The following is a 141,766-nucleotide window of genomic DNA, read 5'->3' on the forward strand; positions in this document are numbered from 1 at the left end:
GGCCTGGGACCCAGCCAGGGCTAGGCCAGGAGTAGCCTGCCCAGCCTGGATCTTCTCTCACGTATCAGTGGTGCATGGCAGCGGTAGGCCATGGGGAACTGTCTGAGCTGGGGTGATGGTGGGGAATTTGGGAACATTTAAACAGTCCCTGCCCACCCTCTCTGAACTGTGGGGTCCCCTGGCTTTGACTCTCCTCGTGTGGCGAGCTGCAGATCTCAGGTGGGCTCATGCCCCTGCTCAGCCGTGGCCTCTGGTTAAATCCATGTCCCGCTGCGCCTTGTGCACCTGCTGCTCTGTCACTCTCCATTGCACACATCAGAGCGGAGGCAAGTGGGACCATTCCGCCTGCCGTCACCCTGCCCTGACTCCCCAGCCTTAGGTGTCCCATGGAGGTAGCTATTCCCTCCCGCTTCTGAGCAAGGCACTCCACCTCTCCCACTGAGCTAGGGAGGGAGAGGTCTGGAGCAGAGCCCAGCCTGGCAGCTGGGGCACCAACCTGGGCACCAGGCAGTGCTGGTCACCTGGCAATGGACCTTCCCTGACGCTGCCAGAGGGACGAAGCTCTGAGCTAAGCCCTTGCTGGTGGTTTCCTGGGCAGGCCTGGAGCCTACAGGGTACCTGCGTCACCCCTTTTGGGGACTGGCCTGCCCTGCCCTGCCCGCCTCTTGGGTCCCCCACAGGCTGGCCCTATCCACTCAGGTCCTCCCCTTGGGGACCCACCGCAGGGCCCATCCCTCTTCCTCTGCCATTCATACTTGCACATTCGAGGGTGGCTCCATCCAGCCCTGGATGACGTAGGCACCACTAACTGCTTGTTGCCAGCGGGAAGTGCTGCTTCTGGCTGGGTGGGTTTTTCTATTCCCTGCCTCCATCTCTTTGTGTCCCTGACCCCTCTCCTCACTCCAGATGCTCGTTTTGCTCCCAGGCTGCTGTCTCCTCTTGTGCCCCTTCCGTATGCCTTCCATGCTCAGTGTTGAGGCTGGCAGGGAGTGCCGCGGCTACCTGGGACCTGCAGGATGAAAATGCAGGACAGCCAATAGGCAAGGGCTAGGAAGAGACCCTGGAGCCCAGACACCCGCAGTTCCCCTAAGCCAGGGGTGGGCAAACTACGACCTGTGGGCTAGATCCAGCCTGCCAGCCGTTTTAATCCAGCCCTTGAGCTCCCGCTGGGGAGTGGGGTCTGGGGCTTGCCCCGCTCTGGTGCTCCAGCCGGGGAGCAGGGTCAGGGGCCGCTCCATGCGGCTCCTGGAAGCAGCAGCATGGCCCCCCTCCGGCTCCTTCACATAGGGGCAGCCAGGGAGCTACGCTCTGCATGCTGCCCCACCCCAAGCACCGCCCCCACAGCTCTCATTGGCTGGGAACCGCAGCCAATGGGAGCTACGGGGGTGGTGCCTGCAGACACGGCAGCGTGCAGAGCCGCCTGGCCGTGCCTCCGTGTAGGAGCCAGAGAAGGGACATGCAGTTGCTTTTGGGAGTCACTTGAGGTAAGCACCACCCGGAGCGTGCACCCCTGAGCCTCCCCCAGCGTCCCAACCCCCTGCCCGAGCCTGATCCCCCTCCTGCCCTCTGAACCCCTCAATCCCAGCCTGGAGCCCCCTCCTGCACCCCAAACCCCTCATCCCCAGTCCCACCCCAGAGCCCCCTCCTGCATCCTGAACTCCTAATTTCTGGCCCCATCCCGGAGCCCGCACCCCAACCAGAGGCCTCACCCCCTCCCACACCCCAACCCCAATTTTGTGAGCATTCATGGCCCTCCATACAATTTCTATTCCCATGTGGCCCTCGGGCCAAAAAGTTTGCCCACTCCTGCTCTAAGCCCTCTCCAGTACAAGCTCGCCTCTTCTGGGTGCCCGACCTGCCAGATGGTGCTGGTGGAGAGAAGTGTGATTCTGAACAGGCCAGGCTGAGTAATCCATTGGCAGCCTAATGGGGCACTAGTAACTGATTTCCAGCTGTCAGGAAGGGTGTGGGTGTGTAGAGACCATTTCTATCCTGCTTTTCAGGGAAGATGGAGCTAGTGAGGCCCCAGGTGATGCTTCTGAGAGCTGGAAGATGGATGTTTGGTGTGAAGAGACCCCCAACTGCAGAACTTACCCCCAAGTGTACGTATGCAGGTAGGGCAGCAAGTTTGTGCATGTAGGTTTTGTGTACGGTGTGTGTGGAATGTCTGAATGCAGTTGAGAGTCTGTGTGGACATTTGCGTGTGTGTAGATGTGTGCACGTATCGGGGTGTGTTTGTATCATGAGAGAGTTTGGAGTGTGTGTATTCCTACAGGAATCTATTTACAGTTTCCTAGCAGCCTGGAGACAAAGCCTTCCCCTTTCAGTTCTCTCTGGGCCCCTGCACAGGTCTCTGGAGGACTGCAGTCATATCTTTCCATATTGCAGCACCTGAGCGCATGTCCGTGTTATGTAGGGCTTCGTCAGGTTGCATGATGTATTAGCGGTTAGGCTGTTCCTTTGTGTGTGCTGGTGTTTGCGCCCCCCCTCCCCCCCGCTTCCCCTGCATCGGCTGCATTTGTAAAATGAAATAAATATTGACACGGGCGGGATGCTATTCAATTTGTCCTGATCACTGGGCTGCGGTGAGTTCTGACAGGGCAGAGTGTAAAACATAAGCTCAGGATGTAATTTCCACTGTCAACATGATGTACAGTATGGCTCTGCCAAATACATACCGACAAGCCGAGCGAGCCCTCTCGGGGAGGGGTACAAGTCACGCTGATAATTGGGAAGCTGGGACTGAGGAACATCAGCAAAGGTGGCGTTTCACTTGGATTCTGAACTAGGGGTGCAGGGGGGGTGTGAGCATGAGCTAGAGCCAGCCAGCGTGTGTCTGCCTGTGAGCCCCCATAGGCCGTTACGTCGGGACGCTGCACTGCGTGCTGTTCTGGCAGCAGCAGCTCCCATCAGTTATTTATGGCCCATAGCTCATGTGTGGCAGAGAGAAGTGCCCCAAGTCAGTTATGAAAGGTCATCAATATCACTGGGAAATAAATGCTGTCGCCAGCTTCTGCCCCTTGTGTGTTGGGTCTCCCTGGGCCCTGCCCGCAGCAGAGGACTTCATGTCCTGGCACAACAGCTTTGGATGCAGCACCGAGAGGCTACGGGAAGGGGAGAGGAAGGCTGCCCCTGGAGGAGGCTGGGGGAGCCTGCGAGGCAGGGATAAGCTGGAGAGGAGGGTGTGGTGGATGTGTGCAGATAACAGACCATTGACCCAAGCCCAGCCCTTATATAGCACGGGAGTAGCCCACTGGGGGCCCTAAGCAGGACTATTCCCCCCACAACACATAATAAAAAGCAAATGGGGGGGGGGGGGCTTGAGCTGCTCGGGGCCCTAAGCAATTGGTCTGCTTATGCCTAGTGACGGCTCTGAATAGCACAATCCAAATGTGTGACTGTAAGGGTGAGAACAGTGGAATGGAGTCTGAGCACTTAGGGTGGCCTCACGCTGTAGGAACATGTTTATCTCCAGCTCCCACAGATCTGCTCCTGCAGACATCCCTCCAGCGCTCTGCATTTCTGTGGCCACAAGACCAAGGGCTGCAAGTGGATCAGACTGGCAGTGTCCTGAGGGGCGGAGCAAATGGAGGAGTCAAGCCCCATTAAATTAGCAGTGAATTGAGGGTGTGTGTTTTTCCTCCTTTCCATGTCTCCCACCATGGGAGACTTTTCCTCCACTCTGTTGCACTCCGCCCCGGCCGTGCACCAGTCTGAACACGCTGTGGATGCTGTGCGTGCTCCTGCTGCAAGGGCCATCCCTTGTTTCTTGGACACAAATATGTCCTGTAGGAATACACAAATGTGCCTGTCAGGTGAAATTGGCTAATGCCCTTTCTCTGCTGCCTCTAGGCATTTCCCAGACCAGGGGCTGTGTGTGTTTTCCCTGTGGAGACTTCTGGTGAACCTGAGCGTGGCTGAGCAGGCAGGGTTCTGGTGACGGACAAAGGGTGAGAATTCTGAGCTCTGGTGGTTGCTTCCCACAGTGTACTTAGTATTGTGACAGGCCTGGAGACGAGACCAGAATGGACCCTTTGTTAAGTTCTGATTCTAGCAGTTGCATTTCCTGAGTGCAGCCCATCTGTGTTATGGCTACAGGTCTCGCTGCAGCGCAGAAGTGTTGTGTAATAACAACAACTTAGCACTGACAGCTCCAGAGGTGGATGCCCTTTGCTTGTCCCCAGGCAGGCTCAGCACAGGCGGAAATAGAGTGAGTTTCGCCCGACCTTGGGGCTGAGAGCCGAGGAGCAGGACAGGCTCTGGGGCGCAAGGGGTGAGTGTTTGCTAGCAAGTGGCCTGAGACCCACCAGCTGATTTCACGCCCACCCAGAGCAGCCATGGGATGGGAGCCATTTCTGGCCAGTGCTAGGGGACCAACTTCCCGAAGCTCCAGTCCACTTCAGCATGGTGGGTTTGAACCTTTTCAGTGGGGCTGGAACATCCTTGGGTTCGTGTTGGGCTGAGGAGAGAATAGAACAGGGATGGGTTGAGATTCCCATGGAAAGACCCCACCCTTGGCCTGGGGGCTTTTCTCTCCCCAGGGCAGAGCTGAGGCCGACCTCTAGCTAGAAAACCTGCTTTAGCTGGATCGGTGCTGGGAGAAATGTGTTGGCAGGAAAGAAGATTCAGGCGCTCAGGCAGGTTTGCAGAGTCTGTAAAACCCTGGACTTAGTGAGATTTGTCAGCTCTGGTCATTGCCCAGCAGGGCCGGATTCAAGTGGTCTGACCTGGAGATGAAAGCTCCGCAATAGCAGAGACTTTCCAGTCAGGCGTGACTGTGTTACACTGGCCATTGTCATGGATGCTTTGTACAGTATGTTTATGTGCACGCGTGTGCTTTACGTGTGGTTTCGTTACAGGGCTTTTTGCTCCCCGGGAGCAGCTGGCTTTGGCCGTCGGAGATGGGGCTAGATGCATCCCACTGACCTAGCATAGCAGTGCTTCTGATGCCAAGGGACGGAGGGTGCAATCAGATTGGCTGACAGAGGGTTCAGCCCAAGTGATTGTGGGCTGGTGGCCGACATTGTCAGCCCTGCACCCTCCAGCAGTTCTACCCACTCATCCCTCCCTGCCTCCTAGAAACAGTTTCCTGCTTTAAAATGTCTTTCGTATTGTTTGATCGCAGGGAAACCTGCCTAATTGGCACAAGTGACTCCAAGACCCTCTGTCACACACTAGGAATGAGTGAGCCAGGATGGCTGGGCCATGCCCTTCGCTCATGCCCTCTCGGGCCTAGTGCATGGGTGATAATTCTTTGCATTTACTAGTGAGTATTCGGTAGCACGTGCAGTGAGAGGGGAGATATCTCAGTGACAAGAGGCCTTGCTACAGCTCTGTCTGCTGAGGAGTGGGCCCAGGCGGCGGGACCTCTGGGCGATGCATTTGGGAAGGAAGCATTAATGAGGCTCAACAATAATTCCTGACTCCTCAAAGTGCACCAGAGACCCTGTGTTCCCCAGAGCATCAGGTGCCCACGGTGCGGTGTGTGTGTGGGTGAGTGCGCACTGGCCCCTGTGCATGTTATACAGGGCATATGTGTATATGCTGTAGCAGGCCCGTGTGTGAGCATGCTGGCGTGTGCATGACACTTGTGTGCTGCGTAGGAATCAGGAACTGAGTGATGCTCAGTGTCTCCGCCATGTGAACGCCCTGCGTGCTGTGGTGTGAGGGGGCAGGGAAATACCAAAGCAATGCTGCAGCGAGCTGGCGTGCTGTGTGAATTAAGCCAGACAGGCCCGTGTGCCTGTCCCAGGAGGGCGGGGAGCTGGGTGCATGCGAGGGACTTGTCAGCTGCTGCCGAACTTGGCTTTGTAGCATCTGGCAGTGGCTGGGCTTTGAGGAGCCCTTCTCCAGGCAGCTGTGTGACTCCTGTGCTCCGGGGAGATCCTGGTCTGATTCGTAAGGGACACGGTCCAGGATGCCCCCTGCCCTGCCCCTCTGTCATCTCTAGGGGACAGGGAGGTGCCTGTCCATCCACCCATGGGCACAGCGAGGCTTATCGCAAGCTGTCTGAAATGGTCCCTGTTACACAGAGCATGTTTCCATCCTGGTGGCAGATCACAAATCTCCTGCCCAGGCTTGTCTGTCTGTGTCTGGGACAAGGCCGGACCTGGCTGGGAAGTTGGTATTGAATATTCTCTGGACTCCTCTCCTCAACCACTGTTGATCTGGAGCTCAATCAAGGTTGCTCTGGCTCCCACAGACCCGAATTTGGGGCTGGCAGCTCCTTCCCAGTCTGAGAATATCAAAGGGTGAGGCTGGTGAGAGGGGCTGGACAGGCTAATGGGTGGAGCCCAGAATTGGGGAGCCAGTCTCCCCTGAGCTCAGGCCAGTGTTGTCCAAAGCACGCACTCATTAGAGTGCTGAGCTGCACACACAGGGTGTCACGCAAAACCTGTGCCCCTCAGCCCTGGACCAACAGCCGCTGCTGGGAGCGTTAGCCTGTGGGGCCCTCCCGACACCATCTGATCACCCTGAGTAACTGTACTCGCTCTCACTTGGATCCCAGAAGCAGCGTGAGGGGGAGGCGCGCTGCGCAGCTGCCGCCTTACTGGTTTGAGCTGTTGCTGTTCTCTGGATCCCTGCTAAATACAGGAATTTCCATAGAGATGAAAGCGCCACAGCTCTGCTACCCTCCTCCTCCCGATGTCCCTGGCTCTAGCAGCTCCTGCAATGCCAGGCTCCCACACGTGGCACCAGGGGAGGGGGCAGCAGCACCACAAAGAGGGAGAGAAAGCAGGGGAGGAAAAGAGCCAGGCAGTGAGCACAGGAGATGAAGGGAGCATGAGGGGCAGCCAGACGACGGGTGGCACTCAGAGGGGGGAGTGCAATGCTCAGCCCGGGGGTCATCACTAACATCTCGGCCTCTTTCAGGTTCCCAGAGACGTTGTCAGTTGCCCTGTGCTCACCCGAGTGAACTGGCAGAGGATGGAGGTGACCGGCAGCAGCTTGGCGAAGGGTTCTCCTCTAGAAACTGGAGTGCAACAGCCGCGAAGATGGAGAATACAAATGCCCTCAGCCTGAGCAGCCCTGCACCAGGGCCTGCCACAGCTGGATCTGTAGCCTGATAGCACAGAGCCTGTTTCCGGAGTGGGTGAGCGCCCGTCTCAGCCACAACCGGCTGCTCCTGCTAAGATCTCTCATGAAACTTAATGCAAAGGTGCTTGCTCTGCCGTCCTGCAAACTACAGGTGCAACCTTCTCTGCCCCCACAAGGAGAGCCCTGCCACAGGCAGCAGAGCCCCCCTCTCTGCTTGCTGAAGTGTCCCCAGGGTGGGATGTGGGGAGAGCAGGGGGGGGATAAATGGTCTTTTGACCCCTGGCTCCCAAGGAACTGCAGCCACCAGTCTTTCTGCTCCGGCATTGCTGCAGCCACCAGCCCAGCCGCGGTGCAGCGCAGCCCTGGGTCGCTGGCGAATGGGGCACGCGAGCGCTGATGGGAAAGCACTAGTCGTCTGGACACACGGAGTCTCTGAGGGGGCCCAGGCTGTAGCCTCTTCCAGGCAGAAAGCTTGACTGTTCTCGCCTTGCTCAGCCCGATGCCAGGAGCCGAGGACGCTGGTCGCTTGTTGCTGTCAGCAGCATGCCTGGGGCCTGGGCAGACGTAACTCCTAGCCCACAGGCACCCTGAGGAGCCTGACTGTCTGGAGCGAGGTCTCGGCGGGGATGGGGAAGCTGCCCCATCCGGGCTGGTGAGCCCCACAGTGGTGGTGTCAGGCCCCTTCCTGCTCCCCAAAGGATGTCAGCGTCCTCTCTGAAAGCCACTCTCCATGCAGCCTCCCGGTGCACAGTGGTGATGGCGCTGCCAGGCTTCTCATGGACCGTACTTCTGCTACTCTGCACCCTGGAGCAGCTGGGGGCCCTGGCCGTGCACACGGAGGCCAGGGGGCCGGGCCTGGTGCAGCTGGGGGCCCTGGCCGTGCACACGGAGGCCGGGGGGCCGGGCCTGGAGCAGCCGGGGGCCCTGGCTATGTACACGGAGGCCAGGGGGCCGGGCCTGGAGCAGTCAGGGGACAGCATGCTGCTGGCAGGTGGACGTGTGAAGCGCGGCTGGGTGTGGAACCAGTTCTTTGTGGTTGAGGAGTACACTGGCACGGAGCCGCTGTACGTGGGAAAGGTAAAGTGACCTTGGTATGTCTCTGCAGGGCCCAGGCATGTCGCCGGGAGGGGAGGGGGCTGGAGCTAGGCCAGGAGCATGGCCAGGCACAGCGGGTGCCCCTGCCGCACAGGAGGAAAGGCCCTTGCTGGGGGAGGGGCTGCACTGAAGGCAAGGAGCATCGCTGTACGGGGTGGGCAGGCTGCTCAGGTGGATTAGGAGCCCTCAGGGCCGGGCAGTTTTTTAGGCTACGTCTACACTACGGGGGGGATCGATTTCAGATATGCAAATTCAGCTACGCGAATAGCGTAGCTGAATTCGACGTATCTGATCCGACTTACCCCGCTGTGAGGACGGCGGCAAATCGACCGCCGCGGCTCCCCCGTCGACGGCGCTTACTCCTACCTGGGCTGGTGGAGTATGCGCATCGATTCAGGGATCGATTATCGCGTCCCGACGAGACGCGATAAATCGATCCCCGAGAGATCGATTTCTACCCGCCGATCCGGGCGGTAGTGAAGACAAGCCCTTAGACACAGTCAATGTTTGATGGGGCTTCAGTAGGGCCAGTGGGTTCAGAGAAAATCCAGAGCAGGGAATACCCCCTAGATGGACAGCTGCCACCTCGAGTGCTATGTGGGCACATGGGAGGGGAGGAGGCAAACTGGCAGCACCCAGGGAGCACTAGGGGGAGGGGCAGGCTGGTGGTGTCCCAGGGGGGCGATGGGAAGGGGGGCTGATGGTGTCCGGGGGGGTGATGGGAAGGGGGGGGCTGGCAATGCCCCCAGTGGGGTGATGGGAAGTGTGGGGGGGCTAGCGGTGCCCCCAGTGGGGTGTTGGGAAGGGGGGCTGGCAGTGTCCTTGGGGGGCTATGGGAAGGGGGGGTCTGGCAGCACCCCCAGTGGGGTGATGGGAAGTGGGGGGGCTAGCGGTGCCCCCGGTGGGGTGATGGGAAGTGGGGGGGCTAGCGGTGCCCCCGGTGGGGTGTTGGGAAGGGGGGCTGGCAGTGCCCCCAGTGGGTGGGGACGAGGGGAAGGGGAAGTGGTGGGCAATGCCCTGGGGAGCGCCCGGACACACAGAGTTCAGTGCACTCTCCAGTGGTGGTGCTGGGCTCTGATGGAGACATGTCCCAAATACCCTCACTGGGAAGCTGGATGAGCAGGGCCCGGGAGCTGGGGGTGGGGTGGGGGATGGGCTCTGTGGAAACAGATTGCACATCAGGGCCAGGCTGGGCCCTGGGACTCACACCTGGACAGAGCTGCTCCTGCTGGGTGTGTGTATGGGGGGCAGCCAGACAGCAAGTTACCATCCCATCCAGAACCCTCCTCCCTGGGAACGCCAAGGTGGGAGGGTCAACGGCAGTGCCCTGAAGGGAGCATCATCATCACTCCAGCCAGGGGCTCCCTCTTCACTTCCCAGCGACAGGCACAGGGGCCTTGCATCCCACTGCACTGCATTCCTCTCTAGGGGGTAGCTCCATGGCACTGCATCCTCCCCTCCTCCCTGCACCCCCCCATAGCTCAGTGGCACTGTATCCTCCCCTCCCCCACCCCCAGGTCCATGGCACTGCATCGTCCCCTCATCCTGCCCCCACCCCTGTAGCTCCATGGCACTGCATTCCCCAAGTCGTCCTCTTGTAGGGGTGGTTGCATTGGGTTTCAGACTCTCACCACTGGCTTGCTCCCAGTCCTGGGAAGACTAAGCTCAAACTTACCAGCCAGATCTCCCCTGAGGACTGTGCTGGCTGTTTTCTGGTTCCTGGTCTGTGCAGATTGGGGCTGGCTCAGAAAACAGCCCCTTCAGGCCTCCATGTGCAAATCCCCCCCCCCCCCCCCGCCCCGTTCCTCTGCCCAATTAGTTACCCCAGAGTAAAGGTGTTGCTGTGTTTACATAATATGACTCCAATTTGCATAAAAGATTTGCATGGAATGCACTTAATATGCCTCTATTTGCATATGAATGTGCCAGGATGGACGGGGGGGGGGGGGGGGTTCTTAGGGCAAAGGCTAATATTACAGGTGCAGAGTCACTTTGCTATGGGCCAAGGGCTGGGGTCTGGCTCCTATGTCCCAGGTGCAGAGCCAGCAGTCCTGGGTGGTGCATGGGGGATGGGCTGGTGCCTGGGCAGGAGTCCGGGGTGATGGGAGTTACTGGGGCACCCAGGGGAATGCAGTTTGCTTTCCTCGTATTGATATTCCGCTCGTGCCCAGTCAAGATCAGGCTGCGTTGCACTGGGCTCTGTACAGCACCCAGGGAGACTCAGCCAGTTCCAAACCCTGCCGTTGGGTTTGAGACTGATGATGGGGTGGAGAGACAGGACAACGTGGGGGGATAAGCTGGTGTCGGTGCGTAGGCTCCACGGAGCCAGTCCTATGTCCACGTGAGAGCTGAGTGCAGGGCCTTGCACAGTGGCTGTTGCCCAGGGGAGTGACAGTCTACTAACCTCAGAGGCGACTCAGTTCATGCCATTTATATCTTCTCTTTCCCTTAGCATTTCTCTCTCTGCTAGCTGATGAATGCTGCTGTTAGACCTGGCACCATGGAGATGCTCCGAACCTCTGGTGAGGGGTGTGGTGTGAAAGCCCAGAGAGACAGTAACTGTGGTAGCTAACTGCATGTTGCCCCTGCCAGCAGCCGGGGCTAGCATGTGCTTGTCCTCCAGCACCCAGGTTGGCACTCAGTGTTTGTGCAGTGTGGATGGCCCCCTGGCCCTGCCCATGTGACCTGTTTGGCTGGTGCTTTCCTCAGTGCTCTGTGGTTAGGCCATCCCAGGCCTTCTCCTCCATCCCCTGTTCCAGCACAGTGAGCAAACATCTCCATTGCGCGGCATGCCCTGTTGCAGGCGCAGTGAGGCAGCATGGAGACTGTGTTGGGGGGGATCCCCCATGTCAGCTGGGGCAGAGAAGCGTGCTGTGAGCCGGTTCTGATGGCTTGGCTGTGCTTGGGGCATGTATGCTTCAGAGCTGAGAGTCTGGGGGGATGCCACGTGGACAGGATCACGAGTGAGGTTCCACTTGAGTTTGAAACAGTCCTCTGTGCCCGTTTTTGCAGACGCTCAGGAAGTCTTGCTCCTCCATGAAGAAGCTGGATGCAGTTACAGTTAATTGACAGCTCCCCTGGGGAGCTACTTGAAGCATCAGGCCTTGTCGAATTCCAGAGGTAGCCTAGCAACAGCCTCGTTTCCAAAATGAACTCAGGAACCTAAAACTGGCCCATTTTACATCCCCTTTCCACATCACCTGCCAGCCTGGAGTGAACAGCCAGGCCACACAGAGAACAATTCCCTGTAAATATCACTCTCAAAGGCCTGCTGTCCCCTACAGCTGCTGTCCAGGCTGGGGCTGGAGTAGCCAGGAGCTGCTCCTGCAGCCCGCACTCCTGCCCTGCTCCCCACAGCGCCCCTGCCAGGAGAGGCTGGGGAGAATTAAACCAGTTACGATCTCTTCCTGCTCCCGGTGTTTTAACTGCTCCATAGCGCGTGCGGGTCCTTTATGGAGTAGCTGTGAGCCTCCTGTGGCCAGTGTTCCTGCATTTCTCCCTGGGGAAGGTGTGGTGGGGACAGGCAGGTATGGGAGCTGCTGGAGCTCCCCTGATGTGAGGCACCTACACAGTTCCCAGCAGTGCCACCTGCTGGGAAAGGCTTGGCTAGCCTCCCACACCCCTACACGTGCTCCTCTGAGGGCCAATAACATTTCCGTACAATCTGGATTCTCTTGCTAATCCTTTTTCTGAACTGTAATTTCCCCCGAGGCTTCTGTCAGTTTGATGTGGATTTCTTTGGGTTTTTTAAATAGAATTATGGGGTCAGCACTAGTTACAAACTTCTGCATGTGGACAGATCTATTTTAGATAGAAGAGGGGATTAAAAGGAAAAAAGCAGATTTAATTAAGTTGCTAATATTTAAAGAAAATTGATGAACTAAGGCTTTATGAGCTGGAGCAAACACAGAGCAAGCCTTCATTATGGCCAGTTTTTATTTGATTTTTTTTATTTTTCAATCCTGAAGTAGTTTTTATTTGTGTATCTGTGCTTTCTTTTTAATCATTTTTAATAAGGAAAATGCACCTCTGTTCACATTTAATTTTGATTTAATTAGTAGGCAGTAATTAATGGCCTTGTAAAATCCCAGTGTTAGCCCTTTAGAGCAGGGAAATAATTTCCCTTTTTAACAATCTGAACAGATGAAAGATTTTCATCTTTTCCAAGAGGCATTGCCCAGAAACACCTCATCACCAGGAATAAGGGGCGACTCCATGGCCAAATGTGGGGCTTCCTTCCCCCATCCTGGGAGAAGAGCACGCCCAGGAGGGAAGGGGTCATTGCACCCTGCTCCACAGCTGCTGCTTTGTTTTAGATCGTGGGCTGGTGAGAGAGAGCCTCCCAGCAGTGCTCTGGAGATGCTGGGATTATGTTTGCCCTGGATTCACCTGCTCCTGGTGGGCCTAGAAGTTGGGACGAAGCGCAGAGAGGCCTGTTGCCCCAAGAAGGGGCAGGTTTCAGGGGTTAATGATGCAGATGCGTATTCTGATCTCACCCCAGTGTAAGTCTGGAGTAACTCCATTGACTTCCGATTTACCCTGGCACAGCTGAGATGGGAGCCAGGCCATTGGGGTCTCTGGAGGACTGGCCATAGGAGGGAAATGGTGGTTGTCCCCGTGGCTATCTGCGCTGTGGAATGGCTGCTGTCTCTGCTCCTTTGGCTCTTGGCACTGTCAAGCTCAGCACCCTCGGGCTGTCTGCACTGTCACAGCCACTCTTGAGCCATCTACAAAGCAAACCCAGTGCAAGGTTTGTTCTCCAGATCGGCTTGGGAGAGGGTGGCTTTGCTCATTGGTCATGCACTCCTGGAGAGGCCTTGGGGATGTTTGGGGCGGGTGTGCACTGGCCACAGCACAGGGTGAGGAGTTTGTCCCTGTGGCACCACTCGCCAGAGCCACCCTGCAGCTTGTCACCATATTTGGTTTCTGTGCTGGTGGGTCTGTGGTGGCAAGGGAGGCAGGCCAGGAACGAGCAACAGTGTGTATCGCTTCAGAACCGGATGTATTGGCAGAGCTGGGGTGGGGGTGGAGGCAAAGACAGGGACTGTGGTGCCTTGGCAGAACTCTGGGTGGGTGGGTGAGGGACCAGACTGCACAGCTGGGGGTGCTGCAGCTCAATATGGAGGGGGTTTGCAGGATGTGAGGGGCTCTGGGAATGCCATGGGAGCCGGTGGTAGGGCTAGGTGCACTGGTAGAGCTATGCAGAAGATGCTTACCCAAACCTGCCTCCACACTGGTGCCATTCACCCCTCACACCTGTGAACAGGACGGACCACCAAAATCCATCCCAACATTTAAATGGACTGTAAGAAGCCAAATGCAGCACGGTTATGTCTACACTGCGATTAAACACCCGTGCCTGGCCCATCAGCTAACACGAGCTTGCGGGGTTTGGGCCACCGGGCTGTCCCAGAGTCCAGGCTCCAGCCTAGGACCAAACGTCTACACTGCAATTAGCCCCGGGCCTGAGTCAGCTGACCTGGGCCAGCCGCAGGTGTTTAATTTCAGTGTAGACATACCCCCATGGGGCAAATGATCCGGGGGCAGCTTCTGCAGGTGTCCAGCTCAGAGCCCAGGTTAGTGCTATGCGCCAAGTTCACTGACTGGCATCTCAGAGAGACAGCCCGAGAAATCAGACAGCTGCATTTTTGTGCTTTAAAGACCTGCATATCCGTGTTTTGGCCCAGGTTTCAGAACTGCTCTGACGTCCGACTGGTCATGTGCGTGCCCAAACCCTGTGCTGGTGCATACAATCTTGGTGATTGTACACCAGGTTAGGGGTGTAAATGCAGACTCACTTTCACACCCAAAGCACCCCCTGCTCCTTCTCCAACCCTCCTTGCTGTCTCCCCTCAGACACCTGCAGACAGTTATCCTGCTCCCCCGTTAGTTGTTGTTTAGCCAAGTGATGCAGATTTAGCTCATTAATCTTCCCTTGTAAATCTATCTTTCCAGCCCCCGGAGTGCGGGCTCTGTTTTTCTTCCTGGCTTTCCAGGTTTCAGGGCTGCTGGCATCTGCTCTGAGCACGGAGTCAGTGTTAAGCAGATGTGGAGCAGGGATATGCTGCTAGTTTGGACTGTTTGCTGGGCATAGGGCCTGGACGGGCAGGTTTATCTCCTGGCTGATAATTAGAATCATAGAATATCAGGGTTGGAAGGGACCTCAGGAGGTCATCTAGTCCAACCCCCTGCTCAAAGCAGGATCAACACCAACTAAATCATCCCAGCCAGGGCTTTGTCAAGCCAGGCCTTAAAAACCTCTAAGGATGGAGATTCCACCATCACAAATCTTGTTGCTGTTGTTATGAGCAGAGAAATGCACATTTGTGTATGTGGCCCCTGCACTTTATGGAACAGCCTCTGCCGTGGTATTTCAGTCTCTGGCAAGGGTTGACATGGGGCAGAAGGATGTGACGCAGAGCAGGCAGGGTCGTTCAGGCAGGGTCGTTCCTGCAGGTCCGGTGCCCTGTGTCAGAGCAAGTGCTCCTGTTTGGCCAGTTGAGAGGGTGTGGAGCGCCTGGGGCTAGAAAGGATCAGGCAGAGTCCGAGGGAGGAGGGACGTGACGCTTACCTGCCGGGGAGAAAGCTGAAGAGCAGCAGAGGGGTTTGCTGGCTGACCTCCCCACGCTGGAGTGCTAGGGCTGGAGGGGGCAGGACAGGAGAGGACCAACAGATGTCAGTAGGCAACTCCCTCCCAGCAGTGGGAGTTGCCTACTGACACCCAAGCTGGCGGGCCCGGGACTGGAGAGGGCTGTAGATGGGCTAACCCTCGGAGGTCTCCATGAAGGAGAGCTGGAGCCAGAGGGCCGAAGAGGGCTGAGGGCCAAGAGAACAGTGGCAGGGCTCACCTCTGGCTGGTCTGAGGTGAGAGGATGGCAGAACTGGGGGAGTGAGGGAAGGTGAGTATGCCCTCCCAGTGGAGAGGCTGTGGGGGCTCCTGTGAGGAAGAGCGGGGTTGCGCTTCAGCTGGAGGGGCTCTGGTGTGGCTCTCGTGGCAGGACAGGCGAGGACCAACGAAGACCCCGGGTGGGGTGGAAGGTGTTGGAGTGTGGTATGTGCTACATCGATGGACTGGCTGTCATGGGATTGTAAGGACCATGTGCACTGGAGTGATCAGTGGGCTGTCTGGGGAGTTCTGTTAGGGACTGTTTGCACAAGACTTTTGTAATGAACCAGCCCCAAGGATGGGTCGGTGTTACTGAGTCAAGCAAACCCGACATGGAGCCATCAGGGGCCTGAGAGGGGACGTGGGGCCAGAACCCTGCTGCTAGGGCACCCAGCCACAAAAGGGTGTCTGGCTGTGTGTCTCAAGTGGGGCCAGGTGAGTGGGTGTTTCCTAGGGATAGCTGAGAAAACAGGTGTATTTGTTGGCTTGGCAGGGGTGTATTTTCTAGGTACTGCCAGTCACGCAGGGGTAATTCCTAGGTGATACCAGGCAGGTGGCTGTGTGATTTCCTGTGTGATGTGGTTTGGGCAGGTGTATTTCCCAGGCAATGCTGGGCAGGTGAGTATATTTCCTGGCAAGGCAGGGTGGGAGTGTGTATTTGATATATGTCAGAGGGGTAAGCGTGTTAGTCTGGATCTGTAAAAAGCAACAGTGTCCTGTGGCACCTCTGTTAGTCTTAAAGGTGCCACAGGACTCTCTGTTGCTATTTGACATAGACGATAATATATGAATAGCATGTAAAGTACATTGAATTGTCCAATGTGTGGGCATCTTACTCACAAAATAAATAAATATATAAATTGTATCTAACAAGATAAATATAATGAAGGCATCATAAAAAGAGGCAGGTCCTGGTATAAATTCTTGCTGGTGGAACTGTATGTCTTTAAGGTGGATTATAGAACTGCAGTTTGGAAGATTGAATGGCCCATAAACATTTTCATATTTCATTAGCCGATTAATGGACAGCTCTTTTTTTGGCAACTTTGCTGATTCTCAGCAGAAATTGTGAGGAGTAAATGAATGCGTCTGATGAAACCTTTCTGGGGGCCTGTCCATTATGGATTGCCCCAATTAATGCCCGCGCTGCTCTCCTCAGAGATGCATTCTGCCTGTCCAGTTACTGTTAATAGATTTCTCATAAGTGGCTGGATTGTAAAAACCTCATAACTCAGTTTAATGCCACCAATAAAATTATCTCCGGACGCCTGGCCTGGATTCCAGGCGGCTGCGGGGCAAAGGGAGCTGCTGTTTACCCTTTCGCTCCCTCATTCCAAATAGCATCTTAATTAGAAAACGAAGAGGAAATTGTTGGCTACACAAGCTGCTTTCCTGGGGGGCTGTTTCTGGTGCTGAATTCAGCGCTCATATCCCTGCCAGGATGCTGGGTGGGCATGAAGCTGTCATCGTGTGGAAGGGCTGGCAGCCGCTGGTATCGAAATCCAGAGCATGCACACCAGAGTAGTGGGGCAGCTGGCTTGGGTTTGGAAGGGCAGTGAGCTGGTGTTTACACACATCACAGAGCAGATTTCACAGTGCTGCATGCAGTTACTCGATGCTGCCCATGTGGATGTCTGAGCCTCACACGCTTTGGGGTGGCTTTGTTCCAGTTGTGTCTCCTGTACTGTCAATCACTCTGTCTTTGGGGGCTGCTCTAGCCTGTGTGACAGGGGGTCTGAGCTACACAGAATTATTCTCTCAGTTCTGTGTTAGAAGGGAGCGGGGCAGAGATCTGGTGACAGGTCCAAGGTCACACAGCAAAGCAGTGGCAGAGCCAGGAATTGAACCCAGGTCTTCCGGGTCCCAGCCCAGGACAAGCGCATCGCTTGCTGTTCCCTTCCAAGAGGGACAGGCTGATCTGAATTAACTCTTGGCAGTGAAAACCATGCAGCCACCGGGCCCTTGCTCTGCCTGCCCTCCCCACCCCAGACCCCTGCTCTAGCCCCTCCCACTCCATGGGCCCAGCTACTGCTCCTCTCTTGCCGGGGGGCTCCTCACTGACTTGGCTCTCACAGCAAGAGTGGCGGCTGTGGCTCCAGCCAGTTCAGTTGTGCTCTCTCTCAGCACCAACCCTCGCCCTCTGTCCTTCCTCTGCAGATCCACTCGGACTCGGATGAGGGGGACGGGTCCATCAAGTACACCATCTCCGGGGAGGGCGCAGGAACCATCTTCCTCATTGATGAGGTCACAGGCGACATCCATGCCACTGAGCGCCTGGACCGGGAGCAGAAGACGTTCTACACGCTGCGGGCACAGGCCCGGGACCGCCAGACCAACCAGCTGCTGGAGCCTGAGTCTGAGTTCATCATCAAGGTGCAGGACATCAATGACAGCGAGCCCCGTTTCCTGGAGGGGCCCTACATCGGCAGCGTGGCCGAGCTGTCCCCCATAGGTAGGTGCCCTGCACCCGCGCTGAGCACAAGGTGATGGGGGCAAGGAGCTGGCAGCCCCTGCTCCCATCCATTACCCTGAGCTGTCAAACTAGAGTCTTGTCCAGCACAGAATCACTTGTCATAAATCCAGGGATTCCAGCCACGACTGGAGCCAAAGGGGAAAATAAATAAGGCAGTTTAGGGAAACATTTGAGTAAATCCTCAGTGCTGATGGCCAGCTGGAGAAGCACGTGGGCTCCCCATGAGCCTGTGCAATGGAAGTGGGCTGAGCTGGGTGCCAATTCCCCCGCTTCCCCGTCTGAGGTTTCCCCAGTTCTGCCCCAGCTTTCCTCCACACATGCCGGTCTCTGCTGCTCTCAGGCACTGGGGAGGAGGCCCCAGGCCTTGCTCGAGGCAGGGTCTGCTGCTGGTTAGGATCATACTGAGACTGATATCTCTTGCCATGTCTCCTTGCCTCTAGCTGTGTCTGCGGCACCTACGCTCCCAGCTCTCCCCACCCCTGTGATTCCACCTCCCTCATCTGTCAGTGCCTGGCTGCTGTTGCCTGGTCTATTAATTATATTGATTACTTTAAAATTCCCAGTTAACACTCGGAGGTTTGATTGGTTCTCGTCCCAAGATCAGGGGCCGTATTACTAGAATTCCTTTTGAATTGGGAACTCTGACGTACACGGTCACAACACTCACACTTTTATTAACATTGTTAGCAAAGTTTCAAGCCCAGCCAGAAAGGAAGAGGTAGCACAGAACGAGCTGAGCCGCCCCTTGGAGAACAACCTGAATGTTCACTAGTGCAAATTTCTCCTGTGTTGGACTGTTCATGTCCCTCAGTCCCAACCCATGGTCCTCCTGCCTTTCCATTCTGGGCTCCCCACACAGTCCTGATCTGCAGCCCCCCTGCTGTTGCAGTGCCAAGTCCCATCCCCCAGTTGTGCTGGTCCTGGCCTGCTGGACCTGCAGCACCCCCCGCTCTATCTGTGCTGCCCTGGCACCCCTCCCCCAGCTCTGCTACCGCATATCAGTCCTGATCCAAGCCCCCATCCTGTTCCATTCCTACCCACCCCACAGCCCTGCCCTGCAGCCCCTCTCCCAGCAGCTCTGGTCACAAGCGCCCGCTGAGCAGAGGCCGGCAGTGGTGTTGAACTAAGTACAATTGTTCCGTAATGGGAGAAAACTTCAGCTGATTGGCTCAGACGTGTAAACTCATCCCTCTCGTTCCTAAGTGAGGCCTAGCACCTCACACATCACACTGCCTCCGCTCCTGTGGTAGCACGTCGTCGGGTCTGGAATGCCGTGCACCAGAGCAGGGTCTGTGCGGGGAGGTTTCCCAGAGCGTGCTAGCCACACTGGGGAGAGGGCAGGATAGGGTCGCACTGGGCAGGCGGTTATTGTGCTTTACTGAGTGTTGGATGTAAGGTGGGGGCGGGGACGTGCAATGGGGCAGCAGCAGGGCGTCTGCCCTTTGTCCCTACTTCATGCTGGTAGTGCATTCTGCTGAGCCCCAGAATCCATTCACCCTTTTCCCTGTTTCTGGGTGTCGTGCTGCTCCCTGTCTGCGTCGGACCAGGGGCATGGGTTGACTGAGGTGGGCAGCAGGCTTGGGGTTGGTAGGCTGCGAGAGGGGAGGTATCCCAGGCAGTGGCACTGCAAATCACTGCTCTCCAAAGGCGCCTCAAGGCAAAAGACAGAGTCAGCCCGACATCAAATGGTAACAGCCGCAGGGGATGAAAAGGGGAGAGTGACAGGTGCAAAGGAAGGAGAAAGCGAGAGGACCAGCAGTGAGCAGAACTGAGGAGAAGGCAGGAGAGCGGGAAGAGCCCCCGAGGAGGCTGGCAGCGCAGGGATCATGTGGCACAGGTCCGGCTCCAGCAGGAGGACAGAGAGCTGGTTTTCCCATCTGGGGGTGTGACAGGCAGTGCCCTGGAAAGGGGCCCAGGCCTGGTTCCTGTGACTGCCCAAGGAGTTAAGTGCAGCAAGGGAAGGGCTCTCCTTAGGGCCTGGCAGGAAGCCGGAGGGTCAGTCTCTTGCTGTGTTTCCTGGATGCTCTGCTCATTCAGAGCCCTGTGATGGCCTCCAGCACACGTACAGATGTGCAGAAATCATTACACCAGAGGGGCTGCTGCTGACTGAATTCCTCCTGACACGCGGTTTCAGCCCCTGTCCGGAACCCTCTCCTCCTTTGGCCAAGAACGCCATCAGTCACAGACCAGGGCTCTGTACAAATGGAAGGCAGGATGCAGGCAGCGAGGGGGAGACGCACCCCCCATTCCCAAAAGGGGGAAGCAATGAAATTAACGTAGTTTGCCTGAGCAACGTTTAAAAAGGGCGGAATTCTCAACTCTGGTTGTTAGACCAGGAGCCCCGTGCTTTGAAAATCACTAACAATTACGGAGCTGCCTGATCACAGGCTGATGTGAACAAGACGTATCAAAGGAGACAGTGTCTGTGCAAAATTGGAGATCAGAGGGAGAAAGAAACTCGGTTTCAGAACATGAAAGGAGGCGATTCCTGCAAATTAAAATCCTCAGAAGTGAAAAGTAAAGAGAAGTGTTTGGAGCAGCGTTGGACGTGCCTCTGCTGTGTCGCTCCGGAGGCGGGGACCTGACAGCCAGGAGCCAGCGCTGACCGACAGCCTCTGACCTGCCGACCCAAGGCAGCCCCAAATTAGTGAGTGTGAGCTGGCTTCCTCGCAGCTCCCCCTTCGCAGTGGGGCCTCCAGCAGCCTGGCCAGCCCCAAAGGGAAGCAAAGACTGTGGGGAAACCACTCTGGGGCCCAAGGCCAAAACTCTGAAATGTCAGGGCAGATGCTTCCTCCTCGCCTGCCGCTGCCCTGCGCTGGAGAGCAGAACAGAGCTCTGCTGCAGCAGTGCTGGCCTTATGTCCCAGCTGACCCCCAGCTCCCAGGAGAGGTGAGAGCTCCCTGTGCGGCAGAGGCGGCCAGCGCAGCTGCACAAAGTCCCCGGCAGCAGCTGGGGCAGAGATCTGGAGAGTCCATCCAGACACCCACAGAGTGCTGCTGACAATGCCCCGAGGCCCCAGGCCATCCAGCACCCTGGCTTCCTTCCGAGAGCTGTACACAGGGCTCAGGTGCTGGAGAGACCACCGTCCCGCGTGCTACACCACTGGCAACAGTGTTGGGTCCTGCTTCTGCCGAGCCAGTGACACTGGGAAGCAGCTTCACCTGGGGCACTGCACTGGGCGGGGGGGTGTTTATGGGGAAGCAGCTCCAGCCGGGGCACTGCATGGGGAGGCCAGGTAACTGGAGTGGGGGGGGGGCAGCTCTGCCCTGGGCACTGCATGGGGGGGCCAGGTAACTGGAGTGGGGGAGGCAGCTCTGCCTGGGCACTGCACGGGGGGCCAGGTAACTGGAGTGGGGGGGGCAGCTCTGCCCAGGCACTGCATGGGGGGCCAGGTAACTGGAGTGGGGGGGGGCTCTGCCCTGGGCACTGCATGGGGGGGCCAGGTAACTGGAGAGTGGAGTGCAGCTCTGCCTGGGCACTGCACGGGGGGCCAGGTAACTGGAGTGGGGGGGCAGCTCAGTCCTGGGCACTGCATGGGGGGCCAGGTAACTGGAGCGGGGGAGGCAGCTCAGCCCTGGGCACTGCACGGGGGGGCCGGGAAACTGGAGTGGGGGGGGGCAGCTCTGCCCAGGCACTGCATGGGGGGCCAGGTAACTGGAGTGGGGGGGCAGCTCTGCCCAGGCACTGCATGGGGGGCCAGGTAACTGGAGTGGGGGGGCCGCTCTGCCCAGGCACTGCATGGGGGGCCGGGTAACTGGAGTGGGGGGGGCAGCTCTGCCTGGGCACTGCCCTGGGGTGGTGTTTATATGGGGGGGGGAGCTCAGCCCAGGCACTGCACGGGTGGGGCCCGTGTGTATGGAGCGTTGGGTACTGCACTGGGCATGGCACGTAATGGGACAGTGATGATGGCACCACAGACTGTATGTAAAAGGCCCCAAGCCTCAGTGTGGCCCGTACCCTGGCCAGGCCAAGTCCAGCTGGCAGAGCAACTGGCTGGCCCCTAGTGTGGGCAGGGGCCTTGCTTTGTGTGCCAGGCGTGGCTGAGATCCTGGGCAGCGGGTCAGCTGTTAACTGAACGCTGCGCCCAGAGTCAGTGCACAGGACCTGCTTGGCCCAGCGCCCAGGCGGGTGGGGAATCAATCGCCCCCAGATCTGAGAGTCAACCTCTGAGGAGCTTTTTCATTAAAGTTCAGGAGATCCATACGTGCAATATATCCTCCCCGAGCAGCGGCCTCCGCCCTCGCTTCTGAGCATGGGCCATCAGGGAGCACCGGAGGGCAGGGAATGCTGGGGGGATACTGCGCTGCTCAGGGGAATGTGCCCTTGTCTCTGGTATCAGGATCTGGGTTAAAGCCCAGAGGTGCTGCATGGAATAAGTTTGATGGTCTCTGCTCAGGCCCCGGTGGCAGGGGTTTACCCAGCCCCCCTACAGCAGCTGGGACCCAGCCATCCGTCCGTCACTGCTCTGGAAAGGTCCAGGACCCAACTGTTATGGAGGGGCCCTGCAGCTTAGCGGCCAGGGCTGTCATTTGGCAAGATTTTCTAGCCTTTGCTCCCTCAGCCAGCAGCAAGGTGCGGGGGATCGACAGCTCCTTTCCAAACCTGCCCTGCCCTACCTGTGCTCTTACCGGGTCGTCCTGCCGGCCAAGCCAGGATGGACCAGCCGAGAAATTCTCACACTGTCATGTGACCTGCAGAAAGCCTGGGCAGCTCCCTGCCAGGTCCCCAGCTGCAGCCCCGGCCTAGAGCTCCCCAGGGACGGGGAATGTTCCTGGTGCACAGAAATCAGTTAAGCAAACATGGTCAGATGGGCTCCCGCAAGCCTGGGAGCAGATCAAGGGACAGTATTTGCATAAAGGAAGAGGACTGATTGGGAGGGAAAGGTGTCTGATTTCCCAGCATCTAAGGGAATTGCAAACAATGGAGATTTAAGCAAACTATTTCTGAGGAGCTGAGGGCGGTTACACAAAGCCAGCTCTGCTCTCGGCCCAGGATCAGGCAGCAGGGATGTGACGGGCTGGGAAAGGGGCCAGCTGCCCAAGAGAATGTGCCAGACGGACCCTGGGGTGGGGGAAGGGGAGTCTGGCCGCAGTAGGGGTTGAGAGGCATAAAGGGCAGGGGAGAGGGAGTTTCTCGTCCTGAATCAGAAGCTCCCTGGAGCTCAGCCGCGGGAGCCAGGCTGTACACACTCTGGACCCAGGGCTCCCTCCAGGCATATGGGAAGTGTCTTGGCCAGTGCTGGGTACAGGGTGTTGGGACACTGTGCTGCCGCCGCAGGTGGAAATTACCTTACAATCTCACCCAGCACCCCAGGACTGGCCACAGGCATCGGGCAGCAGGGGCTTTCCAGAGGGAGCTGACTCTTTGCAAGCCACCAGCTTCTCATTTAGCCATTTCACTGGGGTGCCTGAGACATGGGGAGCTGCGAGGATTCACCCACCAGGCCAAGGCCCTCTGAGTTCCCACCACGCCACACTGCTCGGGAGGTTAGAGTGCAGCTGTGTGGGGCAGCCAGGGACTTCTGCAGGGAGCTGGGTTAGGGGTTAGAGGAGATGGGGCACAGAACTTACCCACTGGGCTCTGGCTGGCATTGTGCTCAGGGTCCTGCAAGCACCCAGGGGGGGGGATACAGGGTCTTCTCAGGGAAGATGCTGCGTAGCTGGGTGAGTGCTGAGGCTGCTGCTGCTAAGGGTGCGCTGAGCTCTCGCAGCTCTGAACAGGGCCACTTGCTGTCTCTGCTTGGAGCCTAAGTTCCCTCTAAGCTGCGAGGCCGGGTGGCCACCCAGCAGGCTATCAAGTGCCATGCACTTCAGGTGTCCCTCCCCCCACTGCTCTGCCTTGGAGCCCCTGGCCAGCTGCTCCCAGGATCTCCTGCTTGCTGTGTGTGTGTGCGCACTGATGTCAGGGTGTCCCCCACCCCATCTCCACAGAGCGGGAGAGGGGACACACATGACAGGGCGCAGGACGGAGGGAGCTTGCTGGCAGCTGTTGCTGTGTCTGAATACACAGGCTTCAGACTGCTGAGTGCCGATCTACTTAAAAGGGCAGCGTACTTAAGGGGGCAGCACGTGTTACTCTCTGTCACACACACACACACACACACACACTGTGTCTCTGTCACACACACACAGTCTCACACACACATACACACACTGTGTGTTTCTGTCTCACATACACACACTCACTCACTGTCTTTCACGCTCACCTCCCAACACATACTTGTATTATTGTTGTTACTCGATACTTCTTTCAAAGTGTGGTGTTTTAGTTTTTTGACTGGTCTGTGCATTTCAAAATTTTGATTTCTCTCTTACACTTACTTTTAATTCTTTGAGTAGTGAGTTCTAAAATGCCCAACTTGCCCTGGCGGGAGTAATTATCCCTATAGTAACTTTTTAAAAATATATATTATATCTAGCTTTTTTGTTTCTACTGGTGGCGCACATCCGCACATTACCTCAATATGGTGCACATAACAAAATTCATTCTGCACCTGGATGAAAAAAATTAGAGGGAACTCTGCAGGCTGGCAGGCCCCAGTGTCTGCGCCTCGTTGGGGTGGGCAGCAGCTGCAATCATCACATCATGGGCAGAGGAGGGTAAGGCAGATGGCACAGTGTGGAGCGTTGTTACTTATGAAGCCACTTCTGCTGCTTTCCCTGCCATCTCAGGGACCAGGGGCTGAGACCTGCACACAAGGGGTAAGCGTGAATGGATCCCATTCCTGACCAGTCTCCGGTGCCCTGGGGACCAGCCAGCAGACCCTGCAACAGTCCCACTGCCATGCTCTGCCTCTCGCAGAGAAACTCTTGGCTGAGATGCTCTCAGAACAGGGGATGGAAGGGCCGTTCTGCACTGACTCAAACCCCTCAGCAGCTCTAGCCCCAGCCTGGGAGCAAGGCCCTACTGCAGGTGCAGCTCTGCACTTGGGGCAGAGGCAAATCCCTGGTGAAGAGGCCTGGGGTGTGCTGAGAAGGCAGGACAGACCCTGTGGGGAACCAGCCAGGTGTCTGGGAACCATGGGAATTCCCTGATATTAGCAAATGATAAAATCAGCTGAGTTTTGGGCTCCCTTTCCAAGCTCCCCTAGGGCTGATTAACAGCTGCCTGCTGCCCCCAGGCCAAAGACAAATCCCACAGAGTCAGAGTCCAAGGGCCCAATCCTGGCATCATCAGAGGCTGTGCACATGTGCGCGGCACCTTGCAGGATCAGCCCATGGCAAAGAGACCCTGGTGAAATAGGCATCCTGTGACTCAGGGACCATGTTTCCCTCCCCCGTTTCCCTGGGTAGCAGCAAGTCTCATCAGGCCAGATTAGAGACGATTTGGCTGTGCAGACAAAGCTTGGGGTCAGGCCCTGCCTTTAGCCCAAAGTCAGCTGGCTGCAGAAGTGATTATTGCCAAGAGAAATTGTTTAATCTCCCCACTGGAAGCGGAGAAAAGGGATTTGTTCAGGGTGCAATCAGTGTTTACAGGCCATCCAACAGGTGGCTCTGAATTTTTAATAGAAAGTGCTCAGAACATTGGAGCTTTTCTGGAAGCTCTTGGGCTGGGAGCGACCAGGAGCCAGGGCTCCGCACGCTGGAGCAGAGTGGACACAGACCCCAGCTCAGCGCTGGGATCTCTGGGCTGGGGACACACTGCAGACTCTGGAATCCTTTTCAGAGAGTGAGTGTTCTGAGTGCTCTCTGCTCCTGGGGCAGGGGCATGTTCATGGGGCTCCCTGCTCCCATGCTGCTTTGGGGCAAACTTTCCCCTCTTCTGTGCCTGTCTGCATGCCCAGTGCCCCAGGGCGCCGTGCTTATCTGTGTGCTCCCGGGCCCCATGCCTGTCTGGAGGTTGTCCCCCACCCCCATGGACCTGTCCTATAGAATTCTTTGTCTAAGTGCCCTCCATAGGCTGCTCTGTTTTGTATCATTTCATTAGTCACTTTTTTGCGAGATCCATCTGCAGCTGGGTTAGTTCCTGCCTGCGTGTGGCCGCAGGAGCGAGAGCTCTGAGTCTGCAGTGAAATTCCCTCTGGGCCGGGCTCAGCATTCTACCAAAACAGGCCATTCTTGGGGATGCAGGAGGCTTGTTTCTGCTCCGATAATCTTTCAGCACTGGGGTTTGTTTCCTTCCCTGACATGCTGCCCACTTGCTCTTGGGAGGCACTAGTCGCTTCACCTGTTGGAGCAAGAAGAGGGAACGTTGAAAATTTTATCATTTAAAAAATCTTGGTGGTGGCTGCTGCTGCTGCTGTGCCCACGCCCAGGGCCGTAGCAACAAAGAACGTGGCCCCCTCCGAACGGTGGCCCCCTCCGAACATATGTCCGGGCGGGGCCCCTTACAATGCAGAAACTGGAATGCGGTATTTATTTTGCCACTTTTAGGGGCCCCTTCCTTGCGGGGCCCCCTCCGGTCGGAGGGCGCTCGCTACGCCTCTGCCCAGGCCTGGGCCCTGCGAGTGCCACGTCTGCGGACAGCTCTGCCCAGTAAATTCTGCCGTCCGGGCACAGTCTCCCTCTCTGTCTTAGAGAGTGCGAATAATCCACAGCTGTTCTGGGGCTGACCAAAGAATTTCACATGAAAAACCAAAGTGCAGCTCTGCGAGCGGTTAAAGGGGCCAGACCCCGTCTGCACCGACCCTCTGCCCTGGTACACGCCTGTGTGACCAGAGTGGAGAGCCAGAGGCCTCGGCTGCCATTTGGGGCCAGAATTGTAGCTTGTGAATGGATGCAGTGTGGGGAAAGACTCGGGGCAGCCATGAAGTGCCTGCCATGCCCGTTGTTCATGGGACCATGGAGTTGAGCAGCAGGCCTTGAGACTAGCCAAGAGGGGTGGACCATGGCGGTCCCTGCCAGGGAAGGGGCACTTTGTCGCCACCGTTACAGAGGCTTTCTTTCTTTGGCCAGGTCTACACTACCGCGGTAGTTCGACGGCTGGCAATCGAAGTTCCGGGTTCGATTTATCGCGTCTGGTCTGGACGCGATAAATCGATCCCAGAAGCGCTCGCCGTCGACTGCGGTACTCCAGCTCGGCGAGAGGAGTACCGCGGAGTCGACGGGGAGCCTGCCTGCCGCGTGTGGACTGCGTCTGAACCGCGGTAAGTTCGAACTAAGGTATGTCGACTTCAGCTACGTTATTCACGTAGCTGAAGTTGCGTACCTTAGTTCGAATTTGGGGGTTAGTGTAGACCAGGCCTTCCTTCCTTCCTTCCTTTCTTTCTTTCTTTCTTTCTTTCTTTCTTTCTTTCTTTCTTTCTTTCTTTCTTTCTTTCTTTCTTTCTTTCGCATTAGGTGCCAGGGCTCTTTGTGAGCTGTGATGCAGAAGATGCTCTCAGTGTGTCTCTGCCAGTCTCTGTCTCTTTCTCCCATACACCTGAGCACCTCACAGCTCTGTTGGGCCAGTGCCAGCCCTGCTCCTGGCCGAAGCTCCCTTCTGCTCCCTGAATCAGGACATTAGATTTCATCTCCCTTCTTCCCTGTCCAGCTGTGACTGCGGTGCTGCCACTCAGGATGATGCACAGTGCCCCGGAAGGGCAGCCGTCACAGCAGGCAGGGCCCGCAGCTGAGACCCTGCTGTAGGTCGGTCCCAGGAGTCTCCCGCTTGGGGCGGATGGTTCCTGGGGCTGGTATGGGAGGTCTTGGCTAGGTAGAAAAGGGAGGCCAATCAGGTAGCGAGGGCCTTTTCTGCACAGAGCTGTGATGATTATGTTGCTGAGACTGCGAGATGAAATTCTGCAGCAAGGCAGGACAGGGAGCGGGCGCTGGGCCCTCGGGGCGGGGAGTGGGAGAGGGGGCTGTGTTGCTGAGATGGGCAGGGAGCAGGCGCTGGGTGCTCGGGGTGGGGGGCTGTGTTGCTGAGATGGGCAGGGAGCAGGCGCTCGTTGCTTGGGGGGGGCTGTGTTGCTGAGATGCGCTGCCATTCTTGATCAGCTGGTGTTGTTCTGAGGTCCGTGTTTTCATGCTGGGCATGCCCTATGCCGGGCTATGGAGCATTTATATCAGCTGTAGCTACTTGGGCATCCAAAATCAGCAAGGGGCTGAAACTGACCTGGCAGCCAGCATGCAGGTGTGCGCCCTCTTCCACCAGCCCAGCTGTCGTCTTGCCTAGAGCCAGGTGCTCCTTTGTGGGGGCTGGTCTGTGCCAGGCATCGGGCCAGCTGAGACATGGTGTGGGTGGCAATAAAAGGAAGAGGATGTGGAGCTGGGGGCTGACCCTCAAGGGACTCCATAGTGTGGAGATCTGGGAGCAATGCTGCCCCCCTGGCATCAGCCTAGCAGGAAGAACTAAACCAGCTGAATGTGGTTGCTCTGGCCCCTGCCAGGTCTCTGATGGGTCGACAGCAGGCCAGGGCCTGTGGGATGAGCAGCGCTGTCTGCGCTCTGGCGCCCGATGGCAGGGGGTAGCCGTGTCTGAGGCGGCTCTGTGGCTAGCATGCTGAGAAATGGAAGATGGGAGGCTGGGTGCTGGTTTGCAAGGCAGGGTGTGTCGGGTGATGGCTCCCTGAGTGCTGGGTGGTGTGAGAAAGCTCTGTTAGGTCTGTGCCAGGAGTACTCAGGGGCTAGATCCAGGTAGCCCACGGTAGCCAAGAGCTTAGAGAGCTCGAATGGTCCAAGCTGGGAGAAGGACGTTGTGTGCCGTGTGGCTCCATGTTCAGTGGCTGGTGCCCAAAGAGGCCATCCCAGGGCGGGACCCTGCTGACAGAGCCACCTCTCCCCCTGCCCCCCTCCAGCACGTTTCCAGCTCGCTGCGTCTCTGTCCCAGCAGCTGGGGGTCAGCGGACTGCTCCCTGCTCAGGCCCAGCGTGCTCTGCCCCTGGTCAGGGAGCGGGCCGCTGCTGCCTCCCAGCCGGCTCTGTCCTGTTCCCTGACTGACTGCCAGGGAGAGCGGCCGAATGTGCAGGGGATGGGGGGGCACACGGAGAGAAGGCCAATCTGCGGGGGCACTTGCCCCCCCATGTCCTCCCTACATGTCACCTCTGAGTGGGACACAGCAGCTACTACACTGGGAAAGGGGTGTGTGGAGGGGGACTCCCTGGCCTCTTGCATGGCGGGGCAGAGTCCTGCAGAGATTCCTTGTGCTGAAGCCTGTCCTCACCTGCACAGGGCCTTCCTTCCCATCCTGCTGTGGCTCCTGCGGTGATGGGAACTAGCCTGTGCCAGGAGCTGGGCTATCACGAGTGCATCCCTTGGAGCTGGTCATAGTCAGGACGGGGCTGGGAGGGAAGGGCTCGGGGCCGTGGATGTGGGGCACTCTGCATTTTGCATGGGTCTGAAGCATTCACCCTCAGCTGGCATCTGGACTAGCGTGTGCAGGTCCCTTTCCAGCCTGCCAGGTCCTTGTGGGTTCTGAGCGGGGCCTGTTTGCTTTCTGTTGCCTGTTGACATTCATTGTAGCTAAATGCTGCCAGAGCGAGTGGCACAGTCAGTGGCATCCGGTCCAGAGTGTGCTGCGAACGGGGGTCGCAGGCTCCCGGGAGTGCTGAGAGAGGAAGGCCCAGAGGAGGCGGGAGAGGCAGGGAGGTGTGCGTGTTAAGCCCAGAGCTGGGCTCTGAGAGGCGCTGCGGCCCCTGCACTAAACGCCAGGTGCGTCCCCAGAGTGGAGGATCTAGGGGAAGGGCGAGTGCCTGGGAGCCCGAGGGCAGGTGCTTTGGAGACTGTCCCGTCCCTGCTCACTGCCAGTGCGGGCAGGAAGAAGAGATGGTTTGGGGAAGGTGGCAGAGCTGGGCCAGCACTCCAGGGCCGGGGATTGGCTGGGCCGCTAGAGAGCTCAGCCCCACCCCAGGGCATGGTGGGAAGGATTTTCCTCACGCCTCCCCCTCGCCACAAGCTCTGCCAACAGCGGCCCGGCGTGAGCCCCACAGACGGGTCCTAGCCCCTTCTGCAGCCGCCAGAACGCTCCCTCCCGGCTTACAACAGTCGGTGCACAGCACTCTACGGGGCCAGCCACGCAGCCGGGGCAGTGCTGCGCACGCCCAGCTTGGCCGAGCAATGCATGGTGGGCTGCGGGGGGAGGCCATGGCAGTGCAGAGGCCCAGCTGGGCTTCGCCACGGCTGGCAGTGCCAGCCTCACACTGTCTGCCCCGGCCTAGCTGTACTTTCTAGAGCACTGTTTAGTGATTGATGTACAAGGAGAGGCACAGGAGCAGATCAGAACAAGCTCCGTGCAGAGGAGATGCTTCCCGTAAACCAAACCCTCTATTAGAGCCCCAGCGAGAGAGCCCCAGAGGAGGGGATAACGTTCACAGGTGCCCCCCCTGCTGTTGCCCACGTGCACAGAGCACGCGCTCAGGTGGGCTGCAGCAGCCAAGTGGCAGCTTCCCTTGCCTGTGCCTCCCAGACTGCTGCTGTCCTCCTCTGGGGCGGGCCAGTCGCTCTCTGGGGCTGTCGTCCATTTCCTGGCTGCTCTCCTAAGGGTGGCTGTGGATGCAGACGTGCCTCTCTCCGGTTACAGCTGGTTGCATTGCTGCAGGAGGAGCCTTGGTGCTGCCAACGCTGCCTCCAGCAGCTTCATGTCTCTCTCGGGCACCAGTGTGACAGGGGCTAGCATGGGAATTGCCTGTGGCTGGGCAACGTGTGCGCAACAGCCTGGCGTGATGGGACGCGGTCGCGTGTGGCTCCCTGGAGGAGGGCTTGGTAGCTCCCCCTTCGCTTGCAGGGCTCCGCGGGAACAGCCCTGAGAATCCCTTTGCTGGAGACACTGCTCGTTAATCTGCACTGATTTCCTCAAGCCAGAGCTGGACACAATTCCTCTGCTGGCTGAGTGCCTAAGAGGAGACCCTCCCCAAGTTGCTAATCCTGGCTTCCTGCAGGCCAGAGCAGAGATTAATTGTGCCGCAGCATTTCATGGCTTCAGAATTAAGGGCTGCATTATCTCCCCACACAGCTCTACAGAGATTGCTCTTGGTGCTGGGGGCAGTGACTCCAACAGCACCTTCTGGGGGCACCTGGCAGCCAGCACGCTGCTGGGCCCCCTTCCGCAGCCAGCTTCCAAGGAGCATGGCCACCCGGACAAGCTCTGGCTTTGTAAAGGCGTCGTGTGGGGAGGGTGTTTATTCCTCTGGTGCCATTGCGGGGCCTGTTGTTCCAGAACAGAACCAGGTGAAGGGCTGTAGTAGAAGAATGCCATTGTTGAATGGGCCCCACCCAGGGTTCTGACAAAGGGGGTCCCCCAGCCCGGGCTCTGAAGGGGAAGCACACAGTCTCTCCAGTCTGCGGTGGCAGATTTGCACCTTTGCAGCCAGGAGAGCGAGAGACACAGATCCTGTCTGATTCATTAATTTTTATGTATAGTTGTTGGTTTCCTCTGATTCCCCAGTGCGAGCCGGCCAGGGGAGGAACTTGGGTCTTTATCTCATTTTACGTGTCTAATTATCTCTCTGGCTATGAGTTCAGGGTTCCTGGAGATGGGATGTGGGTTATGCAGCACACGATAGATTTTATTTATTGTATTTTTATGGCAAAGGCAGATGCCAGAAACGAACTAAAAGTAGGAGGACAAGATGTACTCGCAGCGGGTGCTGCTCTGCTTTGGGATTGTGCGCTAGTGCTTAGAAGAGGGCAGTGGATGCAGTGCTTAGAGCAGAGGAGTGTGTGTGTGTGTGTGTGTGTGTGTGTGTGTGTGTGTGATCTTGAGCAGCAGCATTACATGTTTGTGTCTCAGTTTCCCCATCTGTGACATGGGTTTAGTGCTCTCTACCTGGCTGGTGTCGTGGGGGCCATTTAGGACTCTGTGAAACACCCTGCACGTTGCAGAGGAAGGATGGCAGAGATGAGCAGCGGGTTTGTTCTCCTCAGGACAGCTGCTCCCAGCAGTGGTATTGTGCCCACTGACAGCTGGTTCTGTGAACTGCTCCTGCTCAGTGTATGCTGGCAGCATGGGGCTGTCAGGAGCGCATCGCCATGGGGCTCTCAGCACTGCACAGCTTCGTCATTGCATCAGTTGCAGGTCCTGATCTTGATCTCCAGTCCAAGCTCTCAATGGGCTGGGCCCAGGCCTGTAGCTGAGGGACCGTCTCTCCCCCAACCAAGAGGCAGCTGTGATTGTCTGCAGCAGTTGAGCTCTCAGCAACAGGGGGTGACTGTTAGAGCATGAGTCTTCGCAGCAGGCTCCCAGGAGAGCTAGGAATGGCCACAAACCTGTGTCACCAGGGCAGAATACCAGACCTGTCAGTTTACTGGGACTTAAACCCAAGGACATACAAAGCAGTCTGTCTTCAGGGCAGGGTCACTGTTACATCACGTGCTGGGGCTGACCTGTTGTGCTCACATAAACGTCTGGCAGACAGATGGACAAACTTATGAGAGTCATCGTGCAGTAAGGCCTGGGTCTGGGGAATGTGCAGCTCTCACTCGCAGGGCACATACAGCAGGGTTTAGTCCTGGATGGAAAGTGCCCAGTGTCTCTGGGTTCCAAGAAGCAGGGGCAGATGCATTTAATGGCTGCTTCTGCTGCCCAATGCCCCTGGCCTCTGTACTGCTGCCTGGTTGCGAATGGCACTAACCCAGACGTATAGCTGGGGCCGCGGGAGGAGAGCTACATGCACATGCAGGGGGTTTATTAGACCCTTGCCTGTCGTCTCCTGCTCTATCATGACACGTCCAGTCATGTGCAGGGATAACTGGAGCAAATGACTGCTCTGCTCCAAGCCCTACTGCCAGGGCTGTTCTAACCTCCCCCCAGCTTGTAAAGTGGACTCCTTGAGCAGACCAAGCTGCGTGCGTCCAGCCAGCTCTGTTCTTTCAGGGGGCCAGCGTGGTGCCGGCGTGCGAGCAGTGTTCCCGCTGGTCAGTGTCCGGGTGGCACTGCCGTGGGCAGTGTGTTCCTGTGGGTCAGTGGTGGGATGGTGCTGCCATGGGTGGTGTCTTCCCATGGGGCAGCACAGCCATGGTGCTGTGGTTGCATGGGCCAGTGTCACTCTTGGGGTTCATCACGTCTTTGCCGCAGACTCCAGCATGTCTCCTGAATGCAGCATGGTGGAGTAGTTGGAGGGCTTGATGCTGAGTGCTCTACTCCGCAGGGCCTGTAATGGACCCTCATTAAATGGGACATTTCCCATTTATGATCTGAATTTCTCTCCATCCCACACAACTGCTGTTCTGGTGTTTTTATGCCTGTCGTTGGAAGGGTCAGGTTTTATCATGGGAAGGTGCAGGAATGTGAAGTGGGAGGCACAGTGCAGGAGTGGGTGGAAAGAGGAGGAGGGAGCGAATATTACACAGAGCGTTTGGGTGATGGGCAGGGGAGAGCCAGATGGAGGAGGGTGGATGGGAGGCACAGAGAGAGCCTGTGATGGAAATGTTATTGCGGGGTTTCTAAGCACTCACTCATTAAGCTAGGCAGCGAACTAGTATCACCTCAGTGTAGCCTGGACATGCCTGGCAGGGATACACGGTAACTACTGCAGACAGCAAAGCATAAATAAACTGGCTCAAGCCAGCCCATCTCTGAGAGCTGATGGTGGGAATTCCTGGGTTATCGGCATTGCTACGGCTCTGAGGAGGAGGCCTGAGACCAGTCAAAGTGGCTCTGTAACTGTTCATTTCCTCCAGGGACAGCAGGAAGGGGCAGATCTGTGTAAATAGGAGTGAAAGCTGCCCTGCTAACTCCATGGGCTTATGACTCCTGGAAGGATCAGGGCTGGAGTGGCCCGGAGTGGCTGGAATGGCTTCTGGGCTCTGCCCCCGGGGGCTTGGGCTTTGGCATTGTCACCAGTTGGGTGGGCGTTTCTGTCAGTGAGTTACCTCGCACCTGGGTGGCTTTCCATTCATTTTGCTCTGTTACAACCAGGGCGTCACTGACTGACGTGTTTCACTCATTCAGGCTTTTTCTTAGCCAGATCTGACATTGCTCCAGGGTGTTGGATGAAGTATTTATAGGGATTTGGGTACTTTGCCAGGTCACAGTATTTGGAATCTGGGTCTCTACACTACCTGGACAGGCATTGATTGCACGCTGAATAGCCAGGAGACCTGGGCGTGTATATTCCTCACATAGGTTCAGCTAGAGCCAACGTTTTGTGGTTATTGTTGAGTTAATATAGCAAAGCATGTGGCATCACAGGAACATAAGGATTGCCAGATCAGAACCACGGTCCATCTAATCCAGTCTCCTGTCCCTGACATCAGCCAGCTCCAGATCCATCACAGGAAGTGAAGCTGCCTTGTGTGGAAGTAAAACCCCAACCCAGTGCCCAGGGAAGTCGGTTGGAGTCACCGGAGCAGGCTATAATGGAATACGCAGCTGTGGGGTGTCTCTACCTCGCCCTGAGGCCTTGGAGCAGGAGAGGTTAACTCTCTTTTCTTTAACCCGTCTCAAGATGTCCTCATTATCCATATAAATGGGCAGTCTTCTCTGAGCCCTGCATAGCCCTTAGCCTCAACAGTGGCAGAGAGTTCCCCAGGTTAATTAGATATCATATGTCTGTGACATTGCACTCCATATGCTTTATGGAAATATGCTTATGAATATGACATAACTGGAATATACTTTATGCTAAATACCCCTTGTATGGTGTCATTAGAAAGCTTGTAATCTACTAAATGTATTCATCCTATTTGTTTGCATGCCTTATTTCTATATCTGGAGATAGGAGAATAAGATATAAACTTGTATCACTGATGTAAACATGTTAAGTGGAGGCCATTAAGGGTGCTCCAGAAACAATCAGTTGTAAATGGCCTTAGTTACTTGAAAGCCTTCCTGTGTACGTGTGGGCCAGCCCATGGGGAATGGAGACTAGGGGTCTTACAGGGACATGTGACCATGTCACCGGATAATGAAATCCATCTTAAATCTGGCACTTTTCCATTTAGAAGGAGGGGTGGGGACCCAGAGAGACAAAAGATTCCTGCCTTGTGCCAAAGCTATAAAGGGGGTGGAGCAGGACAAAAGAGGTGGCCATTCATGAGAGAGCCCCTGCTTACCATCAGAGATGTCTGCTGGAACTAACAAGGACTGCACCAGGGGAAAGGATTGGGCCCAGACTAGGAAGGAATCTAGTCTGTGAAAGAAGCTTATTGGAACATCTCTGAGGGTGAGATTTTACCTGTAATCGGTTTCTTAATGTATTAGGCTTAGACTTGCGTGTTTTGTTTTATTTTGCTTGGTGACTTACTTTGTTCTCTCTGTTATTACTTGGAACCACTTAAATCGTATTTTTTATACTTAATAAAATCACTTTTGTTTATTAGTAAACCCAGAGTACGTGATTAATACCTGGGGGAGCAAACAGCTGTCCATATCTCTCTATCAATGTTATAGAGGGCGAACAATTTACGAATTTACCCTGTATAAGCTTTATACAGAGTAAAACGGATTTATTTGGGGTTTGGATCCCATTGGGAACTGATTGTCAGGGTGCTGGAGAGGTAACCTGCTGAGCTGTTTTTGGTTAAAGTCTGCAGCTTTGGTGGCATGGCCCAGACCCTGAGTCTGCGTTGCAGCAGGCTAGCGTGTCTGGCTCAACAAGGCAGGGTTCTGGAGTCCCAAGCTGGCAGGGAAAATGGGCTCAGAGGTCATTTCAGTACATCAGGTGACAGTCCCAAGGGGATCCCTGTGACCGAATGTGACGAAGTGGGACTGTTCTTAATGTTTCCTCTGAATACTGTGTGGATGCCTCAGTTTCTGGCCAACCCTCTGTTGCCTAGCAACTAATGGCCAGGCCCTTCCCCCCCTGCAAGGGGATGCTAAAGGTGTGGGAGAACAAAGAGGTCAGGTGATCTCCTGGCCCAGGAAAGAGACAAAGCCCAGAGGAGGAGGGGCTGGAGGGGGATTTGAGTTGGAGCTGGCTGGGGACGGGGAGGAAGGGCAGACGGGTTGTCTGGCTCTCTGAACCCCATAATGGACCCGGCCGAGGGGTCCCGTTCGCCGCTGAACCTACAAGCTCTGTTTTAGACCGTGTTCCTGTCATCTAATAAACCTCTGTTTTACTGGCTGGCTGAGAGTCACGTCTGACTGCAAAGTGGGGGTGCGTGCAGGACCTCTGGCTTCCCCAGGACCCCACCTGGGCGGACTCGCTGTGGGAAGCGCACGGAGGGGCATATGCTGAATGCTCCCAGGAGAGACCCAGGAGGTGAAGACGTGTGAGCTTCTTGCCCTGAAGACGGTCTGCTCCGAGGGAGAGGAGGCTCCCCAAAGTCCTGACTGACTTTGTGGGGAGCAGTTCCAAAGCATCGCCCGGGGACTCCGTGACACCGAACCCATCACAATGTCTGTGATCAGTTCATATCTTTTCCCCATCCTGGTGTGGGATCCAGCCTGCCTGTGGGAGGAGGGGGTTAGCGTGGCTGCACTTTAGCGCTGTTCTGGTCCAGCGTGGAAGCGCCTTGGTTTCTGTGTGGGTGTATGTTGGTCCCCGCGTTCTCTGCTGTAGGTTTGCTGGGTGGCCTCGCGCTGCCTTAGCAGGATGCTGTATCAAGTATTGCCTTCCCCAGGGGTTTCTCCAGGCAGGAGGAACATCTTCCCTCCCTCTCTGTGCTCGCCTCCATCGCCCTCCCGCCCTTCCCTCCCTGGCCCCCAGTTCTCACGTCCTGGGGTCCTGCTTTTGTCAAATTGAACATGATGTCAAATTAGAGCCATCACAGGGACAGTCAGAGTGAAGCACCCTGGTTAATGAGACAGCGTTGGAAATCAATAACTTAATTGCAACCATTTGATGGACTTTTATCCAATTTACACTCCTCCGGCCCTGCTACGTGTGGTGCATGAGGACGCCGCTGGCGTGTCTGGGTCGGAGAGAGGGAGGGAGCAGGCGGGATGGCAGTTCTACTCCCCCTGCATATCTCTGTGCTAAAGCATGCTGCCTGCTCTGGAAGATGCTGTAGCAGCAGCCCTAGGTTTGAAGCCCCTACTTAGCCCCAGGACACAGCCCAGGCAGCAGCCATGTTCTCCTCACACTTGCTCTGGGGGGCCCCCTTAGGCTGAGGGTGGGGCCCAGCCTCCATGGCCCCTTTCATCCTGGCAGTATTGCCAAGAAAGGGGCAGTGGGGATGGTGATGCCTGTTCCCCTAGAAGCCAGGGGGAGACCCACACGGAACAGTCACCCCATCTGGGAAGAGCGTCCAGCAGCTCCCACCTTCTGCTGGGCTTAGCCCAGGGGTCTAGTGGTGAAAGGTATCGCATCCCATTACCAGCCTCAGAGCCCTCCCACAGCCCAGCCCTTCTTGGCCTTACACACAGAGAGGAGAGCATTCCCTAGGATCAGAGATCCCAAGGCCAGAGGGGACCTCTTGCAGACATAGCCCCTGCCTGGAGGGCCATGCCTGCCCCAGGTTCCCTCCTTCGGAGCCCCCAGAAATAATCGGAAGTACCTTCCAAGTATAAATATAGCCCCTGGGGGGGGGGGGGGGTCATTATGAAAGTCCCATGCACATAAATCATAACAAAAGTCTCTCAACCATAGTCCAGAATTTCCTTGGCATAGTCCAAACAGCACATGCAACATGCAGCCCTGGCGTCCCTCTGTAGGCCACGGCTCTCCTGTCCTTCTACCAGGACAGCAACTGCAGCGCTGCCAGCGAGAGTGGCACCCTGCTCTTCCTAGGGGAATCCGCACTCTGCTGGCAACTCACCTGAAGCAGGGGAGCATCCCTCACTCCCCGGCCCCCTCAGGGGTCTTCTAGCTCCAGCTCTCTTGCACTGGAGACGTCAGCAGGTCGTCTCCTCCGCTGCTCCCCTGCCTTTGGCCCTTGGCTTTGACTCTGGCTTACAGCCAGCAGGCATCTCTCTCTGCTGCTCCTCCTCCCCCTGGGCTGTCTGGTTTGGGGACACCAGCCAGCAAATCCTTCTTGCTGTTCTCCTACCTTCAGCTCGGTCTCCCCCAGGTCCCAGACAGTCTCTGCCAGCTCCTCACTCCCAGTCTGGCCGCTCTCTCCCTGTCTCTGTCCTTTACAGCCCTGGTGCCCTCTTGCTCTGGTCCTTTACAGCCCCGGGTGTTGCCCCACCCTCCTAATTAGCCAAATAGGAGCACTGTCCTGGCACAGGGGCCCTGGGATAACAGGTGGCAGGACGGTCACAAGTTAATTCCCGTGGGAACCAGAGCAGATTTCTCAGAAACACATCCAGTCTGGATTTTAAAATGGTCAGTGATGGGAGAATCCACCAGGACTTTTGGGAAGTTATTCCAATGGTTAATTATCTTCATTTTAAGCATTTACACCTCATTTCCAGTCTGAATTTGTCTAGATTCAACTTCCAGCCATTGGATCATGTTAGGCTTTTGTCTGCTAGGTGGGAGACCCCCCCTCTCTTATGAAATTTCTGTTCCCCAGTTAGGTCCTTATTGGCTGTAATCAAGTCATCCAGTAACCTTCTCTTTGATTAGCAAAACAGATTGAGCTCCGTGAGTCTCTCACTATGAGCCGTTTTCAAATCCTTTATCGTTCTCACGACTCTTCTCTGCCCCCTCTACAGTTTATCAGCAGCCTTGAGTCGTGGACACCAGAACTGGGCACAATCTGCCAGTGGCTCCAGCCCTCTCCCCTGTAACCTGTCCCACTGAGGTGGGGGTGTTATCCCAGCATACGTTCATAGTCCTTGGTAGAGTAACCAGACAGCAAGTGTGAAAAATCGGGATAGGGTGTGGGGGGTAATAGGAGCCTATATAAGAAAAAGACCCAAAAATCGGGACTGTCCCTATAAAATCGGGACATCTGGTCACCCTAGTCCTTGGCTATATCAGCCTCTGTGCTCTGTTACCAACCCGTGCCCGGCCAGCTCCAGGGGGACCCAGGCTTGAAGGTCTGAGTGGTTCTGCCCAGCTGGTTCAGGCTTGTTTTTGTTGTTGTTTCTGCCCTGTCCTGTTGTGCAGGCACGTCCGTGATGCAGGTGATGGCATCAGATGCCGATGACCCCACGTACGGCAGCAGTGCCAGGGTGGTGTACAGTGTGCTGGAAGGAGAGCAGCACTTCACAGTGGACAGTAAAACAGGTGAGTGTCCCTCTGCTAGGCGGGGAGGAAGGGACTGACATGCCAGTCATCGGGCCGCTGTCAGCAGTTCTGACACGAGCTAGGAGCTTGGAATATTGGAGCCAGGATGAAGGGTAGAGGCTGCCTGTCTAGACAAGCATTTGTACCCCACTCACCACCTTGCTTTCAGAGCAGGCGAGGCCGAGTGAGCCACTGAGCTGGAGAGAGCCATGTGCCACCCTGCAACAGGCCCATGTTGTTCGGGGCAGACTGCAGTTGCCTTTCCTGCTTGTACTCACTGGCAGTAGCAGCAGCTTCTGTGCACTGTACCCCGAGCAGTAATGTACCCTTAGGTGCCAAAAAATCTCAATGTGCGAGGTTTAAATCCCACCAGAGGGGCTTTACCAACGGCTGCATTGCTGTCACCCTGGCTTTGATTAAAGGTAACACTTTAAATTAAGGATCAGTTTATAAATGTTCTATTAATATTTAATGAACGAACAGCGGAAGCTGCTCCATTTCTTAATAACTTAGAATAAAGCCCATTATAAAATGCATCTGTCATAAACCCCTAGCAGGTGGTGCTGTGACAAGCTGGTATAAAGTACCTTGTCCCCAGGAGCTAGTGGGGTGTGCATTGGCATCTCCTCCTGATGGTGGAAGTCCCATTAATGTTAATGGTTACGGAGGAGGGAAGAGGCTTCGTTGGCAATAGCAGATTTTAAGGTACAAACCCTGCAATCAAGTGCCAGGAATCCAACGAATGATAATAGAAGGGCTAGTGCCCTGGGCAGCCGCAGGTCATACAATATGGCTTGTTGTAGTTCCTGCAATACCTGATAATGAAGAACCCCTTTGTGCTTTGACCTGCTTCTCTGCTGTTTGTTGCACTCATGCACCCACAGGAGCAAACACACACTGGCACACCCCATGAACGAATGCGCGCACGCACTCACACGCTGTTCAGATTCCATGTCTCTTCCTTGTCGCTCGTCACAAGTGGTTCTTTCTCCCTCCCTGTGGGAGACTATCATGTGAGGGTCTGTGGAGGTATCCGAGCCAGTGTGCACGTGGGGGTGTGCTTGCACATTCAGGTACAGGATGTAAAAGGTGCATGGTGGTTTCTGGGTTTGCTTGGTGTTCTTGCCCATTTCCAGCTGAAGCATTCCGCAGCTGATCAGACTGTGAGCACCGCGGGGCAGAGAATGGGTCTCGTTATGGGTATGGCTTCACTGCAGCTGGATGCACAAGCACTAGCTCTGAGTGAGAAATAGCAGTGTGGCCACAGTGGCTGGGTTAGCTGCCCAAGTGTGTAGCTAGGATCTCCGACGGGATTGTGCTTGGGTAGCTAGCTGGAGCCGCTGCAGCCACGCTGCTATTTTTAGCATGTGTACGTCTATCTGATCTGAGAATTATACATCCCAGCTGCAGTGTAGCTGTACCCGATGTGTGTGGTTGTCCCTAGCACACCGTGTCCTACCATAATGCACGCTATAAATAATACTACTTCCTGGGCATTCCTTGCTAACCAAGCTGAATGCTGCATCTCCAGTGTGCAGGGATATTAGCTATCTGCTGCCTTCTGAAGTCTGTTCTGGGAACAGGAGTGGCTAAACAGCCAACGCTGAGGGCAAGGGCCATGCGGAGCATGGTACACACCTGGGCCCTGCTGGGTTAGAGCATGACCCAAAGTGTCCCCATGGTTTCCACTGGAATGTGGGGCTTGTGGAATGGTGAGTAGGGGAGGGAGCTCTGTGCCACACCTGAGAGCAGGCCCTGGTTTCTGGCTGTTAGCTGGAGGTAGACGGAGTGTGACTGATGGTTAGAACGCCACTCCGTTTTATAAGAACAACAACGCACCACTTGTGTCTTGTAGGAGCCAAGTTTCATCCACACGTTGAAACTGTGCCTGCAAGTTTTGTGTGCTCAGAGCAGGGCTCCACCCTGCATGTTCGAGGACGTAAGGCCTGTTAAAAAGGCACAGAGCTGGTGTTCTGCATGCACAAAACTTGCAGGTGCCATTTCCAACGACAGCTTTGAAAACATCCCATTTTGGTAGTGGCTGAAGTGGTGACTGTAGCGCGTGTAAAGCTTTCTAGGCGGCTTTGGGTGAAAGACTCGAACATGAGTCTGAGCAATTAGCATGTAAAGAGCCAGGCCTGTTGGCCATTCCATCTGGGTTCTGAGAGTGACTTTCTGGTATAGCGTCAAGGGTGTCTTTCCTCCTCGTCACAGCCACTGCACGTCGCTGCCAGCTCAGTGACCCGGGATGTTGTGCTGTGCTGGGTGGTGAATAGCCAGGGGACCTAGTAACAGCAAGGCACAATGGAGCAGGAGCAGCACAAGGAAACCCTGTTTAACAGCATGTCTGTACAGCGCTAGCCCTGCCTAGAATCGCTTCCCTAGCAGGTGCTCAGGGAGCCTTTTATTCTGATGTGGCTGTTTGTAAACAGCAATTTCAGCCATTGGCAGTGAGGTTTTAGCACTTTCTGTCCCTGAGGGCTCAGGCTCCGGGTTCTTGTCATTCTTAGTGCCAGGAGGGAGCATTTCCCTGCAAACAGAGAGGGGGTGGGGAGCTGCAGGCTGGCCATGGAGTGAGACTAGGGTGACCAGATGTCCTGATTTTGGGGTCTTTTTCTTATATAGGCTCCTATTACCCCCACCCCCAACCCCCAGTCCCGATTTTTCACATTTGCTGTCTGGTCACCTTAAGTGAGACAAACAGGCTGAGAAATGAAAGGGCCCATGCGGGGGACGAACCCAGGCTCTGTCCATCTGGACACAGAGGCCAGTGCAGATTGGTCTTTCCCTATCCCAGCTTCATGCACCCTGCCTCCACCTGACGGTAGTACAGACACCCCAGCGAGTGTTTTCCTGCTGCTGGGGGACAAGGGGGGGGGAGGTAATTTCTTTGATTGGACAACTTCTGTTGGTGAGAGAGACACCCAGGAGCGCTGCACGAAGCTCTTCTACAGGTCTGGGACAGGGACTCCAGCATCACAGCTAAACACAAGGGGGAACAGATTGTGTAGCATAAGTAGTCAACACATATTTCCAGGGACCATTCAGAGTGCAGTGGCCTATTAACACCCTTCCAGTCAGAGGGGGAAGGAGGGGAGTGTTGTTAGTGGGTTATAGATTGTTGTAATAGCCATAAATCCAGTGTCTGTGTTCAGTCCGGGGTTTTTAGTGTCTAGCAAAGTTATGAATTTAAGCACAGGCCCCTAAGTGGCTGGCAGGAAGAGTGGCCATTTCGTGCGCAGCTCTCCCTTCTGAATCTCCTTCAGCAGCAGCCGTCCTGCGTCCCGGCAGCTCCCGCCGCTCTGAGCGCCATCCTGCATCCCCGCCGCGTGCTCAGGTCGGTGTAACGTATGTCGCTCGGGGTGGCTTATTCACACCCCTGAGCAATATAAGTTGCACAGGTATATGTGGTAGTGTGAACAAGTCCTTAGTGGTATCTTGCCCAGGTTTCCTGAGCCTGTCCCGTTTGCCCCCGTTCCCCCACAGGTCTCCTGAGCCAAGGGTTGGGGGATGGGTCCAAGCCTGCTGAACTAGTGAAATGCTGCAGGTGATCCTGGGCCCTGCGAGGAGGATGTCAGAGGTCAGCTCGGGGAGGGACAGCAACACGGAACATAGCCTGGCATGTCTGCGTGTGCACACGTCCCTGTGCCCTGCTGGCCGCCTGCCCCACATATCTCCCACACACTGTCTTGTCCCCTGCTGCTGGCTCCTCTCTGCTCCTTGTCACCGATTCTCACATACATTACAGTGATTTTTATCTCTTTGGGGGTGGGGGAATATCCAGCAACATGGACAGGAAATGAAGCTGGCGAGACTCTCTCAGCAATTGCATCATTTTCCTTCCATAGATAAAGGTTCTGCTCTCCAGGTATTTTCCATCATTTGAAAACATGTTTTGTCTTGTTGCTGTTAACCCTTGAAAGTCTGACCCTGAAGTGTATTTCCTCCATCAGTTGTGCACACTGCTGTGTTATTGTAGGGCTCCCGAGCACTGGGCTGCCCTCGCTGCTGTGTTATTGTAGGGCTCCCAAGCGCTGGGCTGCCCTCTCTGCTGTTATTGTAGGGCTGCTCCCGAGCGCTGGGCTGCCCTCGCTGCTGTGTTATTGTAGGGCTGCTCCCGAGCGCTGGGCTGCCCTTGCTGCTGTGTTATTGTAGGGCTCCCGAGCGCTGGGCTGCCCTCTCTGCTGTTATTGTAGGGCTGCTCCCGAGCGCTGGGCTGCCCTTGCTGCTGTGTTATTGTAGGGCTGCTCCCGAGCGCTGGGCTGCCCTCTCTGCTGTGTTATTGTAGGGCTGCTCCCGAGTGCTGGGCTGCCCTCGCTGCTGTGTTATTGTAGGGCTGCTCCCGAGCGCTGGGCTGCCCTCGCTGCTGTGTTATTGTAGGGCTGCTCCCGAGCACTGGGCTGCCCTTGCTGCTGTGTTATTGTAGGGCTGCTCCCGAGCACTGGGCTGCCCTTGCTGCTGTGTTATCGTAGGGCTGCCCTCGCTGCTGTGTTATTGTAGGGTTGCTCCCGAGCGCTGGGCTGCCCTCGCTGCTGTGTTATTGTAGGGCTCCCTCGCTGCTGTGTTATTGTAGGGCTCCCAAGCGCTGGGCTGCCCTCTCTGCTGTTATTGTAGGGCTGCTCCCGAGCGCTGGGCTGCCCTTGCTGCTGTGTTATTGTAGGGCTGCTCCCGAGCACTGGGCTGCCCTTGCTGCTGTGTTATCGTAGGGCTGCCCTCGCTGCTGTGTTATTGTAGGGTTGCTCCCGAGCGCTGGGCTGCCCTCGCTGCTGTGTTATTGTAGGGCTCCCTCGCTGCTGTGTTATTGTAGGGCTCCCAAGCGCTGGGCTGCCCTCTCTGCTGTTATTGTAGGGCTGCTCCCGAGCGCTGGGCTGCCCTCGCTGCTGTGTTATTGTAGGGCTGCTCCCGAGCGCTGGGCTGCCCTCTCTGCTGTGTTATTGTAGGGCTGCTTCAGTTGTGCTGGATTCACTCCCCCTTCGCCCTAGATAGCCCAGACCTGTAGACTTTCAGCGGCCACCTCCTTCCCCAGGCTTTGACTAAGGGGGAGTGGTGCAGGATAGGCTGGGCTAGGAGGGGGGTTGGAGTAAGGCTTGGATTTGCTTTAACCTCTGGCTGGTTATTTCCTTGTTTCCTGGCTTGGAGTGGGCGGATGTGTCTAGCTTCACCGTTATGTGCCTGCAGTTTGAATTGTGGCCGTGTGCCCACTGCTTGGGAGCACAGGCCCTTCATCCTGGTTGTTGCTCACTGAAAAAGATAAAGGACCCACAGCAGAGGCCACTGGATGCACCAGGGCTACCCGCCCCTCCTCAGTGGTGGCCTTTGCATCTTGGCTCCTGGGCTCAAAGGGCGGGGGAAGAGCAGGACAGAAAAGGCCCCCTTGGCAAAGTCTCAGTGACCTCGCTTGGAACAGGCCTTGGCCGAGGGCACAAAAAAGTGCAGCCGGGCCCTGGCCTGGCTTTTCTTCAGTGGGGGAGGGCGAGTGTGAATTCCCCATGCAGAGGCCAGCATGAGGCCCAGGCACCATCTCAGGCCTGAGTCGGCTGGAAGGCAGAGTTCTGAATGCAGGGGCAGGTGAGTAAGGGGAGCGCAGGGCTTGTGTCAGTGAGGAGTGTGAGGGAAGCCTGTCAGGGCTGAGGGGGGAGTAACCCCACGGGGGTGCCCTGCTAGGGTGTTGGGACCCCACATGAAGAGAAAAGCCACCCTGTCAAGGTGGCTGCATTTCCCAGGAGTTATTCCTGAGCATGGGATGTTGCTGGGAGTCAGTCTGTCTGCCTCCGCTGGGGGCAGAGTCGGACACTGTCATTGTGACCAAAGGAGATGCCAGGGCCAGCCATGTCGCTGTCAGGGCTGGGAGAGGTCAGAACCAGGCGAGCAGCAGGCTGCCTGCACCTCTCTTCTCTCAGGCTCCTGCCTGTGGTGAGGCTGGGTCCCAGGGCAATGCTGTGTCACTGGGTGTTCCCGCCCCAGCCGTGGCAACCCCGCACACTGGCTCTGAGTGTGTAAAAATGGCACCTCAGGGGCTCAGCTTTGCAACACACCGGGTCAGCCCCACTGTCGAGGTGGCAGCACCAGGAGAGAACCATGCCGTTTGCTCAGTATCCCCAGCCGTCTGCACTGAGGCGCAGCCTGCGTGTGGGGAGCAGGCAGGCACAGTGCTCACCCAGTGCCCACCAGGCATGGGGCAGCAGTGGGGAGGTGCTGATGGGCTGGGAGGCTGGGGAAGCAGTTCTGAAGGGCTGAGGATGGCTGGCTCTGATGCTCCCCCACAATGCATCAGGCTTGGGGCACAGAAATCAGGCGGTCCCTCGTGCCTTCCCAGAAAGGGACATGGTTAAAGCTGGCAAATACTGTGGCACTTCCATACCCTGCACAGGCAGGTGTGTGCACCTGGAAGGGACCTGCCCATCGAAGTCTGTTCAGGTGAGTTCCTGGGCAGTCACCCGGACTACACACCTAGGCTTGCTAAATCCCTGGCCGAGTCACTCGGGCGGGTCCTGCCCACGCTGTCCTCTCTGGCAGGGCGCTGTGGTGGGTGCGGGGTGGTCTCTGTCTTGTTTCCTTGGGGTAGGAGCCCCAGGATGTGGACTCGTAGCCCCCTAAGCTGAAAGCATCGAGAGCGAATAACCTGCAGGGTGTTTGGATTCCTGGGAGGCATTTACCTGCTGAGAACTTGTCCTGCTTTGGTTTTATCGCCCAAAGAGCGTCTGCCATTGAGCCAGTTTGATGGCGTTTGTGTGACTGTGTAAGTGTCCCGTAGCGTTGTAATTATTCTCTGTGATTAATCTGGCTCCTGCTGGAAAGCCGTGCGCAGCGTGCACCGGAGGGTATGTTGTTACATGGCGGCATTATTCAGCTATAATAGACCCTGACAAAAACTGAAAAGACGCGGCTGGATGGAAGAGGGTTCTTGTCAGAGAGTGGCGTGGCTGGAAGTCTTTGGGCAGGACAGATTGTCTTGCTGTTCTCCTGGTTGGGAAAGCAGCAGATCTGTGGGTCTGAGGAGGAAGCTGCTGGGGCCAGCCCCATGCGGCTGAACCCTGGCTGCTGGTTTTATCCTTTCCTTTATATCCCCCCAGGAACTTGGCTGTGTGGTGTCTAGTCCCCAGGAAGGTGTGTTCCTCAGGGTGGGGGACCATGTCAGCTCCTTCTACCAAGCCGCAGTAGCCTGGAATCAGGAGTAGGAGCTTCCCACTCTCTCTGAGCGGGACCGGCCCTTTCCCAGTCGTGTCATGTGTTAGTTAATGACCCTCTGTGCTTCCCCAGCGCCATTCAGCTGAGGGCCTCGGAGCACGTTACAGGCTGGAATAACGTCTCACTCCCTGTGCGGCCCTGAGGGAGCTGGTGAGTGTGACGAAGTGGGACTGTTCTTAATGTTTCCTCTGAATACTCTGTGGGTGCCTCAGTGACTGGCTTTGTGGGGCGCAGGTCCAGAGCATCGCCTGGGGACTCCGTGACAGTGAGTAGCAGGTGGGTTTGTCTCAAGCCACAGCCAAGTGGGACCATGACCCAAAAAAAGTCAAACCCAGACCCGAAACTTCTCAGAGAGTCATAGAATTTAAGGCTAGACAGACCATTCTGATCATCCCGTCTGCCAGCCTGGAGCTTCTGATTGAGCTAAAGCAGATCTTAGAAAGAAACGTTCTGGAGGTTCATGGAAATGGGTGAATTGGGCCAGAAGCAGCAGCACTGGCATTGCACAGGCCCACCAAAGTCACAGCATGGTCCTGCACCAGCCCGGGGAGCTGCGATGCACTGACAAGCCGTATCCCTGGGCCTTGGGGTCTGCTTCCTACTAGGATGCAGTGATCCCGTGCGGCCGGGCTGGGGATCGTGCTGTAGGGGGGCGTCGGGGGGTGCGGCTGGGCTGGAGATTGCGCTGTGGGGAGTGTTGGGGGGTGCGGCTGGGCTGGGGATCACGCTGTGGGAGGCGTTGGGGGGTGCGGCTGGTCGGGTACTGAGCTGTGTGGGGGCGTTGGGGGGGGCGGCTGGGCTGGGGATCGCGCTGTGGGGGCGTTGGGGGGGGGCTGGGCGTCACACTGCAAGGGGCTGTCGTGGGGTGCGGCTGGGCTGGGTACTGAGCTGGAGGGGGTAGTTGTGGGGGGTGAGACTGGGCCAGGTACCACGCTGCAAGGGGCTGTCGTGGGGTGCAGCTGGGCCGGGTACTGAGCTGTGTGGGGACATTGAGGGGGGTGGCTGGGCTGGGTACTGAGCTGTGTGGAGGCATTGGGGGGTGACGGCTGGGCCGGGTACTGCGCTGGAGGGGGGCGTTAGGGGGTGCGGCTGGGCCGGGTACTGCACTGGAGGGGGGCATTGGGGGGTGACGGCTGGGCCGGGTACTGCACTGGAGGGGGGCATTGGGGGGTGCGGCTGGGCCGGGTGTCACACTGCAAGGGGGTGTCGTGGCATGTATCATTAAGTGGCTCGGTTAAACCATTACAACTACGCTGAATGCAGGAGCTTTTCTGTCTCATCCCAATTCAGCGCTATTGTGCTGACAAGAATCGTTTTCATTATAAAACACTTCATCCCCCTTTAATTAACAGAATTGCTGAAATGTGAATGCGATGGTGCTTCCCCAGAAATAACAGTTTAATATTCAGAGCCAGATGACTGGGTCTGACTGTAAATGCTGCCAACCAGCCTGCCGGCCCCTCAGCTCCCAGGACCAGCCTGCCGTGGGGCCAAGGGCTCACCCGAGAGGGGTCCCTCCCACTAGGGCCTTGTTTCTTCCAGTGCGCTTTAAAAATGCAAACCCCAAATCTCTCTGAGGGGCATGATGGGATGTGGGGAAGGTCTCCATCCTCCTGCATCCACGCGCTCTGGCAGTGGGAATGGCAGCAGCTCATACAGACTGCATTGGCAGCGGCTCTCACAGGGAAACAGACACAAAGCGAGAAAGGGAGTCTGCAGCCATGGGGCTGACATGGGGAGAGACTGAGCCCCTCGGGTGTAACGGTGGCAGAAATCTGAACGTATCTGCGATGGAGAGGACTGAGGGGGTGCCACATCCAGTTCAGCTGGAGGAGCTATTCCCAGTCCTCTGTAGAAAGGTCTTTCTGGTATAAAGGCTGGAACTGCCCTCAGCTCCCTGTCCTCCACCCCACCCCTTGTGTAGCTGCCAGGAGGCATGAACCCCAGGGAAGGGAAGGAGCTTACAGAGCGGTCTGTGAGTCACTTTTTAGTGCACAAGAAAGCAGGTGCTGGATTGATGGGAGTGCGTGGGAACCTGCTTGAGGTAAGGTAGGCAAAACGGATCCTCCCTTTGATTCATCAGATCGAAGGCAGCGAAAGCGCTGCTTGGAATGTCCAGGGTAATTACAGAACTGAAATAACAGAGTCCGGGGGGCGGTGGGTGAAATTGTGCCTGTCCGTGAGAGTGAGGGAGCTGCAGGGATTGGAGACAATGGTGATGTCTTCATAATAAATCCTAACAATGATAATCACTGGAATAATTGCTAGTTTCAGAAAGCGAGGCGAGTTAAATGTCTCCAGAACAGCATCGCCAGCTCCTTCAGCGCCTGCAAATGTTATCAGATGGAGAGAGAAAAATGTCTGCTCCTCGCTGTTCAGTGGCTCCTCCTGGCTTCCTTCAGCGTGCGGTTCTGAGTAGTGTCCTGGGATGTTTCTGGCTCCCCAGGACTCTGCTTCTTTGCTCCCCTGGGCTGCCCCCATCTCAAGCCTGGCCTTTGAGGAGAGGTGAACAAGGGCATGTGAGGGGCTGGAACCTGGTGCCTGTTAAGGAGCAGATAGTGTGAGCAGGTCAGGGCCAGAAAGGGGAAAGATAGGGCTAAATAGCCGGACCCCCTGCATGTCTCTCACTGCAGGCTCCTGAGTAAGGGCAGGTCTACACTTAAAACACTGCAGCTGCCCCGCTGTAGTGCTGAAGTGAGGACATTCCCGCGCCAGTGGGAGAGCTTCCCCCGGTGGCGTAGTTAATCCACCTCCCCGAGAGGTGGTAGCTATGTCTGCCGACATGGTGCTGTCTACACTGGGGGGGGAGGGCTATGTCGATGTAACTGCAACTCTCAGGGTTGTAGATTTTCACACCCCGAGCAACGTAGGGCTGTCGTGCAGACACAGGCCTCTAGGCTTGATTCTCCTCTCCTTCAAACCAGGTTCAGGCTGGCACTGACTTCATGGGAGTTACTCCTGATGGTCTCAGAGTGCCCTTGGCAACTACTCTGGGCTTGCCACATCCCTGGCAGTACTAGGTATTTGTTCTGTGGTAGTGCCTAGGAACCCCATGGCGCGAGGCACTGGACAAGCACGAAACACAAAGCTGGGCTCTGCCCCATACAGTTTACACTCCAAGTATGAGAGACAACAGGTGGATTTGTGGTAATGCTGTCCTGGGCCCGGGACAGATCTGTGCTTGGTTGAGCACCACCATTCACACACCCCTTTCCGTGCATGTTCTGGGGCTGTTTGTTTAGAATCATAGAATATCAGGGTTGGAAGGGACCTCAGGAGATCATCTAGTCCAACCCCCTGCTCAAAGCAGGACCAATTCCCAACTAAATCATCCCAGCCAGGGCTTTGTCAAGCCGGGCCTTAAAAACCTCCAAGGAAGGAGACTCCACCACCTCCCTAGGTAACGCATTCCAGTGCTTCACCACCCTCCTAGTGAAATAGTGTTTCCTAATATCCAACCTAGACCTCCCCCACTGCAACTTGAGACCATTGCTCCTTGTTCTGTCATCTGCCACCATTGAGAACAGCCGAGTTCCATCCTCTTTGGAACCCCCCTTCAGGTAGTTGAAGGCTGCTATCAAATCCCCCCTCATTCTTCTCTTCTGGAGACTAAACAATCCCAGTTCCCTCAGCCTCTCCTCATAAGTCATGCGCTCCAGACCCCTAATCATTTTTGTTGCCCTCCGCTGGACTCTTTCCAATTTTTCCACATCCTTCTTGTAGTGTGGGGCCCAAAACTGGACACAGTACTCCAGATGAGGCCTCACCAATGTCGAATAAAGGGGAACGATCACGTCCCTCGATCTGCTGGCAATGCCCCTACTTATACAGCCCAAAATGCCATTAGCCTTCTTGGCAACAAGAGCACACTGTTGACTCATATCCAGCTTCTCGTCCACTGTGACCCCTAGGTCCTTTTCTGCAGAACTGCTACCTAGCCATTCGGTCCCTAGTCTGTAGCTGTGCATGGGATTCTTCCGTCCTAAGTGCAGGACTCTGCACTTGTCCTTGTTGAACCTCATCAGGTTTCTTTTGGCCCAATCCTCTAATTTGTCTAGGTCCCTCTGTATCCGATCCCTACCCTCTAGTGTATCTACCACGCCTCCCAGTTTAGTGTCATCTGCAAACTTGCTGAGAGTGCAGTCCACACCATCCTCCAGATCATTAATAAAGATATTAAACAAAACCGGCCCCAGGACCGACCCTTGGGGCACTCTGCTTGAAACTGGCTGCCAACTAGACATGGAGCCATTGATCACTACCCGTTGAGCCCGACGATCTAGCCAGCTTTCTGTCCACCTTACAGTCCATTCATCCAGCCCATACTTCTTTAACTTGGCAGCAAGAATACTGTGGGAGACCGTATCAAAAGCTTTGCTAAAGTCAAGGAATAGCACATCCACTGCTTTCCCCTCATCCACAGAGCCAGTTATCTCCTCATAGAAGGCAATTAGGTTAGTCAGGCACGACTTCCCCTTGGTGAATCCATGCTGACTGTTCCTGATCACTTTCCTCTCCTCTAAGTGTTTCATAATTGATTCCTTGAGGACCTGCTCCATGATTTTTCCAGGGACTGAGGTGAGGCTGACTGGCCTGTAGTTCCCCGGATCCTCCTTCTTCCCTTTTTTAAAGATGGGCACTACATTAGCCTTTTTCCAGTCATCCGGGACCTCCCCCGATCGCCATGAGTTTTCAAAAATAATGGCTAATGGCTCTGCAATCTCATCCTCCAACTCCTTTAGCACCCTCGGATGCAGCGCATCCGGCCCCATGGACTTGTGCACGTCCAGTTTTTCTAAATAGTCCCGAACCACTTCTTTCTCCACAGAGGGCTGGTCACCTTCTCCCCATATTGTGCTGCCCAGTGCAGCAGTCTGGGAGCTGACCTTGTTTGTGAAGACAGAGGCAAAAAAATCATTGAGTACATTAGCTTTTTCCACATCCTCGGTCACTAGGTTGCCTCCCTCATTCAGTAAGGGGCCCACACTTTCCTTGACTTTCTTCTTGTTGCTAACATACCTGAAGAAACCCTTCTTGTTACTCTTAACATCTCTTGCTAGCTGCAACTCCAAGTGTGATTTGGCCTTCCTGATTTCACTCCTGCATGCCTGAGCAATATTTTTATACTCCTCCCTGGTCATTTGTCCAATCTTCCACTTCTTGTAAGCTTCTTCTTTGCGTTTTAAGATCAGCAAGGATTTCACAGTTTAGCCAAGCTGGTCGCCTGCCATATTTACTATTCTTTCTACACATCGGGATGGTTTGTTCCTGCAACCGCAATAAGGATTCTTTAAAATACAGCCAGCTCTCCTGGACCCCTTTGCCCTTCATGTTATTCTCCCAGGGGATCCTGCCCATCTGTTCCCTGAGGGAGTCAAAGTCTGCTTTTCTGAAGTCCAGGGTCCGTATTCTGCTGCTCTCCTTTCTTCCTTGTGTCAGGATCCTGAACTCGACCATCTCATGGTCACTGCCTCCCAGGTTCCCATCCACTTTTGCTTCCCCTACTAATTCTTCCCTGTTTGTGAGCAGCAGGTCAAGAAAAGCTCTGCCCCTAGTTGGTTCCTCCAGCACTTGCACCAGGAAATTGTCCCCTACACTTTCCAAAAACTTCCTGGATTGTCTGTGCACCGCTGTATTGCTCTCCCAGCAGATATCAGGGTGATTAAAGTCTCCCATGAGAACCAGGGCCTGCGATCTAGCAACTTCTGCTAGTTGCCAGAAGAAAGCCTCGTCCACCTCATCCCCCTGGTCTGGTGGTCTATAGCAGACTCCGACCACGACATCACCCTTGTTGCTCACACTTCTCAACTTTATCCAGAGACACTCAGGTTTTTCTGCAGTTTCATACTGGAGCTCTGAGCAGTCATACTTCTCTCTTACATACAACGCAACTCCCCCACCTTTTCTGCCCTGCCTGTCCTTCCTGAACAGTTTATATCCATCCATGATAGTACTCCAGTCATGTGAGTTATCCCACCAAGTCTCTGTTATTCCAATCGCATCATAGTTCCCTGACTGTGCCAGGACTTCCAGTTCTCCCTGCTTGTTTCCCAGGCTTCTTGCATTTGTGTATAGGCACTTAAGATAACTCACTGGGTTTAGCTGGGTTCTGGGCCCGTTCTTGGGGCCTTTCACTGTTTTATATTAAACATCTTTATTTTTGTGTGTTTATAATAAAACAGCTGGTACTTAGCTTCTCTTGGTGAAACAAACAACGACAAACCCAGCTGGTGTGGCTAAGCCCCCGCCCAAGTTTGCCCCTGCAGCAGGCACATGAGACATCTTCTTTCCTACTAAATTAACCGGCTCTGTCCCGGCCCTCCCACCGCTGCCCCGGGTGGTTGGGGCTGTTTGCTTGCGCAGTTGACAGACTGCTGCAGGGCGATGCCCATGCCCCCCTGCTCTTCCGGGCCCAGTCTAAATCGTTGCTCTGCTAATGCTGCTCCCTCAACTGACCCTGCTGTTACAGCCTTTTCCGAGTCCATAAGCATGAGGAGGCAGAGTCCTGCTGGCAAGTGAAGGTGAAGGGCTCCTGCCTTGTGACCATGCTCTGGCCTGGAGCCCGGCCTACAGGATTCCATGACCTGCCCCCAGGGGAGGGTGGCAGTGAGAAGGGTGCTCCGTGGGCTGATGGGCCGCCCCGGCATTCACACTCACTGCTTCCCCTTTGGCCTTTTCCAGGTGTGATCCGGACGGCAGTGGCCAATCTGGACAGAGAAACTCAAGACCGGTATGAAGTGGTGATCCGAGCCACGGACATGGCAGGGCAGCTGGGTGGCCTGTCTGGATCCACCACGGTCACAATTGTGATCACAGATGTCAACGACAACCCTCCACGATTCCCCCAGAGTAAGAGTCGCTGTTCCCCGTCCCGGGGGTCTTGCAGGCAGCCTGGTGCTGAGCCAGCCACTGCTGTGCAGGATTGTTGTTGCTGACTTTGCTTTGGGGTAGCAGCCAGAGACCCAGTCAGGGACATAGCCCCCTTGTGCTAGGTGTTTCACAGACCCAGAGATCTGGATCCTGTCCCGAGAGCTTGCAGTCTAAGAGGGCAAGTGACGTGGAGTGGGGGAGCCAATCAATGCTGAGTTTTAATGCAGACCCATTTGTTTATTAGAATTCTTCTGGAGTCAGTGTCATCTCTCCCCATTGGCCCTTCAACCTGCCCACCTTGGACTGGCTGGCAGTGCAGAGACACTCTCTGACGCTGGTGGCTCCGGGTGTACAGGAGTATAGGCTGCGGGCCAGGGCATAGTCAGGTCTGTGCAGGTTTCTCTTATTCCACAGGGCAGTGGTGGTGGCAGAGGGGGATCTGACCGGTGATCTGTGCAGGAGTCCTGGCTGCTCCTGCCCCAGCCTGCGGTCGTTGTGTAGTGGTTTATTACTCCAAGCGCTCTGCAGATGCCAGCCCTGCTCATTAACCGAAGCAGGAGGGGTGTCCCAGGGACAGCCAGCAAACCCTGGGGGAGTCAGTGGGGCTGCAGGACTGTAGGTGTGAGGAGTAGGCTTAGCTGTCTGTCTCTGTCTCCCTCCCTGGGCCTGTAGCACTGGAAGAGGGAGAGTAACCCCCAAACTCCATTGGCAGGTCAGCCCGTCTCTTCCCTCCATCTCGCACAAATGTTAGGTGCCAATTCAGACCTCAGACGCTGGCTTGAATGAGCCCCAGGCCCTTCCTTGCCACCTGGCAGTCCACTAGCCCCTGCCTGCACACCGCGTGCATGTGGGGTGTGACTGAGCTGATCTCTAGCTCCCAAGCCATTGCCAAACTCTGTGACCTGCAGTTGAGTCCCACCACAGGGACAGAAATCCTGTCACTGACGAGCTGCTGGCTTGGTCTCTGCCTCGCACACCAGCTGTGCAGCGCTTGGCTGGCAGTCTGGGGCAGAGCTGCAGCTGGAGGGAGTTCAGCCCTCTGAGCACATTTGTATTCCAGACGTTAGCAGTGGGAAATGGGGCTGTGCTAATGCTGTGCCCACAGAGACCTCGGCACTGGCCCTGGACTGGCCGACATCCGTGCAGCTGGTTCTGAGACAGACTGGTGGGGTTGCCAGACTTCTAGAGACTGGGATGCTCCCTAATGCCTCACACCAGCTTCCTTCATCCAGAATGGGGTTATTTGCTTTTTCCTCCCCCATGAAAAGCCAACACGCCTTGCACAGAGGTTTAGGAAATGGGGCATCCTCTGGGGTTCCAGCCGGGCCTCACGAAGCCCAGACTCTAGTGTGGCTGCCAAGGATAAATGGGACATTGCACACTAGACAGGACAAAACTCTGCAATCTGTGTGTGCGGGAGCTGAGCCGCACCGGACCAGGGACCAGCCAGGTGTACCCAGTAGGGTTGCTGGCATTCTGCCTGGAGGCTGACGCACTCACCTAGTGGAGGTGCCCCCAGGGAGTGTCTGTGCACTGCCTGAAGGGAACCCAGGGATCAGGGTCAGCAAAGGCCACACTGTGACGCCAAGCCCCTCTCCTCCCCCTTGGCAGAGATGTACCAATTCAGCGTTGTGGAGACTGCCCTTGTGGGCACTGCGATTGGGAGAGTGAAGGCGGAGGACTCGGATGTGGGGGAGAACACAGACATGACGTACCAGATCAAAGATGAGGAGGGGGTGCAGATGTTTAAAGTCGCCACAGACAGCAACACCCAGGAGGCGATCATCACCGTGCAGAAGGTAAACCCAGAGGAACGTCACCAGGAGGAGGTGTGAGGTGGAGGCAGAGGCGGTAGGTGGGGGAGGGCAGGGCAGGACTCTCAGAGCAGGACAGAGCCCTTCCCTTTTGATGATACCTCCTGGTGCTGGTGTGTTTCAGAGGCTGGGGAATCGCTCCTGCGAGAGCTGGTTTAACAGCATCTTAGAGAAGTTGGAAGCCTCAGACCAAGTGTCAGGAGAGAGAGAAAGGGAGAAGCAAAGACTGGAAAGAAAGGGCCGAAGAAAGGCAAGGCAGGCAGGGCACCAGCTGAGGAAGTTGCTGCCCACAGACGCTAAGAGAGACAGACAGTTGTGAGCGCAGAATTTACAGAGAGAGACTTTCAGACAAATCCGTGACGAAGGGGTGAATGCTGCCATGCGCGAAAGCGAGGTGTTCAGCGGAGGGGGCTAACGCTAATCCCCGTTATTGATAGCACCTATTAGAGAGCAATATGCCCACGGAATGCCTGAGCCTGACCAACCGCACGCCGAGCGTCTCTGCTTTTTGTGGCAAAAACACTGGGTGCAGGCAGGAAAGAATGAGTGCTCACCAAGGCCATTGCATTCCAGTCACCTCTGCTGTAAAAATAATCACAGGGTGATTAATGATCACTACACCATTGGAAATCAGTCACTCGCCCCCATGGTGCGCACTGCCTTCTCAGTGCATTCTGAGTTCCCACATCAGGCCTTAGCTGAATGTAGAGTGGGGGAGGGCAGGAAACGTTCTTCCCAGCAGGAGCCCTGTAGGGAGCGGGCAGGAGAGCTCCTAGCTACACATGCCCTGCCCAGCAGGAGACGTTGTAGGGGGCATGGTAGGAGAGCTCCCAGGTACGCATGCCCTGCCCAGCAGGAGACGGAGGGGGCATGTCAGGAGCTGAGGCTCTGGGCTTCTCCAGTCCTGGCCTCTCCCAGGAGCCCTGGTGGGGTCTAACCCAAAGGAGCAGTAGTGAATGCACCAGAGGTGGGAAGGAACCGTCAGATGGTGAATCGCTAACCCTGTCCTGTTGTCTCAGCCCCTTGACTACGAGGCCAAGATGGTTCACACTGTGGTGGTGGAGGCCCTGAACAAGTTTGTGGACCCAAGGTTTGTGGATCTGGGCACGTTCCGAGACCAAACCATTGTGCGGGTCTCTGTGTTGGACGTGGATGAGCCCCCGGAGTTCCGGCCCCCCTCTGACCTGATGGAAGTCCAGGAGGATGCCTACGTTGGCTCTGTGGTGGGAGTGGTCACCGCCCTGGACCCCGATGCTGCAAACAACCCTGTCCGGTAAAATCAACCTTCCTAGCTTCACGTTCTCTTCTGCCAGGTGATGGGCCTGCGAGCGACACAGGGCCCGGCGGGTGCCTGAGAAGGGATTTGGGTGGGAGGCTGAGTGACAGGAGAGGGGCATGCAGCAGAGGGTGACAGCGCCGGGTGAGAGGGGACAGGCAGGCGAATGGGTGACACAGGGCAGGCGTCTGGCAGGTGAGTGACAGAATCAGTGTGCAAGTAGCAAATAGGTGAGGGCACAAGCCAGGTGAGTGACAGATATGTCATTGGCAAATGATGGGAGTTTCAATGGCAAAGGAATGCCAGAAAAGGGGAATGGGCGATGCTCATACATACATGTGAATGACAGCAGGGCAGCCTCAGAGAACAGGCTAGTGAGTGACCAGAGATGACAGGTAGGCAGTGAAGAAGACTGACAGATGTACAGTGTGGCATGTGCTGTGGGGCGTGCAGTTGGAGCCAGAGGCAGGGACTGGGTTCACGGGAGGGATCAAAGACCAATGGAGTTGATGTTTGGGCAGGGGCACACTCTGGGCAGCAGCTGATCTGCACAGGACGTTTCCCGTTTCCATTCATTTGTGGCTAAGGAAATTGAGAGTTAAACTCTCGTTACCTACGGCACAAAAGCAGCCTTATGGCTCTGCCAAGTGGCCTGAGTGGTGAGCGGTGGCAATGAAAAGCTGATGTACAGAAAACATCCTGGACTTGTGGAAAATTCCCTTGGAAGGCTGGGTGTTGTGGTGCCTGGAATCTCTGTGCTGCGGGTCTCTGTACACAGCTGCTCGCTGGAAATGGAGCATTGCCGTGTGCTGGAAAGGAGACCTGCATACTGACCAGGAGTAGCCTGGAGCCAGCGCATTGTGGCCTTGGATTCAAGAGCTTTATCCTGGAGTTGTTCCTGATGACAGAGAACAGGGCAGAGAGTAGAAGCAGGGACTCCAGAGAGGAGCGCACAGTATGGAAGGGGAAACAGCTGATGACAGCCTGTGAATATAATCAGCAAATGACACAGAGAGATAATGTTCTAACAGGCCTGCTCAGGGCCACAGCAAGGCACTGGGGAATGCACCGTGCCTGGCTGTTTGGTGGGGAGGGAACGTCCCAAAGCCTCGCACTGGACCTTCAAATTAACATAGAACCATGTAGGAATCCCCACAGGAAACTTTAAACATAGAATCATAGAACTGGAAGGGACCTCGAGAGGCCATCTAGTCCAGTCCCCTGCACTCGTGGCAGGACTAATTATCTAGACCATCCCTGACAGGTGTTTGTCTAACCTGCTCTTAAAGGTCTCCAATGATGGAGATTCCACAACCTCCCTAAGCAATTTATTCCAGTATTTAACCACCCTGACAGTTAAGAAGTTTTTCCCTAATGTCCAACCTAAACCTCCCTTGCTACAATTTTAGCCCATTGCTTCTTGTCCTATCCTCAGAGGTTAAGAAAAACAATTTTTCTTCCTCCTCCTTGTAACAACCGTTTACATATTTGAAAACTGCTATCATGTCCCCTCTCGGTCCTCTCTTTTCCAGACTAAATAAACCCAATTTTTTCAATCTTCCCTCATAGGTCATGTTTTCTAGACCTTTAATCATTTTTTGTTGCTCTTTTCTTGACTCTCTCCAATTTGTCCACATCCTTCCTGAAATGTGGCGTCCAGAACTGCAGACAATACTCCAGTTGAGGCCTTATCAGTGCTGAGTAGAGCGGAAGAATTACTTCTCATGTCTTGCTTACATCACTCCTGCTAATACATCCCAGAATGAAGTTCGCTTTTTTTGCAACAGAGTTACACTTTGACTCATATTTAGCTTGTGATCCACTCTGACCCCCAGATCCCTTTCCGCAATACTCCTTCCTAGGCAGTCATTTCCCATTTTGTATGTGTGCAACTGATTGTTCCTTCCTAAGTGGAGTACTTTGCATTTGTCCTTATTAAATTTCATCCTATTTACTTCAGACCATTTCTCCAGTTTGTCCAGATCATTTTGAATTTAAATCCTATCCTCCAAAGCACTTGCAACCCCTCCCAGCTTGGTATCATCCACAAACTTTATAAGTGTACTCTGTACGCTATTATCTAAATCATTGATGAAGATATTGAACAGAATCGGACCAGAACTGATCCCTGCGGGACCCCACTCGTTATGCCCTTCCAGCATGATTGTGAACCACTGATAACTACTCTCTGGGAACAGTTTTCCAACTAGTTTTGCACCCAGCTTATACTAGACTGCTCCATCTAGGTTGCATTTGATTTCCCTAGTTTATTTATGAGCAGGTCATGCAAGACAGTATCAAAAGCCTTATTAAAGTCAAGATATACCACATCTACCACTTCCCCCCATCCACAAGGCTGGTTACCCTGTCAAAGAAAGCTATCAGATTGGTTTGACACGATTTGTTCTTGACAAATCCATGCTGACTGTTACTTATCACCTTGTTATCGTCTAGATGTTTGCAAATTGATAGCTTAATTATTTGCTCCATTATCTTTCCGGGTACAGAAGTTAAGCTGACTTAACATGTACTGCCACAGTCCCCTCACCGCCCGCCCAGTTCCTGTCAGTCAGCCCAGAGCGTTGTGCTAGGAAGGCAGCCGGGGAGAGAGCCCTGCTGGGGTGAGTTTTTGGGATCAGCCACAGAAGGTACATGACCCAGACTCCCAGAGTACACGCACACAGCTGCACATACCTGCACAAACACGCTCTGCATAGACTCTGTGTGTGCACGAAGTACGTGCTGTGCCTCAGACATGTATACGCTGTGCCGGGCACACTCAGACTTAGCTCAGATATGCTGTAGGCCCAGGGGTGTGTCTATGCTACAGTCAGAGGTGTGACTGCAGCTCGTGCAGACACCCCCACGCTAGCTTTAATTGAACTAGCATGGCTAAAAAGAGCAGTGAAGGTGGGGCAGCGTGGACCCCCGGGTAGGCTGTACAAGCCAAGTCAGAACGCTGGGGACATATTTACATTGCTGGCCTGTACCAGGGGCCATGCATGTCTCCACTGCTATGTAGCCATACTAGCTAGATTGACATTAGCATGGATGTGCTGAACCGAGCTGCAGTCACACCTCTGATTGCAGTGTAGACACACATACTGTGCACGTTCTCTCCTCACATACAGCGTGCGCACATCCGCTGCCTTACTGGGGCTTTGCTAGCAGTGCTGCAGAATGTAGATTTTATTTCCTGGTCTTTAATGGTAGGAAATGGGCCTTGGGGATGGAATTGCTCTTTCTCGCTTGCTTCTTCTGCTGCTTCCCTGGGGGGGGGGGGGGGGGGGGGGGAGTGATGCATTATTTGCGGAAAGAACAAGTGACTGCAGAGGAAGGAGCCTTTCTGACCGTTGAGAGAGATGGCGATGTTTGGGAAGGGGCGCTTGGAGCAGAGAGAAGCAGGAGAAGTGTCTCTGGTGTTACAGCAGCATAACACACTCCAGACAGAGCCACATCTCACATGTCCAGCCTCGAGGGCTTGGCCAGTAGGATTCCGAGGTACCCAAATCCCCTGGCCTCAGCCCCACGAATCGGAATGTGTTTTCTCTTGTTATGCCTGATGCATTCAGTTATGAATTCTCCTTCCAGCACCCCCTAGGCAGACAGCTCCTCAGAGTCCTGTCATGCTCCCTTGGGGCACTCTGCCTGCCTGCATACCTGGCTGTCCACTGGTTGTGGTTTTTCAGTGCCTAGCAGCATAATAGATGGCATGTCCCCTTCCCGTGAGCCTCCATTAGTGGCTCTGTGAGGGCGAGCTGAGCTCCCGCTTCCCATTCCACCACACCCCTCCCCCTGCCCCGAGCTCTGCCTTGCAGCAGCTGCATGTAATCAGGTGTGAACGAGAGGCCCCCTCACCACTCCATCCCCTGCCCGAGCGACTGCACCAAGATGAGGAAGAAGAGACTTTTTGTCAGACCTCTGTGGCTCTCCCATCCTCTGGCCACCCGAGTAATGTAACAATTCTCAACACTTACTTAGTTCTTCATGGCTTCCAAGTGCTGCACAAACATATTAACCCTCCTGGTGCTCCGCCAGGAGGTGACACACTTGTTGGCAGGACAGCTCCCAGCGAGACTCACAGCATCTGTTCTTCCTCTGGGACACAGAGGAGAGCAACTGGTCCTGACAGCACTCCAGGGTTCGATCCCAGGCCCATTGGAGTCTGTGCTGAGTCCTCTCTGCTGGCACAGCAGTTTGGTGGGTCCCCTTTACCTGTCTGACCCTTTGCTACTAGAAAGGAGGAGGAAAGAGGCAGCCTCTTCCCTAGCTGTGTTTCCATGGGGCTCCCCTCCCCCGACTCTGCATTGTGTGCTGGGCCTGCCTGGGGCCAGGTTCAAGGCAGAGGAGCTGCAGTCTCACCTTGCAATGGAGGGGCACAAACACTCTGCCTTTGAGAAAAAATAACAGGAGTACTTGTGGCACCTTAGAGACTAACAAATTTATTAGAGCATAAGCTTTCGTGGGCTACAACCCACTTCTTCGGATGCATATGCATATCTGCCTTTGAGGTGAGGAATCCCAAGGAGCCCGGGAGACAGCTGAGCTGAGATTGGTCTCATCAGCATTTCCAGTTCCCACTGGTACCAGCTCCCAGAACAGGAAAGGAAGAGCCGGAGTGTGTCTGGCACGGGTGCCCTCAGCCCCAGGTGGTCCCTTCCACCCGCTGAAGGTGCTCGCCCCTAGACTCCGCTGCTACAGCCCATTGCTCGTGCGAAGAGCTGAAGAGCCGCTGTGCCTGGACATTCTCTGGGCTGGTTATGGGGTTTGGCTCATGAACTTGGCAGGTTTGGTTACACGGGTGAGTGGATTCTATTCCCCCATTTTGGGGCAGCGCAGGGCAGCTGATGTGAGACGCTGCACATACACCTACCTGTGAAAAGCTGACAGGACCCCAATTCTGCCCCATGCTGCTGGGAGAGACTGGGAGCACAGAGGGGAGGGCCCTTTCTTTCCCCTGTTGGCCAGTTCATAGCCTCTAACAGGGCTGGCCATCTCCATGGCTTCCTGTTCTCTGCCAAAACCCATGTGACCCTCCGTCTGTGTGTCACCCTCGCAAAGAACCTCATGCATTAAAGGCACAAGAGGGGAAAGAGTCCCAGAGTGGAGCCCTATCACTTCCCAACTCCATCAGGCTGGCCGAATAACTCCTGAGGCACTTCCTCGTGGCAGCTCATGCCTCCGATGACAATGGGAATGAGCAGCGGCACGCACGGATATCTAGCACAGTTCCATAAAGACAACGTGCATGCAACAGGCTTTGTGCCTGGGCTGTGAGGTTTCCTCCAGCCTCCTGGGAGACGCCATCTGGTACATGGAACATTGTCCAAGTCAGACACAACATGGAGGCAGCCTGGGTACTCGCTGCCTTCCTTTCCATGAGCCATCACAAAGAAGGTCATTCATGCCCCTCAACATGCCCACTTCACTCTGGAACAAGCCCATTCCCCAAGCCCAGGAGATTCCCTCAGATGGTTTGATACAAGATGGAGCCCAGCAAACTCTGCTTTTTCATGCTACATTTGAAGTCAGGCTTCAGGATGACTTCAGACCCCAACACCTGCTGACATCCATCCAAATGCTACTTCCTCGAAAGCCAGCAGCCTGACCCAAGCACTGGAGCTCCCTGCCCATGCAGAGGCCAGGGGGACAGAGAGAATGAAGGGAAGGAGCTGCAGTCTGGGCTTTCCCAGGCGAACAGAGTTTGCTGGTGGAGGCTGTGCCAGAGCTGTGTGGAGAGAGGAGTTTCGTCATTCCCTTGGAGAGTTAATCAATCCTTCCCTTCCAGCTCTGCCAGGATGACTCTCTGGACTCTGCCGGGGCCCTCTCTCTACAGACAGAGTTAGCAACCCAACAGGTCCCTGTCCCGCATGGAATGCCTGCCTCACTCCCAGCAGATGGCACCAGGCAAGGCACCTTCGGGTGATGCTGGTGACTCAGAACTCACCCTGGTGCCATTCTGCAGAAGAACCTGCACTGACCTGGGACTTAGACAGGTTCAGCTTCCCAGAGGGCTGGTGCTAACTAGCCCCCCTCCCTGGAGAGCTGGCTGCAGGAGCAGAGCGGGCCCATAGCACTCTCTGTAGCAGGCTGAGATTGGAGCTCTGCCTCTGTGCCACGGCGAGTTTGTGTGGCTCTGGCTGGTTCCAAGCTCTAGTTCAGTGCCACTCCCACACAGGCGGTCACTCTTCCACGAAGCCCTGCAACAATGACAGGATTCTGATGCCCAAGAGAATATTTAGATTCCACAGCCATCTGGGTGGGTCACCACAGCACACCAAGTGGGCTTTGCCATCCCCTCTCATGTCAATGGGAGATGGAGCCCAGGCAGCTTGGCTTGCATCACTCCGTGAAAAACAGCCACAACCTGTGTGTGTCCAAATGCAGGTGGCTGTGCCAGAGAGAAGGGTTAATAAGCAGCATAAACTCCATCAGGACATGGCAGGGAATCTTTATCTAAAGGGAAACAGCTTTTAATTTCATTCCAGCTCTTATTCACTGTCTGACAAAGGCAGGGGCTGGGACATTTTTAGATGGGAATTTTCTGTTTCCAGTTGGCTTTTCGGCTCCTGCTGTATTTCCTGTGCACAGTGTGATTTTTCTCAGCCGCGCCATTGTATTAGGTAATACATTGATAGACTGTCTGTGTACGTGAGCTTGTTTGTATGGGAGCCTTTTGTTTCTCTCTCTGCAGCGAGAGCCTGTGTTCTGATTGCCTGCGTTCCAGGCTTTATCAGCACTGGGAAGATGTTGCTTGGGATTTAAGGTTCTCAGAGATATTTTTGTTTGGCATTCACCAAATCCAGAGACATGTGTTGGACACGGGCATTTTATATACTCCAACAACACAGCGAGAACTACAACCTGCCACAGCACAAAAGAGAGAAGAGAAAAAAACAAACATCACAAAAAGCTTTTCATAGGGTTTGAAAAGCTTCCCATTAACAAAACCACCATTAACAAAAGCCAACAGACATGGTAGCAAATGTGCTCCTCATCGCGGTCAGGGGAGGAATGAAACAACCTGCTTGAGAAATGCAGAAAGATGAGCACCAAGGAAGCTGTCTAAATGAAACAGCCACTTGTAACATCCAAACAACAGGCGATGCCAGCAAGAAGAGAGGAAAATGGATGACAAGGGCTGCATTCCAATCAGAACTAAGGACTGCGACAGCATAAAGTCCCGAATATCAAACACTGTGCAGGCTTCAGGCGGAGGAGCAAGGAACATCCCAGAGTCCAGGAAATCTGGAGAACATGGGCCTGATCGGCTCAGTGGGGTTGGGCTGCAGCATCACATGCGGGTGCCCAGACACTGGGAGGAAGGGGTCATGTTCTGCTTGTAATGGCAGGTGAGTTTGGTGGCTATAACTCAGTGCCCAGTTGACAAAGATCCACGTGACAAAAAAATGCCTCATCAATTCAGCATAATTGGCAGTTTCTGGTCATTAGAAATTCTGGGCTGAGCTGTGTGGGCCTGAACCTTTTCTCCCTGCTGATCTCAGCTCTGGACACGTAGGAACAGCATGGGGCAGGCAGCTGTCTGAATGGACGTGGCCCCGGAGTGAAAAGAGAGAACTTCAGATCCTGTTGCTGTCTGGCCTCGATTCAGCCTGAGCACTCCAGAACCACAGTCCCACAGCACATTCCAATGGGGCAAGCTGCCCCTAACCACTCTGGCGCCTCACTGTGAGGAGCACAGATGTCACGTTAGCGATGCGTGTGTGTGTGTGAACGTGCGTAGCTGCTTGTGTCTGTGTTACAGCTCTTGTGTGATGGTGATGCAGCCAGCAAGGTGTATTTGTGTGTAGTTTACCTGACCAAGCTACCTTGCCAGTGGCATGCCCCTCTTGTTTGCACCAAGTCCCTGCTGTTCAGTTCACCCATCCCTAGCATTTACTCCAATTGAAAATTGCCCACAGTGCTGGGGTGAACATCCCATCTATTGAAAACATGCTGCGGGATCATTAACGGTCAGGGCCTCGACTTTACATCTACCTCTCACCCTCAGGCCACTTAGCACCATGCAGATGCTCTGGATTCAGCACTGACTGCAGAGTGAAGCCTTCTTTTCTCTAGACGTAAGCAGTCCGCCCAGCATCTTGCCTGGCGTCCCTTTTGCTACATCTCCAGCCTCTTCATAACATTGCTTTCTGGAGTTGGAGACAGCGAGTTTCCATCCCCTACTGAACTCCCAACACCACTTTCTGCAACACCTGAGTTTTTCTTCGGGCTCTTCTTCCATATAGCAACAAGTCCTGATCCTGCTTCACTTGTGGGAACTGGCCAGTCACAGCCTGAAGTGAGCTGGAGGTAGATGTAGCATTCAACTTCAAGAAGGGGAACCACACAAAAATGAGGAAGCTAGTTAAACAGAAATTAAAAGGAGTAGTCACAAAAGTGAAATCCCTGAAAGCTTTAAAAAAAAACCCACCATATTAGAGCCGCAAATTAAATGTATACCCCAATTAAAAATAATAATACAAAGACCAAAAAATGCCACCATGGCTATCCTCCAGTCATCCGGTACAGAGGCTAATTTAGATGATAGGTTACCTAAAATAATGGCTGAGGTATGGGAATCTCCTCACATCCTTTGCAGAGATGACCAATGCAAAGAATTCATATAGCTTCTCTGCAATGACCTTAGAGTGATCCTTTAGCTTCTTGATCATCCAGTTGCCCCACCCATTGTTTGGAGTATTCCTGCTTCAGATGTACTTAACATTTATTTATTTTTGCTGTTAGTTTTTGTGTCTTTTGCTAGTTGCTCTTCAAATTCTTTTTTGCCCTGCCTAATTATATTTGTACACTTGATTTGCCAGAGTTTATGCTCCTTTCTATTTTTCTAAGTAGGATCTGACATCCAGTTTTTACAGGATACCTTTTTGCCTCTAACCGCTTCTTTTACGCTGTTGTTTCGCCATGGTGGCATTTTTTGGTCTTTGTATTATTATTTTTAATTGGGGTATACATTTAATTTGCGCCTCTAATATGGTGGGGTTTTTTTTAAAGCTTTCAGGGATTTCACTTTTGTGACTACTCCTTTTAATTTCTGTTTAACTAGCTTCCTCATTTTTGTGTGGTTCCCCTTCTTGAAGTTGAATGCTACTGTGGTGGGTTTCTTTGGTATCTCTTCCCCCCACCCCACCCCCAAGATGTTAAATTTAATTGCATTATGGTTTTATTGAGCAGTTCAGCTATGTTCACTTCTTGGACCAGATCCTGTACTATACTTACAACTAACTCGAGAATTGCCTCTCCCCTTGTGGGTTCCAGGACTAGCTGCTCCAAGAAGCAGTCATTAATTGTGTCTAGAAAGCTTATCTCTCGATCCTATCATGAGGTAACATGTACCCAGTCTATATGGGGATAGTTGAAATCCCCCATTATTATTGAGTTTTCTAGTTTTATAGGCTCTCTAATCTTCCCGGGCATTTTGCAATCATCACCACCATCCTGGTCAGGTGACTGGTAGTATATCCCTACTGCTCTACTCCTATTATTCAAGCCTGGAATTTCTATCCATAGAGATTCTATGACAGTTTGAGTCATTTGAGATTTTTACTGTATTGGCTCTATGCTTTCTTTTGCATATAGTGCCACACCCGCACCAGCATGACCTACTCTGTCATTCCTATATATTTTGTACTCTGATATTACCGTGTCCCATTGATTATCATCGTTCCACCAAGTTTCTGTGATGCCTGTTGTATCTTCATTTAATACCAGACACTCGAATTCACCCATGTTATTACCTAGACTTCTAGCATTTGTATACAATTACTTATCAAATTTGTCAATATTTAGTTGTCTACCTTCATGTGATGTAACTGAATGGGACTCTTTTTCATTTGACTGTTTCTCTTCAGTTCCTACCTGTACTTTATCAACTTCTATCTTCTCCTTTTTACTAGGACATGGAGAATCCACATGAATAGACCCTCCCCTAAGAAACATCTTTGTCCGAACTGTGTGCTCCTCTGCATGTGTTGGTTTTCCCCCAGCCCTTAGTTTAAAACCTCCTCTACAACCTTTTTAATTTTACATGCCAGCTTTGGGTCACAGTCTCCTGACACATACTACGTTCTGCTGGTGCAAAGGGGGGCGGGGGAGGTAACTGTATGGGCAGAACATATATTTGCATGTGCATATATATGCGTGATGATTTTGGACAGTTTTGTCCTTTAATTTTCAAGCTAGTGTGTGTCTGTCTGTCTGCCTCCCTGTATTTCGCAGTTTCCCCTGGTATTTGTGCACCAGGATAGCGGTTTAGCCAAGGGTGGGTGTTGGTTTGAATGAAAACCGTGCAGCTAAAACCCTGTGTGGGACGGTGCTCTGTAAGCACCCTCGCCTGACAGGTGTGCACCACTCTTATCTGCAAGTTCATTGCTGACCCTTGAGGAGGTTAGTCCCATGGCTGAGCTGTGGCTAAACAAGGCTGGTATGTGAGTGGAGGAATCTGTGGCCTTGAGATCACATTGGGAACCACCCTCCTTGTCTGAAAACTCTCTGGTGGAGCTCTTGGGCCTTGTCTCTATGTCGTTACTAATATTGATATTGCTGCTTGGAGGCCTCCAGCTGCATCAGGGCCTGGTTGTGTTGGGTGGGGCACAAACAAATAGGAAAACGATCCCTGCCCTGAAGAGCTCATGGTCTAGGAATCCTTTCCCCACACTTCATCCACACACAGTCACCTGGTTCCTTCTCCTCTGCAGCCCCTGCCATCTGTCGTGGCCTTCCTGTGCCTTCCTATTTCATCAGCTCTCCGTTCATTTCATCTCTCACCTCCCTTGTCTCTAACTCTCAATTGATCTCTCCCTCTGTTATTGGCCTGAATGCTTTAATTTATTCACCACCCTCCTTTCAGTAATTTATCCCTTGTACTTTTTGTTGTCTTGGATTATTTAATTCTGTAAAACGCTTTGGGATGCCTTGCGTATGAAAGACACTGCACACAATACAATTATATTGTATTGCCGATGGTTCGCTGGCCTCCTGGATTTCTAATGCTTATCGTGGTGGTGTTATTGTAGTTTATTATGTGCGTTGTGTCTGTGCTCTGAGGCTCAATCAGATGGGGCTGTGCCGTGCTGGGCACGGCAGAACCAGCCCCTGCCCCCGAAGAGCTTGCAGTCCAATTGTGCTGTGATTTAATGCTAACATGCTTGGTTGCTGTGAGTGTATGGTTATTGGAAATATTATACTGTGCTGGGGGGTTGGGGGCACAGATCCCAGCTGTGGTGTTGTGGTTAAAGTGGAGGGCTGGGTTCTCCCCCAGCTCAACAACAGACTGACTTTGTGACCTGGGGCAGGACATATAACCCCTGTGTAGAATGGGGATAACCGTGCCTACTGTTTCACTATTGCCTCGGGGGTGTAGAGGGGGATTGTGAGGCCAAACTCCCCTGTTTGTTAAAGCACGTGAGGCTGCACGGATGGAAGGTGGTAGGGAAATGAAAAGGATTCCTATTTGAATGTCCTATTTTGTATTGTGCTGAGGCTCTGGGCGGGAGGGCACCCAGCTCGGGGGCTAGGCTGGCAGGAGGTGTCCCTCCCTGACACGCTGGACAGCTGCAGCGGGACTCTCCCTGGCATGTGAGCCCTGTGTGGCTTGACCATGGCTCTGGGCTGGCTTCTGCCCTGTGGAAGTGGCCTGTGGGGGAAGCTCCCAGCTGGGAGAGCTTTGGGGAGTGGTTCTCTGGGGCTTGCTTGGTGAGGAGACGTGTCGTGGGTCCGTTTTGGCCTTTGGAGCAGCTGGGTCTGTGATACCGTCTCTCTTGCTCTTTGTAACCATCAGGTACATGGCACTGGGCTGCTACATGGCACTGGGGCCAGCCCCGCAGGGTCACACCTTCCCAGATGCAGCCACACTGCCTGGCGGCTTTTTCCTCTCGCTTACACTGAGCTGCCCAGCAGGCAGGAGGCACGGCCTGCCTCTGACAGGACAGTGCTATTGCCTCGGCAGCCTCTTCCTTCCCCAGCCCCTTTGGGAAGAGGCTGGATCCCAATCCTACCCCATCTCATTGCTCCCCTAGCTTGTGCTCTGTGAAAGTCCCCGTAAAAGATTCACAGGGACAACTGAGCGCTCAGGGTGTTGGGAGGTGAAACACAGGGGTCGATCCACCTTCCTACAGAACCAGAGCAAGATTGATTGGGGCGGTATCAGAAACAGGACAAGACGGAAATAAAAGGGAAAGTTAGACTGAACAGTAAAAACCCTTCCTAACAGCCAGCGGCCTGTGAAATGGTGGGATAGACACCTGCAGGAAACCAGGGGAGTTTTCATTTGAGTTATTTAAAACTAGACAGCACAAAATAGGAAAATACAGGGAATGTCAAGGGCCAATCTGCTGTTTGTCTGTTTAGGTGTTTGCATTAGCACCATTCACAGTGGTTGTGGTCCTTGCTTGTAGATCTCAGGGATGCATGATCTGGGATCAAATTGGACCTTGCCACCTTTAATTTTTATGACTGCACTTATATTTACACTATTGCTGTCCTTGGCTCCCATCCCCACGCAGCTCTGCTACTGTACCATGCTCCTGACCTGCAGTAACCCTGACTTAGATGAGTGCAGCTAAAGAGAGGTTCCCGAGCTGTGACAGCTGCTAACCGGGGGATCCATTCCTGTGCGGTTGTGCTGGTCTGGGAGTTACTCATGGCTCCCTTATTTCTTTGAATCTGAATAGATCTCTGAGCCATTAGCGATTATCTTTGCGAACTCGTGGAGGAGGGGAGAGGTACCAGAGGACTGGAAAACGGCAATTATAGTACCTAGCTATAAAAAAGGGAATAAGGACAACCCAGGGGATTATAGACCAGAAAGCTTAACTTCAGTACCCAGAAAGATAATGGCGCAAATAATCAATCAGTTTGAAAGCACCTAGAAGAAAATAGGGTGATAAGTAACAGTCAACATGGATTTGTCAAGAACAAATCATGTCAAACCAACCTAATATCCTTCTCTGACAGGGTAACAAGCCTTGTGGATGGGGCGGTGAGGGTGGGGGTGGGCAGCAGTAGATGTGATATATCTCGACTTTAGTAAGGCTTTTGTTACAGTCTCACGACCTCAGAAACAAACTAGGGAAATACAGCCTAGATGGCGCTACTGTAAGGTGGGTGCACAACTGGTTGGAAAAGCATACTCAGAGGGTAGTTATCAATGGTTCACAGTCAAACTGGAAGGGCATATCGAGTGGTGTCCAACAGGGATCTGTCCTGGGTCCGGTTCTATTCAGTATCTTTATCAGTGATTTGAGTAATGGCATAGAGAGTACACTTATAAAGTTTGTGGGTGACACCAAGCTGGGAGGGGTCATGAACGCTTTGGAGGACAGGATTAGAATTCAAAATGATCTTGACAACCTGGAGAAATGGTCTGAAATAAATAGGATGAAATTCAATAAGGACAAAAGCAAAGTACTCCACTTGGGAAGGAATAATCAATTGCACAAATACAGAATGAGAAAGTACTGCCTAGGAAGGAGTACTGCAGGAAAGGATCTGGGGGTTATAGTGGATCATAAACTAAATATGAGTCAACAATGTAATACTGTTGCAAAAAAAGTGAACATCATTCTGAGATGTATTAGCAGGAATGTTGTAAGCAAGACATGAGAAGTAATTCTTCCGCTCTACTCAGCACTGATAAGGCCTCAACTGGAGTATTGTGTCCAGTTCTGGGCGCCACACTTCAGGAAAGATGTAGACAAATTGAAGAAAGTCCAGAGGAGAGCAACAAAAATGATTAAAGGTCTAGAAAACATGACCTATGAGAAAAGATTGAAAAACTTGAGTTTGTTTAGTCTGGAGCAGAGAAGACTGAGGGGGGGATATAACTGTCTTCAAGTACCTCAAAGATTGTTATAAAGAGGAGGGTAATAAATTGTTCTCCTTATCCACTGAGGACAGGAAAAGAAGCAATGGGCTTATATTGCAGCAAGGGCGGTTTAGGTTGGACATTAGGAAAAACTTCCTAACTGTCAGGGTGGTTAAGCGCTGGAACAAATTGCCCAGGGAGGTTGTGGAATCTCTGTCACTGGAGGTGTTTAAGAGCAGGTTAGACAAACCCCTGTCAGGGATGGTCTAGATAATATTTCGTCCTGTCTCCATAGCCAGGGGACTGGACTAGGTGACCTATTGAGGTCCTTCCCAGTCCTACATTTCTACGATTCTATGAATGTGCTGAGCTGATGCATTACAATCAGAACAGACGTTTCCCCTTGTCCATGATCCCTGCTTCTCCAAAGGAAGGAGTTTGCACTCTTGGTACAAGCTTCCCCAGTATACCCTCACTTTAACTCTAGGGCCTCCAGTCAGGTAGTGATGGGGCCACCTATGTCCCTGGAGATAGGGGCCAGACAGAGAACAGGTTAGTGTCCCAGTGGAAGTGATTGTCACAGGGCCCAACCCAACCTGGCTGGGAGTCAGTACAGGTCTTGCTAGCCCCTCCCCAGTCACTCATGGCTCTCTCCTGCTTTGTGCTCAGATACGCCATCGATCGCAACACTGACCTGGAGAGGATCTTTGACATTGATGCAAACACAGGCGCCATTGTGACAGGCAAAGTCCTGGATCGGGAGACAGCAGGGTGGCACAACATCACGGTCCTGGCAATGGAAGCAGGTGAGGAGGAGGGTTCTGGAGAGGGGTGGGTCTCGCTCACTGGCGCATGGCCTCAAGGAAGCAGGCATTAAATAGAGGTGATGTAAGAGAAGATGCAGGAAGGGGAATCTAACATCTCCCCAGACAATCTAAAAATACTCCTCCTGTCTCATGTGTTGAGAAGGGGAACTGTGGTCGGATGGTACCTTTGATGAACACTAATCAAAACCCATGTTATCTACCCAGCAGCTCCACCAGCCATCCCTACGCTGCTCATTTGCTGCTTTCACACCTGATGAGAGACCTCTGGGGCTCCCAAGAGCCCATGTTTATATAACGTGTTTCCTCCTCAGTTCAGATGCCATCCTCTTTCTGGATTCACTGCCTGAGTCTTGGGGATGTGGCCGCCTCTGCCTCTCTCCTCAGACACGTGCAGCACTCACAGCCACCCACGGGGAAGTAAATTACATTGTGAGGACTCTGCAGTAACTTTAAAATTCAATCCGGCCCCTGCACCTGCACGGCTAGGTATTTTGTGATCGACGCCTCCTACCCATGTACCTCCCATTCATACACACATGCTTTGCACAGGCGCCGGGCCAATAGCAGAAGCAGCTTGTCCTGTGTTACATCAAACAGTGATTTTATAAAAACAAATAGATTTGGGGGCATTGTGTCTAGAAAGGGCCATGACAGTGACAGACAGATTGACAGATGAAATACGACAGATGGACAGAAAGGCCCATCACTTGCACTCTTCTTCCTTTTCTCCAGACAGTTGTGCAGGCTGTCTCTGCTCTGCGTCTCGGCCCAGCTCTCTGTGCTGTAGCAGGTACCTGCTCTCAGCTGTGGTGATGCAGCAGCCATGCTGTCTGTGCTTCATCAAGGTTATTTCTCTGCATGAAACCACTGGGTGAGAGCTTTGGTGATTCCAAAGACTTCATTAAACACAGGAATAAGCAGCAAGGAGGCTGAGGCAGCTTCGATGAGCTCAGAGAATTGCCCTTCCCAAGGCTGGGCTGGCTGGGCTCACAGGGAGAACACTTGCCTCCAGATCCAGAGCAGCAGAAGAGCTTCACTAAATGCAAAACTCAGCTCCGTGACTGTTGTTCCCTCAATAATTTCTGCGCACACAGACCACTGTACCCCTTACTCACATGTATAAAGAAACCCATTAACTGATCAGGCTCTCTCTCCTGTGGGCTGGGAAGGAAGCAAGAGAAATTCTCGGTGTATTTTCTGTTTTGTAAATACTTGGGAAGTGCCAGATACTGTGGGTAGATGGATGGGTGGATGATGGACGAACTTCAAGGACTTGGAAGTTTGAAGACACCGCTAGATTTGCTTTTATCTTTTTAAAGGGGCCTGTGGGGGGTTGTTACTGATGGTTTTTCTCCTGTTTCTGCCCATGTTTCCTGCACTCTGCTAATTCCCTTTCCTACTGTTTGCCTGGTTCTGCCCTTCCCATACTATGCACTTTCCCAGAAGGATGAAAATGATGTTATAAAAACTGCTCTTCTAAACTTCAAAAAGATAATGAGAAAACAAAAGCCCAAGCAGTCACGTTAGCTTCTGCTTCTGATGAATCTTTGAGCTCCCTCACTGGGGCTGGGAGGGCTGCAGACAAAGTAGGGAAGAGCCAATAGCTGACAGAGTGGATTTCTGAACGTGCCCCTTGACGTTCCTCTCCTGCTTCTCCCCAAGAGGGCCAGCACGTGCTGTTCTGCTAAGTGAAAGGCGTTTTTGTTGGTGAAGTAAATATTCAGCACTATGGCAGGTAGAAAGGGAGCACCTGCCTTATGTGTGAATACAAATGAACTGGCGAGAGCCAGACTCAGGGCGGGGACTGAAAGATTGAGAGGAAGAAGGGAAAGAAAGAGAGACACCTAAAGGGCAGAGGTTTGCAGAACCAAGTAGCTGTGAGATAGGGAGCTACTGGATTCCCTAAAGGCTATTGTGGAAAAGGGAGCTTGTGCCTGAGAACTCCGTTTGCCTGGGAATTCGGAGCTGATAGCCAGATGGTAGCAGTGACCTGGGGGGCTAACAGGAAGGGCCTGTGGCAGGAGATGGAGCCTGCCTGTTCGCCATACTCTATTGTCCTCTCTTTCAATAAGCTACTTCTGGAACCTTGACATACAATCCTCATGTGATAGCCTTTCCTTTCCGTAGGGCAGCGATGCCCTTCCAGTCTTCATTTGCAGTTGCTGAGGAACCCTCCCTCATCCAGCTGGGGAGAGCGAGGAGGAAATGCATTAGCAGACGTGCAGGTTTCATGTTTGTTTATCTGAGAGGATTTTTCGGATATCTGCACTTCCGCCCAAACACAGCGACATGGAACAAATGGCTGGCATGTTGCTGAGCAGCCAAAGCCCTGACTCAGGCAGAATAATTTCCCAGCAAAAGTTCTGTTCATCTTTTTTACTTCAGTTAAAGACAGAAAAGAACAAACTCTTGGTCCTGCCTTGCAGAGGCTTTGAACAAACTCTTCATGGGGAATGAAAAGAAAATAAATAATAGCAAAAAGAGCTTTGATAAACCACAGGTGTTCTGCTGCTGGGTAGGAAGCTGGCAAGATTATCCTCAGTGCCCTGCCACTCTCTGTAATGCATGTTCAGACCCTTGTCTCATTATGTGGAGCTAAGCAGGTTGTTCCCTGTAAGACAATGGATCTGACCCTTTTGACTCCAGTGAGAGGGCTTGGGTTCCCTCCACATTCCACACAAGCATCGAGAACGATAGAGGCTTCAAGAAGAAGCAGAACAGTGGGGAATACAGAGAACACGAACACAATCTTCAAACCCTTCCGCTCACGTGTGTAATGTCTCAGAATGGTAACATCTCCAGGCCAGGCGCAGACCCGGTCATGTTCCACTTTCCACCATCACAGTTAGCACCAGGCTCCAGTCCAATCCACTGGGTGTCTTTGAAATGAGAGAGAGGTCTCAGCTAAGGATTTTTCCTCTGTGCACTCAGTGTGTGCAGGTAGGGGCACCTGCCTAGGTCTGACTCTGAGCAGGGGAGTTTGCCGAGGTCTTGCTTAGGGAGCATCTTTAGGGACGTCTTTGTGGGTTGTTTTTTATCAAGGAAGATGTGCACACGCTCGCCAAGCCGCATGGTGACACATTGATGGGTCTGACGCAGGGCCAGGACTTCACTTAGCACTAATCCTGTCCTTGCCCTGCCTTCCTGGCTCCGGGGCTGAGATGCCTGGGTCCAGGGGGACCCAGTGAGCATCCTCGAGCATGTGTCACTTCTGTTGTTTCCAACCCCACCTCTGCTTCAGCCATTGCAATGAGAGGGGTCCAGAGCCACAAAGACTGGACCCAGATTGGAGCAGCCCTATGGTCCCGGGACATCTGAACCTAGGGTTTTGGCTCAGTCCTGTCTCTGGTTACAGTGAGGTTTTATTTCCACTGGCTGTTGTGAGCTGTATGTTCCTGGGAAAGCTGCACCACTGTGGCCTTGTGGTGAGCACTGGCTGGGCCCAGGCTGGTCTTCCCAGCCCTGCACCGCTGTGTGTCTAGACACCTTTAATGCATTCAGCTGGTACAGATTGTTACCAAAGCAGGGGCACGCGCCTCCTGAGGGCATGGAAATGAAGTTGTGTTAGCCGTGGCCAGTGGAGAGGACGCTGGTGCTGCAGAACAACTCAGCTTTTACAGCAAACATGAGGTGACAAGAATCAGAAGGAAAATATTTATACACAGCAGCTAGGATTTCAGAACAAGTCAGTAAATGCTGCAGTTCCCCTCCAGCAGGGAGGCCTGTCAGACTGGATTACTTCAAAAGCTGGGGAGATTCTTTAGTATTCTGACTTCTCCCCGTCAGTAAGTTCTGACTCATCCATTTTAACTGTCCAGACGTTCCTGCCAGTGACATTACCCTTAACGGTTTGTAATCATGAAATATTAATGGCCAATATTGAATTTAAAGTACAATTTATGTCTGAATTCTCTGGTGGAAAGGGCAGTTGTAAAGGTAAGGCCTTCAAAGTGACAGAAGGAATTTCAGCATGCGGCCTTATAACAGATGTCAGGCTGAACCCAGAGCAGTGCTGGGGCTTGGCGCTGAGGGGAGGAGGCTGGGGCCGCCCAGTGCTGGGGCTTGGCGCTGAGGGGAAGGGGCCGGGTCCGCCCAGCGCTGGGGCTTGGCGCTGAGGGGAAGGGGCCGGGGCCGCCCGGCGCTGGGGCTTGGCGCTGAGGGGAGGGGGCCGGAGCCGCCCGGCGCTGGGGCTTGGCGCTGAGGGGAGGGGGCCGTGAGGAAGTGAGGATCTATACAAACAGGTGGCAGAGTATTTCCCCATTTTTCATAGGCAAGTGCTTTGTACTAAACACATCACAAGACTTCCAAAGAGAGGAGACAAATCCACATAGCTCCTCCTTCTGCCCTGGATCAGGTCCATAGCTCCCCATGCTAGTCACTCAGCCCAGGGAACCAAGGGACTCCCCATCCCCCTTCCACTCAGGAGCTGGGGTAGTGGTGGTTTTTCCGACCCCCTGGGCTCTCCATGTCTGCTTACAGTCTGTTTGACCTAACTATCTCCCTCCTCAGTCCTGTCCCTGTCTCCCTCACTCCCTTTTCCCCCTTCTGCATTTCCTGCTCTTAGATCAAACACCTGCCATTACCACCAGCGACGATAAATTAAAAACTAAATGCATGGCACTAATGTGATGTTTTCCAGCACCAACCCGCCCCCCCCCACCCCAGCTCCCTAACCCTGACCCGATGTCTGGCTTGTCTGTTTAGATTGCGAGGAACTTGAAGCAGGAACTCTCCATGCATTGATATGGGGCCCTGATCCTGACTGGGACTTTGAGCGCTACTGCGCTATAAATGAACCACCAGACATGTTCACCTGTGGGATTCCCGGAGCACTCTGTGTGGCTGGGGCCACACCTCGGTTACCGTTCTTCACAAACGGTACATTCACATCAGGGAATAGCAGGAAAAGCAGGGATGGGCCGAAGGCCACACCCATAACTCTCCAAGTGTGGCTGTGAATATGGGCTATTTGAGGTGAAGACAATAGGGTCAGATTCTCTCTTCCAGAAACAAGCAAAAAGCCCCTGTTCCAGGGTGGCCTGTCTGTGCCAATTGGCAACGGGCAGAATATTTGGGCCCTGGTAACTGTGCAGCCAACCAGCAAACCTGGGGATTGTTCAGCAAATCTGGCCGAGTGTTTGCTGAGATAAATCTTCATTTCACACACAAGCTGTTTACCTTCCTTAGGCTAATATTTGTGATTCTCTTCCTGCTTTCCTCTCTGCTCATGTAAAATGAGGAGGACTTGACTGCTGTGTCCACTGCTGGTAATTGAGATGATAAATCTTCCTGCTGGAGACCGGCTTTAATCAGAGCATTGTGTTTGGATGCAATTTAATTACTCTCATGCCGCTGAGCTAGGGCAGGACTCAGGGGAGGGAAGAGCCATTTATACATTACTTGGTCTTACATGCTGCTTCCACTCACTCAGGAGCCACGTTTTCAGCTCCGGACTCTGATTTTAGGTGCCCATATTTCATACACATGCATTTGCTTGTACCTGCAAATGTGAATGTGCAAGCAGCCATTTGCCTGCAGAGTCAGGCAGTTGCACTCATGTCTGCACTTGTGAAAAATGGGTACGCACTCACTTGTTCTAGTACCCCTTTTGTGCACACACTGGCAGGCCAAATATTCAACTCTAAAATTCTACTGTATGTCATTTTGATCTTCCTAATCCACTGAGATTATGGGTGGAATAAGAGTTGCTCCCTCGTGTATCTGGCTTCTGCGGTGACATCATAATCCTGGGTTTATTTCAAAATCAGTTGCTGTGGAAATGATAGTGATGTCACCATTTCAGCATTGTTGCAGAAAAGACATATTCGATCATCCAGTCTACTCAGCATGATGATAGGCCCAGTGTTTCCTGAGATTCAGGGCTGACAGAATGGGCTGTAGAATCTGTCTTCAGAGATGTGCTGCAGGAGCGGAGCTTCCTTTAAAAGAACAAGGACAAACGGTTGCAGAGAAACGTTCAGAGCATGGCCTGACTGTAACTACCAATACCTGAGTCTGGAGGTAGAAGTTATCACAGATCTAGCTGAGCTTCCCCCATTGGATACTCACTAGACTGCTTGGAGGGATCCAACTGCTAAATCCCACAAGCTCCCATCTGGCTGGGGCAGGGCAGAGTTTAGACACTGTTCCAGGCTCCGGGCCTCTCAGCACATCTCCAGGTACTGACACCCCTCTTGGCAGTCGGGACCCTGCAACCAGTTGCCTGCGCCCTGAAACTAATGCTGTCTGCCCCAAGCCTCCCCAACAGCTCTTGCACGTTCCCCAGAATTCCACCAAAGGTGTGAATCTTCTGGTGCACAGATTTCCTCGTATGGGGCATGTGATAGTGACATGTACAGACTTTGCAAAGGATTCTAAAACACCATTCATCATCTGGATGATGGCAAATCCCACAGGGACGTAGCCTCCTTGCAGACCAAGTGCTGCCTGCATGAAGCTCTAGCTCGATCCTTAAGGTGACCTGGCTGTACACTGAGTCCATGTCCATCACTGGCAGTCCTCTCACGCCACTGAAGCTTTTTGGCAACCAAGTGACCATCGGTCATGTAGTGGCATTCCCTGGGAAACACATTTCAGAATTTGTTGGTCTTCCGTCAGTTGAAGACCGCTATCATGCCCCCCCCCCCCCTAATCTTCTCTTTTCCAAACTAAACATACTCAGTTCCTTCGGCCTTTGCTCCTATGGCTGCATTCCAGATCTTTGTCGCTCACCTCTGGATCCTTTCCAGTTTGTCTACATCCTTTGAATACAGCGGTGACCAAAATTGGATACAGTACTCCAGCTGAGGCTTAACCAGCGCTGAGCAGAGCGGTTCCTCAAATCATCATAGCAGTGCGAATATTAAATAATTCAGTTCATTGGCGGGTTGAATCCGAAGCCTAATGGTGGCAGTTTTGGTGTAAAAAATATTGTTAGTGGGGATCATTTTAATTAGAAAAGTCCCAACTAGCATGTTTATCCACCGCTGCTGGATGTGGTGGGGACCTGTGGGGCAGCTGGTTGCTGTCCAGGATTTCTGGGCTGTGGAACTAAGAGTTCAAGCCCACATCAACAAAAACCTCGTATCACTTTCTCTCCTGCCAGCAGGTAAGAAAAGAGGAGATGCATCTTCTCATCACTGCCAAAAGCCTCAGCTACCAAAACTTCCAGCTTCCGTCAACAACAGCCTGCAGAGTTACTCACCATCAGTACAAGAATCTGCTGCACATAGAGAACCAGGGACAGCATGGAATAATTAGAATTTAGTATCTAAATAAATAACACCAGGAAAACTGCCCTGATTGGGTTATTTTCATAATTTAAAAAAATCTTTATTTTGGAATTTACTTGAAGCTGAGAAGAAATGTCAAAACGTGCCTCAGAATTCAGCACCATTGTGCTGGAGGAATTGGGACCAGGCCTTAGAACTGGGTTCCATGTGCCTCAGTCAGTGTGACACAGTCCCTGTCTAATGTATGTTCCATCCAGGACTTTTCCATTGCATGAGCATTGGACCTCAATGGGGCCATGGAAGACAGCAACCCATGTTAAAAGTGCACAGAGCAAAGTAATATCCTGCCTATCCTGGGTCTCCAACGATTTATCTGGGGCAGGGAAGGAATTCGAGATTAGCTTTTCCTTTCAGTGGACTTCTGCTGAAGGCGAATATTGTTGCAGAGCATTTCTGCTGGAACTGTAATGGACTCAAGTGGATCTGCAAATACTTCTGCCCAGGTTGGCAAAGGCAACTGCCAATCCCAGGTCCACAGCTCCTTCACTGCACTCCTGTGTTTCCATCATCTCGCTCTTGCTCTGTGTGTTTTTCCCGTCTCCTTCCTCAGTCTTTTCAGATTAATGGCATTCAGACTCCTGGAGGAAATGCAGAAAAACGGCATGTTTAATTTTAATTTAGGAAACCGTTTAGGTAGCAGCCTAGTTTCCTTGCTGCTGTCAGTCAGGTTTTCTCAAGGCTGACATCAATTAGTTTAAAAATATTGAATGTAATTTTGCCTGACACAACATATTGCAGCCACTGCAAAATATAATTTATTTTAGAAGAAGAAATAATTAAACTAATTTGCATGTCAGTCAGCGGAGCTGGAATACAGAGTAGAGTTGCAGCAGTGAAAGATGGTGCTCTTTTTAAACGGATCACGCTCTTCCTTGGCATGTTCTGCCCCCTCAGTCCTGGCCACTGATGACCAGCTGCTATTTTTGTTTTCTGTCAGGCTCTGTTTGATGATGTCATACTTCTCTGCCTTCTCTTGCTCAGATTGACGGTCTGGCTAATATCATGAAACTGTGGTTCTTTCTGCCCATGGGTCTGTGTGTGCATGCAGCTGTATACACATTAGCACGTGGCTATGCCTTCGTGGGCATGTCTGCATATGTCTCTGTGTGTGTGTCATTCCGCACGTATAGAGACACTACGTGGGGGTAAGGGGTGCTACAAAGCTCTTTGGAGCACTGGCGTGTGAGGTTTGGAATACTTAGGAGGAGTGAATCTTGCAGTTCATTACACATGCACTGCAATAACATCTTGATCCCACCCACCCCAGACCATTGTTGATTCTACTTATACCCCATAAGTTACAGAAAACATATCAGGAGAGTTTTTTAAAAATCTGTTGAGGCTGCTTTTTATATTTTCCCCCCTGTAAAACCAGGTGCCTCAGAGGGAGAGGAGAGTTTTGTAAAGAATACATTTTAGTAACTCCTTAAACAGCTTTTTTTTAAAATACATTACAATGTTCTATTCAAAGGCCCAGCAGGTAGTGATGCAGCAGGGCCAAAAAGAAAAGAAATACCACGTGTCCTATGGAAGGGTCTCCAAAGATAATGCTCCCATTTCTAGCCCCAGTGTTTCTTGAGGTATCAGATCCAGGGCCTCAAGCTTCAGTGATTTAGGGTGATTTTTGGGGGGGGGAAGGGGAGAGGGGCGGGGAGGAGACCTTTGTGTGGCCGGTGATTTTTTTTTAATGGCATGTCTTTGAAGCTGCTCAGAGGCATGGAATGTTATTGATAGCTCTGGGGGAGACGAGTCCGCAGGCAGAGGGCAGGTGAGACCGACACAGGTGCTCAGTAAATGTATCTTAGCACATGGATATCTCCACCACCCATGCACAGTATATTTCCTCAGACTCCTTGTCTTTGCGGCTGTGATGATAGGAGGAGTTTGTGCTGTTCTCTCTGACTCTAAATATCAGCATACGCTGATTGCAACCTCAGCTAAAGGGCTGCAAGCTAGTTCCATAAGGATGGCAGTGTAGGAAACATGCTGTCTTCTGACTGGTTTGGAAAGATTTAAATATCCTGGGTTAAGATCTGGCTCCTTGGGGTGCACATCTGTCTTTTTCTTAAACGTGTCTGTGCAGTGCCAAGCACATGGTATCTCTAGCACTGTAGAAATACATAAGAATGATTAAGAATAGTCATGATAATGAATGCTCTGTTGCCCACTAATTGTGTGTGCTCTGAATAGGTGATGGGAGTCAGGGTAAGGTTAGGAGGGAGACGAGGAGAGATCTGAGTGTCTCTCTTCCTCCTCTCATCCTTTCTTTCTGCCTCTTCTCATCTCCTTCTCTGTATATCACCTTCAGGGCAATGCCAGCTCACTTTAGAATCAAACTGCAGGGAAAGGTTATCCATCTTTCTGCAAGAGGAGCCAGGCTGCTGGGGAAGGAGATAAAACGTTCTCACCATATCACTTGCTGGAATCAAACCCCTCTCACTCACTCGCTCATTTATCCCTTCAGCTGGAACCGGACACACCTCTTTACCACCCCCTCAGATTTTCCGCCTCCCAGCTCCCTCCCCACCCTGCTGCCTTTAGCTTCCTTTCTTCCTAAAAGCAATTGCAGTTTATTTCGCTGCACTAACATGCTCTTAAAAATAACAAATTGTTCCAGGCTTTTAGTCACGACTTCTGCCTCCTTCCCCCCAAAACACCCATCTAATCACCAAAGCAGCAGGTCTGGGTGAGCGGAAGCGATAACAGGAGAGCAGAGAGGGGGGCGAAGGTGGGCTCTGGGGAGGGGGTTTGGGTTCTCAGATAATTATGGAGCCTTGCTCATACTTCTCTCCCCCGGGTACAACTCCACCTGACTCACAGACCAGAGTTAATTTTATCAACAAACAGGCAGCAGGCTCCTACTTTAACAACAAGCAGTGCTCCCTCCCATGCTGGGCCTCTCCAGAGTTATAACTTCTGGGGGAACAAAGGAGCCAGAGAATGAGGGTGTTTCATTTCTGGAAGCATGTGAGGCGCTTTGGAAAGCATTAGGCCCTCAGGAGTGATTTATAATATTATAAAGAGGGATTAATGTACCTTTATGGTGCGTGCCATGGGGCAGAAACAAGCAGGAGCAAATCAGAGCTCCCAAGCTACCTACAAGCTACATCCCACATGTATGAAGCTCACACAGCTTATCAGGCAGAGGTAAGTGCAGGAGCTGCCTGGCGCAGCAAGGCGCAGAGTTGCTGTTTGGGCTCCGGGGGAGCCAGGGGGGTTCGTTTGCTCATCCTGGAATGAGAGGGTTGGCTCAGGCTGTACAAACCCATGGGTAACGCAGTCATATTAGAATATGTATGTAGTAGCAGCAGGAGCAGGTGGACACCAAGATGGGCTTGTGATGCTGGCAGACCAGGTGCCAGCTCATGCCAAGGTCCCCAGGTCTCCACTGAACCCTGACCAATACATGGGTGGAGTCAGTCCGCCTCACCTGTGTGTTAGTCTTGTTAAAACAGGAGTTGGAAGTATACGAATGAGTTTAGTGTTTAGACTGTATTGAAGGCTGGGGCGTCGCTGCCTGGATTAATCTCATTTATAACATCCCATAGTGTAAGGTAGTGCTTGAGCATTTGCATTGTAAACCGTTGTAACTGTAACTCTCCAGGTAGGAGAGGGACATGAACCAGTGTGAAATGCTGGTCTCCAACAGATGTTATGTCCTGCCCGACAGGGAAGGCCCAGCAACACCAGATGGACTGAAGTGGAATGTTAGAGACACACAAGAGTTTGCTGCTTACTCTCCCCCTGCCCCCCATCTCATGAAGACGAGTCTTGCAAGTGAATTCCTCCCATCAGCTGAGTTTGCAGCTCAGAACAGAAGGGGGGAATGGAATTAAAAGCCCCTAACAAGGAGGAACTGGATCTCATGCTTCTTGGACTCTGCAGACAAGGTTTCTAAGGCATAAGCAAGAGATCCCCAGTGCTCAGCCTGGGTTAGCCCTAAATGACATCTAGAGCCTGCTTATTATAGAAGCTTCTGTTATCTTTTGAAACTTGAGGTTGTAACTCATTTGTGTGTGTATATTGACCTGCTTTACACTTGAAAATAACTCTCATTTCCTTTTGCTATATAATAAATTTGTATTTAGTTTATTATAGGATTGGCTATGAGTGTGTGGTGTGCAGTTGACCTGGGGTAAGTGACTGACCCTTTGGGGCTAAAAGCAACCTGAATATTGCTGTGATTCGTGGTGCAAGCAACTAGCTATCACAATAGTAGGCTGCCTAAGTGACAAGATAGACCGGAGAATCCAAGGGGCCTGCCTGTGACTCCATATTTAGGCTGTTAGAGTCCCTGAGCAGTGTACACTTGGTAATAGGTTGGGGAAATCTATGTGCAGAACTCACAGCCAGTTTGGAGTTTGTGTCCTGCTTCCTAGCAGTGCCCTGGGGTTGGCACAGCTGGAAAGAGTTCAACGTGGCATTCGAGGAGTGCTGCGTGGCTGCACCAGTTCAGCCAACCCCGGCTGGGGAGGGGCTCGGAACAGCAACATAAGAGCGGCCATACTGGGTCAGACCAAAGTCCATCTAGCCCAGTATCCTGTCTTCTGATGGTGGCCAGTGCCAGGTGCCCCAAAGGGGATGAACAGAACCAGTAATCATCAAGTGACCCATCACCTGTCACCCATTCACAGCCTCTGGCAGACAGAGGCTAGGGACACCATTCCTGCCCATCCTGTTTAATAGCCATTGATGGACCTACCCTCCATGAATTTATCTAGTTCATAGTCTTGGCCTTCACAACATCCTCTGGCAAAGAGTTCCACAGACTGACTATGCGTTGTGTGAAAAAATACTTCCTTTTGTTTGTTTCAAACCTGCTGCCTATTAATTTCATTTGACCCCTAGTTCTTATGTTATGAGAAGGAGTGAACAACACTTCCTTATTTACTTTCTCCACACCTTTATAGACCTCAATCATATCCCCCCTTAGTCGTCTCTTTTCCAAGCTGAAAAGTCCCAGTCTTATTAATCTCTCCTCATATGGAATCCGTTCCATACCCTTAATCATTTTTGTCATTTCTGAACCTTTCCAATTCCAATATATCATTTTTGAGATGGGGCGACCACATCTGCACGCAGTATTCAACACACCAGGGTCAGACATGGGGCAGGTCTCTGAGGGGGCAGAACCAAAGAACCCCTGGAGACTTATCGCCAGCCTGAAATGCAGCTGAGCCCTGTTCCCTGTCTATGCACCCCTGGTCTGACATGGGCATTACAGCCTCAGGGCCTGGAGCACCAGCTCTTGAAATGGCTAATGCTGACCAGGGCCGAGTGAAGCCGAACTGATGGATCTTCCCACTTGTGCATCTGGGTTTCTCTCCGTAAGATGGGAATTGCCCCAATGTTTAGTTGCTCTGGAAGAATTTTTACATAACACTCCCCTTCTTTCCTTGAGAGGAAGAGTGATGTCTCTGGGAGAGAGAGACTGAGTCCTCCCCACAACCTGGCATGCCCCGGAGACCCCAGTGCTGAGTGAGTGGGGAGTGGAAAGGCCTTTTCTGCCCCTCTTTGGTTCAGCATTTATTTGCAACCACTTGGAACAGCTGTGAGCTGCTATGGGCCATGGTGTCTGCTGCACACTGGGGGTCCCTTTCCCTAGAGCTGGGCAGTGCTGTTTCCTCCGATCTCCGACTCCCCGCCCCGCCAGACTGAGGGAAGGGCCTGGATGAAAGCCAGTTGGCTTAAATACCAGCCAGATACGGCAGAGGTGTGATGCTTTTTGGCAGGGGGAGAAGCTTGAGGAACTGGTGAAATGTGTGAGTGAGGGCATCTGCTCAGCTATTGCCAAAGGGGTTCGTCACCCCGGGCTCTGCCCAGCCTGAATGTAATGGGGAGAAATGCCTCTGCCAGGAGTTTGCATTCTCTTCTCTCAGACTTTGCCCCAGCCATCAGTGCCTCGAAGCCCTGTGCTAGATGACCGCAGCGAGCTGGCCCTTGGACTGCCTTAGAATCTCTCTATCCAGGACGTACATAGCTCCCATCATCATCATATCTGGGGCCTCCCAAAGATTTAAAAATAGAATTAACGTTGGCAACCTCTCTCTGTCTCCCACTTGCCAGTCTGTTGGGAGCACAGCTTGACTGGTTTATAGCATTGATTTTAACAGTGCGTGTGTGTACCTATGGGAAGAGCTTATTGCAGGAAAACTGAATCTCAGAGCTGAGTTTTGCATTTAGCTCCGGACCTGGTGAAACTCTTATCTCTTGTGGCACTGAGTTCCATAGTCCAAGTCTGGCTCCCATAAGGACATACCTCCTGCACTCACAAGCTGTTAACAATTAACAGCTTCCTGGTTCCAGTGGGACGTAACTGTCCTGGAGGTCATGGTCGGAGACCGTGGTTATCTCTGAGATCTAGGTGTAGTCCCTGGACACCATCTGTAAGTGCACTGTCCCTTCCTCCCCTCCCCCCCATCCTTCTGAGCAGGGCACACTCATGCAGACACATTACCTGTGCCCGGTGCTCTGCACTGGCTGCCAGGTCACACCCAGGTAAGATTCCGGGTGCCAGTGATTATCTACAAACCCATCATTCCTGTAGAGCTCAAAGTGAACTGGATGCTTCACCAGCAATGCACACAGGAGCCCTGGGGCCAAGGACCTGGCATTCTAACGAATGTCCAGGCACAGGCTGGGGAGTGGGGAGCAGCAGGAAGGGAAGGGACTGAATGTGACACATAGAATGGGGTTTGTTAATGCCACGATTTTTGTATTGATTTGTAACTCTCTCCCGTTCCAACTGCACTTTCATTTCAGCTTTACTGAAGTTTCACCGAGGTGATGCCTTCAGCCCTTGATGGTCTAGTCTCATAGATCCCCTCTGCCTATGCCCGCATCTGTCAGTCTCAAGAGTGAAGCTTGTGGGAGCTGGCTAAGGGGTAGATCTTCACCATTGGATCAGTGGCAGGTTCTTGCCCCTGGAATTCACATGCACCATAAAAGCTAGCGCTTGCTGACAGAGGCACCTTGTTAGCTGCAGTCCCTCAGCAGTTGAGTCTCACACATGGAAATTCAGCTGGTGCTGCTGAGGGATGCTGTACAGATGCTGCTGAATTGTGGGGGAAACGTTTGCATCACACTTGAGCTAATCTGCGTACCAGGCAGCTGGAAGGTGTGTTGATGGTTGTGTTAGAAATCGAATAAATACTTAGGGTGGGGCTCACACCTGGGGAGTCACCTGTGTGACTGACCACAGGGGTTGCTGACAGAACAAAGAGATGGGATAAGTTCCCTGCTGCTGGCAGAGGACGCTCACCAACGACGTTGTGTGTTTGTTTTGTTTCAGACAATCATTCCCAGGTGTCTAGAGCATCTCTGCGTATCCGAATCCTGGATGTGAACGACAACCCACCCGAGCTGGCCACGCCGTACGAGGCTGCGGTATGTGAAGATGCCAAGCCCGGCCAGGTAATCCGAACGCCTGGCTCCCAGTCAGCATTGTGCCACGTGCAGTGTTTGCGTGTGAAACGTCTGCATTAGGCCTGGCACATCCTGACCGGGTGTCTGTGTCTCTGGGAAGCGCACGCAGCTGTGAGGCCCATGGTGAGGCCTGCCTCAGGGTTAAGGAGTTGACACTGTTCTCTGACTGCTCAGGTCGGGACAGGACTTCACCCTGATGGAGTGTGACTTTGGGGGGCAATTTTCTTCTCAAAACTACTCTGGCAGCCACTGCTTGTGGAGCTGCGACTGCCTCTCCCTCGAGGAGAGCTGACCCTTCAGGAAGAGAAGGGTGCTGTGTGCCCGGGGGTGGGAGCAATGCCATTCCCTTCCTGCCCAGCTGCAGGTGCGTGGAAGGAGCTGAATAGCTGAATCTGATGGCACTGGCAAAGGTTTTCCATCTCTCTTGAGGGAGATGCTGCCCATTCCCAGTGCTGCGAGGAGCCCCCAGGCAGAGACCTCTCCCTCAGCCCCAGGGAAGCAGCTCTGACCTCTGCTTTCTTCTTGTAGCTAATTCAGACAATAAGTGTCGTGGATCGTGACGAGCCTCAGAGTGGCCATCGCTTCTACTTCACACTGGCCCCGGAAGCCACTGACAACCACCACTTTTCTCTGCTGGATATCCAGGGTGAGTCGTCCTCCTTCCCACTCCTCAATTCCCTTCTGCCCTATTCTCCCTTCCTCTCCAGTTGGTGGCTGCATGGCCTGGGACCTGTGCCAAGAACGGGGAGCAGGAAAGGCTGGTCACCTTGGGAAGTGCTGTGTGATGCAGCAGGCTCCCCGGACTGTTCCCCCGCAGACCTTTCACCTCCGATCGATGCAGATCCAGCCCTTCTCGAGCAGCTGCCTGAGCCACACAGGCCCTTCTTAGGAGCCTGTCCCACCAGAATTCTTTGCTGGCAAAGAGCAGGCGCTCTCATGAGCCTCTTTGTGTCTGGCTGCTGCAGGCTGCACCTCACTCCTTCCTAGCCAGCAGATTCTCAGCTCCTGTTAGGTGCTCTGTGGCTCTGACGTTGGGGGGCCTGTTTTCCTTTCTCAGTCCTGCAGAGAGAGCACAGCCTCACCACTATGTACATTTGATTTCCCCCACCCAGAGCAGAGACACGCTGAGCAGAATAGCAGGCCATGCCCCTGGAAAAGATGCACTGAGAGGCTGGGGGCTTCACCCTAAGCGATTAATCGCACTGTTAATAATCGAATACCATTTGTTTAAATATTTTTGGATGTTTTCTACATTTTCAAATATATTGATTTCAATTACAACACAGAATACAAAGTGTACAGTACTCACTTTATATTTATTTTTTATTACAAGTCTTTGCACTGTAAAAAAAACAAAAGAAATGGCATTTTTCAATTCACCTAATACAAGTACTGTAGAGCAATCTCTTTATCATGGAAGTTGAACTTACATATGTAGAATTATGTACAAAAAAACTGCATTCAAAAATAAAACTGTGTAAAATTTTAGGGCCTGCAAGTCCACTCAGTCTTACTTCTTGTTCAGCCAATCGCTCAGACAAACAAGTTTGTTTACATTTGCAGGAGATAATGCTGCTCTCTTCTTGAAAGTGAGAACAGGCGTTCTCATGGCACTGTTGTAGCCAGCGTCGCAAGATATTTACATGCCAGATGCGCTAAAGATTCATATGTCCCTTCATGCTTCAACCACCATTCCAGAGATTATGCGTCCATGCTGATGATAGGTTCATCAATCCAAAGCAGTGCGGACCAACACATGTTCATTTTCATCATCTGAGTCAGATGCCACCAGCAGAAGGCTGATTTTCTTTTTTGGTGGTTTGAGTTCTGTAGTTTCCGCATCGGAGTATTGCTCTTTTAAGACTTCTGAAAGCATGCTCCACACCTCGTCCCTGTCAGATTTTGGAAGGCACTTCAGATTCTTAAACCTTGGGTTGAGTGCTGTAGCTATCTTTAGAAATCTCACATTGGTACCTTCTTTGCGTTTTGTCAAATCTGCTGTGAAAGTGTTCTTAAAATGAACATGTGCTGGATCATCATACGAGACTGCTATAACATGAAATATATGGCAGAATGCGGGTAAAACAGAGCAGGGGACATACAATTCTCCCCCAAGGAGTTCAGTCACAAATTTAATTAACGCATTATTTTTTTAAAGAGCATCATCAGCATGGAAGCATGTCCTCTGGAATGGTGGCCGAAGCATGAAGGGGCATACGAATGTTTAGCATATCTGACACGTAAATACCTTGCAATGTCGGCTACAAAAGGGCCATGCAAATGCCTGTTCTGACTTTTAGGTAACATTGTAAACAAGAAGAGGGCAGCATTATCTCCTGTAAATGTAAACAAACTTGTTTGTCTTAGCGATTGGCTGACCAAGAAGTAGGACTGAGTGGACTTGTAGGCTCTAAAGTTTTACATTGTTTTGTTTTTGGGTGCGGTTATGTAACAAAAAAAATCTACATTTGTAAATTGCACTTTCACAACAAAGGGATTGCACTTCAGTACTTGTATGAGGTGAATTGAAAAACTATTTCTTTTATCTATCATTTTTACAGTGCAAATATTTGTAATAAAAATAATATACACTTTGATTTCAGTTACAACACAGAATACAATATATATGAAAATGTAGAAAAACATCCAAAATATTAAATAAATTTCAGTTGGTATACTATTGTTTAACAGTGCGATTAAAACTGCGATTAATTGTGATTGTTTTTTTGAGTTCATTGCGTGAGTTAACTGCGATTAATCGACAGCCCTAGAGAAAACACACACCCGTGACACCGACAGAAGCCCTGGTGAGGACAGTGCTGTGTCCGCAGGAGATGCTCTCCCATCAGCACAGAGCGGCTACACAAGCGATCTTGTAGTGTTACAGCTGTGCTGCTGTCAGCGCGCTAGTGTAGACATGGCCTAAGACATGTCAGTCTATTGCTTTTTGGAGCGTAAGGAGTTACTAGCTCACATTACTCTGCCAGTCTGTCCAGTCTCTTATAGCACCTCTGGCACTGTCTGCCATTGTTAGTGCTTCACGGGGAGGTGGAAACAACCACAACATGCCTGGCCAATTGTTCAGAGCTGGCAGGAAAAAACCCTGCTTTTGTCTGCAGCTTGTCAGGGTGTGCCCTGAAACAGGAGATCTTTTCACACTGAGGCTTGGTCTACACTGCCAATTGAATGACAAAACTTTTGTCATTCACAGGTGCTTTAAAAAGCCCCGCCCTGCCCTGAAAGACACAAGTTTTGCCACGGCAAGTGGCAGTATAAACGGCTCGTTTTCGGCAGGAGTGCTCTCCTGTTGACAACGGAAACTCAGCTCAGGGGTGGACGTATTTTGTCAGCAAAAGTGCTGACAAACAGCGTTTACACTTCCCGACTTTTAGCGACACAGCTGTGTCACTAAAAGCTGTGTAGTGTAGACAAAGCCTTAGTCTACCGCCAGGCCTACACTACAAACTTCTGCTGGCATAGCTCTGTTGGCTGGGGTGTGAAGAGATGTGGTCCCTGATCAACAGAGAGGTGCTGGCAAAGCCTCTTGCAGTTATACCAGCAAAACTGTGCTTTTACCAGTGTAGCTTATTTTGCTCAGGGGACTGGAATAGGCTGTACTGGCAAAAGTGCAGGTCTGTCCACACTAGGAGTGCTTTGCTCAGAATAGCTACACTGGCAAAGCTAGTGTCAACCTGGTCTTAGCCTACAAACCTCCCAACACTGTTAATAGTCTGCCAGAGTAACTGACTCAAGGGGCCTCCTGTGGCATGCAGGGCCGGCTCCAGGCACCAGGCAACCAAGCACATGCTTGGGGCGGCACCTGGTAAGGGGCGGCGGGGGGAGCGCGGCGCGGCATTCCGTGGGGGGGGCGCTCCGGTGGCGCGGCATTCCGTGGGGGGGGCGCTCCGGCGGCGCGGCGCTCGGCGGGGGGGGCGGCGCGGGGCGCGGAGCTCGGGGGGGGGGTTCCGGCGGCGCTCGGCGGGGGGGGGGGCGGCGCGGGGCTCGGCGGCGTTCCGGCGGCGCTCAGCGGGGGGCAGCGCGGGGCGCAGCGCTGGGGGGGTGGGTTCCGGCGGGGGGGGTGGGCTCCGGCGGCGTGGCGCTTGGCGGGGGGGGGCGGTGCGGGGCGCTCAGGGGGGGTTCCGGCGGCGCGGCGCTCGGCGGGGGGGGGCGGGGTGCGGAGCTCGGCGGGGGGCGGCACGGGCGCGGCGCTGGGGGGGGGGTTCTGGCGGGGGGGTGGGCTCCGGCGGCGCGGTGCTCGGTGGGGGGGCAGCGCGGGGCGCTGGGGGGGGGGTTCCGGCAGCTCGGCGGGGGGGGGGGCGGCTCTTTTTTTTACTGCTTGGGGCAGCAAAAAAGTTAGAGTCGGCCCTGGCGGCATGGGTTCCACCCGCTCCCTCTATGGTGCACTGAGAAGCATTTCCTTTCATTGGGTCTGACTGTTCTGCTCTTTCACTTAATCTCAGCAAGCGTCTCTTTGGAGGGCTTGGTCAGCTGATGATTCAGAATCTCTCTGCTAGTCCCTGCTAACTCTCCTCTACCGCAGGCCAAATAAGTCCGGCACTCAAGCGCCTTGCCACCTGTTCAGTCTTGCCATTTGGCTAACCCTCCACTGCCCTTCTCAGGACCCAGATGACATGACCTAGACTGCCCCTTTGCTTTACAGACTGTCAAAATAATGTTTTCAGCATTATATTTTTTCTCTTAAAAATACATCCCAGAATGCAATTGTCTTCTCTCCCTGCTGCTGTATGCCGGGCAGACATGCTATCCTCTGTCTGTTCAAGCTGTGTGATCTCAGCAGCTTCCGGCGTTTAGCAGAGACCGGACGAAAGGCTAGTGGGACTCTGAAGGTGAGAGCTGTAGGGGTGGGGTGCAGCTGCCTGATATGACCTGAGTCTGATGCATAAGGGAGGAGTGGAGCCATCACGTGTTGCTGCTTGCTCCTGCTAGTTATCTGAGCTGCTCCAGTGGCATCTCATGGTCAAACATAGGTGGGTCTGGTACCACTGGAGAGAATCCCATGGTGAAAAGAGCAGACATGAGTTCTCAATCCAGGGGCCCAGAGGTGCTGTCTGTGGGCACTGATGTGGTTCATTAAGTCTAGGAGACTTGCCCCAAGAGTCATTGTCTGCTATCTCTGTTAGAGCAGCATGCATCCGAAGAAGTGGTATTCACCCACGAAAGCTCATGCTCCTATACGTCTGTTAGTCTATAAAGTGCCACAGGACTCTCTGCTGCTTTTACAGATCCAGACTAACACGGCTACCCCTCTGACACCTATCTCTGTTAGGAAATTCACACCCTCTAGGGGCATGTGGACAGCAGAACCCCAGTGTCAGAGTGTCTGGCCTCACAAAGACGGTAGATGCGTGGGCCCAATAGATCCCTTGTTGCATTTGGGGTGAGCTGAAATATTAGGGTTGCTGCATGCATGTCCTGCCTTCTGCCATTCTGAGTGTTCATTTCTGGTTCTGATGCACTGAGTAGTGTGGGGATGGGACAGGCAAGGGCCACCAGGGCTGTAATGTTGTTGGGCCTGGTCTCAGCAGATCTGGGGTCTTGTTGATAGTCATGGTCTTATTTACTGTTGATTTGGCATTAAACACTATGAGCTTCATGTCCCTGTATTTGCCTGGGAAGATGCACTCTGGAATGGTGGAGGGTGCTGCCTGGTATCAGATCAAGTTTCCTATTGGTTGACTGACATTTCTGCTGAGTCCAACTGCGAATTGTAAGTGGATCTGAGGGATACCTGCCACATTGCAGGCTCAGCTAGGAACCCAAGTGGCTGGAGGCATCTTAAAACCCTTCTACTAAACATTTACCTTCCATTTACCCCCTGAAGCTTGCCCACTAGCCAAAGGCACCATGTTGGAGGGAGACAAAACAAAAGGTAAAGGAAGTTTTCAAAAAATGAAGCCACCTCCATTTTTGCAGCCTTCATCTCCCCATAACTTGATCCAATTTGCCTTCCAGAAGAACTCTATCCCCTCCTAAAATCCTGTCTATGACATTTCAGGCAGATTGGTTTGGTTTTGGCCTAGTTCAGAGCATCAAAATCCAGGTTGCAATTAAAAGCTTCACTCTTAACTGTGGAGAAACTAATGTCTCTTCACTGTATGTTAAATAACACTGGTCCAATTACTGACCCGAGGTGACCCTCAATTAACCTCTCTCCACTCTTGGGGCAGCTATTCATGGAGTCGCTTTGTTTTTTTTATCATCTAACCAGGTTTTAATCCTCCACAAGATTTTGCCCCATGCCCTATGTTATTTTCCTTCATAGCCTCTTATGAGGGACCTTATCAAAAACTTTTTGAACTCCAAGTAAATTATATCCACCTGTGTCTATTACGTCATTAATGTCTTCCAAATGTTCTGACAGGCTGAGAGACAGGATTCTCCCCCATGGGAGCCAGGGCTGTTTGACACAGTCAGGTTACACTTATCCAAGCGCATTCCCTGATAGGAGGTTGCTCTGTAGCTCCCTGCATCTGCTGTGGCCCTTTGCTGCATTAGTGATTTTCCAACCTCATTTTCATGCGTATAAATATTTCAGATGATCAGAGCCCTCTTCCCCCAGTGTGTGGGCATTTGTGCTCCATGTTCATGCTGCTCTGGGCTTCTCCACCAACGGGCTTCAAACCAAGAGGAACCCGGGGATTCGGGCAGCCCTGGACTTGCTTGCACCCGGCTCCTTCTCCAGACTCTCTCCTCTGACACTGCAAGGGATTGCTGATTCCTCAGAGAGCACGATGAGGCTCACTCTGCTGGAGCAAATTAATCTGAGTGATCCCTGAAACTTTCCTTGTGGCATCTCACTAAACAAGGAGTAAAAGCCACCATCACCCAGCACCTCTCTGCCTTGGTTGGAAACAAGCTTTAATTGCAGGGCTTGTTCCGAGGGCTGTTGGAGACCCTGGCGTACACGTCGCTGAGCAATGGCTTATTAGATAATAAGAACCGGAAGCTGCTGGTGGATGTATTATTACTGCACTCTTTCACTCTGTCTCCCCTCCTTTGCTTCTGTCCAATTCCCCCTCTTCACCTCCTCCCCCCGCCCAACCAATCTAATTTCCCCAGCACGCTCTTCTTTGGTTCCCTTCCGGTCCTACTCATTCCCTTGCTATAGCCTCCTTCAGTTTCTCTCTCCCCCTTCTTGCGGTCTCTCTCCCAGGCTCGGCCCCTCTTGCACTCTGTCTCCTTCTCTATATAAATATCAGTGGTGACAAACTGCTACCCACCAGCCCATCTGTTTCTTTGTACAAATTTGTAGCCCGTTTTGAAACGTGATTTATAAATATTGCTTCTGCAGCCAAGGAGTGACACTGATGGATGTCAGCACAGATGGATTCACTAAGCTCTTGGTTAAATCTTTTTGCACCTACTTCTCTCACTTCCTGTTAGGCAGCAGAAAGCAACATCAGGAGCGTAACTCATCCTCTCAGCATGACAGGGACCAAAATCCTCTCAGGAAATGTTCTCCATCTTTGACCCTGTATAAGAGTTTGTCAGGCTGAGCAGAGAGGCTCCTGGCAGAGACAGTGGGATTTTGATGAGGGACTGGATGGGATTAGGAGGCTGTGGTCAGCAGAGCATTAGATTTTCAGCTATTAGAAAGTGACATTTGTTTGCACACACCAAATGCCAAATTGTCCTACTGGTGGCAGAATGCAAAGGTGTTGTCCCTAGCTGCAAGTGGGGATCGGCATGCCTCTATTCTACTAGCTGAGAGAAGCTTCCAGGGATCCTACAGAGATGTGCTAGAGCTGAGAACTGCTGGGATATGCCTAAACCTAATAGGGGAGGGATGGAAAGTGGCCACTGAGCCGTAGCATCTAACCCAGTTAAAATTATGCTCCGCAGAAGATGGCAAAACACCAGGGAAAACGGAAGGGCCCAGAGTGAAAATTATTTCCTTTTAAAAATTAATGGCCCAGATCCTGCCCCCACTTCTGCAGGCAGGCATGTCAGCTGAGCAGCCGAGAGAGGGGCAGGATGCTGAGAGTTAATGCAGGCGGGTTCTGACTACCCAGAGTGCACCCTGTGGAGGCTCCCAAGGCGTGTGGCCCGGCCCCCAGACACGACCCACCCAGGGGCCAGGCCTTGCTGCGGCACATGTCCCTTCTCCCCCTTCCCAAGGCGTGTGGCCTGGCCCCCAGACACGACCCACCAAGGGGCCTTTTAAATAAGGACCCTGATTAATATTCCCATTCCTACTGCGCTCTCCACACTCACTGCTTCATACACACACACTCTGCCACACCCACTCTGTTGCTACGATCGACCCAGCTTCCTTGGCTGAGCCCTGGTTGCCCTCCAGAAATCCTGATGCTTGATCAGAGAAAGAAAGGGCCTAAAGCAAGGGGACCAGTAGGGGACTATTTGCTTTGGCTGACTTACTGCTTATCCTGTCTGTGAGAGCCAGGGGCTTTGGTAATGGTTCACTCGTTTGTATCCGCAGGGGTCACCCTGCTTTGCTGCTGCTCTTCCTGGGTGTTTGCAGGGCGCTCACTCACTTTACTGCTGAGCTGCAAAACCGCGAGTCGGGGCGGAGCTCATTGAGCGCTTACTCACATTCTGTGCCAGTTTCACATTCTGTGCCAGCTTCTTTGTTGTATTGTTCTGACCCAGTCCCCATACAAGCTCCTATCCCACAGGACTTTCAGAGTCCATCCTGACAAAGCCACATGGGCCCTGTTCTTCTAACACCGCAGAGTGAGCCTGCTTCACTCATAGCACCATCTGCTAGCGCTGTGTTGAAAGATGAAGCTTTGAAGTGAACCTTTCCAGCGGTGCGGCATTGTTCTACACTCCTCGCAGAAGCACAGCCAGTGGGTGGCCATGTCCAGAAGGAAGCAGAACAACAGTCGAGCTGCCTAAAGGCAAAGATAGAATGGAAAAAGCTGGCTTTCTGCCCCGTCCAGTCTGTGGCCTTCCAGATGTTGTCACCATCCTAGGACTCCTGCCTCTCCTCTGCTGGCTCTGCCTGGCCTGAGCAAATTGATTAGAGAAGCATTTGAGACAATTATGGCCAAAAATCATGTTCTCCAAGAAATACTAACTGCATTGGAAGGGAGAGTAGAGGGAATCTCATCTCAGCAGCCTGGAAAGTCTGGTAGCTAATACGGAGTGACACATGGAGCCTACCGACTCCAAAGCTTAGGGGCTAGACAAGCAGATGTCTCAACTCTCTAAAGGTCTAATTAAGAGCAGCATAATGGGCGATGGAAGACTTGGAAATCTTAATCAGGATTCTGGGAGTGCCTGAGGATAGAGGTAACAGATACTCCAGCTCCAGTGGAGATTCCGTTACCCACTCTGCATGACATAGAAACTGATCTGACAGAGAAGGAAAGGGAGCACTTCATCCCTACCCAGGCAAAGAAAAAGGCAATGGGGCCAGAGCAATAATGATGCCTGAAGCTCAGAGAATTTTGGGTAAGGAAGAAGTAAAATGCAAACAATCAAGAATTCTTTCCCACCAGACCTGAGCCCTGCCACAGAAGTCAGAGAAGGGAATTTTATTCTTTTCAGAGAAACCTTTAAGGCAGAGGGAAGCTACAACTGCAGTATGGTTGCCTACTGACCTGGGAGTTATATACTGTAAAAAGTCTGCATGTCCTGGGATACTAAAGGTGTGGAACAGTTGTTGGAGAAGGGGAAGACAGATGCTTATTCTGGCCCGGCGAGTGCAGGAGGAGCGAGGATCTGAAAATCCAACCCGGAGATTTGATTGCTCTCATCTGCTTTCTTTTTTCTCCTATTTTAGATTGACTTATGAAAAAAGAGCTATTGCTGCCATCAGCAGAGTTTGTTTGCAGAAAGACTCTGAGAGACTTACCTGTTTTACTATACCTGGTTATGACTTGTGACATGGTTATCACTTGTGTTCCCAAACTTTCCTGTTCTGTACCAGTAACAAGGGCTGGGTTCTGGACACTTTGTTCACGGCAGGTTTGGGCCCTGTTTTATTAGTCTGGTCCTCAAGGCGAGCAAGACATGGGCAGGAAATAATAGGGGACTCTCTCTGGAAAAGTGATGTCGCGTATGTGGGAAGCAATCACCCAGGTGATTAGTAGGAGGGCAGTATGTGGCAATCTGGGGACAGCACAGAAGGGAAGTGCTTGAAATGTAAGATGGTAGCGGGGGGGGGGGGGGGGGGGAAATGGTTTGTGGGCTTCACAAGCAGAGGATGATGCATGCAAGAGTACTGCCTAGCGTGTGCCAGGCAGCAAACACATGCAAGCATGGAAGAGCCCCAAATACTTCACCATACAGAACCTCATTGTCACCTCAAAGTTGAAAAGCTGTGGATCAAGAAGATGATTTTGACCCCTGTGGTCTACATTCACAATGATCATCTGCAGCACAGCGCTGGTGGGACGGTACCTGCTGAGAGAATACTGCCCTCTGCTTAAGGCATCTCAGTTCTGCAAAGGAATTAGCAAATGTGAGGATGTTCAGAGAAGAGCCATTACAAAGATGATGACAATGGGGCCAGAGGAGAGGACTGACCTGTGACGACAGAGGGATACATCTGACTATTTGGCTATGCAACAGCTAAGGAGAGGGGCCAGGAGAACACTCTACAAATTACTGAAGGATGTAAACACCAAACAAGGAGAGAAGGAGGGGATGTGGGGTTAGTTATGGGATTAAACTGAGCAAAGGGAAATGTGGCTGAATATCTGGGGAAAGTGCCTAATGTTGAAACTCTCAGACTGTCTAACCAGTAGTCCGGCATTGGCTTGGTGATGAGCTAAATGAACTACCAGGCCTTTTCTGCTTTTGTTATAGCCATGAAGATCTGTGTGGGTCTCCACTCTGGATCCGGTGCTTGCTTGGCCCTGCTCAGGGAGAGAAAACGGTGTGTTAAGCAGTTTGAAATAAAGAGTTTTGTAGTCTTTTAATTTTGTCTCACTCTCTGCCACTGAGTTATGTGTATCTGTTGAAGTTCTCCGACCCCTCTATGGGCTGTGCCTTTCGGAGCTCGGTCTGTGCCTGACAGTCTGTGTGATATTTAAATGTTGTTGGCTGCTTTTGTTTTGACTTTGTGGACAGAACAATCAAAATGCTTCCTCTTTCCTTTGGGGGGGGGGGGGGGTTGGGGGGTTATGGACGTAGTGATTCAAAGTGCTGCATGTGTTGTTCCATCAATATCAGAGCTGAAGTTAGTAGCTGCCGTTCACTGAGGGACTCACACGTATTTGTAGTCTGTATTCTGTACTTATACAAATCATTTTGAAATCGGTGTGTTGTAGCAGGTCTTTCTCTAACGTGAGCTGGAGCTGACTGTAAACAAAATGGGTGTTGCCAGCATTCTGATGCGCTTCCCAAACAACACTAGGAACTGGTGCTAAGTACATATTTACAAAGAGCTAAATAGGTGTCTGCCTGAGACACTGGAACAGCTCCAAAGCACAAAACTCCTATCTGAGAAACATCTCGGAGCGAGAGCTGGCCTGGCATCAGTCCCTCACCCAGATCTGGCGGTGAGCAGAAAGCCCCAGACAGGGGCCAGGGTCAGACCCACTGAGCCAAGATTTCTCTGCCCCAAGTTCTCAGGCTTATTAGTAGACTTGTGCATATTCCCTGCTGGTATGTCCACTGGGTCCAGATGGGCAGAACTTCAGAAAAAATAACAGGAGTACTTGTGGCACCTTAGAGACTAACAAATTTATTCGAGCATAAGCTTTCGTGGGCTACAACCCACTTCTTCGGATGCATATAGAGTGAAACATATATTGAGGAGATATATATACACATACAGAGAGCATGAACAGGTGGGAGTTGTCTTACCAAGTCTGAGAGGCCAATTAAGTAAGAGAAAAAAAACTTTTGAAGTGATAATCAAGATAGCCCAGTACAGACAGTTTGATAAGAAGCAAGTGTGAGAATACTTACAAGGGGAGATAGATTCAATGTTTGTAATGGCTCAGCCATTCCCAATCCCTATTTAACCCTGAGTTGATTGTGTCTAGTTTGCATATCAATTCCAGCTCAGCAGTCTCTCCTTGGAGTCTGTTTTTGAAGTTTTTCTGTTTTAAGATAGCCACCCGCAGGTCTGTCAAAGAATGGCCAGACAGGTTAAAGTGTTCTCCCACTGGTTTTTGAGTATTATGATTCCTGATGTCAGATTTGTGTCCATTAATTCTTTTGCGTAGAGACTGTCCGGTTTGGCCAATGTACATGGCAGAGGGGCATTGCTGGCACATGATGGCATATATCACATTGGTAGATGTGCAGGTGAACGAGCCCCTGATGGTATGGCTGATGTGATTAGGCCCTATGATGGTGTCACTTGAATAGATATGTGGACAGAGTTGGCATCGGGCTTTGTTACAAGGATAGGTTCCTGGGTCAGTGTTTTTGTTCAGTGATGTGTGGTTGCTGGTGAGTATTTGCTTTAGGTTGGGGGGTTGTCTGTAAGCGAGGACAGGTCTGTCTCCCAAGATCTGTGAGAGTAAAGGATCATCTTTCAGGATAGGTTGTAGATCTCTGATGATGCGCTGGAGAGGTTTTAGTTGGGGGCTGAAGGTGACAGCTAATGGTGTTCTGTTATTTTCTTTGTTGGCCCTGTCTTGTAGGAGGTGACTTCTGGGTACTCATCTGGCTCTGTCAATCTGTTTTTTCACTTCAGCAGGTGGGTATTGTAGTTTTAAGAATGCTTGATAGAGATCTTGTAGGTGCTTGTCTCTATCTGAGGGAATTGTCCTCACCCACAACTATTTCACATTTGGGGACAATATATACCTTCAAGTCAGCGGCACTGCTATGGGTACCCGCATGGCCCCACAGTATGCCAACATTTTTATGGCTGACTTAGAACAACGCTTCCTTAGCTCTCGTCCCCTAACGCCCCTACTCTACTTGCGCTACATTGATGACATCTTCATCATCTGGACCCATGGAAAAGAAGCCCTTGAGGAATTCCACCATGATTTCAATAATTTCCATCCCACCATCAACCTCAGCCTAGATCAATCCACACAAGCGGTCCATTTCCTGGACACTACTGTGCTAATAAGCGATGGTCACATAAATACCACCCTGTACCGGAAACCTACTGACCGCTACACTTACCTACATGCCTCCAGCTTCCATCCAGGACACACCACACGATCCATTGTCTACAGCCAAGCTCTAAGATATAACCGCATTTGCTCCAATCCCTCAGATAGAGACAAGCACCTACAAGATCTCTATCAAGCATTCTTAAAACTACAATACCCACCTGCTGAAGTGAAAAAACAGATTGACAGAGCCAGACGAGTACCCAGAAGTCACCTCCTACAAGACAGGGCCAACAAAGAAAATAACAGAACACCACTAGCTGTCACCTTCAGCCCCCAACTAAAACCTCTCCAGCGCATCATCAGAGATCTACAACCTATCCTGAAAGATGATCCTTTACTCTCACAGATCTTGGGAGACAGACCTGTCCTCGCTTACAGACAACCCCCCAACCTAAAGCAAATACTCACCAGCAACCACACATCACTGAACAAAAACACTGACCCAGGAACCTATCCTTGTAACAAAGCCCGATGCCAACTCTGTCCACATATCTATTCAAGTGACACCATCATAGGGCCTAATCACATCAGCCATACCATCAGGGGCTCGTTCACCTGCACATCTACCAATGTGATATATGCCATCATGTGCCAGCAATGCCCCTCTGCCATGTACATTGGCCAAACCGGACAGTCTCTACGCAAAAGAATTAATGGACACAAATCTGACATCAGGAATCATAATACTCAAAAACCAGTGGGAGAACACTTTAACCTGTCTGGCCATTCTTTGACAGACCTGCGGGTGGCTATCTTAAAACAGAAAAACTTCAAAAACAGACTCCAAGGAGAGACTGCTGAGCTGGAATTGATATGCAAACTAGACACAATCAACTCAGGGTTAAATAGGGATTGGGAATGGCTGAGCCATTACAAACATTGAATCTATCTCCCCTTGTAAGTATTCTCACACTTGCTTCTTATCAAACTGTCTGTACTGGGCTATCTTGATTATCACTTCAAAAGTTTTTTTTCTCTTACTTAATTGGCCTCTCAGACTTGGTAAGACAACTCCCACCTGTTCATGCTCTCTGTATGTGTATATATATCTCCTCAATATATGTTTCACTCTATATGCATCCGAAGAAGTGGGTTGTAGCCCACGAAAGCTTATGCTCGAATAAATTTGTTAGTCTCTAAGGTGCCACAAGTACTCCTGTTATTTTTGCGGATACAGACTAACACGGCTGCTACTCTGAAACCTGTCATTATGCAAGAACTTCAGAGTTTCCCATGGACTGGCAAGTGTTCTATTAAAATTAATATAACAGTGTGCTTCTCCATCCTGTTACTTCACAGTGCCAAGCACTTAACTTGGTGTCTAGCTAAACTGGACAGAGATGGAGTCCTAGCCCCCTGCTATGACAGTGATGTTAATATTGTTTATACCTCCCTTTGTCCTGCTACACCACAGCGAGCTGAGGCAGCAGCAGCAGCAAGCTAAGGATCTTATTACCTGTATGCAAGTGGTTCGCATAACAATAAACAAAACTTCACAGTCATGGCGGCTCCTCAGCATTTACTCCTACAGACAGGCTGCTGCTTCCTCTCACAGCATCCCCCGCCTCAGAGATGTCGCTTTCCGTCCCATTCATGAAAGATGTTTTATCAGGCGACCCCAGAAACTGAGGGTGCGTCTACATGGTAGTAAAAGCTGCGGCACCGAGTCTCAGAGCCCTGGTCAAGTGACAGGGCTCATGTGTTTGGGCTGTGGGGCTATAAAATAGTAGTGTAGGCATTGGGGCTCACGTTGGAACCCCAGGCTCTGAGACACCCGCCCGCCCATGCGACCTCTGAGCCCAGCTCCAGCCTGAGTTGCAAGGTCTACACTGCAATTTAATAGCCTGCAGCCCAAGCCAGCTGACCCAGGCCAGCCCCATTGCAGTGTAACATACCCTGAGGCTGGCCGTCCCACAAGAGTAACAACTTGAGAATTACGAAGCTCATGGCACGTGAGTCGCAAAGGGTGCGTCTACACCACAATAAAAGACCCGGTTGCTCGGCCACGGCCACTGATCCAGGCTCGTGGGGCTCAATTGCAGGGAGGCCTCACCCACCTTGTCACTCACATGGACACATGGACGACATATCCTAGGGGAAATTATAATATGTTGAAACGTGGTTAAAAAATCAGTATCTGTCTGTGTGGTGTCTATTCAAAGGAATCCCTGTGAACGTTGGCCCTGTCTGAGTTGAGACTAACATCAGCATTATGGCATGTGCTATATGGGTAACTAGCTAATCTGTTGCCTTGTGTTTCGCATTCGGAGTGAGCGTGAGCTCTTTAAAGCAGGTTCTGTGCCCTAAGGAGAAGAGGAGATGCCTTTTTCCTGTTTCCCATGTGCTGGACATCCCAGCTGCCCCCTGCCCAGGTGCCAAAGCCTCTGGTTCCCCTGACAATGTCTGCAGTGCAGTTATCCGCTGGTAATACAGAGAACTGTGGCAAACTGATAACGGGGGGCAATCTCCCTGAAGAAAGGGAAAACGCCAGGTGAATGGCATCAAAGCTTTGTGTTGCCTGTTTTTAAACATAAAGGAGATATTACACTGTGTGTGTTATCCCCCACTTAAGCTGATGTCACATGCTATAAAGGTGTGGTAGAAGGCTTTTGAAAAGCGTCTCTGTGGAATGGTTTAAATTTGGAACAGTCCATATGGACTCATGTCGGGAAGAAGCACATCTGATGCTGAATTTGTGCTACAAATACTCATGGAGAAGTTCAGAGAAGAGACAGCAGCTGGGTATGGTCTTTGTGGGCCTGGAAAAGGCGTATGATTGTGTACCAACAAAACCAGCCTGGTGGAGTTCGCAAGAGCCAGTGTGCCAGAAGGTACTTTTGTCTTACCCCGGATATGTACAGTGGTGGGATTGGCCTGGTCCAAACTAACAGGGTCTACAGGAGAGAATTTCCAGTAAGTACTGGAGCTCAGGGGTCAGCGTTGCGCCCCTTTCAGTTTGTGCCTGTCATGGACGTGATAAATGAGAAGATAGGAAGGGAGCTAGCTGCTTGGGAACATGCTGTTCGCTGAGGACTCAGAGATGTGTGCGGAAGATTGTGAGACCCTACAAGCCAACTTTGAACAGTGGCAACGTAGTTGTGAGTGGGCTGGGCTTAGAGTGAAGGCTGGTAAGACAGGCTGTGCTAACTGCAGGAGGAGGACTCACCATAAAGGACATCACAGGCCGATTGCCTAGAAGCGTGAAAGTATTTAAATACCGGGGTCAGTGGTTGCTGCTGATGGTGTCCTCCTGAGTGATACTTGGAACAAAACCAAAGCTGCGTGGTGAGAGTGGTGGGGGCTGACCCCAGTTCTCTGTGACAAAAAGATACCAATAAAGTTAAAAGGCAGAGTGCATAAAACTGTAATTCAGCCCATCGTCATGTACTGAACAGCGACTTGGGCACCCCCAGGAAAGGAAATCAGTATGTCGCCGCAATGGAGATGAAGATGTTGACGTGGTCGAGTAGTTGGACGCAGTGACAGGAAATGAAATGGGGTTGTACGGGGCCTAGTGCGGGTTGCTCCAGTTAAGAACGATGTGGGGGATGAGAGGGTGGGGGATGTGAGGCTAGGCTATGAGACGCGAGAGCTAGATCGGTAAGCTGGCGCTTGCAGTTATTTTGGATGGAAGACGACCACGGGGGCGACCAGCCTGCACAACAGGCAGAGTAGGAGTACGAGTTGTGGAAGTCACCCGCCCTCAATAGGGAAGTGACGAGAGAGGCGCAGAATATCCCAAGAAGTGCCAGAAGGGAAGCTGTGCTGACTGCTTCCAGCATTGGTGTATTTAGTCAATAAAAACCTCATAATGTACCTGAGTCTGCTGCAGAGTCTGACTCTGGAGACCAAGCCCTGGAAAACAGGGACCTTGCTACAAAGTGTTCAGGCCAAAGTGTGTGTGACTAAGTGATGGCTTGACACACATCAGGACAGTGGCAGGGTGAGCCGTGACCCCGGTTCTTGGGTGTGACCGAACTGCTCAGCACAGGACCTTGCTCCACTTTCGCGGCTCCGATAGTCCCTGGTGTAAGTTAGAGCAGCCTTGGCTTCTCCAGCCTCTACCTAAGCAAGGGGCTATTCCAGCATCCCAAGAAGAGCTGGAACATTGAGATAGTCCTGCCATGCCTCATTTTCCCCAACTACTCCCAGGCCTGCCAAGGGGAGCGGTAGAGCCACTGGACCAGCTCTGTGCAACCCAAGAATTCCCCCTACTCTGGGGCAGTTCCCATGGGGCCAGATTCTCTTGTTTCTGGCCCCATTGCACCGCTGGATCAGGACGGAAATCGGCCCCTGGCTGCTGGTGGGTTCTGCCCTCGCCATAATGTTCTCCGCCCATTGGTTTGTTTCCATTGTGCTCCTCTTGCTCTTTCACAACTTCTCTAAGGCCTGTCCCGATCTCCTGGTTATAGGCCTTTGCCATGCCCACAGCTCATAGAATCATAGAATATCAGGGTTGGACGAGACCTCAGGAGCAGGAACAACACCAAGCTCCATGGACTCCTGACTTCCTGGTCTTTGCATGGCCAGCACATCGACCCTGACTCACACAGCGTGCTGCCCGCACAGCTCCCAGTCCACATGCCCATTTCCATAACGGCCACAATTGGAGCAGATGTCTTTGCCGATCGCAAAGCTGATTGCTACAGAAAGGGGCCAGGCCAGCGTACATCAGCTGGGATGGGGAGGGAGTTTGCATGCAGAGCCACCCTGCTGGCAGTGGGCCATTTACACTTCAGTAAAGAGGGCAGGCAGATTCAGCAGCCACTTCTGACCTTTGGTTACAATTCTTCCATTGTAGTGCAGGTCCTCCTGTATTTCCTCTCTGCTGCTTTCCCGTGGTCAGGACTCTCCAGAAGTGGGGAAAGGCAGCCATGCTGTCCCTCATCCCCTTTCCCCAGTCCTGTTGCTCCAGATAGCTTGGATTATGAGCTAGAATCACTCTCCCAGTTTCCAGGTCAGTGTCAGTGCCCAGTAAGCAGCTGGTGTTACAGCATCTGGCTGCTCTTTGCCTGGGGGTTGGTTTTTACTCTCTGTTCTCCTCGGTATGGATTGAGTTTTTAAAATATTGTTAAAGCACCTTGAGGCTGGGGTGGCAGAAAACATGACAGGCTGGAAGCTTACAAAGAGTTCCTCCTGCCCCTTAGGAAGTTCGGAGGTGGCCCCGAACCTCAGACGAAGACCTAGGTCTGCTCTAGAAATCGTTCTGGGGCAGTTCTTTGGCCTGTGTTACGCAGAAGGTCAGACCAGACGATCACAATGGCCCCTTCTGGCCTTGGAATCTCTCAGTAGACCTGGCCCATGGCTCCAGGTGCATGTTGACACATGGAGACAAGGAAAACATTGTTTCAGACTGCGGCTGGCCTCCCCCGAGTCCTGCCTGGCTAAGGGGCTGAGCTAGTTGGCCCAGGAGCTGTATCTCTGATCTTGTGACGGTCTTTGATCCCCTCTCAGTGTCTGAGGCCTGGTAGCTTGCTCCATGAGAACCTCGTCATGGACACTGGAGCAATCAGAAGATTTTCTGAAAATGTTTGTGCTTCCTCTGCTTTCCTTGTGTTATTTACCCGAGTGTTTGATACCCATGTGCTGCTGCTGCCTCCCATCTCCCTGTCACCATTAGTCTCACTTTTGTGCCATGCACTTGGTTTAGGGGGCTGCCCCTGCTCATGGTGCCAGACTGCCACAGGCCATTGGGCTTGTGTGGGGATTCAGGCCAACCAGACTCCCAGGCTGTATTTTCAGTGCAGTCTGAAGAGGCCAGCTCCTGTGGGAGTGTTCATGCCAGCTGGGTGCATAGGCACCTGCTATACATGTTTGAGAATGCATGTCAGGCCCACTGGTGGGTTGGAGGCATTGCTGCTTTTTCCAGGGGCAGAGCCAGAGGAAGCGTGGGAGGAGCAGCATGGTGAGGAGGGCGGTTGGGATGGCATGTTTCTCTCATGCTGGCAGTAAGGGGCCAGGGCTGTTTGGTGAAGCTTTCTGTGGGCACTGGCGGTGACACTGCTTGTGGGTTTCTTGCTCTCTCCAGACAACACGGCCGCGGTGCACACGCGGAGAGTGGGCTTTAACCGCCAGGAGCAGGACATTTACTTCCTTCCCATTCTGGTGGTGGACAGTGGGCCTCCCGCCCTGAGCAGCACGGGGACTCTGACCATCCGGGTGTGTGGTTGTGACAGCACAGGGGCCATCCAGTCCTGTAACAGCACAGCCTACGTCATGTCTGCAACGCTGAGCCCCGGCGCTCTCATCGCACTCTTGGTTTGCATCCTCATCCTGATCGGTGAGTGTCCCAGCCTGCCTCTCTTTAGCCGTGCTCTTCCTCTCCTCCCTCCTCCCTCCCCTACATCTCTCTTCTCTTTCTCCCATCCTCTCACAAACACATCAGTGAGTGCAGCTGTCTCTGGGCTGGAATGTCCCTGCTGTTTGGCACCGGCCCGACAGCAGCTTCTCACCTTTGCCACCTGACTCCTTGATGGTTTTCTGCAGAGCGGGAGAGGCAGTAAATTCACCTGTCCTGCAGGGAGAAGCCTGCCCGAGCTGATTTCAGACAGGAACCCTCCATCCAGAGAAGCCTCCGTGCATGGAGCCCATTCCATGCCAAGTCCGAGAGCCTCCAGAACTTGGTTTATGGAAGTGTCCCAAGCCACCTGCAGATGGACCAGCATCCTGCGTGACCACGTGACACACAGGCAAAAGCTGGAGTGTTGTGCTAGCCGGTTTTTTAACACCCCTTGTGCTGGCATCTCAGAGAGCTCCTTATGCAGAGAAGGGACAGTGTTTCTGTTGCAATGACGCCCAGAGCTGAGCCTTGCCCTGAGTTGCTCACAGTTTAACTGAAGACAAGCAGGGTCCCAAGCACACAGAGGAAGCCAGGGAAGGTAACAGTGACAGGAGACTTGGACACAGCAAGACGTTGTCTAGTGAAAGGCCTTGTGGGGGTGGGTCAGCATTAAGGTCTAAATAAACAAGGAATATGATTGTTGTCCGAGTCCCTGTCATGACTCTGATACGTAGGAGCCCCCGCCTCTCCCGTTGGTCTGACTGATCAATTGTTCCCTGAGCGTTAGGCTCCATGCCTGGGAGTGTCATCGGCTCCTGTGATACTGGGTCTGGCTGAAACCTGTTCTGGGGATGGCAGTGGTTACATAGGGCAGGAAGATCCCTCCACATAGCGTGCCTCCTCCCTTGTTTGGGCAGGCACAGACTGGGTCTGGGCAGAGGGAGGCCGCCACACACAGGCCTGGTTGCACATGTCAAGGGAGCAGCTCATGTTTAAAATAACGGAGATGATCAACACAGTCACTTCCCACCCTGCGGTGTCCCTGCTAGCTGAGCATTGTCAGGGAACATGCAGGACCCCGGGCATTGCTGGAGAAGTCTCTCTTTAGAAAACCCTTTCCACAGGGTGCACTTTACATCGGTTTCATTTTCCAACGCAGTGCAAACAAATTTCTGCCTAATTGCCCACAAACAAACCAAGTGCACATCAGTGCGCTAAGGTGATGGGATGAATAGCTGATAATCCAGGACCCATCTGCATCTTGCTGCTCCCACTCTGTGCTATCTGCTCCAGAATCACCCTCCAGCCATTCCGCTGCTGCCATGCCCTGCTCCCCCTTTTCTCCTCGTCTCTCTCAGAGCCCGTCCTTCCATCTCTGGTGCACTTTCCCCTCCTGGTGGCTATGCAGCATGGAGAATGCAGCTGCCCCAGTTCTCTGGCACATACCCCAGAGACCAGCACTAGCTCCAGCCTGCACTGTCCCCCACTGGGGACCCAGGGACAGCGACAGCAGAATGTCGTCGCTATGGGCCTGGCCCTCAGCTGGCGAACTGGCCAGTGACGCCAATTCCCACCAGCCAAGAGGGCTGCAGCTCTGGTCTTCCCTCCCTGGGGGCATGTTCTTCCGCCATGAATGGGCCATTTGGGCGCCATGTCCCTTGCCCTGCACACCAGCCCTGAATGCAGGCAGCCCCTCCACTGCTAGAGAGGGAGCCGTTCACGCTCACTCTCTGCCCTCTCCCCAGCTCGTCTCCCAGGCGTGCTGCCCCACTGACGGCTCTTTCCCTCTCCAGTGCTGGTTCTCCTAATCCTCACTCTGAAGCGACACCACAAGAGCCATCTGACGTCAGAGGAGGATGAGGACATGAGGGACAATGTCATCAAGTACAACGATGAGGGAGGTGGGGAGCAGGACACCGAGGCCTACGACATGTCAGCCCTACGCAGCCTCTATGACTTCAGTGAGCTCAAAGGCAGCGACAGCGGGGGAGGGCCGGGAGATGGGGGCATGACTAGTAACTTGCCCTCCGAGCTCCATGCCCTCCCACAGTGGTTCCAGAACCCAGACCTGGACTTCTCCATGTTCAGAGACTACATCAGCAGGAAGGTGGATCAGGCGGACGAGGATCTGTCTGTCCCACCATACGACTCGTTCCAAACCTACGCCTTCGAGGGCTCAGACTCCCCTGTCCCGTCCTTGAGCTCCATCAACACCTGGTCCACCAGCTCAGAACAGGACTTCTCCTATCTGAGCAGCTGGGGGCCGCGCTTCCGGCAGCTGGCGGCTCTCTACGCCGGGCATAAAGGTGAGGAGGAGAGCGAAGAATCCTAGCCACAATTAACCAAAAACCCACAACGAGACGGAGAGAATGATTTCCGAACTTGGGGATTCTCCAGGCTTCCCATGTCTTTGAGGGCTGCTGCGGAAGCAAGCTCAGGTCAAACAATAAGGACAATATGTCATCCAGATAGCAGAGTCCCTCCACTACGCACCCTGGCATGGAAGGAGAGACATCAAGGACCATTTTGGACAGGGCGAGTGATGGCTTTATGATGTGCTCTTCGTTAACCGCCTCTTATTAGAGGCTCTGTAGCACACACATAGCGAGGCTGAAGTGCCCAAAGGAGCTGTTGTTACCATCCTAATCGCTTTCATAGCAATCTCCATTAAAGCACTCCATGTTAATTTAAGAAAGAGAAAATCTAATTCAAGAAAATTCGGATGGGATTTCCCCCCCACAAATTATCATTTAAATCGATCTGTTCAATGAGCCCGGTTAAGGAGAGGAAGAAAGAAAGAGGAGCCTTTTGTTGTCTAAATTGTTTTTGTCACTTGATTCAGAGCATTTGATGTGCTTTGATTTTTTTAAGAGCTTTCCTTGCAGAGCGAAACAAGCTTTTAACTTTTGTTCTGTTTTTCTCCCCCTTATATTTACTGATTTTTCTGAGTCTCTTTCTTCTTTCCTTGTATTTCAGTTCCTCTAGTTGTGGCGAGCTGGTGTTTCTGTGCAGGATCCCAGCTGCTTACAATCAGTGGAGCAGTTTACATTTGCTGCGTTTTGGAGGTCCTGGGTGCTAGTTCTTAGGTCAGGTCCTTTAAAGAGAGGTTTTTACACTAGGGTCAAACATACTTTGCTTCCGAACTGGGCTTGGGTTTCACCTCATGGTTTTTATTAGAATTTTCCTGTCCATTTTTGCCATGTATCACAGATATTTATGTTTATGCCAACAACTACCCCTCCTGCTTAATCCACAGTGAAGTCATTGTTCTGAGGTTCTGGCATCCCAATGATCCCCATGGCAACAAACTGTGATATCACTAATACGGGATTATGACTATGTGGCTGGACTGTGGGCAGTGATGCTGAAATGTGAAGGAGGAAGCTCTCTGAGCCCATGTCGTAGAGGTAACAGTAGAGGGACTGCAGCGCATCCCTCAAGGACAGCGCTTTCTGTGGGAAGTTCTCAGCCAGCCCCAGGGCCTGAGGTCTCAGGTTCGTATGGGTTGCAGTGTACGCTCTCACAGGCACGGCACTTCAGCCAGCCTGCTGCAGCCTCCCCAAACGAGGTAGCCTGGATGGCTGAGAAGTGAGTGAGCCTCTTTGGCCTATTCAGTTCTTGAGCCACATTCTGCAACCAACAAGAGTGGCAAGTAGTGCCAGCTGCGTTTGTGGGTGTGAGGTGGATGCACTTTCCAGCAGGCACAGGCCTGACAACACTAACAACTCATTTCACCTCAGCCACTGAATATCGGTCAGTCGATCACAGCCTTCGATGACAAATCCACCCCAGCTCTGGGAGCAGGCCTTGTGGAGGTGCCAGACACCACGCGCCATCAGCAAAGCCAAGCCATGCAATCCCCCAAACCCAACTTATTTATTTATTTATTTATTTATTTTTGCAAGTTTGCCCTAGAGTGAAAGTCCCTTCAGGTGTCCACAGAAACTGCTGGCAGAAGAGTCCTGTTTATATTTCAGGGTGAGCAGGGGGCTCTAGGAAAAATTACCAGAGAGTGTGAGCCATCGGTCCCCCCAGGGGGTGGTCAAGTACGAGCACAATGTAGTACCAAAAGAAATTAATAGGCAGCAGGTTTAAAACAAATAAAAGGAAGTTCTTCTTCACGCAGCGCACAGTCAACTTGTGGAACTCCTTACCTGAGGAGGTTGTGAAGGCTAGGACTATAACAATGTTTAAAAGGGGACTGGATAAATTCATGGTGGCTAAGTCCATAAATGGCTATTAGCCAGGATGGGTAAGAATGGTGTCCCTAGCCTCTGTTCGTCAGAGGATGGAGATGGATGGCAGGAGAGAGATCACTTGATCATTGCCTGTTAGGTTCACTCCCTCTGGGGCACCTGGCATTGGCCACTGTCGGTAGACAGATACTGGGCTAGATGGACCTTTGGTCTGACCCAGTACGGCCTTTCTTATGTTCTTATGTTCTTATGTTACCAGGAAACATTAATTCGGAGCTGCCCGGCAAAGAGCAGTGCTGGAGGGTGAGAACTGGGGTCAATGAGGTGGGAAAGCACTGGCTGCCCGAATGCCGCGGTCCACAAAATGGCATTTGAGGGACATGCTGAGTATCGCAGGGACATCTTCAGATCAGTGAAATCCCAGCTAACGTTTTGGAGTCCTGTTCAGCAGGGCACACAAGCAGCTTCTTGTGTAGCTCGGCTACAGCAGCTTATCTGCTGATATGGGAAAAATCAATGTCGTAATTGATACATAACTGATAAGGGGCTTGTCATAGTCATTGGGTTTGTCCCCTTAGCCTAGCCACCGTCAGTGTTTTCTATCCCAGTTGCCAATTCCTTGGAGACTGTGTTTGAATATAAATGTATGTGCATGTTCATTTTATATTGTGGTCTGTTTTCCAGCAGTTTGTATTGCCCTGAGCTGCAGAGAAACCCCCATGCTGTGGTATGGAGGGGGCTAGAAGGACATGTTAGAAAAATAATAGTCTCTGCCTGTTGTTCCTGCAACAACAGGTTCCCCCTCCCCTGCTGCAGCCACTCAAGGCTCACGTGCTGTTGAGCATCTGAGTCCCCAACTCAGGTGTTTTTTGGGAGACTCTCCCAAGCCAGCCAGAATTCAGCATTTAAACTTTGAACAAGCAGAGTTGCTCATCTCTCTGGGTCTCAGTATGGCTGCAAAGGCTGGGGGAGCTGCCCCTATCTTGGTATCTGTGCAAGTCTCTCATGTCCTGGATGCCACACGTTGTCTGTTAGTCCTTTACTGTGATTTTTCCCCACTGATTTTAGAGAAGCAGCCAGATAAATGGCCTGTTTCATTTACCAGGCAGTCAGACAGGCTTTACTCGGGTACCTGTTCCTCCCACCCCCAAAGCATTGCCTTTGAGCATGCTCAGTCACTCCCAGACAATGCCACCAATTCAGGAGTAAGAGAATGGAGAAAGGCCTCTCTTTCCTCAGGAACTTTTTTGTGTTTTCCCTCTGGGACAATGAACCACTCTGCCCAATCCCCTGCTGAACTGGCCTTTGCTTTAGGAAGGGCCTCATGCAATTGCCAGGGATTGTCTAGCAGAGGATGCAGTCTTACAGGGTATGTATTCTGAATTACCAAACTGGCTTCCAATTGTGCATCCTGCACCAGCCAACCCCTCCCCAACACACACAACCTCTTCTGCATTTTTATTTTTAATTCCATCTGTAAATGCAATGGTCTGGAGCAGCCCCGCTCAGCTCCTGTCTGGGATCGGGTTGCAGAGGTGCCCAGGCAACACTGCTGGCTTCACTCCCACACCACACTGTGCTCATGAGCACCCCCTACAGGAAGGAGCTGGCAGACTCTTTGGGTGTTTGATGGCGTCACTTTGCTTTTTTCCCTCTATCCAAACAAAATCAGGAGGTTGATTTTCTCATCCTTGTTATTTTGTCAAGGTCTTTTTAGGACCTGGAAATAAATTATTTCCTTGTCGTCTAGCCCAAGTCTGATTTAGTTTATCTTGTTTCGTTTCCTTTTCTTGTATGGTATTTTTAATGTGGTCTTAGTAAACGACAGTTCGCCAAGGGGAGCAGAGCACCCAGCAAGCAGGAGAGGAATCCTGTTATGCAAACTATGGACACGCCAGGCCCAGGCCATGCTCCAGCAGAGAGCAGTCTGCAGAATCAGTTTGCTCTCTGTACAGATTCCCAGCGACAGGCCATTGCTTGACTGGATATTTCCAGCTTTTTATTAAAATGCTCCTCAGAAAAAGCTTCTCCCAGAAAAAGGTCGAGTGTTGATGATAAAACGCGCCTGTCTCACTCCAGCTTTTCGGGAGCAGAAAGCCCTGTTGCGTTGGAGTGACAGCAGGTATTCAACGTGTGTTGTGAATAGTCTGTAGCGCACGTCTGTCGGGCATGCTGCTCCACAGGAGCCACTGTGACACCGGGAGACAATGAATGGTCTGTTGCTTCATGGAGGGCATTTCCACCGGGCCGCCTGCTTGTCCTTGGAGTAATTTATTCCTTCACTTTTTGAGCCTCAGAGACAAATGTGCATATTTGTACTTCTGACCTGGCTGTGGGCACAAGCCAGCAATTGAGTGCACAGGGACTTGATTTCCACCTGCAATTCGTTTTGTGAGTGCACACAAGGGGGCCCACATTTTGAAGTTGCCAATTGTGCCTGCAGTGGAGCATGTGGATCATTTCCCCTCTGTTCTGTGTACTGCACTATGCCTCCTTTGCTTGCCTGGCCATGTGCATGAGCCACTTTGGGGGTGAAATGTGCCAGGTAAGTACTAGGTAGTATTACTACGTTGCACCCGAGGTATTGGAGCAGGATGGATCTGTGCAGCCATGGAGACGCATGTATCATTTTCACCATCAGACCTTAGTGGATGAGCTTCCCAGGCTCCATCCAGAGGTGACTTGGTTTGGAAAGTTTGAGCAAAATCCTTCTGCTGTGCCTGAGCAATGAGAGGGTGTGGAACTGAAGCACCTCGCTGTGTCTGCCGCCACAGGTTCCTGCCCCCCTCTCGCTGGCACTTGGCATGAAAAAACAGTGTTTTTTATAAAAATGTTCCTCCGAAAAAGGTTGAGTTTTCTGTCTTAATTTGAACAAATGATGACAACACAGTGTGCCCTGCACTGGTGCAGGAGGGACATCCCTAAAATGCTGAATGTGTAAAAATTCCACCCTTGGCCCCTGACCTTGCGAAGGAATCCACCTGTGCAGAGTCCCAGTGAGATTCTACAGAGACAGATGGATCCAAGCAGAGGATCTCTGTAAGATCAGAACCTAAAAATGTCTGGGGTGGGGCTGGGGATGAGGGGTTGGTGGTGCAGGAGGGGGCTCTGGGCTGGGACCAATGGGTTCGGAGGGCAGGAGAGAGATCAGGGATGGGGCAGGCTGTTGGAGCATGGGGGAGGGGAAGAGGGCTCTGGCTGGGGATGCGGGCTCTGGGGTGGGGCTGGGGATGAGGGGTTTGAGGTGCAGGAGCGGGCTCTGGGCTGGGATCAAGGGTTTCGGAGGGCGGGAGGGGGATCAGGGCTGTGGCATGGGGGGGCTTCAGGGGAGCAGGCTTTGAGCGGTGCCTACCGCAAGCAGCTCCTGGAAGCATGTCCCCCCTCTGGCTCCGAGGTGCAACCAGGCAGCTCTGCACGCTGCCCTGTCCGCAGGCACCACCCCTGCAGCTCCCATTGGCTGGGAACCACGGCCAATGGGAGCTCCCATTGGCTGGGAACCATGGCCAATGGGAGCTGCAGGGGTGGCACCTGCAGACGGGGCAGCGTGCAGAGCCGCCTGGCCACACCTCCGTGTACTACGTAGGAGTCAGAGGGGGGTCATGTCGGCTGCTTCCTGGGAGCTGCCCGGAGCGGGGCAAACCCCTGACCCCACTCCCTGGCGGGAGCTGAGGGCCACATTAAATGGTCTGATGGGCTGGATGTGACCCGCGGGCCGTAGTTTGCCCACCCCTGAAATACAGTATAGTACTGTTCTTCAGCACTCCCCTGCCCCGGCTTTCTAGTCCTTCCCTTTCGCACGGGGACTTTGGGGCCTGGGCCCTTGACCAATCAGAGTCTTCCCCTGCTGGGTTCTCCACGAAAGTGAAGCCCCTGTTGTTGTCACATCTTCTTGGAGGGGGTAGGGGAGCCCAGACCCCCACCCTCTCCACCGGGCTGTGGTCCAAGGCCCAATGGTGGCCAGCTATGCTCTGCACCATGGGGTGCTAAGCAGCTGCTCCCTGGGACCACTTCCTACCCAAATCTCCTTCTTCCCCACAGAGTAAATCAAAGAATCTCAAATCAAGGTTCTGATCTGCACAGTCCCCTGCCTCCCCTTGTAGATTTGCTAAGGTCTTTGTGGTCCGGTCTCAGTCAGTGAGCTCATGGGCAGCCCTCTGCCCCCACCCCTCCAGGTCAGAGCAACAAACCGCTCCCTTCCAGGGCCTTTTAAGCCCTACTTCCGGCTTGTGCAGGCTTTGCAGGTGTGGCTGTACCTGGTGGGGCCGCCTGGGCCCAGAGCTGTGTCCTAACCCCTTGTTCTCCAGCGTGGGTTTGTACACCCCATCACGCACATGCACCCCAGGGCGTCATAGAAATGCTGCTGTATTCATTTATTAGCTGGGGCAAAACTGTCCAGGTGCTTTTTAAAGTACTGTTTTACACTAAAATGATGCAAATAGATGATTTTTCATTTTGGTTCAGGATAAATCCAACAGCAGTGCTTTTATTAGCACCACAGATTAGGGAGTGAGCAGCAAGCTGGTGGCAGGTGAGCTCGACCTTTTCACACTAGGTCCAGGAAAGAGAGCACCTGCCTGCAGTGAGGGGATGCAACAGTCAGATCTTCATAAAAAGTCTGAGGCAAGACACAGCAGCTGGACGGCACAGAGAGAGGAGAGAATGCATTAAATTCTGTGGTGGCATCTATATAGGTCACCAGATAACGTGGGTAGAAATTAAATCTCCCCATAAAATAACTCCCCTTTAAAGACACCGTAGGGGAAAAGCCCCTGTCTGTGTACAGCTGCAGCTAAGCATTTCAAGCTGCATCCGAACCAAAGGTGGAACAAGTAGGAAATACAAGCACAAACAAGTGTGCTGCCCGTTAATGGAACAGGAATCCAAAGAGGGAAGATCATGCAGGATGCCCTGGTGGTTAAGGCACTGGGCTGAGGCTTGGGAGAGCGGGGTTCAGTTCCTGTCCAATGAATTGGTGTGTGACTTTGCCAGTCACTGATTCTCACTGGGCCGCAGCGCCTGTCTGTACTATGGGGTGTAAATCTCCTGCCTTTGTCTGCTTTGGTAGTAATCTCTGTGTCAAGCACTCTCATTGTGTGTCTGCAGTGCCCAGCATGATGGGCTGTGATGTCAGTCAGAGTCTGGGCAGTGCCTGCCATGACGGGGCCCTGATCTCGGTCAGGGTCTGGGCAGCGCCCGGCACAGCGGGGCCCTGATCTCGGTCAGGGCCTGCAAGGAGAGAGATATGTCCTGGCTTCCATAGTGACTGATACATGAGTCCAGTGAGAACTTGGTACTTTCTCTGAGACCCCCGAAATGAAGCACAGGCCATCATCCCTGACTGGCCAATTCCTCCAGACCTGCAGGGAGGTTACAGCTTGCTCTGATGCCACAAGAGAGATGCATCTTCCCCTCCAGTGCAGGTAGGTCTGGCCAGACTCCAGCCCAGAGCAGAGCCCCACCAGGCAAAGGGCATTGGAGAGAGACCCATTTCTCCTGAACATAGTCCGGAACTGTTTGTAGTTTGAGTCCTTCCATTCTGGCCTGATCTTTCCCAGAGTTACCTCTTGCCTGGCAGGAGCCAGGTGCAATCCGCCCTGTTCATTCTCAGGAATTCAGCTTGGCCACAAACATACCAGGTGCCTGGCAGACTCAACCCCCGAGTCCCTGCTCTGAAACCATCTCATTGGATCTGGAAGGACCACATTCATGTGACCCTTTTACCCTCCAGTCATCCCCCACCATCTTGTTCCCAAGATCATCCACTTCCTGAAGGACCTTTAATGACAGCAGATAGCACGACGCGTAACCAGAGAAGGGATTCCAGGATGTGCCAGGAACAGGTACATGCACCTTGCTCACCTTAGGAGACAGGATGGCCCCAGTGGATGCATCGCAAATTTGCACTTGCCGTTACGGTGACTGCATGTGCAGCAATCAGGCTGTACTGGGCATTTGTCCATGCAGCACTGGGAACGGCACCATCGCAGCAAATGTTGGAGCACATTAGGCTCCCAGCTGCATGTGTGCACAGTTACGGACTTGGTGGCCAATTCCTATGTCTTGCACGGAGCTATGGATGTTTCCTACCTGCCATCCTGTCAAGGCGCTCCGCTGTAAGAGGCTTCACATCCTGGATGCAGGACTCCCAGAAGCCAGCTGCAGCACAGAAATAGGCCCAGGCCAAGACACATGCAGAGGATTTTCTTTTTTTGACATTGTGGATGAATGAGCAGAACATCAAATTCCCAGCAAGAAACCAGACCCTCTGCTAGCAAAAAGAGGAGCTGTGATTCCAACACCACGCCCGAGGTGCACCCTGGGCTCTCATGCCAGCCCTCCTCCCACAACACAGGCCAGGCTTGGAAGAGTGTTTTCTCCATTGGTTTCCTCGCATCTTTTTTATTATTCCTTCTTGCTTGGACAATTCAACAGCAGTGAGGCTCCCAGCTGGGGGGGAGGGTCCTTCCAGCTTCAGTTGTTCAGCTTCAAGAGAAGCCTCATTTCTTTCTCATTTGACTCTTTTCATACACAGACGCTTCACCAGGGCTCAAACCTGCCCCTCCTCTGGGGCTAGCGAGGCAGCTGCCTTTGCTAAAAATGGGGAGAGTGAAGTGCTCCTCAAACTCTGCAGTGTTTTCTAGATGTCAGAGGGCAGCGCCCCCACAAAGGGCCAGCCAGTCTCCAGTGCACAGACAACACCCAGGGCCAGTGTCACACTGGGCCTATGCTGCCCCCTAAAATAGCCAAAAATGTCCGTTTCTGCAAATCCCGGGAGTCCCTGCAGAGAGGGGCATCGTGTGTGTGTGTAGAGTGGGGAATTGTGCGTGTGTGTGTGTGTAGCAGGAAATTGTGTGTGAGTAGAGTGGGGAATTGTGTGTGTGTATGTGCACGCGCGCAGAGCTGTGTGTGTGTGTGTGTAGAGCGGGGAATTGTGTGTGTGTGTATAGAGCGGGGAATTGTGTGTTTGCACGCGTGCATGCAGAGTGGGTCTCTCTGAAGATGCAAATACCTGTGCACACTCGTAGTCCAAAGGCTGTTTGAAAATCCAGCTGCTGTTGTCACCATTCCTGTAACTCTGACACACTCGTTTATTGACCTGTCTTGAAGGAAGCCTATGACGGCCCCGCTTCTTGGCTGAGGTGACTCCTCGCAGCTCCGCTGATGTTGACTTTATTTGAAACTGTTTTGTCAAAGACTGGTAGATGTTCTGCTGCATTGGCTCCAGTGGAGCTACCTCTGATTGATTGACACCAGCTGGGGATCCGGCCCCATTGGCTCCAGTGGAGCTGCGGCCGACTTGCCCCAGTTGGGGCTCTGCCCCTTTTCCCTTTTTATAATGCAGTGGGCTCCAGACAGCTAAGTACAGTTTTCTCCGGCGCTCAGTCACCGACCACAACCAAGGCAGGGGCTAAGAAGACACTGTTCCTCTGGGCAGTGAATCGAGCACTGCCTGCTCCGTGTAGGTGAAGCACAGAGGAGGTTTGCAGGCCTGGAGAACTGTAGTGTTTGCAGCTAACTCATCATGACACCAGCCCTGCGATATTCATTGTCTTTGTGTTCCCGATGTCCAGTAAAGTCAGGGCACTGCAGCAGAGCACCACCCAGCTCCCTGCCCCAGCCATCAGTGCAGACGCTGCAGCAGAATCACCTATAACGAGCGCACATTGTGCATAATGTTGGTACCATGTTGAATTCCAGAAGGCAAGATGTCCAAACCTCCTCTGGAGAGTTATTTACAAAAGATGGATGCGATCTGCTGGGATCATTAAGGGAAAATGAAAAAAAGATGGTGATGTCGATACACCCCAGGAGAAAAATACATCTCTGGTAACCAGCGTGTGAGCCGGGCCTTACAAATGGGGAAGGAAATGATAGGTCTGGTAATAAGCTGCTCAGAAAAAACAACACCCCCTTCCTGCCTGTAGCCTCCAGCGGGGCTGCTTCCAGGCCTAAGAGTCAGACCTCGGTGGTTCAACAGAGCCACAGGCGTGTGAATTCCTTGTTTCATTTACTATTTCTGTATAAAATTCCCACAGCAAAATGATTGAACAACAGTGTCCCTTTAAGTTTTCCCACCCATGTGCGGAATGAATTTTGTTATGTGCACCAACATGGAGGTGATCACCTCCATACTGGTGCACATAACAAAGTTCATGTGGTGGGGGTGGGACCGAGGGGTTCGGCGTGTGGGAGGGGGCTCAGGGCTGGGGCAGAGGGTTGGTGTGGGGGTGAGGGCGCCGGCTGGGGGTGCGGGCTCGGGTGGGACCGGGGATGAGGGGTTTGGGGTACAGGCTGCCCTGGGGCTACAGTGGGGAGAGAGGACTCCCCCCAGCTCTCTCTCCTTGCAGCAGCTCTGGGGCTGGGCTGCAGGATAGGCGCCTCTCCCCGCAGCCGCGGCAGGTCTGGGGCTGGGTTGGGGCTGGGGGAGGGGCGCCTCTACCTCCGCTGCGGCAGGTCTGGGGCCGGTCGGGGGAGGGACGCCTGTCCCCCGGCCTTGACCCAGCCCAGCCCTGGACCTGCTGCAGCCGGGGGAGAGGCATTTCTCCCCGCCGCAGCCCTTCGCGCCTGCGCAGTGTTTAATAGGCTGCCGCGCGGCCGTGCAACGTAGAGGGAACTTGGCTGACCAAGTCTTATTGTTTATCAAGTACAGTTGGTTAATAACTCAGTAAAAGCTTCCTGATTGGTTAATAACTTAGACTGGTTAATAATTAAATCAGACAGTGTTTTAACATCATGTGCTGCAAAGAGCTGCAGGAGACACATCAAAGAGCCGCCGTCTGAGTATCCCTGCTCTAACTGTATTGTCCTCCGCTACCATCCGGGCTCCCTAGAACTTTTCAGCCATAACTACTTCAGTTACGGTCCGGGCCCCACACTTCCTTCGGCTGCCGGATAGCTGCTTCATCCAGCATCCAGGCTCTTATCTTATTGCCTTGCATGTATTCAGTTTAGCATCTAGGCTGCTAGCTCTCCGAGCGCAGGCTGCAGCCTTGGGCTGTGGAGCTGGTCTAGACAGAGAACATGTAGACATAACATTCCAAATGGATTTTATTTATACCTTTTCCTCATTTCAGAGCATGGGACCCCCAGGGACTGGCTCCCAGGGCAGCCTATCTGACATTCTCGCTAGGCACACGAGACTGCTTCCGAACAGTAGAAGGCATCCCTGTCCATTTCTCTGCACCCTACGGAGCTAGGATTCCGAAGCAGAAACCTCTGAAGCTGAGTTCCAGGGAAGGTCCCAGGCAGCTGGTACCACTCCAGGAACCGCCATACCCACAGAATTCACAGAGAGAAACAAAATCATTAAATTTTACTTGGCCTTGAAACCTTGCTCCTGGGCAGTCACTTACTGCCACTAAACTCCATCCTGCGCCTTGCTGAAGACTCATTAATAGCAGTGCCATCAGGACTGGAAGTCACAGCTTCCTGTTACCAGCTGGGACGGAGCCTCCAGCCTGGGAAAACAGGCACCGACCTGGTCTGGTCTGTGCAATGCTGGGATGTCAGCCTCTTCCCATGCCCAGCCTCTGCTCCATGAGCGTATCTCCTGCACACGCTGCCGTGCGAGCCCGGTGGCAAAGGGAGTCAGCCCTGCAGCAGAATGGCAATGGAAAGTGACCATACTCTGCTGCACATGCTGTGCTGAAATGTTACCGCGCAAGGAGCGGGTCATTATCATTAGTCGTATCGTCTCTGCATCTGGGAGAGTTAACCCCCAATATGCCAAAGGTGTCTACATGGTAGATCCTGGAGAGCAGCATAGAGTACAGTCCTAGTTGAACAATGCTTCTGCTAATTCTTGGTCTGCTGCCTGGAGGCTGTGATGGTGGCTGCACTCGGAATTCACAGACCGACAGACAGACAGGCAAGCCAAGCTCCCAGCATTCTGGGGGAGTTAAATGAACAGCATTCCGCTGTGTGCGTCACCCTCCAGCTAATTAGCTCATTGATGCTGTTGAGGAGCTTTTGGAAGAACCTGAGCTGAAAAGCAGACTGTATTGCAGAGATAGGAATGCAAACAGCTGCCTGTCTAACCTGCGGGGACCCACCACTCCTGCAGAGAGACTGAGCAGGCTTAGGCAGCCATTCTGCACCTGGCTCCATCAGCGAATCCCCCCCCCCTCTTGCAGTGAGAGAAATTGTGTCTCCAGCTTCCTCACTCTGCTCCCCCAAAGAGCCTCACCCTGCTCCTGATGGGAAGCCGCTGTCTAGAATCAAGAGTGTTTATTGACCCTCCAGGAGCCTTTGAGGGAAAGGTTAGGGCCGGCAGAGCTGTTACAGTTTCCAGGAAACTGTAACTCCCTTGGCCTCATCTGCTGGCCCATGCTACGTGGCAAACGGCGGCTTCAAAGTTCTCGCCGGTTGTTCCCAGATAGTGGTTAGCACATCCAGCTGCTGTCCTCTGACGTTTTCCACTCATCACTAAGCAGAACTAGTGGCTCATGGCACAGGAATTGTTAATGACTCAAGCTGCACTTGGCTTTACACAGACGTGTGTTTTTGCTTTGCCCTGTCTCACTGCTGTAGCAGAGCGATGCTGGTGAGCTCCACTTCATCCAGATGTTCATTTCAGGGAGACGACACTGAACACATCCCTTTAACCATGGCAACTGGCGCGGTTCTAATCCCACCTCCACCAGGGGAAGCACGCGTCCCGAACAGAACGATCCACCCTGACTTATCCCCCATTGAATCAGCCAATTGCAGCTTCATTTCTGGTCAGGAGTCACTCACCTCTGACTTGAAATCCCTTCAGACTGCACACAAATTAGGCATTAAAAATACTCATTACAGTCAACATGACACACCGTCATTATTTCAAAACAATTGTTGGAAAGGCTCAGTTAGCTACACAGGCTTCACTTTGGTGCAGAAAGGTGACCAGAAAACCCCCAACAACCTCACCCCAGGAAGTGCACTCAATGCTCGTAATCCTTTTAAATATAAAAGGTAGTTGCTTGTAGCTGCCAACATCTTAAAAAAGCTGATTTCCCTGGAGAGAGCCCTTATCAGCTAGGGCTGCATGTCATTCTGGCTGTTTGTCAATCCATCAGACTTCAGTGCCACTGACAGTAAGAAGCCAGGCGTTAAGATTATCACATTTAGCCGTAATGTAGCACAGATTGTGTTGACATTTGGAATATATTCCACCTCAGGAGCCATTTGACTTCTACACTTTCTCCCCAAAGAAAAAAATGCTTTGAAATATTTCAGAAAGAAACCATTGTTCTGCGGGAAGCCGGGTGGATGTGCCGCCCCGTTCCATTGTCCCACGAACCACAGCACGACGGGAGGCGACTGGCCACGCAGGCTATGGTGACCACCACCTGGGATGGAAAGCACGAAACGTTCTGGCGCATGCTCTCGTAAAGCTCAAAGAAGGAATTTCTAGAGGGAAGTTGGCCATGGAGTCTTTTGACACTGGATTTACACAGTGTAACTGCAGCGGCATTGCGCTGAGAAACAAGGTCATCCTCAATGCATGGCCTGGGGAGACGCGCCCAGTAATATGCCCCCGGCCTCCCTCCTGTGTGGTGAAGACAGTGAGCATGGTGCTCACGCCAACATGAAGGCTATAGAAGCATTGGATCTCAAGGCATCATTGGCCAAGGAGGTGGGTGTGATGTGGGCTGCCACATGCACCCAGCTCGCCCCCCCCCCCCCGCCCCCGTTCCCATCAATAAACTTGCAGGCCCGTGTGCTAGAATTGACATGTCCCAGCTAGGTTTGGGGTGTGAATTCTGCCACCTGTGCATGCAGCTCTTAGTGCCCCAAAAGACATGTGCAAAGCTGTGTGCTCACAATGGGGGCCACTTCCTGAAAGTGTTGCCCTTCATGTTCATCACAAGTCTTTCTTCGGAGTGGTGAGAAATGTACTGTAACCTCCTCATTTCAGTGCAACATGCTCCTGTCCAGGCCAGGCAGCTATTCCTCATGACAGCAGGGACTGGGGGCGGGGGGGGGGGCGGGCGGCGGGCTCTGCTATTCCACATAAACAGTCAGGGCTTTATTCCTTTTTTCTGGACTCCCATCAGCTGCAGAGCTCGCGCCAGGAGAAAGAGTTGTACAGAGAGAGATCCATCCCAGGCCATGCTTTGGAGGGGGAACCTGGCCAGAGCACATGGAAAGGAATGGTGGTAAATGACCTGAAATTAAGTGATTAATCTCTTTAAATAAGTGTGAAACCATTTTCCAGAAAAAGTTAATCTAGTCCCAGTGGCTCTAGTGCTTTTCCTGGGCTCCAATCAATATGTGGTCGCTTGCTTTTCATTTGCAATTCACAGTAATTGCAAAGGAGCATTTTCTGAAGAAAATGACATTCTAGAAGCAGAGATGCTAAGAGACAGACTAGGATCAATTAGATTTAAATCCCAGAGCAGCAAGCGCTGTCAAATGTGCAGGAGAGATGGAGACATTTCAGGAGTCATGGGCTCTGTATACTGGATTCCCCTACTCAAAGTGGCAGGAATTATCAAAGCTAGGACTGACATCATGTATCTCCTGCCTGTTCATTCGGAGGCCTGTGCTGCCTCCAGATGGAGCTGGGAGGGGAGATACGTTCTGCTGAGCCTTCGTCAGCAGAAGCTGGGAGGAAGATGGATCACAAAATTATAAGGTTAGGAAAGAGGAATAAGATGGACCCAATGACACGTGTTTCCTGCAGGTGCAGCAATGAACCATGCTCTGATCCACAGGCTACTCCAGAGCCTGCCGCAAGCTGCCCAAGTTGAATAAGAAGCTGTCAGGCAGGGTAGGGAAGAAATCCTTCTATGGAGCCTGGGAAGGTACTGAAGCATAAGGCACCAGCCTCCCCAGGCTGGGCAGGAGGATAACGGCCGGGGCGTCTCTCTCTGCCAGCATCACCAGGGTAAGTTACCCCAGCAGGCTCAGATGGGAGCTCTCAGCACCAAATGGGGAGCTGGGCCCTGGCCTGGCCTGTGAGCTTAGGGCGCAGTTCTGCATCCTGCACTCTCATGAGTAGCTCTTACCTGGGGTGAAATTCTCCCTTGTGTAGGAGGCAGGACAAGGCCTGTGCTCCATGTAAACCCCACAGACACACGGGGCTTGAATTTCACCCCTGCACAGTCACTTGTGCATCATCCCCTTGGCTCCAAGGTTTGCAGAAAGGGGCCCTAAACAAGGCCACGCTCCCACAGAATGAACGGCTGCGTGTGCCCCCAGGACTAGCGCAGGCAGTAAAGCAGGAAGCTCTGGGGACCCCAGCTGGGCTGGCCAGGGCACAGGCCCGTGCAGCACCTCCTGACCTGGTGTCTGCTCTGTACCTTTGCCTGGGAGAGCAAGGCTCATAGTCTGGCGGAGGTGCGCACAGCACTCCATGCACCCTGGGCTGCATCGCCCTGTGGCTGAAGGATAACATGGAGCTTCTGCACACGGTAGGTTGCTAACAGCACTGATGGAGCCTGGGCGTCAGGGGGCTATTGAAAGGTCGGCGTTGCTGGCTGGATGGACAGACAGGACAGCCATGTCCCTCCTCACTGCCCCCGGTCTGGCCCAAAGCTGCTGCTCCCGCGCTGAGTCTGCAGGTGACAGGATCTTGTCGGGCAGAGAGGACAGCGACTCCCCTCTGCGGGAGCCCATTGCTTTTCCGTCATCCTCTGTTAAACCAGAACATAATTTTCCGGGATGTCATTCTAATTCTAGTGGGAAAGCTTATTATTTGTGATTTACCCATAAAACAGCCTGATGACTTACGACTGGATGTCAGTGGGTTTGCCTATCAATCTGTCACCGTGGGGCTGCGGGCGGGCTCTCTGCAGGGCAGGGGGAGTGTGCCGGGGGGTGGGGGTGAGGAGGGGAGTGCGCCGCTGTGATTGACACAGTTTTAACCAGCCATAAAGCCTCTGACATGTTCCTTTTGGCTCGGCGCTGATCTGCGCTGCCAGGCTCCAGTGCAAATGTCATTCGAACATGTTCTGCCCATGGTACCTATAAATAATGAAAGCAGCAGGTCTGTGCGCTCAGCTCTGCCCTTCTCCAGGGAGGTGGGCGAGGGCGGCTGACCCTTCCCGCACCAGGCTCAGGCACAGCGAAGGGAGGGAGCCCACTGCTGTGCCCCAGGCTGCCAGCTTATTTATTTCTCTGCCATGTTATCCTGAACCCTTAGGCCAGCGTGTCCTCCTCCCCCTCCTGCAGCCCTGGGCTCACTCCCTTCAGTGGGACAGGTAGGACCCGTTGGCCCCAGCATGGGGATACTGCACATGTCTCCGAATGATGCCAGGGTCGTCCTACAGCCTGACCAGTGAGAGCAGCCAGCTGGATAATGGCTCACTCGGCCTGGTCTGAGGGAGATGCAGGCCAGGGGCGGGGGGGGATCCTGGCCAGCGGGGAGCAGAGCACCAGCTTGGCACAAGAAAGGCGGGTCAGGGAGGGTGCAGCAGCGACTCGGGGTATTGTGACAGCTCCCCCGGTGCTCTGTGCCCTTGCCCAGCTTGGGCTCCAGTACCAGGCCCTACCTGCCCCCAGCGCTCCCATCCCTGTGCATGCTCTCGGCTCGTGTCCAGTGCTCAGTACTAGCCAGCAGAGGGGCTGGAACATTGACCCTGTGAATGTAGTAAATAAAATCCCTAAGAGCTGAACACACTCCGACGTGTCCCAGAACAGGCCCCTGCCGACACGTTTCCTTTGTAAGCCAGCAAGTGCAGCCCTCCCTGGGGCAGGGGTCTGTGTCCTGCATGTGGCGCCGGTATCACCTGGTGCGAAGCTGATTAATCCATAACCCCCGTCTCCTACTCCCAGAGCCCCGGATGGTGAGAGCTCCCCTCCCTTCCACAGGCACTCGCTGACGGTTTAGTGCAGCTTCCCGCTTGGACGTCGGTTCCTCTGCAGCGCTGCAGAGGGACCCGCCAGCATCCTCCTACCAAGGGCCTTCTGCAGGCAGTTCGTGTGGGACGCAGGCTGAGCAGGGTCATGCTGGTGCCCCCACCACATGCCCTGAGACACTTATCAGTGACCCCAAAGGACCTGCAGCCCCTCTGTTCCCTTGCAGCACTGGGATGGGAGCACAGGAGATGGGGGGAGGCGATGCTCTACTGGCTAAAGCTGCGGTTGGAACACCAGAGATCTGGGTCCAATTTTCAGGCTGGCTACAGCCCCTCCGGGGCCAGTTACGTCTCCCTGCGCCTCAGGGTATGTCTGCACTGCGATAAAAGAGCCGCGGCTGGTCCAGGTCAGCTGACTCGGGCTGGAGACGGGGTGTGACTGAGACCCCATGCGGGGGGTGGTCTCAGAGCCTGGGCTCCTGCCCTAGCCTCTCCACTGAATTGTGTAGCCCTGCAGCCTGAGCGCTGCGAGCCTGCGTCAGCTGACCCGGGCTCTGGACTGCGCAGCGTAGACATGCTTGGGCCTGAGGATAGTGGGGACAGTGCCAGGGAGCCGTGAGATGGACCGACCCCCACATGTGCTGGTGTGCTGAGCGTCACGGTGCAGACAGTGCTCCGACGCCCTGACTTGGGCTGGAGCTCAGGCTTTCAAGCCTGGGCCTTGCTCCCATGTGCAGTGTAGACGTACACTGTGAGGCTGATGGTACCTGGGGAGTCTCCCCCGGGGAGTCCATGACCACTCCTGGCTCTCCCTGGAACTCGCCACTCCTCGCACAATTCGTATTTCATACCGACGCTGGAGGCACTTTGTCAGCTCGGCCAGCCGCGCCTGCTGGGCTCAGTCTGCAGTGATCCCACGGTGCCCTGGGAGGCCTTTTGGTGTTTGTTACTCCTGTCCCTGCAGGGAAGTGGGGGCTGTGGCTGCTGCGGGGGGAGGAGGGGGGCTCACTTTGCCCCTTTCTGCACCTGGCCTTTTGTGGGGCTACGGGTCGTGTTTGGAGGCTGCTGGCAGGAGACTGCTACCAAGGCCTGGGTCTAGAAGCCGACTGGACGGGTCATTGTGCCCACCCAGCCCAGCTGAGCTCCTCCTGGCCCTCTCCTTTTATACCAACTCATGGCACGGTCACAGTCTGTAGAGGAGATTGAGCCAAGGGTTTGGCCTGGCTGTAGGGCAGCGTTAAAATGCTCCACTGCAGCCTGCAAGCAGCCTGCTGTAGCTGGGCCGGTGACACACACAATCCATAACCAGGTGCCCTGACTGCTCGTGCTCTGAGCAGCTTGGACAGGCCCCTGTCCCTCCCCATTTTGCTCCTCTGCTGCCAGTCTGCATAGCAGGGAAGGCTGCGCCCGCACCATGCCACGTGCTCAAGGAGCTACGGGGGGTGCTGAAGGCACCTGGGGCGGGGGGGAGGAGGGAGTAATTCCCAGGGCACAGACACCAGGCCAGAGTCTGCGCTTGGGACTTCAGATGCTGAACTGCTTGTGCCAATTCCCATTGCAATTCCCAGGTTGGTCATTTCAGAGCCCACGCGTCCCACCTCGTCACAGCACACGGCTGGGCCCAGCGACGCCTGAAGGGAAGCCTGGCCGGCCGACGCTGGCTCGCTCCAGAGACAAGTGCAAGTCCTGTCATTCCTCCCATGGCAATAGGCAGCTGCTTCCCCACCACCCCGGTGCTGAGGGGTCTTCAGCGTGTGTCTGGCTGTAATAGCACTGCTCCAGGCCTCCCTCCCTAGACCCTGCCCTGTCCGGCATTGCCCAGTGTCTGGAGAGCCCGACTCTCCTGTGCCAGGTCAGGGAATGCATGCTGGTTCACTGCTACGCCCCACAATTCGCACACGCACCACGCGCACTTGTACCGTGCATAGAGGCACTCACACTCACCACACACACACACGTGCACATGCACGTGCATACCCCACACGCACCACGCACACTCGCACCACGCATAGAGGCACTCTCACTCACCACACACACACATGCACGTGCACACGCACCACGCACACATGCCGGCACGCTCCTTGACAGATCCTAGCCGTGTATTAAATTGCAGCTGTCAGGCTGTTCTATGAGCGCAGCGGTAACACAGTTGGGACCCATTGTGATGTCTTCCTAATTTAAACTCTTGTTGTCTTTCAACCACATGCTAATTAGAGCTAATGGGGAGATGATCTCTCTGCTGCCAGCATCTCTGTGTGTTTTTCTGTGGCCCCTGCCGGTAGCTTTTGTTTCACTCAGTTTGCTTTAAAACTGGTCCTGGCATAGTGCGAGCCCCAGTTCACTGCAGCCAGGGCAGTGACCCCCCGAGATGGGCCTGTGGCCGCTCAGCCAGCACTGAAGGGCCCTCCCCACTCGGGGCTGGCCTAGGCCCCCCCTGGAAAGTGCTGTTCTAAAGCCTCACCTTGTATTCTCCTTCTTCTCAGCATTGCAGAGAAGCCCCTCACGGTAGACTCAGCACCGTCTCCATCCAGAGGAAGCAAAGTCTCCTCCCCTCACTCAGGTACAGCCGCCACCACCATCCATCGTTATCATTCGTATCATGGCAGCAGCCGGGTCTGGAGCCCTGTCACGCCAGGCGCTGCACAGCGCAAGAGGGGCCCTGCACCCAGGGCGGCCAGTTCGAACAGACAGGGCAGAGGCGGGTGGATCATTCGCCCTAGGGTACGGGGGGGAGATGAGGCCCAAAGAGATCTAGTGCCTGGCCCAAGCTCACAGGGGGGATGTGGCATAGCCAGGAATCCAGCCCAGGTCTCCTGCTACCAGGCTAGGACCTTAACCCTCGCTGGGGTCCTGTGTTACCATTATACACCCGCTAGTGTACAGCGCCTGGCACGACGGATCCTGCTCCACAGCTGGGATCCTGTGTTACCCTTATACACCCACTAGTGTACAGCGCCTGGCACGACGGGTCCTGCTGCATGGCTGGGGTCCTGTGTTAACATTATACATCCACAAGTGTACAGCGCCTGGCACGATGGGTCATGCTCTACAGCTGGGATCCTGTGTTACCATTATACGCCCGCTAGTGTACAGCGTCTGGCACGACGGGTCCTGCTGCATGGCTGGGATCCTGTGTTACCATTATACACCCGCTAGTGTACAGCGCCTGGCACGACGGGTCCTTCTCCATAGCTGGGGTCCTGGGTGCTACCACAGTCCAAATATCAATAGCCGCAATTAAGCACGGGTGTTCACCTTCCTCTTCGGGGGACAGGGGATCCTGCCTCACGCCCTGAGACTGGCAGAGGAAATCCCACAGCTGTGACCCTCACGGGCTCTAGCAGCCATGGGGGCTCTGCTGGGCACCGGGAGGTGGGCACAGAGTGAGAGCCACTCAGCCCCTTGCCGAGTTGGGGGGGAATATAAGGCCCAGCACCCCTGGACAGGGGCAACATATGGACAGGCAGCCAGTATGGAGCATCGGTGTGACATGCTCTTGTCACCCAGGGTGCTGCATGGCGGGGCACTGGCAGCATCTGTCCAGCCTTCTTCCAGCCCTGCCTCTCCAACCCAGCATTGCGCTGATCCCCGGATTGATCGGGGCAAACGACGCATGCAGCAAATCGGTACAAGTAAAGCAGTGGACAGGACAGACAGCAACTGAGCACAGCAGAGCGGTGAGAGACTAGTGTACTGGGCATGCACATGCACTTGTGCACACACACTCGTAACCACAGAGCACTCACAGATACACACTCACTCAGAGATGCACACTCACACTCAGATGTGCTCACACTCACAGATTCACACTCAGAGATGTGCACTCGCACTCAGTTGTGCACTCACAGTGACATGCACTCACACTCACAGAGATGTGCATACACTCACACTGTCATGCATTCACACTCACAGAGATATGCACTCACACTCACAGAGACGTGCCCTCATGGGCACTCACAGACACACACACACAGACATGCACTCACAAACACAGAGACCCACTCGCTCACAACATGCACACGTGCACAGAGGAGAAAAGTAATTGCCTTATTACAGATTAACTGTCATGCAGCAAAATAACCCAAACACTAACACAGCCGTTTAAACCATATTTGCATATTTGTTTAATACAAAAGTATGGCTGTTCAAAGCCTGATAATTAATTACCTGGCATATTTTCTTTTAACTCCCTCCCCTCCCTTTTTATTACAGCCCAAGCTGTTTTCCTGCTTACTCAGGGAAACCTCCGCACTCCTGTATTAGGGTGAGCCGTGCAATGAATAAGTACGTATTAAATGTGCATTACAGCTACAGATGAGCAGAGCAATGGGGTACAGCACAAAGCTGAAGTATTTATGCATGTACCTAGAGTCACTTTAACTATTTATTTCCAGTGCGATAGCTGTCAGTGTAATTACGCAGGGGATTTATCAGGACTCCGGTCTGTTGGGGAGAACTTGGGTGTGCAGAAATGAGCCAGCGCCCATCTACGTGTCTGAAAATCGGGGTGCTTCTTCAAGGCTGCTTTCTAGAGCATCCTGCTGGGACAGCCTGGGTGGGGCCGGGGAGCTAGGAACTCCTTATACACCATGCCCTAGATCAATTGCTGATACAGCCAGCCCTCCAGAGAGCGCGCCAGCTGGCCAGCCCGCCCACACATGGCGCTAGACCCCAACGGTGTTACAGAGCAGCTCCGAGGAGTGACACTCCCAGACTTGTTCTCCTGGAGAATCCATAGACATGGCAATGAGGATGCAACCTCCCCCCCCACACACACACACACCTACACACACATGTCTGGAGCGGGGCAGGAACTGCTTTCTCTGCTTCAGGGGAAATTCCCTGATTGCTGGGGAAAATATTTTGGGTCGATCGATGCATTTCATTTCAGCTGAGTCAAAACATTTCATTCTGATTTTGACCATTTAAAAATCTATCTATCTATCTATCCCTATCCACCCCCTCTATCTAATCTATCTATCTATCTATCTATCTATCTATCTATCTATCCCTATCCACCCCCTCTATCTAATCTATCTATCTATCCCCAGACACCCCCTCTATCTAGCTAGCTAGCTCCTGTGAGCTGCAGCTCCCCACGTCTTACCCCCGTCTCACTCTTGGAAACAGTGTCTTTAAATCACCTGCTGTCTGTGTCACACTGCAGCGCTGGGTGCACTTTAGCCATAATTTCCCTGCAGGGGGGCTCAGCAATTATTTAACTAACTGATTAGTGCTGATTACATGCCCCCTGCCAGCCACAGAAGTGGAGTGAGGAGGAAGAAAGGTTCTGAGGGGACCCTTCCCTGCCTCCCTCTTTTAGAATTCGTTTGGCTTAAGTTCTGAGGAAGTTGTGTTTGTGACTGCCTGCCCTTCTCTGTATTGATCCAAGCCCTGCGTGGGCCCTGGGCACTCCCACCAGGCTGTGAGTGGGAGAGTGCCAGTGTCTCCATGTTCATGTGTGAGTATCTCAATGTGTGTGTGTGTGACTCTGTGAGTGTCAGTGCGTCTGTGTGTGCATCAATGTCTCTGAGTGAGTGTGCATCAGTGTGTGTGCGCATCAGCGTGTGTGTCTCTGTGAGTGAGTTTGTTTGTGTGCACCTATGCGGGAGTGGCGCTTGTCCCTGCTTCAGTGGCTTGACTACATTTTCAGAAACAGGAAACCAGGAACCAGGTATCCGAATTGCACCTACAAACCCTGCATGTGCACAGGCGGGCGGTTACGTATGGGCATTTGCTCACACAGCTCCCTGCTTTGATGCTGTTCCATTTATCTCCGCATTGGTTTGCCTAGAGGTGGCTAGTGTCAGCCTGGCTTGGCCCAGCCCCTTTCCTCCCTTGGCCACAGACACGCATGTGGCCAGCTGGGATTCTCCAGGCATTTGGGATGCTCAGAGCTGGGGCAGATGAGACCTGCTCCCATCAGAAGTGCAGGGCAGCATGGGATAGATGCACTGGGACCACCACAGTGTGGCGCGGGGGGGAGGCTGCTCGACAGTCCTTGCCCCTGGAGCAGGGATCTCTGTCCATTCAGACCCAGGAGGGCAGGGAGAGGGGTGAGCGCAGGCTGTTCTCTCTGGGCCTAGCCTGTGCGTCAGCCTCTCGACAGAGCAGGGTTCCCTTTAAGCCAGATTCCTCCTTGTGTCCAATGCCCCTTCACATCCTGTCCTGTGGGAATACAGGCCTGGCCCGGGAGACATGCTGCTCCTGCAGCGTCAGCATGCTGGAGGGACAGGGAGTTGTCTGGGAGCCAGCCCTGTCCCCTTCTCTAGCATGTTCTCCTTTGAATTAAAATGAGAATTGTCGTTTCTTTCGCTTTGTGCTTGCCAGTGCCTCTTCCAGATCAGCGTCATGTTCCCGGCGGGAGGCTCATGCCCCAGGCTCACCAGGGGCCAAGTGCCCCGCTCTGGGCTCCATTTGTGCAAGTTTCTCTTTAATCAGGAGATGAGCAAAGGAGGAGCAAGGAGGCAACTGAGCCACCTGGAGAGGAGCACCTGAGCCCAGCCCTTGTCTGCCTGGGCCTGCCCGGCTCAGCAGAACCTGAGTATCCATTAACCCCTTCCATTCTGGGGCAGGGAACATTTTTCTCTAGTGAAATGGAAACCGATGTAAATGCACCAAAGTCACAGCAGGGGACCTGTCACATTCCCGGCTGGGCTTGCTGCATCTGCCTCTGCTGTGGTTGCAGGCTCCTGTCTCCAGTCTGGGCCAGATGGGCTGTGGCCAGTGCTTGGCGCGGTGAGTGGTCGGCTAAAGTCGTTTGGAACGGTTTGCTCGTCTGATAGTTCGGCTGCCGGGGTTTGACGTGCCGTGTCACCTTTGAACTCTGCTGAACAGGTCCCAAACTGGCCAGGGAATATGTGTGGCCAACCTCTCTACACATGGGGTCCGTCTGCACGACGACCTGCTCTGGCAAACCGGCCTCCCCCGGTCAATGGCACATGTGGCTGAGAGGTGTCACCTAACCAGCCTTCATGGTGGCTTTGGGCGGCCGGGCCTGTCACTCTGCTGATGAAGCGGCTGTCGGGCGCTTGGCAAGCTCTACACGTGCTAGCAGTAGGGCTTGGAGGGGTTAGACTGCATGCTGCTGGCACATCCTCCGGCACTGCCCCTCGGGCCCGGATCTCCCTCACCGCCCTCTATTTGCACTGGCTCCTGGAAGGGCTTTTTGTGGGTGGTTGCTGTATTTCCCAGGGTCTCCCTGCCCCAGCAGCCCCCTCACACACACGTGGGGGCTAGGAAACAATTCTCTCTGGCTTTCGGCCAGACGGACGAGTGGCTTTAAAGCACAGAGGATCGCGGTGAGAGGCTGCGTCTGCGGGAGCCTGTTAGCAAAGGGACTGTCACGAATGCTGCCTCTGCCTGGAGTTTACATTAGTCAAGATGGGGTGGAGGACTGAGCTGTGAGTCCAGACGAGGGATTTCTCTTCTGGCCAAAAAAACAAGTGAAAGGCCCCCAATCCTCAGTGGAACAGGAGGGAACACGCTCAGCAATTACAGCACAATTAGCTCAAGCAGCAGGCTGACTGGAAATTGCAGATCTGTGCCAGATACTCGTGTAGTGCGAACTTCAGGTGTGAACCGATAGAGGGACTGTGCTGCCAGGCTCCCTCCCCTCCTGACCTGCTCCGCCGAGAAAGGGGACGCCCCAGCCCACTGGGCACAGGGACAGAGCCCCTGGCAGCACCATCTGCCTGCCAGCCCCGTTGCCACCAGGGTCGAGTCTGAACACAGAGCAAGGAGCGACTGTGGCCTCTGGATTTTGCCAACTCCCATGTAGCGCCGGAGAGCTGCTGACTGTCGGAGAGCAAGGGGACGGCTGCGATGGTCTCTGCAGGCAGAGGCGCCCCCCAGCAAATGAGCACATAGGGCAGCCCAGGTGTTCATTGCCCTGGGCCTGGGCCTTTCCCAGGGAGAGCTCTGCCGGGGGCGATGCAGGAGCCGCTCAGCACCCCAGGTACAGTTCTGCAGCTCCTCACAGCGCAGATTTACCAGCGGCCTCCATGTTCTTTGAGTCTCCAGGACTCCCCACCAGCCGGGAGCTCCCCCCACCAGCCAGTGCTCCCGCCCTGCTCCCCACAGCACCCCCTGCTGGGGCAGGCCAGGACTCCCCACCAGCCGGGAATCCCCCCACCAGCCAGTGCTCCCGCCCTGCTCCCCACAGCACCCCCTGCTGGGGCAGGCCAGGACTCCCCACCAGCCAGTGCTCCCGCCCTGCTCCCCACAGCACCCCCTGCTGGGGCAGGCCAGGACTCCCCACCAGCCGGGAATCCCCCCACCAGCCAGTGCTCCCGCCCTGCTCCCCACAGCACCCCCTGCTGGGGCAGGCCAGGACTCCCCACCAGCCGGGAATCCCCCCACCAGCCAGTGCTCCCACCCTGCTCCCCACAGCACCCCCTGCTGGGAGAAGCTGGGGCTGGAGTAGCTGGGAGCCCACCACCCCCACCAGCCAGCGCTCCTGCCCCGCTCCCCACAGCAATTTCAGATGGGAGAGGCTGGGTCTGTATTTTTTATTCTATTCTCAGGACTTGCTGGCGCAAGACGAGTCCTTCTCACCTCATCTGCTGCAGCCTCCCTGCTCTCTCGCCCTAAACAGCCAGGGAGCAGAGGGGTCTGTGGGTCTGCAGAGTGCGGCTGTCCCATGGGCCCAGAGAATGGGGATAGATCCCCTGGGAAAGAGCCCCCATCCCACCCAATTAACGGTGGAGAGAAGCTGGGACCCAGTGGGCGCGCAGCAGACGTCTCCTCCCGGGTGAGTGAGCACCACTCCTTCCAGTCCATTTAGGAAGCAAGTGAATCGAAGTGAGAGCGATGTCCCAGAGGGTTGGTGCGGCAGCAGAGCTGGGGCTGCGGCTCCGATGCTCAGGGGAGCCTGGCGGCTGGAGACACCATGGAAGTTGCATTGTGATCGGAGCAGCACAAACTCAGCAGCACTTTTCTGTCAGACAAACGAGAATCTCTGTGGGTCACCAGGGCTCCACGCACTGCCCAGGCGTCCCTGACCACCTTTGGGGGCCAGACCCTGTTGCTGCTTGTGGTGTCTCTGAGCCACGAGGGGTGCAGATAGCCCAGACCTGGCCTTCCCCTCCTTGTTGCTCCCTGTTCAGCCTCAGCACTCGGAGCTGGGCCTGCCCATTCGCCCCCTCTTCCAATGGCGCAGTTGGGCATGCCACCGGGGTCCTGAACATCCCTTTGTGCAGCTGGGGCAGGTTATCAGGAAAGAGTCCGGCCTGAATCCCCATCTCCAGACTGCCCTGAAGCCCAGAGGGACCCACTGGCCTCACTCTTGGCCCTGAGCCCCACCTGTGCTGGGACATGGGCGAGAGCCCTGTCCTGGGAACACCCTTCTCCCTGTGCGGAGAGCGTTTCCGTGCATTGCACCTGGCGCCCTGAGAGCAGCTGAGAGTCATTGCCGGCAAGCCGGGACGGACGCCTCCCAGATCTCTGTGAATGGGGCTGGCCCTTCTAGGAGAGCGATGCTAAGGAGGCCGGGGGCGGCAGCGCCCTGTCAGGCTGCTGATGCTGATTCCTTTCATCTCGGAGCTACTGGCTCGCGTCAGGGCGAGCTGGAAATGCCAGGAAGTGCTGCGGGCCGACCAGGAAGAGTGGCAGATGGTCAATGATGGATTTGTCACTTTGGATTCAGAGCGGTTTTAAATATTCAGCAGAATCAGAGGTGACAGCTCATGGCAGCAGGCAACATTCTCTGTACATTTCGCTGCAGGATCTCGGTCTCAAGGGGGCAGGGGGAGCTCAGCAGAGACCTTTAGACGTCACGGTGGGATTAACTGAGGTGGTGCCACCATGGGAGCCTGGCGCCAACGAGCCGTGGCCAGGCCTCACGCTCCTGATCCTGCTCCACTTTCCCCGCTGCACTGTCAGTGTGTTGCAGAAGCACAGCCTGCCACAAGCCCCCCCTGCTGGTACGGTCCCCCCAGGGGTGTGGGATAGCACTGACTAGGGCAGCCTTTCCCGGCCTCAGCACCACGCGAGGACTCCCATTGGCTCACGTGCTCGCAGTGTGTACGCTGCCAGGCTCAAAATCCCCGTGTGGGCCGCTTGGACAGTCGGGACCAGAATGATGCTCATGGACGAAACCATGGAAACGTGCAGGGCGCTGCCCTTGCCGCCTGCCCACATCCGCTTCATTCAGCAGGCGACTCTCTAGTCCCTTTCAGGGGGCGTCCCAGAGAGCACTGCTCCCCTGGCACTCTGCTGCCTGGCTTGCCGTCTCTGCCTGAACACGTGCCCCAGCCCACCAAAGCAAGGGAGAGCCCCATTGAAATCACATCCTCTCTTGTGGGGTGCTTTGCAAATGTTCCAGGACACAGTGCCAGGCCAGGAGACCACGTTGGGAGGAGCTCCAAGCGCCAGTGCAGCCAGAGGACGAGCCGCAAGGGGCCGGGGGAGCTCAGAGACATGGGCGCTGCAGACACCCAGCCTGCCATGCAGATGTGCAGTGTAGAGCAGAGGCGGCTGGGGCAGCCTGAGGGCTGGCAGCGGGTGCAGAGGGGAGTTAGTTTGCACTGCAGGAGCAGAGGGATCCCATTATGGTGAGCAGAGAGACTCCAACGGTGAGGATTGCAGAGACGGTCTGGAGACTTGCAAAGGGGGATGTCTGCCGCGTCTGTCGGGGGCTGATGGTGCTGGCCTGGGAGCAGCGTGAGAAGCAGGAGCGCACAGCACTAAGTCAGGCTGCTCAAGAGGCTTGATAATAGGAGGTGTCAGACAGAGGTTCTGCTCCTTCCAAGCTGCCGGCAGCCTCCCCAGCCCCAGCTCCTGACCCTGCTGTCTGCAGAGGGGCAGTGGCCACCAGCCACCTCACCCTAGAGACTTGTGCTGCTGGTGAGCCGGGGCCTGGGGGCCCAAGCCTTCCCACAGGGATCCGGTTTTTCTTGCAGCCAGTTTCCTCCTGTCTCCAGCACCACAGGGTGCAGCCCGGCTGTGACAGCCGCCCCGCCCCACTGGCGCACCCCGCCAACCTCACCTGCTCCAGGGAGCTCCAGGCTCCCGCCTTTCCCTGCTGAAGGACAGTGGGACCCTTCCTGCCTTCTGGAGCCACTCAGTGATGGCTGTACTGCAGAGTGGTGAATCTGCTAGCAGCCATCTGGGCCGTTCAAGGGCCAAGGATGTATTTATTATTCACGCCAGGTCCCAGCCGTCCACTGCCTGACAAAATTATCTTCCTGATGTTGGTGTGATTGGCTCAGGTGTCCCCGTTCAGGCTCTGACTGCAGGGCAGGGACAGGCTCCGACTGCAGGGCACTGCCAACCAAACTCATTTTCATCAGATTTCGTTAACAGCATGAGGCTGGCTCCCGCACCTGCCATTTAGCAGACACACGCCTGGTGCAGCAGCCTGGTTGGTGGGAGACTGGAGCAAGGAGACTGTCTCTTATTTTCAGTTGGTTTTGCCTCTTTACAGATGTGTCTACTTCCGTCTGTCCAGGTGTGCGTCTGTGGTTGCCATAGGAACGTAGGGAGCACCAGATGAGATCAGCCCCTGGGTCCAGCTTTCCAGGGCTCCCGTCTCCGACAGGGCCCAACACCGGATGTGTCAGAGCGAGGTGCAAGCACCCCACAGTCAGCAGACGAGGGAGACTCTGCCCCCCATGAAGGTCTCACCCTGACCCCTAATAGTCAGAGATTGGCTTCAGCCCTGATTAATTATGCTAATGATTTATATTGTTATCCATGTAAATGTCCAGTCCTGCTTTGAAGGTAGCTAGATTCTTGGCCACAGAGACGTCCTGTGGCAGTGAGTTCCACAGGGGAATCAAACAATGCCAGTGGCCGTTCCCTGGTGCCTGTGCTGGGGGACAGGGAGAACAGACGCCCCCTTTCTCACTGCTCTGCCCCATCCAGGACTGGATAGACTGGTATCCTGCCCCTCTGCTCCACCCCCTCTCAAAGGTACCAATCCCAATCTCTGCCAGCTCCCCCCATAGCAGAGATTTTCCAGCCTTGATCATTCTTGTTGCCCTTTTCTGACTCACCCCCTCCCCCCGCCCCCGAGCTCTGTACCATCCTGTGTGCGCCGGGGGCCCAGGCTCCTGGGAGGAACCAGCATGGTCCAGCACTGGGGGCTCATAGCAGCACCTGCGGTCACTGGCAAAGGGGGAAGAAAGAATGGACAGAGCAGCAAAATAAGGCAGTTCCCCCAGCCGAGACTGGAGCTGTGGCCCTGCTGTGCGTCCTCTGTATGTCTGCTGGCGGGAGGGCGGGGGGAGCCTTGCAGGAAGTGCCATTGTTTATGGAACTGCCTGGATTATCGAGCGCTGCGGTACAAAGTGTTCTTGCAGCCGGGCTTCCCCAGGGCTGCTAAGGATGGAGGCTCCCCAATGGGCACAGCAGCTGCTGGGTCTGTTCTCCCCGTTATCTACTCTTGGCACCCCGGTGAGCAGGGCAGCGAGGTCTCCATCGCCTGGACTCTCCCAGTGCCCTGTATCCCTTGCATTGAATCCTTTCTCCGGCTGGTCTGCACAGCAAGCCCCTTGCCTGAGAGCCAGTGCAGTGCCTGGGGCTGGGACAGAGATGGGCTGGCTGCATGGCCAGGCTCTGCACACCAGACCCAGAGGGGCTGGCTCAGTCTCTGCGGCTGGACACTTTTTAAAGAGTCTTTTTATGAGGCGTTGCATTTTCTTCCCTTGTGTGCATCTCATAACCATGCTGACTGCAGCGCCAAGTACCCCCTTCTGCATACAGGGTGTGTTGAGCCAGCCAGCAGCCCTTGCACCATGAAGTGCCAACACCGTCCCCTTGGTTTGGCAAGCCCTGGGGTGGGTGACTGGCCAGATGCCTTAGCCCGGCAGGGACTGGCCACTTGGTGCCAGCCCACCGTCCCCACAGGGACAGCCTCATAGCAGGCAGCGCTCCCGAGCTCTGGGCATCCCCCCACTCCTGCTCAGTGAGAGCCCTTTGCAACAGGACATACCAGGCAGGGGTCTGGAACAGTTTGTGCTGAGAGCCATTGACCCAAACTGTAAACCCTGGATATGATGGAACCACTTCAAGCCAGGGGGGGCGGCTGCCCCCCAGCACCCCTAGTTCCTGCCCTGTGATACCAGGAGCTCCTGCCATGCAAAGCCAAGCTGTGCAAAGCTCGCTGGGCCTGAAGCACCAGGCACCAGATTAAAAGTTGGAAATGCAAATACTAATCTAACTGGAGCGGCTAATATACCAAGGCCGCAGCAGGCTGAATCAGCAAGGGACAAAGCAATGGCAAGGTCAGTGGTGCAGTAAAACGATACTGAAATGAAGCTAGGAACATGGGCACAGAGCTGCCTCGAGCTACGCGGGAACCAGGTACCAAGGGAGAAAAGCTCAGAGCACCCAGCTGAGCTCATAGAAAATAAAAACCTCTGCAGAATTGGCCTGAGACCCACAGGCTACCGGCTGTGCTGAACTGTGCAGTGGAATTCCCCCGAAAGCAACAGTGGGAGAACTGCCTGGAGCCCCGTCATTCCAGCCTGGCACGAGGCTGGGCTGGGGAGAGGATTCTGCAGGCACCAGAAAGGAGGGAGCTGTAACAGGCTGGATGTCACTGACTCTCCCAGAGCCGAGTTCCTGGCCAAAGCATTACTGTGCTCAGCGCTGCACCCCACAAAACCTTCCTCTACTGGGTCCTGCAAAGCACCCAGTGATGAACACGAGCAGAAGAGTGGAAAGCTAGTGGCCCCAGCCCTTACCATGGACTCAAATCTGTGAGCATCTCTGCAGCAGACCAGCAGCAAAAACCCATTTACTTCCTGGGCGTCAGAGTGTTAACAAACTAGCCTGAGAATCAGGGCCGGCTCTGGCTTTTTTGCCGCCCCAGGCAAAAAAGCCTCCTGCTGCCCCCTCCCGCCCCCGGCGGGGAGCGCGGCAGAGGAGGGCGCCGAGCCCGGCTGCGGGCCCGCTCTCCCTGACCGGCCGGAGCGCCGGGGGGAGGGCGGCGAGCCCGCCGCGGCTCCGCTGGCGGCCGGAGCACCGGGAGGAGGGCGGAGAGCCCGGCCGGGGCCCCGCTCTCCCTGACCAGCCGGAGCGCCGGGGGGAGGGCGGCGAGCCCGGCCAGGGCCCCGCTCTCGGGCCGGAGCGCCGCACCGCCCCCGTCCAGGTGCCGCCCCAAGCACATGCTTGGTGGGCTGGTGCCTGGAGACGGCCCTGCTGAGAATTCAGACCCGGTGACTCCCCAGGACAGATCACTCCAGTGAGCCGCCTTCTCTTTTCCTTACTGTTCAGTGTGGTCCCTAGCTCCCCCGCCCCCCCGTCCGAATGGATTCTCACTCCGCCATCGCTCCCCAGCCTAACCTGGCAGCTGAGCTCTGCTCGTGAGACTCTCGTTTTAGCTGCATGCAGAGTGGGTCCCAGGATATCAGAGAGATTGCGGGAGGGGGCATGGCAGTTACTGGACTGGGTTCTGCTGGGGGGAAATTTCGAGCTTGCTCTTCTCTATGTATCTGGCAGCTCGTCTCTCTCCCCAGCCTTCGCGACTCCAATCAATGCCATGCCCCACCTTCTCTCTGACGTTAGCTGTGAGCGGAGGGGAACTTGCTGGGGATTCTCAGACAAGGGCTAAGGGCCACCTGGTCCCTAGCAATGGCCTGAGCTTCTAGTCATTTACTAAAAGCAGCAGGAGGGGACGGGGAAAAGAGCCGACTCCTGCTTTGACATGCTCCCTTCTGTGTGTGCTTGTGCACACGTGTGTGTTTGGGGGAGATGCTGCTTCGCACGCTGCAGCTATCACAGAGATTCCCGTCCCCATAGCTCCGTGAGTTTCCCGTCTTTGCCTTCATCACTCGGAGCGTTAACTGTTTCGGAGCCATCAAATGCTGAAAGAATAACAGCAGCCGAGCCCCATGGGAGAGACTTTGTCCTTCCTGATGGTGGGCGAAGCAGGGAGCTCTCATGCAAACCATGGCCTCTCTGCGCTAAGAGTCAGTCCAGGACATACCAGGCAGAGCTCAGATGCTTGATACTAATCATCCAGTTTGGGGCACTTATGATCCGGAGGGATTTGTGAGGAAATTGCTGTGAGCGTGGTGCACTCAGGTGCAAAGTCAGGGCTCTGTTACAAAGACAGATGGCAGAAAGTCAGCACCAGAGAAACAGGAAACAAATCAATGATTAACTGCCGCGCAGAGCCCCAGCCAAGCCAGCCAGTCTCCACGTGGGGAGGTAGCCAGTACTCAGCCGCCCCACCCAGGGACCAGTGCCTTGCCCATTCCCTGTGGAACTACATTTCCCAGAGCAACCTGCCCCAGCCAAGCACCAGCTGACCTGTCAATGAGCCTCTCCCTGCAGCACTCCCCAGGTGAACCTGCCTTCCCAACAGGGGAGTGCCCGACACGCGTGCCCCTGCTGTGTGGGGGGGGGTGACGTGGGCTGCCCACACAGGACCTGTCCGCAGGCCCCCCGTTAGACAGGCTTGGCCCGATGGGACCCATGCTTTGGTGTGGGCTGCTCCTGCCTAGCCGCTGCACTCCAGGGCTGGGAAACAAGGGTTTCAGCATGGGTAGGTCCCTGGCTTCTCCTGGGTTTCTGCTCCCTGCCCAGTGTCATGAGTGGCAGGGCCTCAGCTTCTCCAGAGAGGAGTGGAAGCTGTCAGTGCTCCCTGCCCCAAGGGAGGTTCATCGCCTGCCAGCAGTGGGGGCTGTAGCCAGGACCCCCTTGGCTAATGCAACGTTCACCCAGTTCCTTGCTGTGAAAGGGCCAAGGGAGCTGGGAGGCTGGGAGCTGCCGGAGAGGAGCCCTGGAGCATTGGTTTCTCTCTGGCTCAACGGCTGCTCCCTGGTAACGGGTGATCTGGGGTTCTAACTGCATGATTACCTGGGAGCAAACGTTTTGTCATGGCTCTTCGGTCTAGTAGAGAAAGGGCTAACACCATCCAATGGCTGGCAGTTGAAGCTAAGCAAATTCAGATGGGAAAGAAGGTGTATGGGTTTAATGAAGAGAATAATTACCCGTCAGACGTGTACCAAGCTCAGGCTGGATTCGCCATCACTGGCATTTGTAAATCGATACTGAAAGTTTGCTAAAAGCTCTGCTCCGGGAATCACTGTGAGGCAGTGCCAGGAGGTCAGACCAGCCCATCACAATGCTCCCTGGTTGGCGTTAGGAAGTTGTTAGTTGTGTGTATCTGCCCTGGGGCAGGGCGGTGTCTCTGCCAGGCCAGGACAATGGAACGGGATTGTTAGAACCCAACGCGGGCTATTCAGCCAGAAGCACTCTGGGACAATGTTTGATGGAGCTGAGAGAAGCTGCTTCCTCCTCCTGTGGGAAGGGAAGGGGGAAGCAGGGAGAGTGGAAATTAAGTTACCCAAGCAGGACAAAGACCGGTGGCCACAGCAAAAGGTTGTAATAGGATGGACACGGGGAGGCCCCAGAGAGAGACGGGCTGTTTGGGCAGGGAAAGGAGATAGGCATTGACTGGCCAGGTCAAAGGGAACAAGCTGACCTGGGGCAGAGGCTCCGTGTTTTGGAAGAAGTCTTGCAGCTGCCGGGGCAGGGAGCCCCAGGGGACCCTGGCCCCTGCCCAAAGCTTGGAGATTGAGCCAGGGACAGGTGCTCAGGGTTTGTTAGTGTGGGAGAGATGTATGTCATGATGGGTCGGAGTTGTGGGTGCGCTGCGCTGCGTGACCATGTGGCCCTGGGAAGTGGGAGCCCAGCGGGCTATGGGGGAGTTCAGGGCTCAGCCCTGGGGCTAGGGCTGGCCAGTGGCCTGCTTGCGCTCAGGTTGCCATGCTAGACAGTGGATCTCACTCCCCAGTGCCGCTGGGCACCCCAAGCCGGGGGCAGGGCTGGGCCCTGTTCAGACTTGGGGGGAATCCAGCAGCTCACAGCAGTCTGGTGAGCCAGCAGGGGCAGCCCGGCCAGCTTGGTGACAGACACGTAGCCCTGCCAGTCCTGTGACCGCGTGCTCCCAGACGTGATATGCAATGGCAGGGTGGGCAAAGGGTGCCTGCGACAGCCAATAAAGGACCCAACACCTACTAGTGCTGTGGCATCCCGAAGTGCTAACCGGGATGGGGCACAGGCCTGGGCGTCTCCACAGCCCGTCAGGGGCCGGGAAGGGTGTTTGTGCAGGCACCGGTAATCTTAGGCTGTCTGTCCTTCGGGGGAACATTGACTCTGCTGTGCTGCCAAGGGGGCCCAGCACCGGCAGCTGGGACGAAGGAAGCCGGTGAGCTGCAGTCTGAGCGTGGGCAGGACTGCACTGTTGAGGTTGCTGGGGATTTAGCTGCATCTACAGTAGGAAAATTCGGACCCACCTTGTTCCATCAGGAGAGGCTGGTGGAAGTGGCAGAGTAGCAGAACTTGGCTCTTCGCTGCCTCTTCTCAGCAGGGTTAGTTGAGAACTCCAGGGTCCTGTCCGTGCTGCCCTGTGAGTTACAGCTTTGATTGGCCTAGAGCTGATTGACCCAGGAGAGGGCTGTGCAATCAGCATGGCGGTGGTTTGTGTGTAAGTGGGACCTTTCAGAGCCTGTTTCAGCTGCTCGTCTCTCTGCATTCCCACGCTGGACCCCATTGTGGGGGTAGTCACAGTGCCTCTGCTCCCAGGGGTGGGAAAAGCTTCCCGTCTAGCCCCGCTGCAATCCAGTTCCCCTGGCTGAGAGCAGAGCTGCACTCCCTGGGCTCGGGTCGGGAGCGTAAAGTGCCGTGGGACACTTGGAGCAAACACATGCTGGGGCTGCTCATCTCTTCTGCGCGTCAGCATCCCAGGGTCAGGCAGGGCCCTGGTGAGCACCAGGCACAGGGCTTGGGAAGGGCTAATGGATCGCTCTGATCAGCAGCACGTGCCCATCTCCCCTGGGTCTCTAGCACAACTGACTGCGCCAGCCTGGAGCATGAGATGCTGCCTAGGAGCACACGCCACTCTTGGTTCTTCCAGACCAGGGGAGGCCAACCTGGGGCTCCGGAGCCACATGCAGCTCTTCAGAGGTTAATATGCGGCTCCTTGTCTAGGCATCGACTCCGGGACTGGAGCTACAGGCGCCAACTTTCCAATGTGCCGGGGGGTGCTCACTGCTCAACCCCTGGCCCCAGCCCCACTCCACCCCTTCCCACCCCCTCCCCTGAGCCTGCCCTGCCCTCGCTCCTCCCCCTCTCCCCCTGCACACCACGAAACAGCTGATCGGGAGGGAGGGGGAGGCGCTGATTGGCGGGGCTGCCGGTGGGCAGGAGGCGCTGGGAGCTTGGGGGGCGGGGGGAGAGCTGACGGGGGGCTGCTGACGTATTACTGTGGCTCTTTTGCAATGTACATTGGTAAATTCTGGCTCCTTCTCAGGCTCAGGTTGGCCACCCTGTTCCAGACTGTAACCAGTCCATTCATCATGGCTCCTGGCTTCTGTAGCGCACAGGGCAGGCGAGGGATGCTCAAGCTCCCTGGTGACCGTCTGACCCGACACCGCAGAGGGGTGCGCTTGGTCGAAGAGGGGAGACTGGGCGTGCTAACCCCTGGCTGCTGGGCTGGGCGTGGGTCTCTGAGGCAGCCCCAGAGTTGAGTCCTGCAGCCGGGCCAGCAGGTTCC

General features: G+C 53.7%; 1 protein-coding gene across 2 annotated transcripts; it reads left to right on the forward strand.

The window, feature by feature from the left end:
* Positions 1 to 7,737: 7,737 nt before the first annotated feature.
* On the forward strand, positions 7,738 to 106,611 carry CDH22 (cadherin 22). Of its 2 annotated transcripts, XM_065414876.1 has the most exons (12): positions 7,738 to 7,878; positions 7,930 to 8,115; positions 17,177 to 17,471; positions 38,287 to 38,406; positions 52,276 to 52,443; positions 54,076 to 54,263; positions 55,298 to 55,551; positions 70,049 to 70,185; positions 84,790 to 84,911; positions 85,452 to 85,569; positions 104,028 to 104,279; positions 106,073 to 106,611. In XM_065414876.1, the coding sequence occupies exons 1-12, from the start codon at positions 7,738 to 7,740 to the stop codon at positions 106,609 to 106,611; spliced, it is 2,520 nt and encodes an 839-aa protein (XP_065270948.1). The 2 variants fall into 2 exon arrangements, with proteins under 2 accessions (XP_065270948.1, XP_065270946.1); XM_065414874.1 differs by having other exon boundaries at positions 7,738 to 8,115.
* Positions 106,612 to 141,766: the final 35,155 nt, after the last annotated feature.

The sequence above is a fragment of the Emys orbicularis genome, chromosome 12 (genome assembly GCF_028017835.1).
Source record: "Emys orbicularis isolate rEmyOrb1 chromosome 12, rEmyOrb1.hap1, whole genome shotgun sequence".
Taxonomy (NCBI): domain Eukaryota; kingdom Metazoa; phylum Chordata; order Testudines; family Emydidae; genus Emys; species Emys orbicularis.

Coding starts and splice junctions, on each gene's coding strand:
- CDH22 (XM_065414874.1), top strand. CDS start 7,738: ATGTCAGCGTCCTCTCTGAAAGCCACTCTCCATGCAGCCTCCCGGTGC. Junction 54,264..55,297: donor CGATCATCACCGTGCAGAAG/GTAAACCCAGAG, acceptor CTGTTGTCTCAG/CCCCTTGACTACGAGGCCAA. Junction 55,552..70,048: donor GCTGCAAACAACCCTGTCCG/GTAAAATCAACC, acceptor CTTTGTGCTCAG/ATACGCCATCGATCGCAACA.